The following is a 144,179-nucleotide window of genomic DNA, read 5'->3' as shown; positions in this document are numbered from 1 at the left end:
AAGCTGCTCCACTGCAACATACCCCTTTACATGAACTAGCAACCACAATTAGTAGGCATACAACCGAACGAATAAAAAAAAAAGCAGCGCTTAAGATTGGTTTTCACTTGAACTCCATTGTGCATTGCTCAGTAAGTGTTGTCACTGTGTGCGCCCGCAAGCGGGCAAATTTATCTTAAGTGAAGGTTCGAATTATCGGTGACGTGTAAAAATGCGCGGTTCTACTGAAGGTGATATGAATGAGTCAGCAACAACCCGTCGAAAGATGTAAACCTGAACAACGGAGCATGCAGAATGGGAGTGTGACGGTAATGGTTCTTTTTTCGGGGGGGGGGGGGGACTTCAGATTGAACGAAGCTACGAAGTGGGGCGCATGAAAGGGAATCACACGCTGAAGACTGACTTGCCGCAGTTTATTGTAGCGTAGTTTTGATATGTTAATTTTTTGCGGTGCCTTATTGCAGAAAAAACCATGCTTTAGAACCGAGAAAAATGGTATCAGTGAAAAAAAAAAAGACATTCATACGTTCGGATTATCCATATGAACAACAACAAAATTATTGCATAGGACATTGAAATACAGGAATGGGAAAAATCTAGCGAATTGGTGATAAATAAGAGAGAGAGAGAGAGAGAGACAGACAGAGAGAGAGAGAGAGAGAGAGAGAGAGAGAGAGAGAGAGAGAGAGAGAGAGAGAGAGAGAGAGAGAGAGAGAGAGAGAGAGAGAGACGAAGAGGGGAAGGCAGGGAGGTTAACTAAGCACGGGGCCGGTCGGCTACCGTATACACAAGGGGAGGGGAAAAAGGAAGAAGGAGGAGATAAGGAGAGAAAAGAAGAATAATACTCCTTCACAGTCAGTCGCAGAGGAATCTCCACTGTCACAAGCGATCATGTAATCCAGTGTCCTTCAAGAAACGCAGAAGGGCTTTTGTGGCCTTTTGCATGCAAGAACGCATAGGCCATGGTCCAAGGATCCTTTCTTCTGAGAGCGCTCTATCGTCTAGCAGGTCGAGTTTCGCTTGTAAAGTACGTCGTTGAGTGTCAAAGGATGGGCAGCGGCACAGAAGGGGCTCTATAGTCTCATTGCACCCGCACAAATTGCACGCCGCACTGTTGGCCATTCCCATCATGAATGAATAGGAATTTGTAACTGCGACGACCAACCACATGCGACACAGTAAATTTGTTTCGCGATGGGATAGTCCAGGTGGTGTCCCACGTAACTTGAGGGAAACGTTAAAAATATGCACATGCCACGTAGCTAGAGCGAACCAAGGTAATGTTGTTTGCAGTCGCTTGGAGATAAAATTTTTTCGTTTACGCCTAATTAGATAATTACTCCTAATGAATCAATCAGCTTCATAATTATTAGAAATAGATGAAAAGTGAGAATAAGAAAATTGCAGAGCAATATAAGAAACTCCCGATACAGCTTTCTCTTGCTGAGTACGTGCTACGTAACAGTATTTTTCCTAGCGTGAAAGGAGCCCGCGAACCCACGTAAGTTGCCTCGAGCGGCCAGTCGCGCGGTAAACATGCGTGCACTCGCGGGCTTCTTTCACGCTCGGAAAAACACTTTTGTGTAGCACGTATTGAGGAACAGAAAGCTGTATCGGGAGTTTTTCATGTTGTTCTACAATTTTCTTATTTGTACTATTAATCTAATTATAATATTTTAGAAGTGTATTAATTAATTAAGACTAATTATCAAATTAGGCGGAATTTAAGACTACAATATAAGCATCTGCAAGCGACGGCAAACAGCATTACCTTGGTTCGCTCTAGCTACGTGGAATATGCATATCTTTAATGTTTGGCTCAAGTTACGTGGGGCACCCTGTATAAAGAGAGGTGATAAATGATTTTAGAATTAGCACTCAAAGCAGTTGACGGTAATTAAAAGAAGAGTGGCATATTCTATCACGTTTAACCGCTGTAATGTCTTGGGAACACGCTGTGGCTCGCAGTTAGGTGGTCCAAATTTAAAAACTTACATTAAGTGGTTATACCCTCCAGCTTTGATCGTGTATGGCACGAAAGCTGATCAAAACAATAAACATAAGGTAGCTGAGAGATACGGTTGAAGAGAGCCAACTAGCTGAGTCGCCTCTCATTATATCTTGCATCCACAAGGTTTCACATGGGCTTAAGAAAGAGGCTAATATACACGATATCTTTATGGTCATTTCAGACACGAGAGACAAACAGGGGTGCTATAACGTAAAACTATTCCAATACGTTTCTATTCCAATTTCCTGACTTCAAATTTGCGTAACCACCGACGCAAGCACCGGGCGGTAATCCACAGGGTTGTCTGAACATACCAATCAAATGCTCTCCTCGTTCACAGGAGGTCACTTTTGTTTGCTTGAAAAACGAATAACATTGCCTACACTAAGCGGCTTGTCGTATCTAATTGGCTGACGAGAGGCGAGGAGAACGCTCAAGTGGAGAGGGATTCACTGGGGTAGAGCCAGTGCACTGAAAATCGATAACCGGATGAAGAGGGTGGTGCCGGCGTCTGCGATTGGTCGGCTTTCCCTTACTTCGCTTGTGGTGGCTGGTCGAAAATCGCGGCGGCATGTTACGGAAGCTTAAGAATGACGCTAAAACTGACCCTCAGCAAAGAAGAGTTGGCAGAATGAGGTAGTAAACGTGCCGAAAGTGTTTGAAAACGTTACACGGCCACGCAAGAAGTTTTATTACACGCAAATACACCCACGCTCTCCGGCAGGTGCGAGTAGCCAGCGTCTCAGTGATCGGCGGCAGCCATCTTTTATTCCTTTCGGAACGGGGCAGCCTGCGGCTATTCCGAAAAAAATTCAGTTTTGTTCGGCATATTAATGCATCTTTATCGCGTACACGTCACTTTGACCCGGTGAGTTTGTGCGGTTTTGTGACGTCGTGTGACAGGCAGGTGAAGTGGGTGCAGCCCGAAAACTTTTTACCAATAGCCAAGGGCTAATGGCGAAAAGGGGTCGAATCAGAAATAACTGTTTTTCTTTTTTCTGTGAAGTCATGCATGATCAGTGTGTACTCATCATATCAGATGGGGAGGTATCGCGGTTCTCGTGACGTCGCGTGACAGACAGGTGAAGTGGGGGGTGGTCGAAAAAAGTTTTTGACCAATCGTGGAGGGCTGATAGCAGAATTGGAATAGAAAAGTTTGGAATAGTTTTACGTTATAGCGACGCAGCATTCATGTTTATCATCTCCATTGTCCCGTTCTTAAGCGCCGTTCTTTCGCAAAAGTATGTACCAACCATACCAAGTTAGCACACTGTTGAGATATGTTTAATTAACTGATTCATTTGACGTAGGTTCCAATACATGCGTTGGATGTGCATATTTTATTTTTTTTACGCTCAGTTTTCGCTCACCCTCTCGCACCCACAGGCGCGCACGAGTGCGCGACCGTGGAGACTCAGCCACGCAACTGTGGATTGCAGGTTAAGTTTTGTCTACGCAATTTCGGTGATCGGTCCACTTTAGCACGAATTATACTGTACCTGAGCTGGGTGCAGTTGGTAAGGTAAAGGCAAACCCGGCATTTGAGCAAAACGTTGCCTTTAAAGCGCGCGGAAGCCGAGATGTTATCCGGCCCTGGCCGGCTTGAATGCCGCCACCGTGCTGCCCTCAATCGAGCTGCGACCAAACCAACTTGACCATCAACGCCGCGCTGGCGCGAACTGTTTTCCCCACAGATAGGCGCCATAGGCTGGAGATCAGTGGTTATACCTGGCGGCGGTATGAAGGTGGCGAAAAGTCGATCACGACGCCGGCTGCGACATTTTTGTCTGCCACTATTTCCGTGTGATGTCGCAAGTCGAAACTGCGCGCGCCGTTTCCCAGTAAAGACATGAGCGTTTTACGAGAGCGCAGCTATCACGTTTTGGCGCCCGACACGTGCAATTATTTGTGGCCGGTAACGTTTCTGAGGTTGCGGACCATGCAGGAAATCTGGGCCCGTATCGCAAAAACGTTCTTATACGCTAAAAACAAAAACAAAAACAAAAAAAACCGTTCTTATACGCTACGTTCATGCCAGCCATTAGTGATGTGGGAAATATCATTAGCGAAGGCGATGGACCAATGATAAACAGCAGTTACGAACGAAGAGCTTTGTGAATTCGGCTCCTGGTTTGTTCAAATTCAGGGCGCTTGAGTGCATTACCCTCGCGGCGCACGAGACGGCCACTGCGGTGTAATTTTACCTTTTTTTTACGCATTATAGTTCACGAGCTCAAAAAAAGAGAGAAAAAACTTGAGCGTAATTCATACGTATAGAAAAAAAAATTTCACGTCTTACGACACATTACATGTAAAACGGTAAACATTGTTGAAACATATAAACGTTGAAGAAAATAGGATATATTTTTGCCCATAAAGGTATATATACAAAAATAAATAACTAGCGAGGTAACTATAACCAAGAATGCATCAGTCTGACCAGTTTAGGCAGTATTGCGAGCTTTTGAGTAGTCTGCACAACGTTACTGAGGACAGCGTGTATAACGTTAACATTACCCCAGTAATCCAAATGTCTGGAAGAATGAACGGGATGGACATACGATGGCAGAAAAAGAAAAGACAGAGAAAACAGAATTCGGGTTGCCAACAAGTGGGGTACTGTCGAATACACGGTCAGCACAACAAGAACGGCAACGCTATAACAAGAAACCAGAGATGCGTCACCAAGAAACGAGAAGGGCAAACGAGGTCACCCGATGAAGAGGTCGCAAGGTATTTTTGATGAGTTTATTACCAAAGGGCTCAGCAAGCAATGAGTCATTCACTGTGCGAAGTGGGAGCAATTTATCAACAATGCACGATTCCTAGGGCTGTGATTTAAATGGTATACGGATTAGTACTATATGTTTTTCGCCTGATCCGAATCGGTGTACAGAGACTAATCCAAATGATTCATTCGCAGGTTGCAAATCCAACTCGTTAACACACCAGTTCATTGTGACCCATGCGCAGCACTAGTCTTCCACCAAAAGACAATAAAGAAGCGCGGGCTAAACCTTGTCAAGCTTCGCGGCCACAGGGGGCGCCTCTGGAACAAGGTGGCGAAGTCATTTCGGCAGAGCCCGGCGTACACAGAAAAGAACGCAGCTACATAGCTCGTCTTTGCGTTACATTTTGTGTTACTTATCAGGATAGCCTCTCGAAGGCTCGCTAGCCCACGGTTATGGCGCATTCAGCACTGACGTCCACAGAACGCCCGCTGGGACTAGGGACCTGATTGGTAGCGCCGTCTTTTGTGCGCTCCGAACCCAAGGCGGCCGCTTGGAATGCCGCCCGTGTGTCTTAGTTGTACCCGGGAGCTGATCAAGTTTTCTTCTACATCGCGTGGGGTTGTCTAGCGCTTCAGGCGTTGTTGCCGAGTTTCCTTACACGCTCGGCATTTTCAATGAGGAGACATGATTTAGGCCTTATTTTAGATGCATGAGCTCTTTGAAACAGTTGCATAGTACATCATTCCTAGTACTGCACACGCACTACAGAATTTACCATATTGACGGAAGAATGTCTATGCGGCTTCATTATGCTATGATTTCTAAATAAAGTACAGAGCTCGCAAGAATGCTTGTAGTGAGACTGCAAGAATACCTTAAGTTTAAGGAGCCAGAGCATTTGTATATACACCGGGTGTCTTGAACATGCATAACTTGAAGGTGGATAGTGTTTGATTGGGACCGAATAGAAGCGACCGAATTCACAAACGTTTTCATTCGTAAGTGTTCTTTACCACTGGAGATCCGCCTTCGATAATAGTATGTCCAACATTACAATTGGTTCGGATATGCTCTTTCGAGCAGTCCTATCTCAAGAAAATTTTTGTGAATACAGGCCCACTTTATTTATTTCTTTTTTTTCAGACGTGACTCGTGGAGAGCGCCTGTCTGAATGGCAATGTCCGGTGTACGTTCCTAGCTTATTTGTCCAATGCCATGGGACATGCTGTAAATACAAAAAAAAAAAGACCTACGAGCGTTTGATCAGTCGCCTGCTTCAAAGATACTGCATGATACTTGCGATCAAAAGGGCGTTCCATGTCCACCACCTTGGCAATGAGGGGCACTCGCTTACACTGCTAGGGCTGATCTTATACACAAATACCCAATGATTTGGACGCGAAGATGGTGCCACAGTAGCTTAATTGGTAAAGCATCACACGTGTAATGCAGGGGATGTAGATCTGGCTCCCACCTGTGGCATGTTAACTTTTCGTCCACTTTCATTTCTTTATCCGATCATTTCTACATTTAAATCAAGCCTAACAATCACCTTCTCCTGTGCTTGCTGTGGCTTCATATTCTGTCACTTGGCATGCTTGTGATTAACAAGAAACTATAAGCCCCTTGAATCACCTCATCGTCATCACCCAGAACCTGGAATAGCATGTCAGGCGAACAGCCAGGCCAACATCTCCGGCATATCATTAAAGCTTGTCTGTTTCTCTCTAACTCTCTCTCTCTCTCTCTCTCTCGGACGCTCGGAACTTTTGGGTACATTACTGGGCAAGTTTTGATCACCATAGCACTTGACCTTCTGTCTTATTTCTCGTAAAAGAACGATGTGTTGTGAAGCTCTAACCAACGCGCTTAAGTTTCAAGAACTTCAGTGAAGTTCAGCTTTTTTTATTGTGATTAGCATACTTGGGGAACTTGGCTGACTTTGCGGTATGCACCTAACCTCTTTCACGCCACAATTTAAGCCACTGGATACATGCCACTGTGTATGTGCCCATTCTTGGTCGATCCCTCTGATATGGGTACTTGTCACACTCTAGAGAGAGAGAAAGAAACGCTTATTATACGAGACAGTGTCCCGAGCGATGCCGCGTATCACCCTAAGGTGGGACGGCTCCTTAGTCCAGGAACCCTCTGGCTTCGACTGCCCTTATGGACTCTAAATTTAAAAAAATGGTGCTGGGTGTAACCGGATCCATGTCACATAGATTTCTCAATACCAGCAGCTCGACGCCTTATTTCGGATGCGACGCGCGGACTTCGTGGTGGCGCCGCTAGATGGCACAGCGTATTCAGAAAGAAGTGCGACAGTGTACCGGCCGCAGTAGACCTCTCATAGAAAACGCGTTTTTCAGTGTTCGCACGCACCGGCGCGCATCTCGGAGGCTATACGCGGCCTTTACAGCACGCCGCTAGGTGGCACAGCGTGCCCAGAGAGAAGCGCTCGGCTTCTGCAGTACATGCCAGATAGATGACGCGTTTCAGCGGCGAGAGTACAGTATGCCGCTACATCGCTTTAATGCTCATCGCATTAACTTCAAAATTTATCTTGATATGGGTCTTGCCGAAATTGTTTTGGAATATTACCGTAACGAAACCCACTTAATGTCTATGATTTACCACGTAAAAGTAAGTGCCTTTCTGATTTCTCTGTGTCAGCACGGTCATTGTAAGCACATTTCTTCTTTTGTCTCGCTGATCGGGAGCCTTGATGCGAGCATGTTTTCGATTTGCTGCTTCGTCAGCATCTCTGTGCTCCTGAATTAAAAAGAATTAAAGGAAATACAGAAATGATGAAACGAACGGGTCTCTTGCTGGTTATTGTTTCTAAACATGGATGCACAGCAGCAAGTCTGCTTCTGTCAGTCTGATACGGTCAGCCACGTTGTAACGGACACAGGGAAAACTGAGAAATCTTTCTCTTTTCACGATCTCCTGTGCTCCCGATAGGTTATAGCTGAGCAGTATTGAGACATACGGGAAGTCTTCTCTTGAATGCGCAATTTGTTTGCAACTGGCACTGCAAATACTTCCTAAACTGTGTCAAGTCTGGGCCGCTTACCTTGTAGTTCCTTAATCGCGAACTTGCTTCTTGCAAATCCTTTCCGCAGCCGAACTGCAGCACATATCCACTCGTTAAAGGAAGCCAGTAAGCCCTATTGACGTAACGCAAGGCGGCTCGACGGCTCTCACACGCGGTCATCGTGGGGATAGCCGTGGGTCGTAACAAAAGGGCCATCCGCACGCGCCATCCGCTTGCTGATCCTACGCGAGCAGAGTGCTTGGAAGGCAACGTCACGTCCACGGCGTCAGGAAACGTCGCCGCGCAACTCGGCCGAGCGAACGACTAGCGCGGCGCGCACTGTAGCGTGGGCTAAGTGTCACGTAATTGTGGGCCTTAATCCGATGAAGATCCTTCTTTATTCCGGCTGCTGGCAGCTCTATTGGATTGGCGGCGCCCTTATTTGTAGTCGGCCGGCCGCGTGGCGAGACACTTTCCCTGTTGACGCGCGAGCGCGTGCTCGGACCGACAAATCAGTTTCCGAATTCCCACGGAGGCCCCCCAGGGGTGAAGCGTATGTGCGTCTGTGTGGAGGCGGGGGGTTCGACGAAAAGGCGTCGAGCGCCACTTCATTGCCGGACCAAGGGCGGTCTTGGGGCAGCGCGCGCCTAATGAACGGGCGGCCCTCCTTGAGTCCAGGCCGCGCTGTTTGCTGCCGGCTGCGCCGCCGCTCAATCCGCCGCCGCTGCATCGCATATTGTCGCGGGCCGTCCCGAGTGGCCCGGCGCGCTGGCCGGCTTCCCTAATTCGCGGGCCTCCGGGCTGTGCAGCCCCCAGGCACCGACTCCTCCCCCTCGATGACACCCACGCGCACCCTATAAGAGGCATGGGACGCAACGGGTCCGGACACTTTGGTCTGCCTCAGAGTTCCCGGAAGGGCCCACCAAGTCAGGTGAGTGCGTTCTGGGCCACTCCTGGAGAATTTCGAGCGTTACTATCGCGCCGTAGACACGTGCTTGGGAGACAGTGCACGCCATGCTTCTGCCTTTTTCACGGCCATTTGATAACCATTGCGCACGTTTCACCATTTAATGCGGCATACCTTAGCTAATGGGTTTAGCGCCGTCCAATAATTTGAAAGATAGCAAGGAAAGTGCACATCATGGTTCAGTGCGTCAACTGGCCTACAGCTATATGGCCTCTTGTTCGTGATGAACTGACCGCGTGTGGTTATCGCCTTTCGAAGCTAACGTTCAAGAGAAAGAGGTAACAAATTTATAGTGTCAATTGTGCAGCTGCTAGAAAGAAAGGAATACAGTAAGTTTAATCTTAGCGAATCCAGCATTCACTGTTTAGAATTAGGGATCAAAACGTAATGCCGACGGGGCGCACTAATGGGGTGGGGTGAATATAAATAGTGCCTATATAATGAAAGACCTATGGTTTCGTAGGGAGAAACTGATACACCGTATTTCAGAAACCGTAACGTTGCCGCCATCAATTGGAAAAAAGTGACCAAAGTTTAGAAATGATGTGGCTTCCCAAATAACACGCTTAATTTACCAATTTTTGCCGGTTTATTGATTTAGATTTGCTATAACATGTAAATTTAGGCTCTGGCTCCTTCGTTAAGTCAGAAAAACCTACCACAACAGCGGTAAACTCCATTCCACAGGCTATATTTCGCACAGAAGTCGTGCAAAAGAGCAACTTCTGTCAGATAGACAAACCAAAATGATTCCTGTAGCTTCGCTTTCGGGCTTTATGTGACCAATGTCCTTAATTAAAATCGGAATAATTAAGTACCACTTCACTTTTTTCAGATCTGCTGTATAACTATTGGAAGGTCTCAACGCTTAGATGAACTGCTCCTATTTTTTTATAAAGATGTCTCATGTCGAGAGTCATATGAATGCCGGTGCGTAAAAGCCCTCTGACACAGTGTTACTCACCATCAGTTCACGGACACTCAGAATATGTACATCCGAAAGTTCTAACCTTAGAAGTCAACTGACGCGAATGGATGAAATATGCATGAGAGTGTGTGCACAGTCTGCCTATTACGTTTGATCTCTGCCTCGAATCATTTTTGCATCTAGGCCTGCAGACAATGTTTGCGCGCTTGCCTTTGCACTCCTCGCAGCAAGGTTACGGCGACCGCTTTGAGTGATTATTCGGTGCCGCGCATACAAAGCACCTTTCCGACTAAGCTATAGACCACCTCTTCCTTACATTAACGCTAATGTTAGAAGCCCACGCTTCTGCAGCATGCGTGGGTGACATATAACGGATACGACTGCCGTTCTTTTCGGTCGCTTCCATATAAGAGGAAGTGGCTAGCAAGGAAGCATTTTACCGGATGCCGAGTCTGTCGTCTTCATGATCTGTAAGCGAAACAATTACACAAATACGAAAAAGAAGAGACGATCACAGATGATCTATCGTCTTTCGTCCTGTGACCTTTTTTTTTCGATTTCAACTGAACACCCAAGTGTTCAAATAGTTCTCGCCACTTAGTAACTGGTGGCTAGGTTCTTCCGACTTTTATTAGTGTTTCCTATTCTAGAACTCAAACTTGCAATTTCACAGGCATTCTTCTATTACCCCAATTGAATTCGTACCTGCGTAAACAGTGGCGAACGTCATAATTATTCAGAATATCTGGATGTCCGGAGGCAGTGGGACGTCTGACAGGGAAGGGGTGATCGCTAGACGGCTTCTTAAGGTAGCCGCGTTGGTAGAAGAGGAGCCTGCTCGAAGGAATAGGAGACTCATAACTTAGTTCTTCTTAATGACCCTCGAGTTTTCAATGAGATTTGAGAGGACATCGAGTAAACGCGCGTCCGCACGCGTCCCAGAAGCCTCGGAGATCACCAGAGGCAAAAGCCTGGCCTTGGTTTCATTCAGAAAATTTTTCAAGAGAGTACATACAGATGTCCATCAGGTTAGCGTTTTTGTGGACGATGTGCTTTCTCGTATCAGAAAAGTTTCTGGTGGGATGGATTCCCACCTAATCTAATCAAATGAAGCGTTGAAATGCCTGCATTGTAATTTTTTGAGAAGGCAGTGAAGGCAGAACTTATTGCTGGAGCCGATTCTTGAATTTACAGCGCTCACTGACGCTATGTGTCAGTGAGGAAATATCACAGCAAGGAAATATCAGCAGCCTGGTGTTCCACAGTTGTTGAGCCATTGAAAATTTCCCCTAAGATCGGACAAATCAGCAGGAGGTCCAGAAAGCTTTTGTGGAATTACTTTTGCCACAGAAGTCCAATCTCGTATTTAGTGCCGTTATTGTGCCTGGGTTTAATGAAATGGGTTGCCCATCGTGGTCTACACTTTCCATTCTCCGTTTCCTCTCGTTTTCGCTCCTTCGAAGGGATGGGCACGGCGCCCGCCTAGGGAGATTTTGCTAACCTAACTTTATGTCGTTTATGTTTGGCGACGATGCTATTAAAAAAATAAATATCACAGTAAAAGTAATAACTTATCGTTGGGTAAGTCACCCTTCTATCTACTAGCGTTAATACCGAAATCTTGTCATTGTGAGATGGCAATAATGCCAAATTATCTGTGGCGCACTCTTAGCAATTTGCGATAGCAGTGACACATAGCGCACACGCCCCCGGAGGTCATCCCTGGCGTAAGGCTCATCCCCCGATATGGCTTCAGTCTTCATCATGCCTCGTTGCCTTGCCAGTTCGAGCACATTATCCACTGTTAACTTTCTTCGACAGTGTTAGACAATTGAAGCTTATAATACGTGCTATCGGATTTTTCACCAGTACAGCATTTCCTAACGCGCCACGCAGTGTTCGGTACTCCTAATCGCTGTCGAATTCTTTCATATCTGGAATCAAGAAACTCAATGTTGTCATTCGAAAGGCAGTCAAAGTAGCCTTGACCCTCCCACCCATGGCATCAACGGAGAACCTCCTCAAGCTCGGCGTTCACAATACGTGGGAAGAGCTTGTTGAGGCTCATTAAATCAGCCAACTATAGAGCGGCTCAAGCTCACACCCATCGGACGTGCAGTTTTGCGCTACCTCAACTACAGTGAACGCTACATTGCAGACACAGACCAGAAAGCAAGAATCCCACCTGCAATCCGGTATTGTATCAGCGTTGCAAGTATATACCGCGCAATGTGCATCCAACTTACCATTAGAAGCGTCGGCAAAGCAGAATCCGCGCACTCAGCAAAAAATGCGGGAGAGACCCTGATACGAGGTACACCGATGCTGCCCGGTATATTAAGCGACACGCCTTTGCTCTAAGTGTCACGGATCAAGGCAAGGAACTTGCAGCTGTCACCATCCGAGCAAGAGCCCAGAGACTGCAGAGGAAACTGCAATCGCTCTGGCAATAGCAACTTGCCCTGAAGTAGCAGTAAGCCTAACAGACTCCCAAGCAACACCTCGCAACTATCAAAAAGGACGCATATCAGAAACCACACTCAAAATACTTAGAAATGACATCGCACGCGACCCGCTCCCCGACACCTACACCAACTGCGTTCCAGGCCATCAGGGCATGACAGGAAATGAGGTGGCACACGCCGCTGCCCGCGAGCATACCAGCCGGGCTTTCCTGCCATCCCACACTAGGCCGGCCACCAACGTTGATGACATCACCCCAAAGTACTCGGAGCTTCTGCAACACCACCAACCCAGCAGAAGAACGTACGCTTCACCACACAAGAATCTGAGCAAAGACGAAGAAGTCATCCTGCGCCGCCTACAGGCAAACACCTACGTACACGGAATAATCATGCACAGACAATATCCTACGCAGTACTCGTACACATGCCCCCCATTGCGACGTCCTAGACACCCTGCGACACATGGTCCAGGATTGCCCACTGCGTGACACATCCGCAGACCCTACCTCACAAGCTCCACAAGACGACTCCAAGGAAGGCCCCCCCATAGAAGCACAAGAAGAGCGCCCCAACTCACTGCAGATCCATACGACAACTGAAACATGGGAGGCCAAGCTTTCCTTTGGTGACCTGGACGACCAACGCAGTTTCGTCGCCCGGGCCAAGGAGGCAGCCCAAGCCAGATGGTTCTTTGAATAAGGGATGCTCCCACCTAGGGTGAACCGGGTTCTGACTTGGATTACCGTTTCAGAAAATAAAAGTTTAGTTCTCTCTCTCTCCCCAGTGACGGATACAGAGGAGACAGTACCTTTACTGATGGGCTCAGAGAGAGAGAAAGAGAGAAAGAAGATGGCGAAATTAATCAGAAACGGGTTGTAAAGGAGATTCCTCTTCGATAAAAGACATATTTGCTTTCCCGCAAGTCCAGGCTTTTCCAACGCTTATCAGGCGGCAGATAAAAAAAAAAGGACGGAGGACATTGTAAGACAGCTTTTTAGTGGAAATCGGGCAATCTTCCTATCCGAATACCACCTTTCTGTGTTCCTAGGGCCTGCTGGTTGTACAATATAGTGCTCGATGTTTGCGAACGCTTTTGTTTTGCGTTTTTAGTTTGCACTAGTATGACTTTGCGTTTGCCACTTTTTTTCTCATTGCTTGTATAAGGAAGGTCTAATCTTTGCTATGAACCACTTTAACCGTTCATAGCGCTTTGCGTTCACATTCCTACATATTTTATATGTGGTTAGGCATTCGATTTTTTTTTTGTGCAATCTGAAATGAAATGGAGACGCAAGGAGCAAACGTCTCCATTCGCTCCACCTGATTACCCATTTAGACATGTTGTAGTAGGTACCACGGGAGCACGATGGGGCAGACGTCAACTAACAATGCGTCTGGAATATATTGCTCTTTCGAGAGATGAATAGATCAAGCAAACTTTTTACTTGACCGGGTAGTTTCATATCTACAGTGAGCTTGCCCCATATGTTTACGTAATATAAATTACATAACAGAAAACGCAGTTGTGTAGGCACTTGACCACTAGGTGTGTATGCTGAAATAATTAACTGAATTCAGTATTCGCATTCAGAGATGTCACATGGTGGCTGCAGTGGGAATTCAGTGACCTTTGTGTATGGGATAGTTTTCAGTGGTCTTCGTTCTTGTGCAGTGAGACCAAAAGCACATCCACGTGAACCACCATGCAGTCGTGGAGAGCCTTCCTAGTGCTGGGCACGCTCTTGTTGCTGGCAGTGATGACCAACATGGCGTGCGCCGCCTACCGCAAGCCGCCTTTCAACGGCAGCATCTTTGGAAAGCGGTCCAGAGGTCAGCTGCCCAACTTTCCTTCCCGTTGTTCGCTCTGGCGTGCAGCAGAATGTCAGAGCGGTTACTTCTTACAAGACTGTAGAACTGATACCTGTCTGGAATTCAGGGCTAGTTGTAAGACAGGGGAAAAACAATTGCGTAAGTTGGCTGATGCTGATTAGTGTCTACGACTGACCTCTAGCATGGCTTCTTGCGCTCATGTGGACATCCACATATTTAACTCTACTTTCATATCGCCTTTACTCAGACCTGGATGTACACTAGCGAAGCCTCTTAAGGCACGGTATTAAAGCATCTTTCGTTGTTTGTAGGATTGATAGAGCGAACAGCAGGGTAACCAGAGAAAGACGTGTAGCATGTGTTTTCAGTCAATGATGTGTAGATGCACATGACAAAACCAATGTCCATATTAACAGGTGAGGCATGCAAAAGGCCCCAAGTAACAAAACAAGTTGCGCGAACGCTACACAGAGGCAACATAGAGCTTCATAATGAAGTCCTGGATTACGGTTACCGAAGCTCTCGCATTACTACCGCGTATGCGAGGTCTGCTGCCCTGGTGTCTTCGTAGAGCAAGGTAAATCTGTGTATTTCACCGCGCGCAATTGACATGTAAGATGCCATTTCAAGCAAACAGAGCCAAATTATTTCCATGCACGAACTTTCTACTGCGGCCGCAGTATTGTCGGTACTCACTGCTGTTACGGCACCCCTACACATCTAACAGTCAACTAACAAAAAAAAATCAGTGATAATTGTGCAGTTTATGGTTAGAAAATTGCAGCCTGCAAAGTGTGAAGCTGATATCCAGTGGTCAACTGGGGTGATATTCTGGTGCCCCATCAAGGACATAACAAAGTTTTATCTCTCTCTCTCTCTGGTGCCATCACTTTCAGAGTTACTTTCCTTTTCTTTATCTCTACTTTGTTATCAATTTACCTTCCCCTCCCCTCTCTCCCCTGCGTGGTGTAGCAAACCGGATATTCCCCTCTGGTTAACCTCCCTGCCTTTCCCCTTTCTTCTCTCTCTCTCTCTTCCCTTTCGCGAGACAAGCTTCAACCGCGATCGGCGTCTACAGGCCGGATCGTTCTGGAACAGTTCCAACAGTGGTAAGACAGCGTGTAAAGAACGCCGTCATACCTAGACGCCGACGCGTCCGACGCTAGTCTCGTGAAGTTTCGTGAAAGTGAAAGTGCCCCTGAAAGGCATCACTCGAAAATACCACTCCTGGAGTAACAGAACTGGTTTTTGTTATATTTTGATGCGAAAACGTCAAATGGCTCATTGAGCAAGAAAGCTGACATCTGTAGCAGCGAAAGGGCACCTACATTCCCATTGGCTGTGATTCCGTGCCACGTGCGCGGCTCGACGGAGCAGAGCGGGCGAAAGGGTACAGCTGCTACGCTGGCGCGCCAGGTGTGGCGTGAGGGGAGAGAGAATCGCCGCGACCCCACGTCACCCTTGCTCTCGCAAGCCTGTGTTATCGGCGCGTTCCTTGCCCTCGCAAGCTTTCACCTGCGTTCTAACTTCGCCTCGGTAATTGCTTTAAGGAAATCAATGCATAGAAAGACAGAATAAATTCGAAAGGAGAAACTTTGGCGGTGGTGAGTTTCGAACCTACGACCCCACGCTCAGAAACCGAGTGCCTTACCTGCTGGGCTAAGCCTGCGTTGGCCAAGCGTCTCAACGCGCTCGCTTGCCCGTGAGGAGTTCGTAACTAGAAGGACGCCTCAGCGGCGTTCAATTGGACATTAATGCTTTCGCATTCAGAACTCATAAAAAGTGCTTAAGTGTCCTCGGATTTTTCGGCTAAGATTCGGCAGTAGCCATCCTTAACATGGCAAACGCTATCCATATTTAATATCTAATAAATGAGAAAGAAGAAGACGAATACGCAAACTAAAAAGGGAACGCAGCCTAAAGCGGCAGAGGGTTACACGAAGTGATAAAATTAGGAAACTGGTAGGTACGGGATGAAATCAGCTGACGGAGGACAAAAGGATGACGAAGGAGTGATGAAAGCCTTCGTCTTGAAGCAAGCCTCATTTAATGACATAGAAGAGAGAGAGAGAGAGAAACAACTTTATTTGCCACTGTAGGGTAGGAAGTTAGGGCAGGTAAGCCTAGTGTGGCTCCCAGGTGGGGGCGACGTCTTGGGCGCACGAGACGAGTGCGAGTTGCGTTTTCTTGTCTGCTCTTGTCAGCAGCTGGTTCCAACCCTCTTCGGAGGGAGCTGGCAGTAATGATTGTGGGGGAGGGTTACCCTCGCATCCCCAGAGAATGTGTGCCCGAGTGGCGAACACTCCATTTTCGCACTAAGTACAGACGGGGTCGTAATCCCCTCCAGTGGTTAGATAAAGCCTAGAATGACTGAGGATTGAATCCGTCTGCAGTCTGCGAAGCATGGTGGATTGCGCTCGTTCGAGGTCGGGGTGGGGAGGCGGGTACACGCGTCTCGTCTCCTTGTAGAAGTTGGTGATGTCAGCATAGGATTTGGGGGCCTCCGCGAGCGCATCTGGGTTCGAGGGGCCGGCCTCCCGGTTAGTTAGGCCTCGGGCTAAACGGTCGACCCCTTCGTTCCCAGAGTTCCCCGCGTGAGCAGGTACCCACACTAAGCTGACAGTTCTGTCGAGAGCGCAACCTATAAGATAATGGTGATCACACGATAAACATTCAGTGCTACCGAGACATTATGGTGGCAGGGTATCATCATGGTCCTTAGGAAGCGCGAGGCCTTTGCTCAGCAGCCGTTTTGACGAAACATTCACATGTTGGTGGGCCTGTTGCGTTTTTAAGAAAAATTTCGAGATCCTACAATATACCTTCTGCACTTAAAAAATAATTCAAGCCATGGTTTATAAGACACCACTTTCTAGATCAGACGCATCACATGTATGTTTTCGCACTTGAAAGGAGAGCCAAAGAAATATCATTTCATAAGCAACCACATTAGGCTTATGTCCGTCGAAATATGCTTTCGACTTTTTTAGTTCCAGCCCATACAGCACTTCGCTTATTCTGAAGATTGAAAATGCTTCGCAATGTGGCACTAAAACACGACAGGCCTAAAACATGGCGTCGGGAGTAGGACACTCCTGCATGGCAAACTTGCTTCACCAAGCCGACCTTTAGTTACGGATGGTTTCTTGTGCAGGCAGAGCCCGAGTGTGCACAATTTTATTCTGAGACCTGCTGTAAGGATAATGGTGACAAATTTCCGATTCTTTCAGGGCCCCTCAATTTTTCCTGCCATGTAAACGAGCGTGACCCTTGACTCATTTAGTTATTTAAAGGCTAGTAGTGCGTCACGGAAATATGCGACCAAATTCCTTCTCGTGTGATGGCGTAAAAGAAGCCCGCCACGTGATGGGTGTAACAGCGGATCCCTTCTGTACAACGCCCAGAATAATCGCCGAACGCAGTGCAGGAAACGCGCGAATATCAAAGCGGTTACGTGGCTGTCACGCCGGAAGATATGTTCACCCTTACAGGCTCACCGATACGCTTTTCCGCCACTGTGGCCATTTCTTAAGCAAGAACTAAAATATTATTACAAACAACAATCACCATAGCGCTTATTTTTCATTAGTTAGAATAACCGGATGACCTCGAACATTTACAGTAAGTATCGACAAGTAGCTGTGTTATATAGCCCATTAACAATGTATGTGGTGGTCAAGAGAGTGTTTTTTTTTGTGTGTGTCGTCCACCCAGGGGACCTGAACAACGCGGAGATAAAGTACGCTATGTGTGAGGCAGTCTGGGACACTTGTACGCAATGGTTCCCGCTTCCTCAGGACGGAACCCAGTAGGACGATCTTTGTCTCAACATCCAGGTGAGTACAGAAGTAACGTTTTTGCTATACCTTCGGCATTTTGCTTTCCACAATGTCTTTTGAGCTATTAAATTTAACGAATACGCTAGAAAATCAACAATTTCAGTGCTTTCTGAAAGAATACGCGCACTAAATAATGAAAGAAAGAAATTATGCAGCACATGGGAGGTAACATCATGCGAACTTCGCCGTGCAATGCGGCTTCACGGCAATAAGGTGTACATCGCGGTGAAGAAGGATTAATCTGTACAGAAAGAGCAAAAAGAAGGCTGTTCTCGCATTGTGGTGCTTCGAATGCAAGGCACCCATAATAGGAGTATTTAGCCCCTTTTACTCCTCCCTCTTACGCATCCGACTTCGCCAACTCTTTTTAATAAATTTATTCTACTTCTCTTGGTGTTGTAACTTGTTGACTTGTTTTTTCAGCATTCCGATACAAAGTGGATGGTGAAGCCACACCATGTTTAACTCGAGAGCCGCAGCGAGAGCTGTGAATGCTGCGCACACAGAACGAAATTGTATCTGAAGCTTCGTATTGCGCTTATAGCTTTGTGGAGTTGTTCATATAGAATATCCTAGTTTCGTTACCCATTCTTCTCCCCGCAAGACGTGGGGAGAGCCGCACTTGCGCAATTTTGCATATGCGTTATTGGAGGTGCGGTTTCGTGCTGTAGATGTGGGAGTTGGAATAGTTATGTGGCCGTAAATACTAATTTACGGGAACATATACGGGAAAGACCGATATTAATTTTTGCCTAAGGTTGTGTATGTATTAGACACAAGCTTTCTTTTTCTTGTTGTTTTCGGCGAAGGCAGTCTTATCAGCTTCATAACCCTATACTCCGGTTCAGACAACAGGTGGAGCGCTGTGGAGGTTAGAGAGAGCTTTTGCAATGGCAGCGTCTGTACTTAGAAATAGTTCGATGTTCTTGATAGCAATTGTGCGAAACTGTACTCCATATAGACTCAGTATTGAATTAAAAAAATGTTTAGTCCTTAGAAACAAACTGGAGCATACGGTTATTTAATGCGTTGTTTTAGATAAATTTGCTTTTCATTGCGTTTCTTTTCGGGTTTTTACAGCGAAGCTGTTTATGCGGACCCAGTGACGTCGTTGTAGGACTTCGCTAAAAGAGGCCACGTGACCTAGCGGGAAAGGAAAAGAAGAGCTCAACAGGGGGAAACGGGTCGGAGTGACCCTTTTCCCCCTGTGAGAATGCTTTCTATACTCGAATCTTAGACGGTTTTCACACTGCATTTTCGGCGATCGATCCAGATCGGCATCGAATTTATCGACGATTGATTCCACCCTGCCGCGAAAGAAACATATGGTGTGCTGGTGGTTTGCGGCCAACTAACAGTGCCCAGCGAGTGAAACGCGATACTAGGAGCACGTGACAATCGACGCGGCTGCTGAAATTTCTTGCTGGCGCAAGAAGTGCCGGCAGCCACGTCAATATTCAAAACAATTCCAGCGCCCGCATCTCCAGTGGTGGGCCTTGCGCTAAATATACATAGCTTTGGATTAGTGGCTCCTCACATTCCATCCCAGCTACAACTATGGGAAGACCATGAGTAGTGTGTACTCCTGAGGAAGAAGCTGCCTATCTATCGCGCGCGTCAGCGAGAGTTGGGTCGTGAACGGTCTCGTCTTCGTAGGGCCGACCCCGAGCTGCGCGCCAGAGATATATGCCGAGCTTAAATGGCAGCGCTAGGAGGCCGATCCCGAAGTTCGCGCCCGAGACCCGGAAACACATCGGCAGCGCCAGAAGGTGAAAGAATGGTGAAACAAAAGATTTACAATATAGACTGCTTGCGAAGTTTAACTTACATGGTATAATACTCGCTGTAACTAACTTAGCGTCGCTGTTCGACCATCTTGACGGACTGGAAGGGGCGGTGATTTTTTTTATTGGCGACCCGTCGCGGAAGCTTCACGTGCACAATCGCGCGATCCTTTGGCGTGAAGCGAGGTAAGGACAGAACGCGCGGAGTGATACATTTTCGTCACCGAACTTCTTGCGTAGCTTCCATAGCATTGCCCCTGATGTCTGAAACGGAGTACAGCATAATTGGCGGTTTGTTTGAGGCCTGAGGCACACGGAAAGGAACGAATGGCAACGACCACGAAGCGCGCACATGCATGGGTCGATGCAGGGATAAAAGAAAATGAGGATCCACACTCTAAGAATTTTTACACCCTTCAGGGTGTTGCTCTGACTCGTGGCTAACTCTCCCACCTTCAGGGATATAATTTTTTTTTATTGCGTACGACAGCGAGCTCTAACTACACGTGTGATGAGAAAAAGTGAAGTCAAATGTTATGCAATAATTCCGACTACCTTGGGTGCAGAGAAATATCTGACAAGAGAATTTGACAGTGACAGCTTTGAAGGTATATGTAATGCACTTTCCCTGTTGTCTGTCGCAGCTTTTCCGCTGAAGTACATGCCTTAGCCGGAAAGGGCGACGGCTCAGAAAACCGTCAGCGCCGGTCAAATCTGCTAATTTTTGGTATTCCGGATGAGAATGGGGAGAGCTGGACGCCAGCTGAGTCGCATGTTGTCTCATTTTGTGCTGATAAGCTAGCCATTACGATTAACAGCAGTGATATTGAAAGGGCGCATAGACTAGGACGTTACCAGGTTGGAAAGAACCGTCCGATAATTGTAAAGTTTGCAAGATTTAAGGATAAAAGTTCAATTCTTTCTGCAACATCAAAGCTGAAGGATACACCCTTTGCAGTTCGCGATTACTCGGCACGTGTCAGAATAGCCCGCCAAAAACTTTTTGCACATGCGCAAGAGGCTCGGTCCACTTCCTTTAAAATTCGTTTTGACAGGCTAGCAATGAACAACAAATTGTTCATTTACGACTGTCTGACTGATACCGTTAGAGAACTAAAGTCGTAGCGTTCACCGCTAACTCGCTCGCTGTTATCCTGCCGCACTACATGGCCACATTCACACCAGCCTAAAGTCCCAGTATACGAGAGTATTTCATTCCTTCTGGGAAACGTACGAAGCTATCTTCCTAAAAAAGACCTAATAGAAGCCGTTATTGATGAGAGTTCTGCCGACATTGCAATACTTACAGTCATGGCTTACTACTGATATAGACACGCAAGAACTTTTGTCCAATGACGTGTTCAACGCCTTCAGAATTGAAAGGGTTGGTCGCAGGGGGTATGGTGTTCTCTTACTGATTAAATCTGATCTGTCTTCCTCCGCAATACCAATCAACAACGAACAAGAAATTCTTTTCGTTAAAGTGTCTTTTCGTTTTTCACAAATATTATTATCGCGTGCTACCGTGCGCCCGACTGCGATAGATTTTTTACGAAAGACTTACACAACTTGCTTTTGCATTTATTTGTTACATTTCCCAAAAGTAACTTCATCCTCTGCGGTGATTTGAACCTTCCTGACATTAACTGGGATAAAATGACAGCATCTTCTCAGCTATCTAAAGAATTTCTTGATCTTGTTCTAACATTTAACTTCACACAAATGGTGTCTACGCCGACTCGCGGTGCCAATATTCTTGATTTAGTTTTGGTTTCAAACCCCGATGCTGTTCAATCATTAACGTATATTGATGGCCTAAGTGATCACAAGGTGGTGTTATTTGACCTGACCTTCCAGGTACCAACCAATCAACCTTCAACAAAATATATCCGCAATTACAACAAAGCAGACTTCTCAAAAATAGATCAAGAATTAGATGCTTTTTTTGTGTGTTTTGAGCAGTCCGCTTCCTTGCGAAATGTAGAGAGCAATTGGCTACTTTATAAACAGAAGATATTATCTCTTGTTGAGAAATATGTGCCACTTGTCCGCATTCGGGGCGATGTCGATAAACCATGGTTCACCAACTCCCTTAGGAAGCTCGTAAACAAAAAGAAGCGCCTTTTTCGGGCAGCTAAACACTCGGACTGCGATTCCAAATGGGAAAAGTATTTCGAATGCCTCCGCCAATACAATAATTTGTTAAGGCAATCAAAAAGGAAATTTTTACATATCGAGTTTCTTAGTATCCTTCGTGAAAACCCACAGAAATTTTGGAAACTTCTACCCACAAACCGCAGTGCTTCTCACAATGTAACTTTGTCATATCCTGATGGATCACTTGTCTCTACTGATCATCGATCCGATGTCCTGAATTCTTATTTCTCTTCCGTTTTCACTCAAGAACCGGCCTTAGCTAACAGTACCCTTCCTGACTGCACCTTTTCCTGCATGCGTTCAATTGACGTCACATCAGAGGGCATTTTGGCCCTGATCGCTAATATCAAGGTCTCCAGTGCTCCCGGCCCGGATAACATTCCCGCTAAAGTTGTCAAAAGCGGTGCTTACTAGTAAAATTCGACAAATCACCTTTACGCAGTCCATAACCACCAGTACCATTCCTAACGACTGGAAGTTAAGCAAGGCGTGAAGCAAAGCAAAGCAAGAAGTGGCGACAGAACTGATCCATCGAATTATCGCCCGATATCACTCACCTGTATTGCCTGCAAACTTCTTGAACACATAATCTATTCTCATGTCGCCTTTCATCTTGAAGCTAACACTTTCCTTTTCTGTAACCAGCATGGCGTCCGACCAGGTCACTCATGTGAAACTCAACTTTGTGAATTCACTACTGATCTCCCTTTAAACCTTGATTCTCTCTTCCAAACTGACATAATTTATCTAGATTTTTCAAAAGCCTTTGACCGTGTACCTCACGAACGACTACTGATCAAAGTGAACAGCTTGTGTCTCCATCCTTTAATCACGTCCTGGATCCGGTGCTTCCTAATTGGCCGATCTCAGTTTACAGTGATTGAACAGCGTCCCTCTACAGTCACCGAAGTATTATCTGGAGTACCGCAAGGTTCAGTCCTTGGACCCCTTTTGCTTTTAATTTTCATTAATGGATCTCCCCTTTGGTATTTCGTCATCCATCCGGCTCTTTGTCGATGACTGCGTGCTGTACCGCCGTATAAACTCGTACAACGATCAGTTGCTTTTACAGCGTGACCTCACTACAATTGAAAAGTGGTGCACAGAGTGGCTCATGCAGCTAAACGTCAAAAATTGTAAGTTCATGTGCATATCGCGGAAACACTCTCTCATGTGATACTCTTACTCTTCTCATTTCCTTCCTATTGGGCTGGTTCAATCATACAGGTACCTTGGTATCAGCTTCACTAGCAAGCTTACATGGTCAGAACATATCCAAACTCTCGTTACTGCCACTAATCGATCCCTGGGATTCATAAGACGGTCACTGTCGTCATCACCCCCTGTGATCCGTCAACTAGCATATGAAACATTTATCCGTACTAAACTGGAATTCGCGTCGGCAATATGGAATCCTCATCAAGCGTACCTTGTTGACCTACTGGAAGCCGTCCAAAATCGCGCAGCCCGGTTTATTACATCCCAGTATGACTATCGGCTAAGTGTTGCAAACATCAAATCATCCCTCAACATCCAATTATTAGCACATCGTCGAAAAATCTCACGCTTATGCCTCTTTCAAAAGCTCTATTACGATTTCCCGCATTTACGCGACACACTTCTTTTGCCACCCAACCGTACTTCATGCCGTCTCTCAAACTACGTCAGTGTTCAACGTCTTCACGACTCTATTAAATCCTTCAGCAGCTCTTTCTGACCGGCAGCTATTGCAGAATGGAATAGTTTACCGGACCGCGTAGTAATCGAACGTAACCCTACCAAGTTTCCAAACATACTAACGAACTTTCTGAGTATTGATGCTTAATGGATTTGACTTATTTTTACATCACACATTTTTAGTGCATTGGTTATTACCTTTTGCGTTTGACATTGATTTGATTACACCTTCTTTACCCCTTATGAATGCTATTTTTATTGTTTATTACTTCAGTCATGACTGTTTGTACCTTTCCTTTTCTTATGTATGCTCCCCCTTATGCCCCTTATGCTCCCCCAATGCCGGACAGGCCGCCATTGGAATATGAACCTGGCAACGTTTAACGCTAGAACGTTATCTAGTGAGGCGAGTCTAGCAGTGCTATTGGAGGAATTAGAGGTCAGTAAATGGGATATAATAGGGCTCAGTGAAGTTAGGAGGCCAAAAGAGGCATATACAGTGCTAAAAAGCGGGCACGTCCTGTGCTACCGGGGCTTAGCGGAGAGAAGAGAACTAGGCGTCGGATTCCTGATTAATAAGAATATAGCTGGTAACATACAAGAATTCTATAGCATTAACGAGAGAGTGGCAGGTCTTGTTGTGAAACTTAATAAGAGGTACAAAATGAAGATAGTACAGGTCTACGCCCCTACATCCAGTCATGATGACCAGGAAGCCGAAAGCTATGAAGACGTGGAATCGGCGATGGGTAGAGTGAAAACTAAATACACTATACTAATGGGCGACTTTAATGCCAAGGTAGGCAAGAAGCAGGCTGGAGACAAGGCAGTGGGGGAATATGGCATAGGCACTAGGAATATCAGGGGAGAGTTATTAGTAGAGTTTGCGGAACAGAATAATATGAGGATAATGAATACCTTCCTCCGCAAGCGGGATAGCCGGAAGTGGACGTGGAGGAGCCCGAACGGCGAGACTAGAAATGAAATAGACTTCATACTCTGCGCTAACCCTGGCATCATACAAGATGTGGACGTGCTCGGCAAGGTGCGCTGCAGTGACCACAGGATGGTAAGAACTCGAATTAGCCTAGACCTGAGAAGGGAACGGAAGAAACTGATACATAAGAAGCCGATCAATGAGTTAGCGGTAAGAGGGAAAATAGAGGAATTCCAGATCAAGCTACAGAACAGGTATTCGGCTTTAACTCAGGAAGAGGACCTTAGTGTTGAAGCAATGAATGACAATCTTGTGGGCATCATTAAGGAGTGTGCAATGGAAGTCGGTGGTAACTCCGTTAGGCAGGATACCAGCAAACTATCGCAGGAGACGAAAGATCTGATCAAGAAACGCCAATGTATGAAAGCCTCTAACCCTACAGCTAGAATAGAACTGGCAGAACTTTCGAAGTTAATCAACAAGCGTAAGACAGCAGACATAAGGAAGTATAATATGGATAGAATTGAACATGCTCTCAGGAACGGAGGAAGCCTAAAAACAGTCAAGAAGAAACTAGGAATTGGCAAGAATCAGATGTATGCGTTAAGAGACAAAACCGGCAATATCATTACTAATATGGATGAGATAGTTCAAGTGGCTGAGGAGTTCTATAGAGATCTATACAGTACCAGTGGCACCCACGACGATAATGGAAGAGAAAATAGTCTAGAGGAACTCGAAATCCCACAGGTAACGCCGGAAGAAGTAAAGAAAGCCTTGGGAGATATACAAAGGGGGAAGGCAGCTGGGGAGGATCAGGTAACAGCAGATTTGTTGAAGGATGGTGGGCAGATTGTTCTAGATAAACTGGCCATCCTGTATACGCAATGCCTCATGACGTCGAGCGTACCGCAATCTTGGAAAAACGCTAACATAATCCTAATCCATAAGAAAGGGGATGCCAAAGACTTGAAAAATTATAGACCGATCAGCTTACTGTCCGTTGCCTACAAACTATTTACTAAGGTAATCGCAAATAGAATCAGGAACACCTTAGACTTCTGCCAAGCCAAGGACCAGGCAGGATTCCGTAAAGGCTACTCAACAATAGATCATATTCACACTATCAATCAGGTGATAGAGAAATGTGCGGAATATAACCAACCCTTATATATAGCTTTCATTGATTACGAGAAAGCATTTGATTGTGTCGAAACCTCAGCAGTCATGGAGGCATTACGGAATCAGGGTGTAGACGAGCCGTATGTAAAGATACTGAAAGATATCTATAGCGGCTCCACAGCCACCATAGTCCTCCATAAAGAAAGCAACAAAATCCCAATAAAGAAAGGCGTCAGGCAGGGAGATACGATTTCTCCAATGCTATTCACAGCATGTTTACAGGAGGTATTCAGAGACCTGGATTGGGAAGAAATGGGGATAAAAGTTAATGGAGAATACCTTAGTAACCTGCGATTCGCTGATGATATTGCCTTACTTAGTAACTCAGGGGACCAACTGCAATGCATGCTCACTGACCTGGAGAGGCAAAGCAGAAGAGTGGGTCTAAAAATTAATCTGCAGAAAACTAAAGTAATGTTTAACAGTCTCGGAAGAGAACAGCAATTTACAATAGGCAACCAGGCACTGGAAGTCGTAAGGGAATACATCTACTTAGGGCAGGTAGTGACTGCGGATCCGGATCATGAGACAGAAATAATCAGAAGAATAAGAATGGGGTGGGCTGCGTTTGGCAGGCATTCTCAGATCATGAACAGCAGGTTGCCATTATCCCTCAAGAGAAAAGTGTATAATAGCTGTGTCTTACCAGTACTCACCTACGGGGCAGAAACATGGAGGCTTACGAAAAGGGTTCTACTCAAATTGAGGACGACGCAACGAGCTATGGAAAGAAGAATGATAGGTGTAACGTTAAGGGATAAGAAAAGAGCAGATTGGGTGAGGGAACAAACGCGAGTTAATGACATCTTAGTTGAAATCAAGAAAAAGAAATGGGCATGGGCAGGACATGTAATGAGGAGGGAAGATAACCGATGGTCATTAAGGGTTACGGACTGGATTCCAAGGGAAGGGAAGCGTAGCAGGGGGCGGCAGAAAGTTAGGTGGGCGGATGAGATTAAGAAGTTTGCAGGGACGGCATGGCCACAATTAGTACATGACCGGAGCTGTTGGAGAAATATGGGAGAGGCCTTTGCCCTGCAGTGGGCGTAACCAGGCTGATGATGATGATGATGTAATACCCCAACAGGGGCCTTTAAAGGTCAATAAATGACGACGACGACGACGACGACGACGATGATGATGATGATGATCACCATTTTTACTTGCCACAAAATTTCGGCAAACAAAAAATTTCATTGGGGCTCACCAACGAGTCGACCTTGCTCCTTAAATTTGAGGATGCTACCCCTATAACAAGCAAACACCCTTTATACACCCATAAAGGCGCAATACATTTTAGAGTACACGGAAGCGGGGCGAACTTGGAGAAGAAACTGTTGCAAAACGAGACAAGCCGAGATGCAGAGTGTGCAGGTGCAGTTCATTGAGCAGAGAACAGCCTGACACGCTATTGTTAACCAGGGATATGCGATAGAGAGTGCGCACATGGATAAATAGTGGCAGCATGGTACGTAAAATGAAGTGCGCGGGGCGTTTAGATGAAATGTGTGCGCAGGGGTCGAAATTGAAGCCCAAGAGTCCGCACTGGAAATTTGTTTATTAGGCATTGCATACGCTTCCCAGCACTACCGGTATCAGCATTGAGAGCCTACATTCGAAAATTGATTGGTGCACTAGAGAGGTTCGTAAGAGCTACTGCCAGCCTCTCACAGCATGGGAGCCTGGCCTCACAGTTCATTAGCCCAGAAAGCAGTTCGAGCGCTTTTTCGCTACCTGAGGGCAACAGACTTGAGTGCCCGACTATAGACATCCTACACCTAAGTTCTCTCTTTTTCACTCCCCATTCCCCTCCCCACGTGTAGGGTAGCAAACTGGACTCAGTCTGGTTAACCTCCCTGCCTTTCCGTCTTCCCTTCTCTCTCTCTCTCTCTCTCTCTCTCTCACACACACACACACACAACAGTAAGCAAGTCAATAGTGAACGCGACTGCTCACTTCTCACGCAAGAACCATTTTGCGAATTGGACTCCTGATGTCTTAGTCAGACGGCGAAACAGCCATTTTTGCCACAGAAGGTCCACATGGTTGGGTTTACCACCAAAATTACAAACGCCCTTTGAAAACTGCGTTGGCGGCCGCTAGAGCCGCGCATTAAATAATGTCGATTTGTTGAATAGGACAAATTAGTCGCTTCTATAGGGATCGCAATGTCTGTAAATACTAATGTCAGTTTTATGCTGACGAAGAGAACAAAAAATCTACAGTAGCATAAAAATTAGTTTTGTGCGAAACAACGAGAAAAACCAAACAAAACAAGAGAAAACATTTTTCCCCCTCTATTTCTCGGTGACAAAAGAAAATAGAGATATTTGACATGTTTTGCTCTGACTTCTGTAGTAAATTATTGCGTGCACATCGTCTAAATATAAAAAGAGCAAGGCAAAAATTTCAGCGCTATTACGTTGTAAAAATCACTCACTCCTTCAAAAGAAAATATCGAATGGGTTCACGCCAGATTATTTATAAAAGACGAAATTTCAAATTATAGTAACACCAAAACCAGGGACGAGAACCAGAAAGCGTACTAAACACCCAGGGATTTCTGGTATGAGCCAGTATTCTGGCAATGAAAACCGTTAATAATTGGTTACGTGTTGGTTTCGAACTGACTTACTGGTCGAGGAAGACTGGGGGCATACTGGTTTTGGGAGGCACCTAGTTGTTTTGAAAAGTAGTAAACTAGTAAGGGGTAGAATTTACTTGTTTTGGCATGTAAACAACCAACTAGTAAGCGCGCAGCGCGTACTGGCTTTTGAAACACTATTATTTGCTTCTAATTATATTCACTTACTGAAGCTGGCTACTGGCTTACAGGCTAAAACCAGTAAGCGTTTGCTGTTTAAAGGTTATACAGTAGCGAGTAACCAGAAAGAATACAGAAAACTGCACTTATCTTCGCGATCAGTATAGGTTGCGGTGAAATTAGCGTTTATGACAATGCAACATTTTAGGTATCTTCAGAGCACATGACAAGCGGAGAAATACTCTCGTTTGGCCACCGTATAAGTGCTTTTAATAATATTCCTCGCATTAAAGAAACAAACTTCTATTAACTGATGAAAGCAGATGCTTTATTTGAGGCAGACAACATCTCGGAAAATTAGGAATAAAAAATATCTAACAGTGATCTTACTGTTTCGTATCTTTGCAATAAAAGTAGGTACCGCAAGTCTGAAATTTGTACTTGGAATGCCTAAAACACGAAAATAAGATATACTTGTTTCAAGCTTACGCGAAAATTTTACATTGATATAAGTGTATTGCAAAAGTTGCGAAAGTTCAAAGGATTTAAGGACTTGGTATGATACTTCGACGTTGTTTACTTTCAATGCTATAAGTGATGTTGTTCATAGTATTGTGATATCAATTTTCATTCTTGAAGAAGAAAGCCAACGACTTGATGCTTGAAATCTTTAACATCTTATTTTCCTGGCACTTTTAAACAACTACATAGACCCGAGTAAACTATCAGCTTCCAGTAGTCGACAGAATCAAACAACTCTTTTTAGTTGCAACATATTTGATCAGTGAAGGCCGAACAATGCCATTTATATTTTATGACGTGCATTTTACAAAGAAAGCTAAGAACTGCAATTTGGAGACATCACAATGGTGCATTTTCTTAGACCCGCTTAGTTTGCTCTGGGGCGCTATAACGTAAAGCTATCCCAAACTTTTTTATTACAATTCTGCAACAACCCTTCAACGATTGGTAAAAAAAAAAAATTTGGGCCACCCCACTTCGCCCGTCTGTCACGCGACGTCGCGAAAAGCGTAAGAACGCCTCACCTGATATGCTGTCTGCACACTGATTATGCATGATTAGACCGAACAAAACAAAAATAATTCTTTCTGGTTCGACGCCTTTTTTTTGCCTTTCACCTTTGGTATTGCTCAAACGTTTTCGGGCTGCACCCACTTCGCCTGTCTGCATGTCACGCGACGTCACAAAACCGCGACAACTCACCGCGTCAAAGTGACGTGTACGCATTAAAAACGCATTAGTATGACGAACAAAAGTGAATTTTTTTCTGAATAACCGGAGACTGCCCCGTTCTGAAAGCAATAAAAGATGGCTGACCGCTGATAGCTCTGGTACCGGCTACTCGGAGCTGTTGGGGAGCATGGATTTACCTGCGAGTAATAAAATGGTTTGCGCGGCTGTATAACGCTATCGATCCGTTCGGGCACGTGTACGACATCGCTCTGCCAACTTTTGTTTTGCTGAGGACCCATTCTGGCAGCAATTTAGCCATTCCGTTGCACGCCACCGTGATTTTGCACCAGCCACCGCAAGCTAAGAAAGGGGAAGCGGACCAATCAAATACGCCGGCACAATGCTCCGGTTATCTACTTTCACTCTGCCTTGCCCGGCCCTCTCGAAACCCTCACCCCTTGAGCGTGCTCCTCACCTCTTTTCAGTCAATTCTATAAGAAAAGCTGCACAATGTAGGCAATGCTATTTGCTCTGAAAGCAAAAACAGTGACCTCCTATAAAAGAGGAGCGCGTTTGATTGGGTTTTTCAAGCAACGCTTCAAGCTACCCCCCGATACTTGTGTCAGCGTTTACGTAAATTTGACGGGAGGAGATTGGAATAAAAACACAATGGAATTGTTTTACTTATAGGGCTCCTGGTTTCCGTGTTCAGCTTCAATCTCTTGCCGATATAACTTTTGTTTCATATTACAAAGTATGCGTAATCGATCAGAACGTCTCACGTTCAACCTTTCCTAGATTACCTTGGCAACTTCTCAAACACAGTGACAATATCATTTTTTGTCATACAGCAAAGTAAGCTGTACATATATACTTTAGCGGGATACCTAGAAGGAACTGGTTATAGAGCAGTCATCCTAGGCGGCAAATAGTCAAACAATTTTTTTTGAAATTTACATACTATTAAGTGTCGCATTGCGAAGTTTGTGCATAAAGTGTAGCTTTTTTTATGTAGTACGCATCTGGAATAATGTATAAAACCACTAAAAGAGTCGCATTTCTAACGTTTCCGCTCAAACAGCTATTTTTTTATAGCTGCTGAACCAGGCCTCCCCACCCCTCCTCCACACCAGTTCCCAAAAACTTCCAAGTAAGTTACTGTATATCCCAGAAGAACCTGTCTGCATCACATACCACGAGCAACATCTGCAGCAGGAATTATGCAAAATATGCAAGGAAAATACTCGACCACGTCACTGCACGCCCTTTTGGTCGATCTTTCATTTTTATGATTACCCTTTCGTGTTTACTTCTTCAGGCTCTTGGGATAGTTTTCCTACCCAAGAGCCTCAGTTCGCCGCATTAATGCATTATCTCTCGAAGATTTCCTGGTAGTGATCCACGATACACCCCCCATATCCGTAGAAAGCTTGTCGTGAATGTGATGAACGCTAAACAAACACGAATGTCGGGCCATCGCGATGGCGTGGGAGGAAGTAAAGCAGAAAGATGATGCACTATGGTATTTCCTAAGCATCAGTAGGAGGGTGAAGGAAAATGAGCAAACGTTAGACAGAAAACCTGCGCTACAAGCGTCATATAAGCCTGATTGCACCTCTTTGATCTCAGCCGGTTGGTGCTAATTGCGACGCCATAAATGCATCGAAATAGGCACTCAGCTGGTAGTCTGGTGGATAGCCATGTCTGATAGTGACTGCAAGAAGGCTGACACTCGCGTGTTAGATGTCGTGGTTGCCACGGGAGAGCTAAAAACAAAAACACAAGTATACAAGCAGAACGTTACTATTTTTTTTCTGAACTTCTCGAGTTGAGTGTATAAAAGTAGCCGAAAGCTGCAGAACAAGAAAGGTACTTGAACGGAAACTAAGGACTGCGCAGTAAGCGATGTAACGAAAAATGGCGGTTGTAACATAAAATAACGGCAGTAGGGGTGTGCGAATATCTGATACATCCGAATAACTAATAGAAGAGTGTACCATTAAATTCGGTTTTCGAATGGAATAGTCAATATTCGTAAATACGAATATTTTTGGAACACTGTTCGAATGTTTCAAAATGTCAAATGTGCCCGAATAAACATAAAAATTGGAGGAAAAGTACGTAAAATTTCACCCCGCGGGCGTACTATATATATAGACCTAAAACATGAGAGCTTGCGCAGAGGAGCATGCTACGTCACTTAGATAGCCATACTTCAAAGGCTTAAATGAACGATTCGCACTCTCTGAAGAACCCTTTGCATGCGAAGAAACTACTTATTTGCCACTAATGCTCCATTAGGCTGTTAATAAACGACGCTTCATACGTATTATGCAAAGACAAAAACTTGAAAGATTAACAATACTAGGATGTGATCACGATTTCATATTAATTGAGTTAACGGCTATTCATTATTCGAAATCTATTAGAAAAGTATCGATATTCGATTCGATTTGATTCGCTTCTGGCAATATTCGTTTCGTATTCGATCCGGTCTCCAACATCACTATTCGCCTCCAGACGGGACTATAAAGAACAAATGCGATAGGCGATGCTCTACTTCAGAAAAAAAAGGCCGTTGGTTACTTTATGTAACATTTATGTAACAGGCCCCCAAGTAACCTACACTAGAGTCATAGAATGGGCGCGAAAGGAAAGAAAACTGCGGCGTCTCGAGGTAGCGTTTAGGCCAGGAATCTTCCCGGCACATTGATGAGTACGTCCAATAGTAGGAGTGAAGGAAAAAGGGCTTATTTTACATTATTAAGACTGGCTCTAAATATGGAGGCTCACTCTATGAAAGAGCATATTAAATGTCTGAGTTCACATCAGGACCCGTCAGCACACCCCTCCTGCGCCAAACGTCTCCGCTTTAATCCCGTCAACTTCCCTAGGAGACTAAACTAGGGAATCTGGTTACTATATCTCGGCCAATCACAATCGTCGAAACGATCGCAATATCCCTCTCAGGATGTCGCACTGTTCCGCCTTCTATGTTGCACCTTCGCCCCCGCATTTGGAGCTAGCGCGTACTAATATGGGAATTTGAAATCGACGCTGTTTTCCTCGGTAGCCTTCGCCGTTGGCCCCTTTCATCAATTAGTTCAGCTTTTTAGGGTCAAGTTCAGGTAGAGCGATCTTAGCAGTAGTTGTCATCTCGAAGTGAGCTTTGTTTGCGCGTCACCGCGGCGTCGTCTGGGCGCGCACTGATGAGAGGAATGCCTCACGGAAAACGTCTGAGGAATGCTCATCGCCGTGTTGAGACGTAACAAAACGCATTCGACGGCTAGAGCTAACTGCATGGAATGATGAGATAGATACTTTTTCAGGCATATAGTGGGAATCACTGTGCAGCGGAAATGAAACGGCAGTCATGACTCCAAACTGAATTAAAGAGAATGACCTTCAGAGAATGATTTACCGGGTGCTTTATAGGCTAGAAAGTTTTAAAATATCGCCTTGTGGCAGGTAGCATAACCTTAATTGTTGAACTGCATACTCGAAGAGGCGCACATTACCTGCATAATCGAGATCACAATAAATTAAAAAAATGAATGCTACAGAAATGTTGTGAATTGTCTACTAATAATGCGTAAGCATTCTTTGGCTCGCATGTTACTTCGATTTTACCTACTTGCTTTTCCTAGCTTATGCATGTATACCCATCGCTTTCCCGCTGACAATGAATGCCTACGCATTAGTAGACGATTCTCAGAATTCCTGTAGCATTTCTGTTGCTAATCTTGTCTATCCTGCTTAGACCATTTAATAACATTCCGAGCCCTATTACATTCCATACAATCATGGGATTACAATCTGCTTTCATTGCTGCGTCCTGCACAATTTGTTTTTGGGAATCAGACAACCTACATTTCTTTTCTGGAGGCTCGGCGACTGCTTTTCCTTCGCTTTGAATGTCTCTCGGTTTCTGTGTTGCCACAGCTGCTGGTTCTTGATCTCCGTCAACTTCTTTTTTCTTTTTCTTTGCTGATTCGAGTACGCAGTATTTCCTTTTAGAGTGCAGTTCTTAGGCACCCATTCCTGCGGCGAGCGTCAGCGTCCCTCGTAACCGAGCGAACGCGGAGCGCAGTGAGGAGTGAAAGACAGCGATAGCGAAGAGAGTGAGAGGAGGAAAGCGGAGAAGTGCGCAACAGAACAATGAGGCGGAAAGCGGAGGAGGAGGGTATGGCGAAAACGTGAGAAGAAAAGCGTAGTGGCGCACAAGATGGGCTCTGCGGTAACGATGGCTGCGAGATGACGCCAGAGTAGCGCGCGTCGGCTGTTAATCAATGGCATAACGTGTACCATATATGGAAACGAAGCGCTGCATGAGGGGAGGTCTGTCTGTGGCGGCTGCTGCGAATCGCCCCCACGCGTCACCCACGCGATGGCTCTCGCGGTCTCCCAATTACCGAAGCAGTCACGCCAGACTTCACTCCGTTTGCAGCGTGCCGCACGAGACAGACTGTCTGCGAAAGCCAATATATCGAGAAATGAAAACATGTAAAGAGTTGCGCTCAAATTTCGCATTAGGGGGTATCGTAATCGTCGGTTTATTTATTATTTTACTTCTTTTTAATGTTGCGACGTGAGCGTGTTGACGTCACCAAATTTTTAGGGCTACCAATAATCTGCTATTACAATGTTGTCACCTCTCCCAATAAACTATTTGATCATTTTTGTTTAATATCGACATGTCTGCACAGCGCAAAAGACGATGATAGAAGAATGAACGCAACACAGGCGCTGACTTCAACTAAGCTTCATTTGCGAAACCGCCAGAACTATATACTTTAGACATGATTAAAAAGTGACAAAAACATTTGTATGATGTCACATATCTCTAGAACCCCTATCATATCACAGCCAGATACTTGATTTCGTTTTTAGTGAGGGCAACAAAAGGCATGGTGATGCAAAAGTCATCCAGTCGCTGTTCCTTGCCAGCCTCTATGATTTCCCGAGTAAGCTGTTCTCGGTGTTTGGAGATTATGAGGCTGACAAGATACAGAACCTGGGGTACCTTTGCATCAGCATGCCATCAATTTCCCTGACCAAACACGAAATCAAGCATCTGGTTGTGATGCGATAGGGGTTCATGAGATGTGTGACATCATACAAACGTTTTTAACAATTTTGCTCATGCCTAAAGTATGTAGTTCTTGCAGTTTCGCAAATAAAGCTTAGTTGAAGTCAGCGCCTCTGTTGTGTCCTATCTTCTGTCCTCGTCTTTTGCGCTGTGCAGACATGTCGATATTGAATCACCAACTCGTCCAAGCTTTCACTTTATTCAATCATTATTTTACACTCCGAAATTTCAAAGCAGGCTTCTTGGCACGCACACCAGTATTGCTAGAACGCAAAGTATCAAGGGGCATGACGAGCACGGTTATCTCTATTCGCTTTAATTTTTTTTTTCATTTTACATTCCTTCTTTATCGATAACAAAACTAGAAATCATCTACGTTTAGACTAGTACAATGATTAAATCTCTTAACTTTGGCAATGATGCGTTTACATTGCAGATAAACGGTGTGACATTTTCACATTACGGACAGATTTTGCTGGGGTACTCGCTAAAGAATTCTTATGTATTAAAATTACGAATGAAGTTCTTAAGTAATTACTCTACGTCACCTAATGCAATATTACGAATTGTAGGTGGTGAGCTTGCAAGGCATATCCACCTTTTTTTTCCGAGGATGGCATCGGTTTCGAGATATGCGCCTTAGCACTTCGCGCCATACACTGTTGCTCCACTTAACTGTTTAACAAAACGACGTTTTTTGCATTGAAGCGCGAAAACAACTTGAACGCGCATGTACTTCGTCGCACACTTTGAGAATGACTACCGCGCAACTGGTGTCGTCCTGACAATTCGTTCCAGGTTTACGCGCCTTTCCAACTCACCTGCTACAATTCATCAACCGCATATATGTCGTAACATAATCAGTCAAAATGCATTAGATTATTTTGTAATGAGTCGATTATGCATTTCAATTTATCATTCCGCCTATTTGAGCAATCCACCACATGTACTATAATTACGATGTCTGCAACAGGCATCGTAATTCACTGCGGCGGCGAGGAGTCCATCGAACACGTGCTCTGCCACTGTCCTCAATACAGCGCGCACCGGCTGTCACTAGCGACCACGTTGGCACGCCTTGACGACAGGCCACTTTCAGAACAGTCAGTTTTGGAATGCCGACGTGAACTGTCGTCGCAGCAAAAGTCGGTCAAGGCTTTGTTGACTTTTCTACGTGACAGTGGCCTATTAGAAAGACTATAAGGACCCCATTTCATCCCTTTTCTTATTTTTTTCTCACGCTTTTATTTTTGTCACGCTCTTCTTTCCGTCTTTACTTCCCCTTTCCCTTCCCCTAGTGCAGGGTAGCAAACCGGAGGTTTTAAGTCTGGTTAACCTCCCTGCCTTTCTCTCATTTGCATCTCTCTCTCTCTCTGCAACAGGCAATTAAAAGAAAAAGAAATTATGCCTTCTATGTAACAAAACAAAAAAGAAATAGACCTGGTATACGGCCTACGACGGACACCAGAGATAAACACCTGGGCAAATAAAGATGACTAGGGAAGCGAGTCTATAACAGATATTGCTGGAATCGCTAAGCCTTTGACTGTCGAGAAATTCCTCCGTAGTCAGATTTACTTACAATGAATCTCAAGCCATACTAGCATAGCTGTCACAGAAGATAAACTGGCTGCTGCGGCACATACTTTAGCCGTGCTGACTCCTGTTGTAGTCTCGAAAACGGATTCGAAGCGTTTCCTTTGAGACCTGCGATACAATTGTGACGGCCGACGTGGTTTGATGAACGTGAGATTCGTCTCTATTGTACAGCACTGAATATTTGCCTTGCTTGTCTGTAAACCTAAAACTTGATCGCGCAGTTGACCAGCTCTAACGCAAACGCAGTTTACACACCCTTACTTCCTGCAAGGAAAAGTATATTTGACTGCACGCAATGTCGAAAAATGGAAGCTTCCGCAGAGCAATATCTCGCTGAATGCGCCCAAGACTATAGCAGTGAGAGATCCTTCAAAGAAGCCTCAGTGCTTTACTAGACAGCAAGTTTTTTCTCTAGGCAAAGGAATGCTTGAACACTGGTCGCGCCCTAGGAAACAGTGATTGACTTTCGAAAGCTCTACCGGATTTTCTCGTGGACAGGCGACTTTATCAATTCTGTGTGAACTGTGATATCTGTGTTCCTATGGCTTGTTTATGTGTGTTCTTGTACATTTATTGCCGTTTTCTTTCTTTCTATTTTTTTCTTGATCCATGGATTTGTTTTGATATGGTTTTCTTTCTCCCTAGTGCTTTATATTTTTTTTCAATTTTCGACTAAGCTTTGCGACAGCCAACCCTTTCAGCTGCCAACATGTTCAGTTTTTTATAGCTAATAAAAATGGGACTGTGCGTTTCCTTTTTAAATGCAAAAAAAATCATTTTGGTACCCTGAGGCATTTCGCGTGTGTTTTCAATAAGAAAATCTAATTTGATCCGGTGATACAGGTTCCTTCTGCAGCTTTCATCTCATAAATTCTTTTTCGCGCCTCTTGTTTGATGTATTACAAAGCCAAGCTGCGCTGCTTGAGTGAAACAGGCTTGCTGTATGCCACAATTGTCTTGGCTTTTTACAGAAGGACGCGTTTCTTGACACAGGAGCAGACGAAGCCAATATCTCCATCCAGGACAGAAGAAACCTCCGACAATCTGACATAAAGGATCCGCAGCCACCATTACACAATGTACACAATGTGCATCTGGTCACCTGCGGATGTAGAGTAGAATGGAATAAACACATGATTTCTTCAAACAGCGTCACGGTTATTAGATGTCCTTACTTTGAAGCATGGCTCAACCTCCAACCAGCATTTCTTATGGTAGCCAAATGAGAAACTGGCCCTCCTCCGAATTCTCGTCGTAAAAGAAAAAAAAATAAAAAAATGGTGAAGTGTCATTGAACAAGTCGCTACAAAAATCTAGAGAGTGCCGAATGAATCTCTGGAAATCTGAAAGACGCCAGTAAAAACAAGACCCACTCTTCCTTCGGGACCTACTCTAGGGTCTGTTGGGTTGTTGGATTGATATTGCAGTGGACGCCACCAGTATAAATATTTAATTCTGGTAGCATTTGGAGATGCATTATTCTGCTGAATCCTGTAGGTGTAATGAAGTTTTGGGCGTAAGACTACACTGCCACCTGGTGCTTATTGGAGTTAAGACACAACTCCCTCTTCTAAATTTTGACTTGAAACAGTAACTGAGCTGTCGACTCAGTTGCTGTGTTTGGACCACGTAGTTAGAGTTTATGTTGTTGCAAATAAAAAGAACATGGCAGTTCCGCCCAAATGGGGAAAAAATGGCTGCGACAGCAAGGTTAAGCGTTGCGCTTGAACTTCTCGGACTGTGTTCTAACTATACGCGGGTCCGTCTAACGTGGACGCGGCATACCCAGGGGCGCGAAAATTTCTGGCACCCTTGAAAGCTTCAACACGCCGTGTAGGGCCTGTAATGACATCGCATGGTTGCCATTACGGTACCCGTAAGGAGCTGCGCCAGTAAAATTACATTACTTTCAAGTTTGAGCTCTGACATTGTTTTGCCCTAAATATTTTATCCTAAATATTTTTAGACTGTCTATAGTCTAAAAAGATTTAGGATAAAGGACATGCACTGTGAATTTAATGGTTCATGATATTTGTTTATGGGACGCCGTTCTCGAAATTCTGAGGAATAATTTAGCCAGAAACTTAAGACCTGGTATGAGCTACTTTAGCGACAGAATAGTGCAGCAAAAAGTTCGGCAGCATGTTACACTACTATAACACATGATGGCGAAAGCCTGCTGCACACTTGGTAACGTCCCATTTTGCCTCGTTGCGTTGCTGCTTTCGCAGTTCGGCTTCTTCGGCTCATTTTTGATGCTTAGCTGCGGCTTCGCGCGTTCGTATAGCGAGGTCAGACTCGCGCCAACGACGTTGCTCTTCGACTTCATGTTGCACTCTCTTAGCAGTGGATTGAAACGCACGTTGTTCTATGTGTTGTATGGGGGATTTCAATGAATGTATGCCCTGTTTGCTTCCCTTTGTTGAACGCTAGTAGCCTCAACTTCACGAAGGTATGACCTGTTGCATTTTTCGCTTGCTTAGGAGGGTATGAGGCGTTGCTGATGAGGATAGATTTTGTACCATTGGACCGGACGACGCGTCTTTTCTCAATATTATAATTTATAACTTCTCAAATATTATGATGAGATGAAAAGTGTCAATGAGAAAATTGTAGAGCGACATGAAAAATTCCTGATACGGCTTTCTGCTGAATACATGCTATATAGAAGTGTTTTTCCGAGCGTGAAAGAATCCTGAATATGCACGCAAAATTGCCGCGCGACTGGCCGCTCGAGGCACTTTGCGTGTATTCGCGGGATTCTTTCACGCTCGCAAAAACACTTTTATGTAGCACGTATTGAGCAGCAGAAATCCGTATCGGGATGTTTTCATGCTGCTGTATGATTTCCTCATTGACACTTTTCATCAAATTATAATATTTGAGAACTTGATTAATTAATTAAGACTAATTATGTAATTACACGGAATGAGAATATAGTTTGAGTGTCCCCAAGTGACGGCAAAAAAACATTACCTTTGTTCTGTCCAGTTACGTGGCATTTGCGTATTTTTAAACTCTGGCTAAAGTTAGCTGCGACACTCTGTATAGCATACATACAGGCATTCGCTTGTACAGTCGGAGCCTCACGGCAACGCTGGCGGGGACGACGACGGCGAAAATTCGCTTGGAGTGTCACATAATTGCCATCGCAATAAAAAAGAACCCGGCAAATGAAAATAGTTTGGCACAACTTGAAGAAATTACATATACTCCCCTGAACAAATTTATATGAACCAGGTTTTCGGCGATAATCTTCTTCTCCCTCTGTGAATGTAAATTTAAATTGAGGACTGCAGTCCGAACTTGGCATAGCAAAATTGCCGGTGCACTCGCCAGTTTCAATTTGTGTGCTTAATAACGAAGAAACTATTTTTTTCCGCTGCACTGTGACCCATGTACTTTTGCTCGCGGATGTACATGGGTATGTCACGCGCCTATTTTCCTTGAATCTTGCTTTTCAATAATTTAGGATGGATAGAAGGTAAGAGGCCAACCGATGACGAACCGATGAAGAGGCCAACGATAACAAAACGGCAGATATATATCTTCTAAGTCTCTCTTTCTGGTAAGAGTATTGGTTAATTTGCAGTCGCCGTACGTTATATGACGTGATAAGTTGCACACGCTAGACAAAACCAACGGCTCTCACATGCGTAAGGTCTGGTAACACACAGCTGCTTATTCAAGCAGCAGTCACAACAGCGAGCATGCTTCATGCGATCGATACAACGGTTAAAGGTCGAGGTTATATCTAAAGACGAATTAAACAATATAAGAAAAAACCCGGTGAAGGTGGTCACATAAATGTTATATAAATATAATTGTTAGTTGCGACAATGCTAGCAAATTTCAGGCCTCTCAAAGGAACACTGACTCATTTTCGTAGTTATATAAGCTTTACGCCGCGCTTCTCTCATGCAAAAGAATGAGGCAACAATTACCGAGGTTGGGAAACAGTTTAAGATATTTTAATGGGACCAAGGGTTTTATATGCGTTCCAGAACGGCGAATGTGTTTTAGTAACGTCTACCGCAATACACAGCTGTATTGCGGTGAGATTATTTAGCTTCCGAAAATAAATATAACACCCGCGAACAGAGGCCGCAGGAAAGCACCTAAAATTGTACCAAAGCTGGAAGCTCAGGATTTCCAGGGCACTCGAGGGGCAGCGGGCGGATCAAAGCAGGAACCAAGACTATCCTAGGGTTGGGGACTTGGCGAGCCTCCAATTCACGGACCAGTCCGTGTTCTAACTTTGATGTTTCCGTCGCCCCTTTGGTATCCCAGAGGCGCCGCAAAAGTATACTAATGACACGTAGTTTATGCTCCGCATTTTCGCAAAATCTCACTTCCCTTCACCGCAATACTTTGTGTTTGCTTCATTGCGCTACCCGAGTGTACTGCGGTGGAACTTACTAAAGCAAATCCGCTTCTATGGAGCGCATATAAGAACCAGTTATTTTAATTTGATACTAAAGTAGGTCCCAAGATACCGCCGTGGCGTGACCGACATTTATTGTGACGTAATGACACATCAAAATTTGCTGACGTCGTGCAGCAGTAACGCTAAGTGTGAGGGCGTTGCTCATACAAAGTAGATAAGAGTACTGCGTGCATGTCTTCTGGCTGTGCTCGCACGTGGTAGCCACATTGATCGCAACAACAAAGCGAGCCAATGTACCATGAAGTCATGACGTGTTCACTTCCTTGGTATTGACTGAAACTGGTTCCATGAAGCGAGTGTTACAATAAACTAGATAGAGCTTTCTGACACTTGCCTGTATGCATGCTAGAAATATTATGGTGTGGATAATTATTTAAGGTAATAAATAAATAAATAAACAAACAAACAAACAAACAAACAAACAAACAAACAAACAAACAAATAAATAAATAAATAAATAAATACATATCAAGTAAGAAATATCATATCAGTACTCCTTTAAACGCAGCAGAGAAGTTCACGAGCAGGCCAACTCTTATGCCAGGTGGTCCAGAACTTGATCAATATTTCTGAAATTTAGTTTTCCAGTTTACTTACAAAAAAAGAAAAGTGATTCACTTTGGTCATTAGCGAGGTTGTGCAAATAATAAAGAAACAATAAAGCATCACAATATACTAGATTACAGATGCTCAATTTCAAGGGAACCGATAACGCACTGATAATTTTGCCGCTTGCTAAGTACACGGAATCCTGAAATGAAATACTAAGGTGTCATTGAAATCGTTGTCACATTTGTTTCATGAGCAAAGGGACCTGAATTATTTTTCGGCTTCCCATACCATATAATACTCAGCGCTTCATACCCAAGTATGTTTTGAATTCCGCGCGCGCCCTCCACAAAATGGGAAATGTCCTAGCAGATGCTCCTGATGTACAAACTAGTATGCACAGTGTTGTGCCGAGTGCACTCTAGGGCTGCAGAATCAAGTTTGTCACTGTAGCTCAGATTGCTCGGGCTCGCTTTTGCGAGCTGTCCTAACGGTCCTAGCTTTTAACTAATGAAGCGTTTCACGGATGCATGGATGGATGTCATGAGCGTCCCCTTTGGAACGAGGCGGTGGGTGGCGCCACTAAGCTCTTGCTATTATACTGCCTAATGTCCTACATAGGTTAAAAAAGAAAATAAAGAACAGAGAAAGAACACTATGAACTCTTACAACCAAATTTTTTGATCCGCTATTGCGAACGTTGCTTTTGTACTTCTTCTTTTTGTCGTTTCCCTACTTTTCTTCCACCAATCCTCCATTCGCATCTTACTAATGCCTATTGCGGACATGATTGCTTTTCCACTGCTCTCGCTGAACCCGAGGGTTTCAAGGAGGCCAGTGGTGCCTAAATCGACCGCTGGCCACTCAGAGGATGGAGCCCGCCACCCAACGGCAAATATGTAAACGATACTCAACGGGGTTTCACGCCGTGTCCACCTGAAGGCAGCACAAGACTCCCCACCTGCAGAATGCAGCCACGGCGTCTCATGTCCGCTTGTCGGCTGCTGCACAACAACAGATGCGACATGCTCTTCTAGCGCGGTTCTTTAAATTAGTACGCTTTTGTGCTTATTAAACGAAGCAATGCATGTTTGAGGAACAATTCGTGCCACTATTATAATTCGATGCTTCGATGATTTCTGTATCGTAAAGGAACACCGAAGAGCATGCCTAAACTAGTTTTCGCTGTAAAGTGTTATTTGAGAACTTCAGTTTATTGTTTTCGTGGGTACACGCTTACTGTTACCGAAGAAAACGAAGGTCAAATTTGCAATGTTTGAATTTGGTGGCGGGAAAAATAAAGTGTTCTATCCCGTTAATGTCGGTTTGGTGTTGGGAACTTTCTCGAGACATACCAGGTTGTATCTTCTATTCTTCGAGAATGCAGTGTTGTCCTCCTTTAGCACCTCAACAATTCAGTATATCTGCACAGTTTCTGCCAAGATCAAAGACATCCCGGTGGCATCCTCGTGACAGAACTTCTGCACAGCGTTGCTCGGGAGGAATGGAGTGCATAAAGAGCGAGTTGCATGAGATTATAGATGTGATCTTTGTAGTGAATATGCATAAAAGGTCGCAAGATGTCACACGTTCCAAATACAGGTTGAAATCAAACACAATTTTAACCATTGCCGTTAGTTGCATAGCATTGAATTAACCGCTTGACCACAGCTTCTCTTCATCGCGGATTCAAACATGTGCGTTTATCTGCATAATATTTAAATGCGAAGAGTACTGGGGGAGTTGAATCAGTTTTCTTGTGGCGGGTATCTGGCATGGCATCTCACGCGAAACATGAAAATGCTTGACACGTGCTTCATGCGTCAATTTCCCTGATACCTACGCGCTGACAGCTTAATCTTGAATAAAGGACTCCTACACACGAGCCGCATCTGTCATATATATATATATATATATATATATATATATATATATATATATATATATATATGTGTGTGTGTGTGTGTGTGTGTGTGTGTGTGTGTGTGTGTGTGTGGACCCACAGGACACACACGTCGCAAAAGTCTTAATTGTTCGCTGCAGAAAACTTCCTCAATATCATCATCTTATTTAATGTCCACTGCAGGACGAAGGCTCCAAAAAACCCCTGTACTGCGTCAACGGATTCCAACTATCGCCCGAAAATTCCCTAATCTCATCATCCCACCTTGTCTTCTGCCATCCCCGACTACGCTTCCCTTCTCTTGGTACCCATTATGTAACCCTAATGGTCCAACGGTTATCTAACCTGCGCATTACATGACCTGCCCAGCTCCATTTCTTTCTCTTAATGTCAATTAGAATATCGTATATACCCGTTTGCGCTCTGATGCAAACCACTCTCTTTCTGTTTCTTAACGTTATGCCTAGCATTCTCCGTTCCATCGCTCTTTGCGCTGTTCTCAAGCTTCTTTGTCAGTCTCCAAGTCTCTGCTCCGTATGTCAGCACCGGTAAAATGCACTGATTGTACAGCGTTCCTTTTCAATGATAAAGGTAAGCTTCCAGTCAGGAGCTGACAATGTCTGCCGTATGTAATCCAGCCCATTTTTATTCTTGTATGAATTTCCTTCTCATGATCAGGGTTATCTGTGATTAATCGAGCTAGGTAAACGTACACCTTGACAGACTCTAGACGCTGACTGGCGATCCTGAACTCATGTTCGCTTGCCCGACTATTCATCAGTATCTTTGTCTTGTGCATATTAATCTTGAACCCCACTTTTACACTCTCTCTGTTAAGGTCCTCAATTATTTGTTGTAACTCGTCTGCAGTATTGCTGAATAGAACAATGTTATCGGCAAACTGAAAGTTGCTGAGATATTCGCAATCGATCCTTACTCCTAAGCCTTCCCAGTTGAACAGCTTGAATGCTTCTTCCAAGCAAGCAGTGAATAGAATTGGAGAGATTGTGTCTCCTTGTTTGACCTTGTCTGACTATACATATAGACCCACAGGATACACACGTCGCAAAAGTGTTAATTATTCGCTGCAGAAAACTTATATTATTCATAACAATCATCCTAAACCAAACCAAGCATGCTTCGCATTACGTAAATGTCAACTGTCCATCTGCCCTCAATTTTTAATGGGCAGTATGCACAGGAAAATGCAGCGGACGCAACGATGCCAGCATTGACTTTAGGAAAGGTAGCTGTCAGCCTGAGACGAGGGTCCTGATTTCTTGTTCGCAAGGCATATCAAAAGACTTTGTCGACATCAACCCATGTGGTTTCGCACCAGGTGAGGAACACAGCTACACCTTTATAAATTTTAGTGCGTCCAAACCCAGACTCTATGCAAACTGCGTCAGCAGGCTACATCTATCTATCTATCTATCTATCTATCTATCTATCTATCTATCTATCTATCTATCTATCTATCTATCTATCTATCTATCTATCTATCTATCTATCTATCTATCTATCTATCTATCTATCTATCTATCTATCTATCTATCTATCTATCTATCTATCTATCTATCTATCTGCCAGCCAACAAGCCAGCCAGCCAGCCAGCCAGCAACTTTCGCCAACCCAGGGGTGCAAGTTTTCTACCTGCTTGGGCCTCTAGGCATGCGCTCCTGGTTACTCTCGTCATTCTGTCGTCGTCATGTCATCTACCCCGACCCAGTCACCCAAGTTGTCTGATAGATTGGGCCACAGGAATGGGCTCGGGATCGTGATGTCATCGCTGTCGTTGCATCGCCTTAATTGCAGCTTTGTCACCGGACAATCATCACGCCATCGTCGTCTTGCTGTCGTCGTCACACAGTCTTCATGCATTTGTTGTTATACCGCCATAGTGTAGGCGTCGTATTCGTCCAATCGTCTTCATTCCAGCTTCGTGATGTGACTCTCGTTATGCTATTGTCATGCCTTCTACTCCCACCCAATGGTGCGAATAGCTTGGATCACTAGGCATTTGTTCAGGGTCGTGATACCGTCATCATCATTAAATCTTCGTCATTACAGCTTTCTCATCCGACTCATCAGGCCGTCTTCACCACCCCATCACCGCCACACAGTCGTCGTCACTCTGTCGTTTTATAATTGTCATCAATTCAGCAACATCATCACATCATCATCAAGCCATCGTCGTTATGCCAGGTTCGTCGTTCTATAGGCGTCAATTTTTCTTGGTTATTGTATTTTAATCACACTGCCGTCATTAAATTGTGATTATGGCGCCCTTGTCAAGCCATCTTTGTCAGTCGCTATCATGCCTCCATTGTCAGGCCGTCGTAGTGATCCCGTCGTAGTCGTGTCATGATTGTCCCTCCAGCTACGTTATCCAGCTCTCCTCATGGCGTCGTAGTCAAGCCATCGTCGTCATACAGGTTTGCCCCGCCATTATTGCCCCGCCATTACCATGAAACATTGGTCCTCATTCTATTGTCTTCATGCAGTTGTCTTGCCATCGTCGTCCATGCATCGTTGTCATAAAGTCGTTGTCAAGCATTAGTCATAATGCCATTGTCATCATGCCATCTTTGTCACGATATTGTCGTTACACTGTCGTTTCACCATCGTCATTCATGCCTTCGTCGTCATACCACCTTTGTCAATTCATCCATGCCATTCCTTATTAGTTATTCCATCTTAATGACGTTGTCATCACTCAATCGTGAATATGACGTCGTTGTCCCCCCAACGCTATCATGCGTCCGTTGTCATATCGTCGTCACCACGCCGTCTTGGTGGTGCGATCGTCGTCATTCTCGCTTCGTTATCCGGTTGTCGTCATACGGTCGTCGCCACACCATCATCGTCATTTAACGGTCCTAATGTCATCGTCGTCAAGTTTCATCGTTATACCATCGTCATAATTTAAGTATCGACATATTATTGTTGCCATATGGTAGTCGGCATACGCCTTTCTCGTTCCATCGATATCATTCCTTCTTCCTCATTCCATCATCACTGCGTTAGCATCATAAAGTCGACGTCATGCTTTCATGCACATGGGTGACCTGGCCAAGAGAGTTTTATAGCAAAGTGGGACAATATCGGAGTACGCAGCGTATAGCCGAATCAATGAACTTCAGAATTACCACTACACGTGTTAAATAAACGCGACTGCAGGATTATGGCCTGTCGTTACATTGCTCGAGGGACATTCGCATCATCGTCGACAGTTATTGGGAGAAGAGTTCTGCCGTAACCTTCTTTCTAAGCATTTAGAGAAAGCTTATTACCAGCCACATGGCTCAGTGGCATCCTGCTGCTAAGCAGGAGGTCATGGGTTCGATTCCCGGCTGCGGTGACGACATTTCAATAGAGGTGGAATGCAAAAGCTCTTGTGAACCGTGCTGAGGGTGCAGATTAAAGAACCCCAGGTTGTCTAAATTATTCTATAGCATACACGCTGCTACATCTTTCCGTGAGTCCTTGAGTGCTTTTGGGACATCAAGGAAAGCTTGCTAATTGCAAACAATTTCAATTATATTCAATTAAGCGTCATCTACTGACGCTTAATTCGAACAATTTCGCCGTGCACACGGAGTGTGGAATTAGCCGTCAATATTACCCGAAAAGGCACGGAGAGAGACTTTCGAATAGTCAGGGTATGAAATACAACCTTTTCTTTTTTTGGTTGTACAGGTGCTATGAGAAATGGACAGCAGAAGTGTCAGTTCTGAACTGCATCTTTGGACTATGGACATTCCCTACATGTCGTGGTTAGTTATTGGTCTCCGTTTTGGAGATTAGCTGTGACTTTTTGTAGAAAAATTACGCACGCATACTCGCATAAACTAATCCTAAAATGTCCTTACACCCTTTAATGCGATGAGACGTAAGTATTAGGAACTTCACGTTTATCCACCGTCCGTATGATTAGACAATGAAACGTATTCTTTATTATGCTGGGGATGGGATGAAGCATAAACATAGCAGCAAACTGAGGATGTGTGCCACAAGGCATATTGATTCGCCCCTGTCGAGTGCTCATGTGGCTGAAGTACGATTTAACGGTTTGCTTTCCTTTACATATTCTTATTCCTTGAAGACACGCCACGAATGAGTGCACAGGACGTGACCACGAGCGAATTCTACCGATTAGTGAAAGCTACGTGAGCAGAGAGGAACATTGCTGCTTTCTTTTACGTAATAATCGGGGGAAAAAAAGAAAGAAAAGCGAAATAAACGTTCTACAGTGGCGGCGACAGGATGCGACATGAATTAAGAGCCTGCTAAAAAGCCTGTTCGAAGTCGCCCGGAGATCCAAATATGGAGGCACATGAGAAAAGGAAGTGTGTTTTTTGTTGTGGACTGTTTGGCGCTTGAAATATTCACCAGGATTCCTCGCGCTGCGTATAGGTGCCGGAAATCTGCATAAATATTTCGTTGACGTAACAGGAAGGTCGCACATAAGCTTGCCTGGAGAGCTTAACTGATACGAAACTGAATAACATTTTTGTAGTTTTGTTCTTTAACAGGTGCGCATTGACGGCAAGAGATTAAACCCACAAAGACACGGACTGCATGGCCGTAGAAGTGCCATTTTGACTTAGCTAAAGGTAGCGCAAGAAAGATTCAGCAAAAAAAGCAAAAAATAATTAAAGAAATATACAACTAAAATAACCTAAAGTAATAGACAAATAAACATATAAATCACATAGAGGCACCGGACATCAGCTGTGTCGATTATGTTTTTCCTTTCAGTTTGCAAAGCACAACCTGCACCCATGGAAAATGTTGGTAAAAATTAGCAACAGATGGATTTACTAACTTCGTCAGCAATTACTAACACCTAAATACGCCTCTACTAGCCGTTTATTGTTTTAAATAATGTAGACTTGGTATTTAAGTGGTGCCTTTGCTGAGTAAGACTTTTGTAAATGCTGCCTTTACTAAGCGGAGAACAAAGGCATAGCTACGGTTCCAAGCCCAACTGCGCCCTCAAAAAATTACTTTTATGGGAAGCTGGTTCTCTTAAGCACAGCATTGGCACAATGATGGAATGACTGCTATTCCTCTGTGGAATTCAATAGACGAAAGGAAACTCCTGGATGAATGAGACTCGTCCTTGACGCGGAAAAGCTTAAAGCGCTTATGTGTGGAATTGTAGAGCAGTCAGACTTATTTGAGCAAATCAATCAATTGAATAAATAATTATGTCTGCAAGCATGCTTGAATGTATGCGTGTTTTTATTGCCGTTCGGTATACGACCAGCATCAGACGCAGGCTGCCACGTTTCCCGCGTGCGCCCGCTTTAACGAAAGTGTCGAGACAGAGTAGCCCAGTGCTTATAGAGGTCAGCGAAACTGCGAGACGCCGAGTACACGACATCATTGTTGCAAGTGAACCGTGTCGTGCTAGAAAAACAAATACAGTTCAGGAATCAGCGTTGCGTCGGCACCCTACTTCCACAAACTTCCCACACAGCCTTACGCCGTTCGTCGTACAGACACTTGAACTGCTGCGCTATCAGCTAAGAGAATGACATTGTTTATGAGCCCTTGACGTCACAAGACAAAACAATAGCGCGTGAGGGAAAGGAAGACACCGTACATTGCGTGCCGTTTGAAAAAGGAAGCGTGTTGCGGATTTCGCTTTCACTTGTCAGATGACAAGTGAAAATGTAAAAATACTGAGAGATATCTATAGCGGCTCCACAGCTACCGTAGTCATCCATAAAGAAAGCAACAAAATCCCAATAAAGAAGGGCGTCAGGCAGGGGGATACAATCTCTCCAATGCTATTCCCAGCGTGTTTACAGGAGGTTTACATCATTGTGGATTGGGAAGAACTGGGGATAAGAATTAAAGGAGAATACCTTAGTAACTTGCGATTCGCTGATGATATTGCCTTGCTTAGTAACTCAGGGGACCAATTTCAATGCATGCTCACTGACCTGGAGAGGCAAAGCAGAAGGGTGGGTCTAAAAATTAGTCTGCAGAAAACTAGTGTAGTGTTCAACAGTCTCGGACGAGAACATCAGTTTACGATAGGTAGCGAGGCAATGGAAGTGGTAAGGGAATACATCTACTTAGGGCAGGTAGTGACGGCGGATCCGGATCATGAGACTGAAATATTCAGAATAATAAGAATGGGCTGGGGTGCGTATGGCAGGCATCCTCAGATCATGAAGAGCAGGTTGCCATTATCCCTCAAACAAAAAGTGTACAACAGCTGTGTCTTACCAGTACTCACCTACGGGGCCGAAACCTGGTAGCTTACGGAAAGGGTTCTACTTAAATTGAGGACGACGCAACGAGCTACGGAAAGAAGAATGATAGGTGCAACGTTAAGGGATATGAAGGGAGCAGATTGGGTGAGGGAACAACCGCGAATTAATGACATCTTAGTTGATGTCAAGAAAAAGAAATGGGGATATGGGCAGGGCATGTAAGGAGGAGGGCAGATAACCGATGGTTATTAAGGGTTACAGACTGGATTCCAAGAGAAGGGAAGCGTAGCAGGGGGCGGCAGAAAGTTACGTGGGTGTATGAGATTAAGAAGTTTGCAGGGACAACATGGCCACAATTAGCACATGACCGGGGTAGTTGGAGAAGTATGGAAGAGGCCTTTGCCCTGCAGTGGAGAGAGAGAGAGAGATAAAACTTTGTTATGTCCTTGATGGGGTTCAGGGGTGGCGGGGGTCGGGAGACTAACCCCCAATCCCCCCTTCCTCAGACGGCGGCCAGTCCTTGCTTTCTGGCGGCGTCTTCGGCCATCCGGACGGCCCAGAGCTGCTCCTCTGGGTCCAAGCTGAGCAGCAATGTCTCCCACTGCTCGGCCGTAGTTATGCGTGTGTTAGTGTGGGAGGTGTTGGTGGGTGAGGCTTTGGGGCATTGCTAGATAATATGATCGAGGTCAGCGCGGGCCTCGCACGCTTTGCAGAGTGGAGAGTATGCATCGGGGTACATGCGGTTGTAAAGCACGGGGTTCGGAAAGGTTCGTGTCTGAAGGAGTCGCCAAGTGGTAGATTGAGACTTATTCAGTGTTTTGTGTGCTGGGGGGTAGCGTAACCGCTCCCTGCGGTAGTGCAGGAGAATTTCTCTCAACGTGACCATTCGGTCCCGCGCGTGACCGCGATGCAGAACAGAGGGCTGGTCGGGATCGGAAGACGCAGAAGAAGGATGATGCGCCCGGTGTGCGAGAGCTCGGGCGGCATCGTGGGTGGCTTCGTTTCCAGCCAGAGCCGAGTGACCAGGGTCCCAGATGATCTGCACGCGGCGTTGCCTTGAGGGAGGAGTGCCAGAGAGAATCTTCTGTGCTTGGGGTGCTATCAGTCCTCTTGTGTAGTTTTGAATGGCCGTTTTTGAATCGCTTATGATGCAGTGTGCATTGGTAGCCGCGAAGGGGAAGCCATAGTTGTCTTCCCCTTCGGCGGTCCATTGGGTATCCCCATGCCACCGCAGGGGCGTTTAGGTCCCCTACGATGTGCAGGGGGGCTCCCCTAGCTACTTGATCTGCTTTGGTGAAAAGTCGTAGAAACCTATGTTGTTGTTTGGGGCTGCTGTACACATCGAGGATGAAGAGACTCTGCTGCTTGCGCCTTGCAGACGGGATGATCTCCAGGAAAATGTGGGCTGCTGTATCGATGCCTGTGTGATGCTGTATAACCGGAATGTTTCGCTTAACTAGTGTGGTTACTTGGGGCCTGCGGTTGTCGTCGCAAACTGCGGTGTATGCCGCGTATCCCGACAGCTTAGCCGCTACTCCGGTCTCTTGTAATGCGATAACATCGGGGGAAGTATGTGGTGCGAGAGAGGTAATATATTGCTCTAAGTGTGCTCGTTTTCGCCGGAAGCCCCGGCAGTTCCACTGCCAAATGCAGTAGGTAGCACGTTCTGGATTACTCGCAGCCATCTTTGTCGGGACGCGAGTACGGCTTCTTTTGGGGACCTGCTCTGGGACGGAGTAGGGTGTTTTCCAATTCTGTCAAACGGGTGTTGTGATTTTGAGCCCGAGTCGCGACCATGTCTTGAAACACTTTGCGCGTGTCGTCCATGTTTTCCTGTCGCTGTTGTTCTCTTGCCGCAAAGGCTTGCTCAATTCTGGGCAGTAGTAGCGTTTCTAGTTTCGCAGTAAGGAGGTTGACCATTGCGCGTTCGAGAGCATTTGCAATGGAGGCGTCGAGCAACGTGGCAAGCTTACAGTCTATTGCTTCGTTGAGGTTGCGTTCTATCCGCTGTTGCAGCTCAGTGAGGGCCTCACAGTTGACATTTCCTTCTGAAGTGTATGCTGGTGGTGCCGCTGTTGCGATTAGTTCGAGAGCTTTGCGCTTGTGCGGGGTTGGTTGTTGGGTGGTTTGCTGGCAATTTATTGCAGGGACAGGAAGGTTGTCTGCATTTGATGGTAAGTGTTTGGGTTGTGTGTCTGCAAGTTGTGATTTGAGCTTAGCGTTTTCTGTCTTGAGGTCTTGTATCTCAGCACGTAAGGATCGGAGCTCATGCATGAAGCTGTGCATGGTACCGTCACTAACTGTGTTCACTGGGGTTGCTATAGGTTGTGAGGTGTGACCTGTGTGGGAGACAATGCTGGCCCAGCTTACCTTGGGGGGTGTGTCTTGCACTTTAACTGTCGTCGTTCGAAGGCTTGCGTTTCCTTGCTGCTGCGGTGGTGTTGAATCCGGTCCGCTCCGGGAGTGACTGCGTCCTTGTGACTGACTGCGACCTCGGGAGCGGCTGCGTCCACGAGACCGACTGCGTCCGCGTGAGTTGCTGCGTTCGGGAGCCTGCGGTTGTGGTGTCGGCTTCGGTGTTGGCAGAGCTGAGTCTCCATTTGCTGAAGTCGATGACCCCGTCTCCTGGTCCGCTCCTTGCTGTCCCAGTCGTAGGCGTTGCCATCGTCGTTGGAGTAGGAGGTGTGGTGTCTGGAAGCGGCGATGGCAAGACTTATCACCAGTCGGGTGGCCTTTGCCGCAGAGCGCGCAGCAAGGGTGACATGGGTGATCAGCCGGTGGATTTACTGTGTCGCAGCTCTTGCATTTCTTCTGGGTTGGAGTGGGGCATACATCGGCCCTGTGGGCGACGGTCCCGCAGATGTCGCAGACTTCGATGCGCTTCTTATGTAGATAGCATTTGTATTCTGCTCCGCGGTAGTAGACATGGTACGGTACTTGGTTTCCGTCGAATACGATGAGCACTGAATTAGTACTGCCCATTCGCCGGGCCTGCAGAATCGTAGGGTTCTTCTTGTAAACGAGACTGTTGGTAATGTCTTCTTCTGTGTCATATGCAGGGATGTTATGTATGACTCCTTTGGCTGTGTCCTCCGGCGGTGTGACGTATGCTGTGGCTGCGTAGCGGACTGCTCCGATGGGGAGGCTGCGGATGCGGCAGTATTTTTCGGCGTTAGACATGATTGGCGTGCTAACTACAATGACGTTATTATCCGTGCATGAGCGGTAAATGTCGTCCTCTGCTTCTTTGGTTGTAATGCCCGTGATCTGTAGTATTGAGTCGCGTATCTGGGCGTCTCCTAGTTTGGACACGTTGAAACCGTCTCTTGGGCGTATGACGATCTTGATATCGTTCTTCGGTTCGGTTCTGCAGTGGACGTAGCCAGGTTGATGATGATGATGATGATGATGATGATGATGATGATGATGATGATGATGATGATGTCAGGTGACAACCGCTGTGAAAGGCCACGATTGCAACGTCGACACAGCAACTACCCTCCGATCTGTGTAATGTGCAACTGACACTGACATGACTAAACGAAGGGAGTGTTAAAGCGTATGCTACTACAAAGTTGTAGCTAATACTGAAAAAGGAGAGGGCTGTAGTCCTTACTCCTCACATTTCTTTGTTTTTCTTCAATGTCACGTGTCACAAGCAACCAAGCCCGCCGCGATGAAATGCAAGGACGCGGAAGAGGGTATGCAGTTTCTCTCACGCATCGCATGATTAGCATCAGCGTTCTTGGTCAGCTGCTCAAATGAACCTCGGTAGCGGCATAAATGCGGGGGCCCTTTTACTATCTTGAATCTGTGGGTGTGCGGAAAAGCGAGCTCGTTAATGGAAAGGGACTTGAGCGTGCACTTCCTTCGAAACAGGTCAGGTGCAGTCATGTTGCTTTTGCCACATTGAATACCGTTAAAACGTTGTCTTGACACTGTTGATTAAAGTAAAAAAAAAACGCTACAAAATTCAGTCGCTTTATGGGTTCAAAAAAGGGCTGAGAGAGCTGCGCTTTCAGAAAGTTTAGAACACAGCAAGTATTCGCTTCACACAGCGGCGCAAGGAAACGTGCCAGCTTGCTTGTGTCGCTTTGTGAAAGAAAGCGAGCGGGCTGGAATAACGCGGACAGAATAACAATTTCTACAATATCAGCCTAGGCGTGAACGAAAAGTGAAGAAAACTGGCCTCCTTGAATGTCGTACGGCCTCTAATATAGGTGCATTCCAGAAAAAAAAAGTTGACTTTGTGATTGCCTCTTTGCGCTTAAAATTTTATTTTCTTGACGGATGACGTTTTACGGCATTTGGGAGAGAACTCTGAATGCGGAAAGAAAAATCTGGTTCTGTGTAATGCGACAATTATACCCCAGTTGGGTGGGAGGGGGGGGAGGTTGCTATATTATTTCGCGTTTCCTCAGTACAAAAATTATGACAGGAATTCTGTTGTGCTTTATTAATATTTTGTTGTCATCAGTAGACTTTATTTACCAATGGGTGCCAAAGGGTGGAAAGAGTTGCGCTAGAGAGCGGCAGATATTTACATAAAATGATGAAACAGGAGAGAGAGCGAATAAGAATGAAAGGCACAAGATTAAACAGAACAACTGTCCTTTCGGCTACTCTGCACTGAAGGAAGGGAGAAGGGTATAAAAGATGAGGAGAGAAGAAGAAACAAGGTATGAAATGAATCGGTGCGCAAATAACGAGGAAGGTGAGTGAGTGAAGAAACTTTTATTGCAGGTCCGGCGAGGACGCGAACTCGTCGCGCACCCGGCTAGTCCCACGTCGGGACCGGCAGGTCTAGCCCACCGGCCCGGTCGCGGGCACGCCGGACAGCCAGGATTTGCTTTTCTAGAGCGGGGCTACGCAGAAGCGAGTCCCGCTCCTCCTTGATGAACTTGGGGTATGTCGACCGACACTCCCACAGCATGTGCGCTAGAGTGGAGGTCTGCCCACAGGAGGGGCAGGCGTCGTCGCGATACACGTCCGGGTAAGCCGCGTGGAGAACGGACAGACACGGATACGTACTGGTCTGCAGAAGCCTAAGCGAAACGGCTTGCGCCCTATTCAACTTAGGGTGAGGGGGTGGAAAGACCCTTCTAGACATGTAGAAGAATTTAATCATCTCGTTGTGAGTAGCGGGAGCGTCCCTGTGGCCGTAGGGAGGAGGGGAGTCGGTGCTTCTTGCAGAGGAAGCGCGGTCGGTGAGGTCACGCGCAGCCTCGTGAGCAGACTCATTGAGGTTCGGGGGAGCACCCTCGACCGACCCTACGTGAGCTGGAAACCAGTGGATTGAATGATGCGTGAGAGCATCTCGACTCGAGCTGCTAAGAAGACGAGCAGCTTGCTTGGCGATGCAACCCTTCTGAAAAGCCCTAACTGCCGTTTTGGAATAGCTATATATCTCGGACCCACGACCGTCTAGCAGGGCGAGGGCGATGGTGGCTTGCTCGGCGACACCGGGGTATGAAGTGCGAATGGAGGCGCTGTCGGAAATCTTGCCGCTGGAGTCGACCACAACGATGGCAAAGGTCTTCCCATCGCTGTACTCCGCGGCGTCGACGAAGCTTGCTCTAATGTCTCGTTGCTTGATCCGTTTGAGGATGGCTGCTGCTCTGGCCTTGCGTCTGCCCTCGTTATGGACGGGATGGACGTTTCGGGGCACAGGGGCCACTTCGAACTTGTCTCGAATGCACCTGGGGATCGGGGTACTGACCATCGGGAATCCCGCAGGTTGGTAACCCAGCTCTTCGAGGATGTGTTTACCTGCCGCTGTGGTGCCCAGGCGAGTGAGTTGCGCGCGTTCTTGGGCTTCGGCAATCTCCTCGGCAGTGTTATGCACCCCCAGCTTAAGGAGATCATCGGTATGGGTCCTGATGGGTAGCCCGAGAGCCCTCTTGACCACTTTGCGGATGAGAGCGTTCTGACAGCAACAACTATTTGGTTCTTGTTGCTGTTGGCGTCTATATAATAGGCATGGCTGTACACAGGAAGGCTGACATAAATTGAATGTTGCTGCTACTAACGATGACGATGATGATCGATGCGTATAATTCCTCAATTGGATCGCCTCTGCCAGCCAGAATGAAACCAAAATGATTCAGGAATTTGACCAGGTCATGTGCATGGGTTTGATCATTACAGAGCACTCCAGGTGACACCCCTGATAATGACAGCCAGAAGCATCATCACGCCTCATAAATATTAATGCACTGGAGTGGTAGTTCCGCACCTATTTTCCTCGTTCACTTGAATCGGGAACGTACATGGATGCGATGTCTAGCAGGGAAACTTCGAATGCCTGCACAGCGCGCGCTGCCAATACCACAGCCCATCAGGCTACACACAGTAGCCACCCCTCCCTCCCAAAGCCAGAGGACGTTCAGAAACCTAAGTGCAACCCAGGCATGGCCTCCATTCACATGACACTCAGCGCAACTGAACACAAACAACGGCGGCTCGAGCAAAAGAAAATTAGATGCCGGTGAAACACATTCTGCCTCCCGGACGTTGCGCAAATTGGCGTGCCTTGCAGCAACCGGCCAATTACCGAGGCGCTCCCATGAGGGAAAGACAAACAGACAGCAAATGCACAACAAAAATTACGAGCCGGTACCCATATTCGAAGAGCAGTTCCCTGCATGGCTAGGTAACTTGATAGGAATTAGTGCTTGGTACTAACATACCTAGTAGCGAACATATCACGTTAGCTCCTTCCCCCGTCTCCCCACTTTTTCTTCTTTGTTTCTGTTTCAATATACATATAAACGTTCAGCTGGCGGTGATGGCGATATTTGCCCTGCTTAGGTAGATTTCCTGAAAAGGTGGACATTACTTGCCCAACAAATTGGAATCTTTAGTTACCTGATTAGCGAAAGTCAAGTGATTTACTTTTTTAATTATTCGCCTCGCGAGGTATGTTGAAATTGCGAAATTTAACCAGAGCAGCAATGATGTCCTGTCTGCTTTGCAGGAGTCCTAGGAGTAGCGCAAATTTCGATATACCTATCCGCAAGTATGCGTTACGGAATACATTGGCGTTGTAGTTAATAGTTTTCCAAAAGCTTCACTCTCGCAGTCATTGACTACTAGGGCACGAATGCTTTTTTCAAATTCTTTTTTGCCCATTTTGAGAGTGGGACTGTGGAATCGGAGCTGGTCGCGGAATTTTCGCTGAGCAGCATAAGGACATCATTGCTCGGTTTCAATTTATAATTCCAAGGTCTGCCGTGTAGTTAATAATTAGAAAATGAATTAAAAATTATGGGGTTTTACCTGCCAAAGCCAAGATCTGATCATGAGGCACGGCGTAGTGGGGGACTCCGGAGTAATTTAGTCCACTTGATGTTCTTTAACGGTTGCCAAAATCTTTTCGCATTTCACCCCCCATCAAAATGAGGCCGCCTTGGCCGGAATTCGATACCGCGATCAAATTCTGCAGTCCAACACCTTAGCCACTAACCTACCATGGCGGGTAGAGAAAGATAATTATTGTCTAAAGAACATGAACACTGCGGCAATTCCATAAATCCACCCAAAAGGGCCCAACAGCGCTGCTACAGACAATAAAGAACAAATGTTTGCACTATATAAAAAAAAAGGAGAAAGGTTGTGCACCAAACCGCGATCCTGCTATGAAAAGCATGTGTGAACGAAAGACTGCGAATGAGGCTTTGGAAATAAACTAGCACGCTTTCTGAAGGTATGGAAATGTAAGCATACCATTGGCAAAATATGTGACTTCTATCCACCTTTGCTATCCCGTTACATGTATGGTAACTGCGGAAAGATTTTCCAGATGTGTGGCAAACGAGAACTTGCCTCGCCGATTGCTTTACAAGCACTTATCGAAATGTGCTGTCTTTTAATATTATGACTTCGTATCTTCACATTCTGTTAAAAAAAAAGGTGTAGTTCGGCAGTGTGAAGCTTTGTGCCTCTTATGCGGTCGCAGACAATATAACCGACTCGTAGAACAACAATGTTTCTCGCGGTATTAGAATGGTGCCGGCCACCGCAACACACCGGTCTTCGTGGTCGTTGGTAGTCAGGTCGGCTTGGACTTTCATCAAGCGACAGTATATATTACTAGCCCCACATTTCTCGCTTTGGAGTTTTATTTTTAACGTTTATTTAAAGTCGAACGCGATGTGAAGTTTCTTTAAACACGGGCTAAGTAACAGTTGTCTCTTTTTCTGTGCTGCGCATTTTCTTAACATTATTTAGAAGCGATGTTACAGTCTCCGTTTACAATTCTATCTCCGTGCATCAAAGTTATAAAATAAAGACTCATTACAAGCCCCAATGAAATGAAGTGCTACAGCGCACGTGCGCGTGTTCGACCCATACCAAGCAGTTTCACGCTGCGGAGCTGTGCTAGAAGAAATAATAGTTTTTTTTTTTCTCCGATGCGTGGTCCCACAATTGTTGCTTGCGAGTGTATAAATGTTTAGATACAACACACACGTGCAGAAACAGACCAAGAAAACAATAATAAGAAAGGATGCCCGAGCCAAAGAGACCACATAACCGATTCAAGCGGGGTGTTTAGCGGCAGGAGCCTGGCACCACCTGACGGTCAAGCGTCCGCGCTTTGCGCGCGTCCAGCCCAGGGAACGCCCGCCAGCCGTCGACGTCTCGCCACCACCAGACTCACATTAAAGCCGGTTCGCGGCGTCTCCCTCCCTTCTCTCCACGAGTCCCTCGCCGCTCGAGTTTGGCGTCGCGCGAGACACGCGGTGCCATTGCTGCTACGCCGGTGGAGCCGGCCGAAGGCCCTGTTCCCGTTTGCAGCCGCAAGGACGGAGCTGTTTCGGATACGCCGCTCGCACGCCCGTCACCGGTGAGTCGCGCTCCTGCGGCGGCACGCTGTACGCGACACTCCTGCCGCTGCGGCGACATTGCTCCTGGGTGGTGTGTGTCCAGAATCGGGGATGTATGGAAAGCGCCTGCGCGCGCGTGTCTTTATGTTGCCGGGAAGGCCATGCAGTCGATAGTGCCATTCTGTCCGGCATGAGATCACAGTCTAGATGTCCAGCCTTTGTCAAATGTATACAGGCTACACCGCGCCTTCACCATACAATATATATATATATATATATATATATATATATATATATATATATATATATATATATATATATATATATATATATATATATATATATATGTCGTCCGGCTATGCGGTACAGTTTCTGTGGCGATACTGCAACTACCCTCATCCGGGGTTGGTGAGTACAGTTGTTCTTTTTATTCTCCAGGTCGTTGGAACGAACCTACAGCAAACCGCAGGAAGTCCCTTAAACAACCTGTATGTAGTCAGCCTGTTGGTCATAGGCTAAGCAGCCCCTATTCTTTTGAAATAGACTGTACGTCGCGTGGACAAGGAGTGAGACTGTGCTAGGTGCAAAATAAGTTGCGTTCAAGGAAGCCACAGCTGCAGCAACGTACCGCTGAAGTTAAGTTGCTACTCCACGTGCGGAAGTCGGTGCATGAGGTGTGCTTCAGCGTGTCTTTGACCTCGACTGCGATGCGTTTCACAGGTTCCTTCATGCGTGTCTGGAAGAAGTCCGTACACTGGCGTTTGCGTCTAGGTGGTTATCGTGCTATAAACCAGGTGCGCAAACTAAGCCACGTGCCCTTCCTCCGTTCACATGGTTTACGAGGCACTTGAAGGTGATGTTATATGAGCTACTTTGCAAGCTGTCGTTCTTGGCACTTGCATTTTTGTGAATGTTGAGCGTCGCCGGCCCCGTCAGAGCCTCATGGAACTTTCATGTTATGACGCATGTTCTCTTTTGAGTGTCGGATGTTGCAAATAGGAGATAGCGACGAGCTGACGATGACGACCAAGTTTGAGTCAAGTGGGGTTTCGCCTCGACACGCACGTGTTTACGCAAGTCACGTGTTGGCTGCAACGTATGCAGAAAAGGAGTGTCTAAGTGATTTGTCACTGGTTTATTTCTACTTGCTTTTGAAGGTGATGTTTTATTTATGAAATCCAGCTTTTCTTTGTTCATTTGCTTCTTCCGGCGGTCTGCCTCTTCCTTCTTCATGCTATGAGACAGTTAATCAGAAAGTGATCACCGTCGCGTAGATAATAGAAAACTTTATCGTGGTATACTGTACGGCTGTCTAGAACATGCAGTATGTTATGAAAACAATTTTACTTTCCTTACATTCGAAAGGGGCACACCTGATAAATTTGAGTAGGTTAGTCTTTCCAAATAAAATCATTATTGCGTATTTTTATGTCCACTGCAGCACGAAAGCATCTACCTGCTATCTCCAATTACCCCTGTTTTACACAAGCTGATTTCAGCTTGCGCCTCAAATGTCCAAACTTCATCACCCTCACTAGTTTTCTGCCGTTCTCGACAGCACTTTTCTTCTCTTGGCGCGTATTCTGTAACTATAATAGTCCACCGGTTATCTACCGTACGCATTACATGGCCTGCACAGCTTAATTTTTTGTCTTAGTGTCAATTATAGAACATCGGCTATCCCCATTTCCTCTCTGATCTACACCACTATCTTCCTATTCCTGAACGTTTTACTTAATATTTTGCTTAATATAACTTTTTGCGCTGTCCTTAACTTGTTCACGAACTTCTTTGTTAGCCTCCAAGTTTCGGACCCATATGTTAGCACCGGTAGAATGCAATGATTGTATACTTTTCATTTCAACGATAGTGGTAAGCTCCCAGTGAGGAGTTGGTAATGTCTGCCGTCTTCACTAAAATCCATTTTTTATTCTTCTGTCCGTTTCTTTCTCATGATAAGGTACCAAATAAGATACTGCAGCTCTATTTGAAGTGATAAACCTTGAATACACTTCATATATTTCAAAGTTTGGCGCAAACTGAGAACAGAAACTTTCTCTTAATACGAAACAACAAATCAAAAGGTTAAAGCACGTTCGCAAAATTGGCGATTTGCGTTAGTTGGTATTCCGTGATGTTTTTTTGAGTTTAGTGCAACTCAGTATTAGTGAAAAAAAAAAGAAGGAAAAGCAAGAATAAAAGACACAAGAGGTGCGCTAAAGTTCCAATTGTTTATTGCGTGGCACCTATGAATTGCTTTTATACCATGGCGCAAAATTGCATGGTATATAGCGTGAATTGCTTTTACATGCAGTATAACAGCAATCAATAGATGCCACGAAATAAACAGTTCGAAGCTAGGGGCCCTCTCGTCTCCTGTTCCTTCTAGTTTTCTTTTCTCTCTCTGTCTTTCTTTGCTCGTTTTAGTTAATCCGAACGTTAAGAAAATGTCATAAAAAACACGTGTTGCTGAAGGTTCATAATAGTTCTATCTTATACGGTTTCTCAGAATACTACACACACACACACACAAACACACACGCGCGCACGCACCCGCATGCACGCGCGCGCGCACCTATAGCGCGTCCAATTCCTGCGAAAAGTACCTGTCTCTCTTCCTATACATTTCTGTCAAGGCCAACCGAGGTCAATCGTTGCGAAGCTCCCTCGGCGGTGCTGTGAAGAAGAGGTCGCTTTGTATTCGCTCATGATTCAGAGGGTAATAAACCCTGCAGGAAAAAAGTTTTCAAGGTCAGATGGCTTAGGGTACTAGCTGCGCAGAAAGAAGGCTGAAATACTTGCAGCATGGCGGCTTTCATCGATTCGATCTCAGATGAAAGATTGCGGCTCGTGTCTATTACAATACAGGACGAGCCGTCACAACCAGAAATTTTGGCACTGACTCAACGAATTACGCACGAGTGTTCTGCGAAGCACAAAACGAAGACAAAAGATATGTTAAGGCAGGCGCATATGTTCACCCAGCTAACAAAACCTGTCGCTTGCGTAACTGAAAACTCTTACACCACTTTGCCCCCTAAGGAACGCGTTCTAGGAAAATGGAAGGTTGTTTCACAACAGGCGACAGCCAGTGTCTCATCCTCGCGACGCTTCCTTAAAAGGCAGAGTCCTATTAGCATAAGCAAACTGGTGGCACCGGCACCGAGAAAGTTTCTTGAATTAGCGATGCAATCCTCATGAACAGTAGAAAACAGTGTGGTAATGAATGCGAACTTTTTTCTTGCAATAATTCGCAGTCTCAAGTGGGTCAACAAATGTTCACATGATAAAAAAGAATTGGACGATTTGGTAAAATTTATTGTGGTTCGGCACTCGCAACCGGTTTTACTATCTACGAAAATTTTGCTGTGTTCGCTGCAACAAAAGCCATACGTGAAAAACATGCATTAATCCGCCCCAAAAGGTACCTTCTTGTGTGAAAGGGCTCCGTTAGGTTCACGGTACGTAGGGAACTCTTAAATGACTTTGTGATTTAATGTGAGCGCCAGCCTTGATGAACGCTTGAGTAATGAGCGACAAGAGTAAAAGATTTTGAATACGGAAGCGCACGCTAGGTTGCTGCATCTCTGTATTCAATCGCGCAGTTGCAGATAAATATGAACTTTCTGAGCGGTTTTAGCGCTGCCGCAGATAATGAATAGGTATATATCTGCAACTACGTTAGCTACGAGAACGAGGGCTTGGAAGGAGCTTACGCCTAATAGAGCCAGTGTTTGCCAATAAAAAAATATGACCCCCCCCCCCCCTCCCAGCTCGCCATATATATAACTAAGAATAAAGATCCATAAGTTGAGCAACTTCCCAAATCCAGTAATCCCGTATATGAACACATTGGGATCCAATTTAAAAGCTTGCACGTTTCTATGTGTAATATCTAAAAAACTGGATGTGGGCACTATGGGGCATATGGCCTTTAATAGAGAGCTAGTCGTCTCAGGTGGGTACCTGAAGTGGTGGCCTAGTGACTATGGCGTTGCGCTGCTAAGCAGGAGGTGGCGGGATCAAAACCCTGCTACGGCAGCCGCATTTCGAGAAAAGGAAAGCTGCACTTAACAAATAAAGTGTGAGCGTGAGCGGCCACAACAAAACACTTATTAGTACAGTAAAACTCACACTGTCTGATGCACTATCAGTGTCAGAAATGATCCGAAATGCAGGAGAAGACTCAGTTTGCAGAATTATGAAGCGAATTTCCTATTCTTACCTACATTCTTTCATTCTTCCTGGCGTCAACTTTTTTCACCACAATGTCGGTGTTTTGCCGTGCCTTGCATCGCATCGCTTCAGCGACGATATCCTTGTTTTACATTAAATGCTGCTCTGGCAGTATGATTTAGTCAATATCAGGCCCTAAAGAGTAAAATTTCACGAGTGTAAGTCTTGGCTTTGATAACGGCTTAGGCGCTTTTGTATTTTCTAGCATAAAAATAAATTAACAGAGCTACCACTAGTATCTTGTGGCGAAAGCTTCAATATTTCCAACTCGCAGTTATTCATTTTTCGTAACTACAAGCACTTTGGCTGCTGATTTCATCCTTACTTGTGTCTTCATCGACAGCAATTCTTTTTTGCTCTGTCTTTATCGTTGCACAGCTTCAGAACATCATTTCCCGTTCGAGAATAATATACTCAGCCTCAATTGCTCAATATCTGCCTATATAGCAAGCTATGGGCCATTGACAAAGCCGGACGTTTTTCTGGTTGGCCAAGTGAGAGCCTCGTCGTTTTGTTTCATCGTCAAATTGGTTGCCTATCGAGCAGTACGACCACTTTGTTAGCATCTCGTACGACGCATTCGTTTTAGTTCAGGAGTTAAATTTCTCGCCGGAGTCTCTGAGAGTGCAGAAGGCTTCACGACAATAGATAATCGGCACCTTAGCGACGACGAGCGTCTTTCAACAGCCAACGTGGCTCATTACCTCTTATCGATCTTTCTTTGCACTGAACCATAGTGCGTTTACGTGCGTGCCCATGACGATATGCCTTCGAGTCGGGGGACCAAGTGCAGTGCTGACGGAAAATCGTTCTGAGCACGCGTACGCGGAAGCGCTTGGCAGCAGGCAGTCTAAAACGCCTCCCAAGCAGAACAGCGAGAAAGGAAGAGAGAGTAAGAGACACAGAGCGAGCAAGGAAAATATGGTCTCATGCAACGAGGAAGCAGGCACTTTGTGTTACCGCAACATGCCAAAACAGCGCCTGCGGTGGAAAGACAAGAAAGGAAAAAAAAAGAAGAGAAGAAAGGACAGACACAACACACACGCTTGTGTTGTGTCTACCTTGTAGATCTGTAGGTGCTGCTTTTACCTGCTGCAATCTGAACCCGAACGGAGAAGACGAAATCGTGGTGTTTTTGCAGTACGTTGCGTCATGTAGATACTTTGTCATACGCATGCGGGATAATCTACGCCTTCACTATATATCTCGTTCGGTTGTGTGGTGCAGTTACCGGGGCGCTCCTGATACTCCAGACGCCTAGATGGTGAGTAGGAGAGTTCTTGTTCACCAGGGCATTGGAGCTTATGGCATACTACAGGAACTCCCATAAACAGCCTGTAATCATAAATCACAAACACTCATAAACAGCCGTAGTCTTTACAAAACTGTGATTGATAGCGAAGCAAAGTGGGTGGCAGTTAGGTCATATATATATATATATATATATATATATATATATATATATATATATACAAGGTAAGGTTGGCGAATGTTCACCGCCAAGCCACAAATACTAGAACAATGAGGAGCCAACGCTGAAGCTGAATGCTGCCTGGCAAGGCTCAAAGCCACTCCGTCAATGAAGCAGCTTTGGCCGAAAGATGCTTATCGAGGCTCGTAGATGACCAAAAATAGCTCGTCGCAGCCGTATAAAACTGAAAAAAAAAACTTTGAGAAATGGACGGAACTGACGAAGGAACAAACAGCATCAAGGCGTAACTTGAGCAATAAATAAGCAAACTCTAAGAGACCCCAGGGCGTTGGGAGGCATGCCAGGAGTGTGTCCTGGCCGCACGAGGTCTTTCATGGCTGGAGGGATACACCCGGATATTTAGTCGCTGTGGTTCTCCAGCGAACCACTGCCGATGCGAGCCTAACCGCGAGCTACGCGGGAACGTGCCGCGCACGTGCCGGGAACCTGCTCCGAAGTGCATGGGCGTAATCAAAGTTGGCCGAAGAGCGAGCATTCAGTGGCGGCCCGAGATCACAAGGAAGTAGAAGGCTCTCTGCTCCGGTACCTTCGAAATTATTTACCACTGTTTTCGATGCCTCGAGCAGCATCTTAAACTACGGCGACGTCTTATTGAGTCTGCGGCTCTGAAAACTCGGAGCGAAGGTTGTTTTTTTAGAATTGTGACTATTTTTAGACAATTTTAAGCAGGTTATTATTCATGAGATAAGAAGAGCCAAGCAGATAAACAGTTGAGCTGAACGTTCTATTTCAGTGTATTGAGATTGTGTAGCTGAGAAAGTGTTATACGTGACGGCGAACAAGCGGGTGCTGGATAGGGCATGCATGTTTCTGAGTTTTATAGAACAACGTTCCCTGAAAGCGAGCTCACAGTACTTGTTTCACCATAAAAGGGAGTACCATGACCTAGCTTTGGCCATCACGGGTGGTTCCCATCACGCATGACATCCTGTCAGCTTGTAATGACAGCAGAGGGAATTTCATCCGCAATGTAGTACCCAACAACATGTTTATGCGAAAAGTTTGGGCGTGGCAATTGAGGATGTCACGCCTTCGTCAGGGGCTTTGCGGCAGCTCGAGGCTTGATGGCAGTTAGTTGCGATGTGTGTGCCATCCGGCATCAACAGTTCATAGCACCACAAGACTCAGGACGTGTAGCGTTTCATAGGCTATTGCCTAATCAAGCGTCGCTGCATCGGCGCTCAAGTTGGTTGGTTGGTTAGTTGACTCCAGGGGATATGGCTAACCCACTACTGGGTATAAGCGCTCAATACAGTTCGCATGCCAACGCCTTCCGAACTTTCTTCTTCATCGGCGTCCTGGGTAGCACGACGTTCGTTGCAATATCAATAAATTGAAACTGAAACTGAAACTTGCGGCAATCTTTATCACTCAGTCGAAAGAAAACTGCTTGAGTCCTTTTATAGCCAGCACCGATGCCTTCTGGGGTTCACACTTTCACACAGTGGTTCAGTCAGCGTTCTTCGTCTCCTCGCTACTTGCATCATTGCCTTCCGTACATTGGTTGCGGTTGCGTAGCAGACGGCACCTTAGGGAACGACGAAGCCTCAGGCAAGATGGAATTAGGTGGCTTTCTCTCGCATGGCACGACTTCCCCGCACGAGGCAAGCGGCCACCCAAGGCACGCAGGCGCAAATCAGAGAGGCTCGTCTGGCCACGCGCTTTCTCCTGGAGTCCACCGAAGGAACGAGGTCAGTGCGAACGGACAGAGGCACGACCGGAAGCCGCCGAGCAACCAGGAAGCGGGCCATCGATTCCGTGAGACCAGAACGCGCGCCACTGCCCGGGACGCGAATCTTCCATCGACGACGCTGCCTCACATTGCGTCGAGCTGCGATAGACGCACCCTGCACCTCCTGCTATCAGTATTAGTACGGACGCTTGCTGCTCGCTCATGTTACGCCGTTGTAGAAATTGTACGCCTTCGGTGAGAGCCTGCGCTCTGCGCTCGGCGACATTGCGCGCAAGCTTTATATATATACTCGCGCGGGTTGTCATGCGTGGGAACATAATATTGTTATGGGGATGTTGTTTGATTTATTTATTTATTTATTTATTTCATGGCGTCTAATGAGCTGTTGCAGGTGCGTTATTGCGTATGTCTTGTCCCCAAAAGATCGAAATGATGTAGCCGCATGGACGTTACGTCCATTTACAATCCCCACTTAAGCTTGCCTAGATAGAAAAGGCACGACGCTGTCTCTGAGTTCAGTTGCTGCTCATATTTAAGGCATACTTGCCGACATTCTTTACGATTTTTTAGTGATCGCAGGAAATATTTGGCGGAGTGATAATATGCAACACTGCACCTGAGTACTTCGCGCTCGGTAAGATTGTGTTCGCCACTGGCCATGCACGTGCAGCCCGTAACAAATTGAAAAGTATTCAAACATCATTCTCTGCGGCTTTAAAAAGGCACATGTGAATTTCACTCTTTCTACTACCGAGGTGGGAACAAACTCGGTTGTACTGGGCGTGGATTGGTGTCGCGTTTGCCAAGTGATACTCGTTTATAAACTGTTGGGCCCACAGCATTATATATGATACATTTGGCTGTGATGAAACGATCGCACGCCTCATATATGTGTCTGCCCACTTCATAGTACGGAGAGGCCGGTGCTGTGTAGCACATTGGAGACACTGGACAGCAGGCCGCTGCCAAAACTAAAGATCTTAGGAAAGTGGTCACAACGGACAGATGTAGTGAAGACAGTTGACGCACTAGATCCTTTCCTGCGGTCTACGGGCCTAAGAGAAGACAATGACAGGCGACATATGGCACCTCAGAGGTTTATGCACAAACTTTCCGGTTCCTTACCTTTCTATTTCTCCTTTATTTCGTGTTTAAACCCATTTCCGCTTCCCTGCATGCAAGGCCGCAAATCGGAGTTTTTTCTGGTTAATTTCATCGTGTTTCCTGTTTCTTTTTTGTCTCTCTCTCTCTCTCTCTCTCTGCAATCTCCTCATTATGAACACGCCATGCATACGCTGTCGCGAATTCTGGCGATGCGAAAGAAGTGCCACCTGCGCTACCGAACTTGCTTCTCAGTCCACGTTCGCTAACAGCTGAGGGCAACGTCGCGCGGTTCCTCAACTTCTCTCGTTCTCGATAAAGGAGGGAGAAACAGACGCTTCAGAAAAGGTAAAGCGAGAAACGGTCCGAGTGCGGGAGCGAGCAACCCTCCTCCGCCGTCCCTTCAAATGAAACAGCATAGCCAGCGCGCTGACAGCCAGCGCCGTGGCTCGCGGCGTACTCCCAGCTGCGCCAATGTTTGCTCAAGCGCACAGCGAATGGATTCTATTGTGTTGCTGCTTTTTTCTTTTCGTCGAATTCTTTCTCTTCTTATCTTCCAACCATACACGTGCATCATGCGCGACGGGTGGTGCACGTAGGCTCCCATAAAACAAGAACATCGAGAGCGCGGCGTGCCTGCCTCAGGCTCCTACCGGAAGCTAACGACCCAACCACGGAGGACATGCTGTGCCTATCTCTTTCTCTGGTGTGGCTTTTGGTTCCTCGACACTACAAGGACAGAGGGAGCTCACTGACTCCGCAGGCTTGCATTGGTTTATGGGTTGGCTAGGTAGGGTCGGTTGAAAAGTTGTTTTAGCGAGTGTGACGCAGCAGACGCGAATAAGAGTTAGTTTCCTTGCTCTCTTTCTTTTGTGTGGGGAGAAAGTCAAACGTTTGACCTATAGTTTCGCGCCGTTTGGCACGCGTCGCTCAAAGAGCGAATATCAAGGAACAGGGTCAACCTGTCGTGCAAGCTCTGAGGACAATCGAAAGACAGAGGCACCCCTGCCACGCATCCTAATGGGTATCGGGCACGCGAACTGTAGCTGACTTAAACAGTTTATTCTGGCAAGGGTTAAGACATTTGCTTTTTGTTTTTTGCGTAGCATCACGAACGTCCCGACCGGTAATTGAACGCTCGACGTGCAGTCAATTGTGTCAATATTCTGACAGCAGACAGATGTTTGCAGTCCTTTGACTTACGTTAAATATGTGACCGTCTTTATGTGAGACGTATGTTACAAGGTGTGTGTATTCATGCCTTTTCTTTTTAAGCTTGTGGAGATTGAAGACTGACGCGCAATAAGCGGGTTGGGGGGGGGGAGGAGAATATCTTGAACAATACTTATCTGAATAAATGAATAAGCTCCTCCAAAAAAATAAACATTTGGCATGGCTAGAGGTTGTTCACGGTACTTAGAATAACATGTGTTTTGGCTACGTAATTCATGCTTAAAGCGCCGACATCAGCAGCACCTTAGTTCAATTTGACTGTCGTTTCATGATGCATTCTTGAAACGGCAAGCAACGCTAATAAATTAGCCTCGAAATAATTTCATTTTGAAGTAGAAATATTATTTGACACAGTGACCTAAAAGGTAACCTAAAACGCATGCTGACGAGGTAATAGTGCCAATTTGCTCTGTAAATGGCGTGTACTTCAAAGAGTCGACCGAAGCCCGTAGTACGAATTAATGGACTGCATAGACTATCGTTAAAGCACAAATAAAAATGTTTCACAGTGTTGACTTGTCTCAAGGCATCAATCAAGGAAAACAAAGATATTAAAGACGTAGAGGAGCTCGGATCAGAGAACATGATGTTATTTCCCCCGGTATGTATTCAGACATAAATCGGCTGTCTGAGTTTAAGGTTTAATGACCTGCAGTTCTACCGGTCCGAAGCACCAACCTTCGCTCATTTTCCGCGTAATTCCTCAGAAGCAGTTTTGCGAGTCAGAAACCGCGACTACTGGGTGCAGTGAACGAAACGACGGAGAAGGAAGGTGGCAGGGGCGTGGAGGAAATCCCTGAAGCGTGAATCTGGGAAAGAAAGTGACAAAAACAGCATTGAATAATAAAGAAAGTTCGAGTAAGAGAGTAAAAAAATATTGACATACCCACACCTAGAGTTCATTGAAAGCTATAGAGGAAATAAATAACGGTAGCGGCTGTGTGCGAGAACATTCAGACGTGGATAAAGTGACTTGCACATGATTCAGTGCGTGAATTTTCGCTAATTAAGGCAATTCTACTCATAGCATGCCTGATGTGCTTCCAAAGAGCCTGCGCGCAATGTATTACGTGGGGACAATACAAGATGCGGCTCCGAAGTCCGCCAATAATCGCGAATAGCAGCGAGGCGTCTTGAATCTTTCATCAATTGCGGCGTCGTCACAAAAATCGAAGGATCGTTCCAATAGATTCCATATTGACTCCACGTGCCACGGTGGTCGTTGTTACCTGGAGTCGCTTTGCTTCTCTTGACCTATAGACCGTATCGTATCGGCGATAGGGTGCAGCCACGCATTACATCCGTCCCAGCACGCCGCCTTATCAGGCAAAGTGACCGATACAAGCTGCCTCCTCGACCTCTGTGCCCCACATATCTGATCCCTTTCTCCACTTCCGGTCGCCAGAGCTCTCAGGTCGCCGAACGTCGAGCAGTGGGGCGCCATGTAAGCGTCGGGTTCCAGTAATCTTCGGCCTACACAGAAGACGCATTGGCGGCGCTCCTGTTGCAGGTGATTTAGAATTCGAAGCATTCTACCGCTAGCTGAAAACGCTAATTGTAAGAAATAGCAGACCTAGCGAAGGGGGGTCATAGTAGATGGCAAGCTTTAAGAAATAGCGAAGCCGCAGTAGGGCAGGCTATCGTCCCTGCTTTTTCTTTCTTTCACACACACACACACACACACACACACACACACACACACACACACACACACACACACACACACACACACACACACACACACACACACACACACACACACACACACACACACACACACACACACACACACAAACACACACACACACACACACACACACACACACACACACACACACACACACACACACACACACACACACACACACACACACACACACACACACACAACTTAAGAAATCCTTCAAGGGAAATTTAGTTGATGCTCACACGCAAGGTGGGCTGCATTCCGTAAGAGCATACACCAAACTTCCCTTGAAGTATTTTTTAAGTAATGTGTTGATGCCTGTGTCTGTGTATATGTGTGAGAGAAAGTGTTCTGTATATACATATATATATATATATATTCTACTGAGGGGGGAGGGGGCGTTCCTAGGCAGGCTTTAGCGAAACGAGACCTTTCCGTGCCTGTTACATTTATTGCTGTTTTTCGAAGCCTCCACAATCATTCACGAGCTCTGATGAAGACAGCAGCTTGAGCCTGATGGCGGAGCTCTTCTAGGAAAAGATTGTGTGTTTTGGAGTGTTGTTGAAAAGGACGGAAGCAAAATATGTTGAAATATACTACAGTAGGATCAGAAAGAAGAGAATGAGCAAAGATGTACTATATAACGTAATGGACCGCGCACCGAAGCATATTGCTGGTGTATTGGTTGTGGTATAATGTAGGCGAGGGAGGGGACGAAGTTTTCGCATGGACAAGGTGACCCGGCGTTGCGTAAATAGACGATAGGCACATCATTTTAATGAATGTCTAGATGAAGCGTGCGTTGCGAAACTGTCTAAAGTTCTAGATCTTTGGTCACAAACGAAACATCAGGAATAAGAGCGCTGAGGAGTGTGGCGAAGACTGATAGTTCGAGCACCTGCTGTCAGAAAGAATACTTGGAGGAAGCTTAAGCTTCGCGTTTGCGAGGGGAACGTGACATCATTCGAAGATCCCTGACTGCTTCTCACGCTTCCCGGCAGCTGCGGCTTATGTAACCGTAATGTTTACCGGGAAACGCTGGCGGCGAACGCTTTGCACGAAGGCGAGCTTTCTGTTAGAAACGTGGCCTCATGCCTAATCTGATTCAGGAGGTCGCGCACAGCCGCGCGAGAAGAAAAAAAAACAAACAAACATTATTTTTAGGTTTCTGTTATTGTCTCGCTCTTTTAATATTTATGTCTGAGACGATTTAACATAAAAGACATGCGCTGTCAGTGTTTTGTTTCATGGAATTTGTTTGTGGGTTGTCACTCGCAAAATTTAGGAATAACTTTCTCAAGAATGTAAGGCAAGGTATAAGCAACTGGAGTGGTAGAATGGTGTGGCAATATAACCCGCATATAGCGCATGTCCTATAGCAAGGCGTGGTGTATACATATACCTAAGTATATATGGGAATTTTCGCTCACAGACAATGCCACCCACTCCGATGCCGACACCAAATTTTCTGGGACATGAGGCCCTTAACGGTAACGCGTTAATATATTAGACACTAAACACACTGCCAAAACAAAATATACGTGTGTGCTGACTATGTCTCTGTCGTATACGCTCAAAGAAGATTCAGGTATGCTCAGCTTGACGACGAGTTGAACATTATCATTGTTTATAAATACCTTTATGGGTTATGACTTTATTAGTGGGAAAGAGAATCAATAAAAAGTGCCGTTGCTGAGACCTTAGTTAGAGAGGCAGGAAGCTTGCTATCAGAAGTGATCATACATACTAGAATGGTACGTTGGAACTAACTTATTGCGAAACCATTAATCAAGTGCACATATGACGCTCTACCATCTAGTCAGCCAAGCCGTGGTAGAATTTAATACTGACTGCGGCTAATAGCGTCTACTTTATTGCGGCCTTCTTCTTTCGACGACAATTGGCAAAACTGTGGGCTCTTGGTAATTGCGCAGGAAATCAGTGGCCGCATAATCTGTGCTAGCGTTTGCAGGTCTATTCTGGCCCCTATAGCCGGAACTGCTCTGCGGTCGTAACGCGCATTATGCCCACTTAAGTGCTCGCGACGGGCCTCTCGCATTACGAACGTCTTATTTTAAGCAAACGACCTAGAGCCCATCGTGAAGCAACGCGTGGCCTACTGGATCGATGCACATTTGTTACTTATATCACTGGCGATCCTGCGGAGATCCGAAAACACTTGGCCCTATCGCCAAACGCTTCAGCTCCTTTTAGGTGTGACGTTGGCCTGCACGAGGGTACGTTTCTGGCACCGCACCAGATATCGTTTACTAAGCGAAGCCTGAAGCAGCGAGAATTTACAGGGAAATGTTGGTTTACGACATATTACATGATGAGATAAAGGAGTACAACAATTTTGAATGTTGGTCTTCTTCTGAACCTCGTTTTTATTATTTTCATTAAATCGGAGCCTAGTCCCCGACACCATCGCAAATGTTATACTGCCAAATTAGTCCTCATTGAGGCTCACTGCTCAGATTAGCACGAAGTCGACCCCTACTAATCTGCTAGGCCGGATCATTGAGGCTAGCAAAGAAACTTGAAGACAGCACGTCGAGCTGACGGAACGGGAATATGTTAGGTGTAACTCTAACTGTTGACGTAACCAGCGCTTGTCCCCACGTTTCTTGTTTTAAGAAACTGTCCCTGTAAATAAAGAAAAGGGGAAGCCTAGATACACTTCACGTAATTAAAGAAATTGTTAAATCGAGAATTCAATATGAAGCATATGTTGAAGTTTGGTTGCCCGTACGGGTACCCTGATCCCAAAACAAAATACACAGCAGCAGCGATTGTTTATATAATCGTTGCTGCGCATTTAGTTTTGTGGTCAGGGCACCGTACTGGCGCCGAAACGTCAATATATGATGACTTAGAAGCGTTCGGAGTTTGGGGCCAATATATGTTTTATTTTAAACTGGCGACCACATGCTTTATTCTGCTATGACCTTCCCTCGCCGTACAATTTTCGTCAGACCCTTGAGTATTAATCTCAAGAAGCATGCAACGTTTATTCCGACCACTAGAAAGCCAGTAGAATGGCCATGACACTGATAGCCTTCAAATTAGTTCCACCACCTTAGTTCACTCGCAAACCATTTTCAATGTGGTAATGACGTCGTTTTAACCTTTGTGGCTGCTGCGTTTGCGTTAATACTGACAAATGTCGCCATCAAATGCTCAAAGCTCTTTTCTCAGTGCCTGAGAGAACGTGTTAGGCGATTGCGCAGGGAGTGCTTGTTGACCTAGGTCCAAGTAAAGCAGTGAAAGAGGCTGTGACCGCCTCGTGTTATTTTCGCAGCGTTCTGTTCGCACGTGATGAGGGTATTGCGCGAAGCAAAATGATGCTGTGAGGAATGCGCTGAGCCAGCTTAGGCGAACCGCGGACGCGCGGTCGGTATACCATCAGCTGCAAAGGCTGCACCCATAGCTGCAAAGGTATGTTTCATTACAGCAGCACATTGCCACCCGGGATACGTCGAGCGGTGCAAGTTTTGCCATGTTGTATATGGGTCTTACTTTGGTGCGTACAAAGCGGGAGTTAATAATGCATAACACAGTGTCATTAGAACTTATTCTAGGGGCATCCAAATACCACATAACTGATACAAAGCCGAGTCCTAAATGTATATGTGTAAATATTACGGCAGTCGTAGCACTTTTAAGGTCCAATGCATGCAAGAAAGCCTTGATATTCAAATTTCCTGCCGTGAGTGAAGAGGCAGTGAAAAACATGCTGAAGTTTGCCGGAAAACCGCGAGAAAAAGAACAAGGCCTATCTTTCACAACACATTGTCTGACGACACGTAAGTAGCTATATGCAATAGGTGGGAAGAGAAAGAGATTTATGCTTCACTCGTGTGGCAATAATGAAAAACCACGCGAGCAGGGGCTTTTATCTTGACAATTTGAGGGATCCAAATAGTGCAGGCACATTTGGAAGTGAAACGCACTCAGACTGTGAGTGATTTTTCTTGAAAGATGTTTCCAACTATAGTATAAATATATTCGGGACCTTGCAAATGACAGCGGTGACACTGACAACAAATTATTTTTTTATTTTATAGCTTACATCCACGTGGAACAAGGTTTCTCACGCTTGAGAGGATTCAACCTTGTCCTTTGGGTTTTCACGCTTCCTTCTTTGCCTTTCTCTGGTTTCTGATGTAGGAATAGGGTCTGCAGATAAACTTGAAACCGTTTATGCGACAATTTATTATAACTACTCTCTGCCTAATCTGACGTGAGCAGTAAATCACGTTGAAAAAATAATAGTGGCTTGAAAAGAAAAATCTTATATCTCCTACAATTAACTCCGTACGGAAGGCAAGCAGGTCTTTGAGTGCTCAATTGAGCGACGAATGGCATGTGGGACATTGGGTGTTCAGCTTAGGTTGTTTAAGGAGGTTTGCGTGTTCTAACAGAAAAGCGCGCTGGTAAAGCGATACCAGCTCTAGACGAGCTCGGAGTTGGTTTATTTGCTAGTTCATGTGCGTGCCCTACTATTACCCGTATCAGGCGGCTTATTTCGCACAAGAGTATGTTTTGGTAACTCTTAGGTCTCGCGAGGCTCTCATTAGCATGACTTGGGAAGAATCAAGCTACACATTACCTGAAGACAGTGTACAGATTTAGTATTACGTACAGGGCGGGAGGAAGGAAAGTTGGTAGTGGCTTTTGGGGAATGCAATGTCGAGAAATCTATACGTCAGTTACCTCGGTCAGGTATAAGCATTGCATAGTCTTTGCACGTGTAGGCCACTGCGCGAAGCTCGAGGGAGCCACAGACTCTCGGCTACGGTCGTGTTTAATCTCCTGCTTGGCAGCAAAGAGAAGCACGCACTGTTAAGGGGATAATATTTGCATATGTTCACGTGGCGACTTCTACAGACATGGTACAGAAAGTAGGAGTCCATCGTGTGACACGCTTGGCATTGAGGCTGTAGTATTTGAAATCTCCCACAAGCGTCAAATTCTTTGTTTTCCAACTTAGTAAATCGTCCTTGGCGTTTTTTGAGCGCGAATTTCACCCGCCAGTCAGGTGGAAGACAGAAACCCTCTCAAAGGAAATGGCCTAAGGGGATGGCGAAAGTACACGATCCTTTGTTTCATGCTGAAGTGCTGACGCAACACCCACGGCTCATCAACGCGCATTCACCGTTCTTTTCATTTGCGCCGCAATTTCTCCGGTCGCGAAAGTAGGGCGCACACTCGTGGTCGACGAGAGACCTGCCGGCTGTTTCGGACGCGCCCGCGCGCACATTTTGTAGGCCGCGCCGTTCGCCGGACCACGCGGTCGCCACCCGGCAACGGCGGCGGCCGAGCGCATCGCCAGCGAGCGCCCACTGGTTGCGGCATTTCTCGCCGCGGCCCCGCTTGCGAGTAGCTTTCACGCACGAGTAAGCTGGCAAGCTCTCGCGCGAGATTGAGTACATCGATAACTCAAAGTCGGCTGCGCCTAGAAAGAAAAGGCTGCAGAAGTAATGTTGCTGACGTGGTATCATGTACAGCTACGTTGCCCGAAGCCCGTTTAAGAGCGAATTTCATTCCCAACTACGAAAGATACCAATGGCGGCGTTTACACGAATATGTCAAGTGGCGCATCGCATTTCTAGCCCATCACGTTTATGTAAACGGTGGTAATGCATAAAGCGAATCGCATTCATGAACAACCGGGGTAGTGTGAGGTGGCGTAAGTCTTCACACGCGGTGCATGTAAACGCTGGCGTATCCCGTTGAGGGAGAGAGGTAGATCGAGACAGCTCCCAGCGTATGCTCTCCTCCCCTCACTGTTGAAATGCACTCTCCGTAAACAGGTTGGTGCTTCTTTCTTACGAAGGGGGATGCGCAACTTGTAAGCGTAGCATTATCGTGGGGCTCTAAGAAAGACCATACGATGCAGTCGCATTCTCGTTGACGCGGACAGTTGCCTTTATGCAACTACACTGCGAAAGTCGCATCAAAACCAGAAACATACAAACAAATGAAAGAAAGAACAAACAAACAAATAAGCAAGGATGCAAGCGAGCAATCAAGCAAAAAAAAAACAAGGAAGGAAACAAGTTCTGTCAATTTTTTCATTACTCGCAATTAGCGCATCGTTTTTTTGTTGTTGTTATGCATCAGTATATATGTTTTTATTATTATTTTCTCGCTCATTATTATGTGGCATTTAGTATTGCCAATTCTAGGACTGTGGCGTATAAACAAAGTCCGGCTATTGTGTTTGGTACTGACAACCACGACAACAGCAGTGACAGCAACCGCAATCATGTTCAGCTCGTGTGAGACTAATGTATATTTAAGTACTATTTATGACGAGCAATTTTATTTAAGTTTATATCCTGTACCACAGTGCACATTCCCGCTAACAAGAGCTCATGTTTTAGACATGAATATTGGTTTAATGTGAACTCAAGATTACAAATGCTGTGTTTGACCCGTATAGTGAACAGTCGGAGTTTCGTACAGAAGAGTTGTCTGTATTGTTCCTTATATTTTCATACTTTTATCACTTAAAAAGTAATTCACTATTTTTTTGAAGATTACACACCGTATTTAGCTTTCTTCCTGTTCGTTGGTACTGTTTTCAATCTATAACTGGTGCCAGCCATTTAAATCGTGCGGTAAGTGAGGACATTCGTTCGCGTCGATATTTTGCATTATTTGCGCGTCTTCTATGTGCATCTCCAGGAGAAGCTTTCTTGTGATTTGTTTCGGTATAAATTGAAAAAAAAAACTTATCTTATTATGTATATTCCTTATATTGTACATACTGTAGCCAGGACAAAAGGTTCGTAACCTATATTCCACAAATAATTCACAGAGAAGTTACAGGCAAGAGTGACGTCAAGATGTCTTGTCGACACTTTTCGTTGGCTTCTCAACCGCTATCTTGTCTATTTTGGAACAGTAAAGAATGAACAAAATGAGGAAGAAAGGAGGGATGTCAGCCACTGTAAATACCGGCTGGCTACCTTATGCTACTTAAGTGTTGCAAAACTAAGGTAGAAAGATTTGCGAAAGTCGAAACGAGCAAGCCCGATTCGCGCCAACGCCAACAAGCCAGAGATATTGCGGTGTCAAATATGCGCGCACACAATGTTCTTGCAGTGGAGCAATGCGCGTTCATTGTCTTGTAGGTTGATGTGTCGGCTAAATAATAAGTTGCTCTTTCTGATGCGAATACTTAGGGCCGATTTACGCTCGAGCCGCCCGTCGCCGCAAGCCGCACCGCACGCTTGCGGTCGCGCGAAAAATTGTACGTATCCAGCACTTGTGCACAAATTACCATTCACCCTGTGTGCACAGTGTATACCTTACACATTGTAAACCGAAATTTGTGCACAAGTGTTTGATACGTGCAATCGTTCGCGCGACCGCACGCGTGCGGTGCGGCTTGCGGCGATGGGCGGCTCGACCGTAAATCATCCCTTAGCGTATTAGGAGAAATAACACATTTGCGGCCCTCATGCAATTAGTGAAAAAGGCTTCGCTGTCGCTGTATACGACCCAGTCCTTGAGCGTCTCTAACGCGCCAGCTTGTATGGACAATGAAAGCAGGCCGGAAGTGTTTCTTTCGCAATATGGAAACTATCATGCGAGCCCTGAGGAAAGAAATGTGTACCTGCAGGTGTCATTTAATGGCTGATAGCACTTCTTAGCGCCTTGCGTCATGAGATTTTAATGGTATGGCTTCATTGACGCAACAGTAACATCGACGGCTAGTAATTAGAAGTCCTCGTGGTGTATATTCAGCTTCTTTTGTTATGGTGCCATGAAGCTGTGTATTCAAGAAATGAGCTAGGGACGTGTTTTCTTGTTCCCATGAAAGTATGCAAACGCTAGCGCATATACACAGCAAAGCGCAGCAGTTAATAAATGCTACGCGTCAGCTTTTCTTATAAAGCTCCATACGGCTAGACTTTTTATGATGTTTTCCCAAGTTTTACTCAAGTTACTTCGCAATTTAGGCGTAAAAAAAGCCATAACTAAGAAGTTATGAAGTATAAAAAACCATAACTAAGAAGTTATGAAGTATGAAATACCATAGCTATGAAGAAGTTAAAACTAAGAACTACTAAACATACAGAAATCTAGATAATAAATGTTTTTAAAGGGGTCTTTGCTGAAAGTGTAAGGATTACTGCACGATGAAGCAATGGATTTATGGATGCAAAGGCTTTGCCAAACAAGACGTGACAGGGCGTGTGTTTCAGTTCACAAAGTATAGTTCTAAGCGGGAACCACCGTTTCTTTAGTTGGCCGGTGACACACACTATTGCGCACAAAATGTTTTTAAGTTGTTTTTTCTTGTACAAAAGTAAGTACCTAACATTGAATTTGCCGCATTCTTTAAGCAAAGCCAGTTTTTCTCACTACGCTGCTTTTTAAACCGAGTTGCCAGGGCCAATGCATCGCAGCCGGCGTCTTTTTCGATGCTTTGTGAAGGGAAACGGGGGCAAAAAAGCCTTTCGACGTTGACAAGAGAAATTCCAGTTGCCTGAGCGACGCAACATGGCGTCGTCGCTGGTCCCATGCTTTCGATGGAGTCGCTCCCACCGCTGTCACGACACGCCTCTCGCTGCTTCGTGACGCAAGAGACGCCGCGCACATCAGGGCCAGGGGACGCGCTGTCGCAACGGTGTCACTGTCTCGGCGCACTTGAAAGAGGTTGAACGTTCTCTGGGAAATCTCAAAACAAGCATAGGTCTGTGCCTGAGTTAACGCATCCACTGTCGAATGGCGCCAATAAAACGCTATTTCTGTTCATTTTCTGTGAGTTATCGAAAGATTGCTGAATTAAGGGTTGGCTAAACTGAATGCTTGGGTGAGGCACTTCTGATTCCGCTTCACGCTGTAACATGTCCCTTACCCGCCTACCTCATTCATTTTTTAAAAATTTTTCCAACAACGCCTGATGAAGTAATTTCAACAGTTAGAACCCTTAAAGCCACTAGCACTGGCCTCGATAATATTAGCGCTTACCATATTGAAATGATCGCACAACATATCGCTAACGTTTTCTCAGCGATCATTAACTTGATTTTTAAAACCGGTGTTTTCCCACGTGAACTCAAGCGTGGTCGAGTCATTCCTGCTTTCATAAAAGGTGATCGCACTCTTACACAGAATTATAGACCTATTTGCGTTCTTCCATTTTTTAATAAACTTATTGAAAAAACTTATTTAAAAGCTTCTAGCAAAATATTTAGATTAATACAGTATTCTTTCCCCCTATCAGTTCTGCCTACGTTCTGGATTTTCAACTAATCTAGTACTTATATCTTTGACTGATTATATTAAAAAAGCGATTGATGAAGGTAAATTCGCAGCCTCGATAGTCGTTGATTTATCCAAGATCTACGACAAAATTAATCACGCAATTCTCTGCGCTAAACTTGAAGCCATTGGAATAACAAGATAGAAAACATGTTGTTAACATGTCTGAGTACTACTCCAAAGAAGCTGCTACTAACATAGGTGTACTGCAGAGCTCCACATTATATCCCTATACCTTTCCTGATTTATATTAATGATCTGCCTAGTTGCCTCTCCTCATCGAAGTGCATCATATACGCTGACGACACTACTATATTTAATTATAACAATTGTGTAACAACTCTAACAAGTAAGCTAAACGAAGATCTTGTGAAAATTTTGACATGATGTGAACGTTTTGTCGTTTTTGCCTCGCATCAGCGATCGCCTGTGCTCCTTCAATACATTTCCATCAACGATCACCTAATCACTGCACTTGATCATTGCACCTATTTAGGTGTCGAATATGAGCGCCACCTTAAATTTCACCTTCACATAGCTAGTGTAAAGAAGAAAGTGACATATGGTATGCGCGTTCTAATTAAAGCACGACCATATTTCTCATTTTATACTCTTATGTCGCTTTATTATGCTTCTGTTCAGTCTCATATTAACGATAACATTGAATCATTGGGAAACACTTATAACAGTCACCTAACTTCGCTGCAAGTCATTCAAAATTGAGCTATTCACCTAACAATATTTTCATCTCGTAGGATTAGCGGAAATCAGTTATTACATGCACATAATATTTTGAATGTGACCACTCATCTTGCTAAATATAACCTGGCCATTTTTATTTCTAAGGCATTAAACAATAATATTCTAGTAACCATCATTCCAAAGAGATATCTTAATACTATAAACAAGACTAGATTTACATGGAATATGAACTTCATTTTACCCTGCGTTCCCACTAACTACGGTATAAGCAGTCACTACACTTTTCAGCTTTATCTCTCTGGAACGCATTGCCATTTACTTTAAGATTGCTCAAAGCTCCCAGATTTCACATAGAACTTAAGCAATTTCTTTTAGCTTCTTCCGACTTTCCTTTTTGAGAGTAGTATGTGCTGTATTTTTAACTTTAACTTTGTTTCTATATTTGGCTCCCGCATTTTTTTACTGTTTCTTTTTTAAAAAGCACTCTCTGTAGTTTTCCCTATTATTGACTAATCCGAAGCCTTGTTATTGTTTAATGCATTAAACTGCCACTTTTCAGTTCATTTGTGCCTTGTTTACTAAACATTTTAATTGTCGTAAATTTTACATGTTGCCATTGTTGTTTGTATTATCAATTCTTGTCATCATGCACAGGAGGTCCCATTCCAGCTTATAACTACGGCACTTCCTTCTGTATATACTTATCATGTAATTATCCCCATTTTTGTCATGAATAAACTGATTCTGAAAAAAAAAACACGGAAACTTGCGGCTCTTGTGTCATTATGTTGCGACACTGAGAGAGCACTGCACTCATGATCCATGACGCTTGAGTCTTAAGGCCGCTGCGCACATTATGTGCTGATACGCTGTCGCAATAATTTGACTTGCGTCTGCTGCACTACCTTCGTTAGCCACGACTACCTTTGCCGTTGACAGGTCAATCTTGACACTTAGAAAATTTCTGCATCAAGTGACCAACACCTTTCAGCAATATGATAACGATAATTGCAGACTTTCGGCCGATGAGAAATCCTGCAGTGGAGAGCTTCAGATCAGTTTCGACAGTCTGTCTAGTTTTTTTTTTTTTTGAACGTGCACTAAGTGTAAGTACGCGGGTGTTGTTCGCAGTCCGTTCCTATGAATGCGGTCACGGCCGTTAACATTTGAACCCGCGACTCTGGTACTGTTGCCGCGCCGAGTTTTTCAAAATATGACTGACAAGGCAAGCGAAAAGCCAGTTTCAATCATTCATGTGAGTCACCATTCCTCTACCGACAGCGTAATACTTGGTACTGTGCTTCCCTGTTGCTGACCAACAGGAACGTCTCGTGGTGCCCTCGAAACCAATTCCAAGGTTACCGCATTAGGCTTCACCGAGTTGTATGGGAGTTGCGCTAAGCAGTTTAGCGGCGCGAGGTACAAGCGATACAGTTATACACTTCGTTCCCCCAGGAATGCCATTTTTTCCGGTGAATGAGTCGACGGCAAGCTAGAATAGACACAATTTTCTGGCTTCGCCAGCGCGATTTCAGTCATTTATACATGTCATTCCAGAGTGCGTGAACTCATTAACAACTAAGCTCGCATAAGAAAAAAATGACAGTCAATTAAGTATCCTTACGTGATTTGAATGCGAAAGCATTCTGACTTTTCTAATTGATTGGTGACGTCTGTCATACGTGACTTCACACACTTTCACTTGTCGTTCACAAATATACTTTAATTGCCCCTTAATCCACTTTGCTGTAATTCGTATCAACATTAATTCACATCAATACACTTTAACCCATCTTCATCCACTTTGTTCCACGTTAATCCACTTTAATTCACCCTAATTCACTTTACTCCAGCTTGAGTCACCTTACCCTACCTTGTTATAACTTCAATTCTGTGTTACTACTGACGTTATACAAGTCGTTTATGATGTCACTGATAATGATGATCATTGCTACAACGTCGGCTTTCCTGCCTCATTGCACATATAATGCTTTCGCATTAATTAAGGAGTTTAGGACTTTGCTCAGTAGCGTCGTTGCACGTGCGAACTACGAGCAGAGCCCCTCTCTGTACTGATGCGGCTTAGGGACAGGGATACGTAGTTTCATATTTGCGGCACTGTAGCAGCTTCGGTACGACAAAAGTGGTGCCGTTGCCCTATAATAGGTTGGATTCCGTAAGCATCAGGTAACGCAAATCAATGACACCTCCAGCCCTTGTCAGCAGTCATTGCCGCCGCAATACGACCTCGCCGTGTTCGCGATGTGCGAGCGTCACGGCAAGGGTTGCAGCAACTCGAATTTGAATGGCGCGTCGTCTCGGAGGGAGCCACGCGGTGGAAGAGCGCGCTGCAGAGTGCGTCCCGGGGCTGCTTCGGCGTTCCGTCACGCATGCGCAATTCTACCCGTGCAGTCCGCCTGGCTCGCTGGCTGTCGCCGCGCATGTTGCAAGCCGAGGGCGCTGCTGCTCATCCGGTTTGCATAATGGCTGGGCGAGATGCCGCTTGCTGCACCCGGCCCGGACACCGACAATCCCTTCCCCCCTTTTCACTGTTCATTTGCAGACACAGGTCAAAGCATGCATAGAATACATTTTTGTCGCGCAATAGCTAAGTATTATCTAAATCAGCCTTGGAAAGTCTGCCAGAAGGAAATGGAGGTTGGTGAAGCGAAGAACTTCAAAAAATGTGCGCCTCCATCTATGCACGGGCGTTGAACCTTCGGCCTGAGGATTCTCAAGCGTGAGCGGCATCGCCCGTGGTGCAATGCGTGCCTGATCTGCCATGTCGCAACGATAGAGTGGACCTAATGAGGTCTCCAGTGACGCATGAAATATTGTGTCACGTCGGAAAGAAATTGGCCTTGAGTAGATGCACGGATGGTATCATGAAGGTGATGGCGCCTTCATGTGAAGTCACATACATGTGAAGTCATGTGAAGTCACTTCATGTAACGTCACATACCAAGACGTCGTGACTACTTGGGCCATACCGATAGGTTTGGATGTGGTGAAAAGGCGGTTGTCAAAATACTACTCAGATTAATGGCATAACGCTTTCCGCGTACAACGACGCTGGGCTTCGGCGTGTGAAATCTGCTTGTAGACAGATTATAAACGAAACAGTAATGTTTTCGTATGTTGTAAAACATGTTGTAAATAATGAATGAATGAATGAATGAATGAATGAATGAATGAATGAATGAATGAATGAAGGAATGAATGAACGAATGAATGAATGAATGAATGGCTATGTTTACTGGCTTCCAAGCAGGATACCTGAAAAATGTTTTCCCGAGTAGAAAAGCTACCGGTCAAAATAATGTGACCATTCCAGGCGACGTTCATGTAACGGTGATATTTGCCTCATGAATAATCCAAAAGCGCCTATTACGTGGTTAATACTTAATTTCGTTGTGCGCCAATTAAATATTGCAGATCATCTAATATTTAAACACTAAAGGCGTTTGAATATGTTTTCTTTCAATAGAAAGAAAGAATGTATGTTAAGTGACGTTTGCGTTAATTAATCATGTGGCATAAATTTTGAAGACGTTATGATGTTTGAGTTCAAGAGATATTACCTTATATATTTCTGAAATTACGGCCCAGTACCTGCGGTACTCGACCAGTCAGGTGAAGCAACGTTCTGTTTTCATGTTACCTATAAACGTCACTAAACGCTTTTTTGCTCATTTACCTACTTCCTCGACGCTCTCGTGATAGGGTTGCACATTTCCATAGGTGGTGTTCACATTTATTATTACAATTTTGTTTATGAAGAGGTTGTTACAGTGAGATAGCAGATATGGATTTAACCTATTCAAACATGGACAGAAAAATATTGAACAAGTACGGACAAATGAACTAACCAGGAAGGAATACTACACCTTAAGATTTACACATGTGTACGCTATCGTGTTGAGCTATGGGTTATTTCTCGCAGTCGCCTTCTCATCCTTCACACAAAACCCACCATTCGTTAAATTTTTTGTCTTTGTGCTGTAACATGATCTTGGATTGTAGCGCGAAGGGACACGGACGCAGACAAGAAGCAGTGCCCGTGTCCCTTCATGCTACAATCCAAGATCATGTTACCGTACCAACTAGCCCAACTTTCTATCCTTTTGTGCTGTACACTTCCTGTTCACATAATAATAATAATAATAATAATAATAATAATAATAATAATAATAATAATAATAATAATAATAATAATAATAATAATAATAATAATAATAATAATAATAATAATCCTGGTTACGCCCACTGCAGGGCAAAGGCCTCTCCCATACTTCTCCAACTACCCCGGTAATGTACTAATTGTGGCCATGTTCTCCCTGCAAACTTCTTAATCTCATCCGCCCACCTAACTTTCTGCCGCCCTCTGCTACGCTTCCCTTCCCTTGGAATCCATTCCGTAACTCTTAATGACCATCGGTTATCTTCCCTCCTCATTACATGTCCTGCCCATGCCCATTTCTTTTTCTTGATTTCAACTATGTCATTAACTCGCGTTTGTTCCCTCACCCAATCTGCTCTTTTCTTATCCCTTAACGTTACACCTATCATTCTTCTTTCCATAGCTCGTTGCGTCGTCCTCAATTTAAGTAGAACCCTTTTCGTAAGCCTCCAGGTTTCTGCCCCGTACATGAGTACTGGTAAGACACAGCTGTTATAAACTTTTCTCTTGAGGGATAATGGCAACCAGCTGTTCACGATCTGAGAATACCTGCCAAACGCACACCAGCCGATTCTTATTCTTCTGATTATTTCAGTCTCATGATCGCGATCCGCAGTCACTACCTGTCCTAAGTAGATGTATTCCCTTACCACTTCCAGTGCCTCACTACCTATCGTAAACTGCTGTTTTCTTCCGAGACTGTTAAACATTACTTTAGTTTTCTGCAGATTAACTTTTAGACCCACCCTTCGGCTTTGCCTCTCCAGGTCAGTGAGCATGCATTGCAGTTGGTACCCTGAGTTACTAAGCAAGGCAATATCATCAGCGAATCGCAAGTTACTATGGTATTCTCCATTAACTCTTATCCCCAATTCTTCCCAATCCAGGTCTCTGAATACCTCCTGTAAACACGCGGTGAATAGCATTGGAGAGATCGTATCTCCCTGCCTGACGCCTTTCTTTATTGATATTTTGTTGCTTTCATTATGGAGGACTACGGGGGCTGTGGAGCTGCTATAGATATCTTTCAGTATTTTTACATACGGCTCGTCTACACCCTGATTCCGCAATGCCTCCATGACTGCTGAGGTCTCGACTGAATCAAACGACCTGCTCAAAGAGCGCAAAAAATTGTTTTTCTGTTCTATGGTCACCGTGGGCCGGCTGGAGCGTCGAGTCACGCTTTAGTGTGAACTTCTTCTTTTCTTTTTTCCCGGTAGCTCAGCTATTCATGGCAGTTGAAGAAGGTGGCCTAAAGGCAACTAGGAGCGTAAGACCTACTGTATGGCTTTAGTGCCGGCAGACACAAAGACGCGAGAGATTCTCGGTTACAGACGTGAACGCCAAGTCCTCATTTTCACACAACAAAAGGAAATGTAACAGGTAACTGGGGCTAGAATCTTTAGCCTGGTGGTATTTAGGTTGCCCTCGTAGTTTCTGTTGGGTCAAGACGCATTTCGCAGACTCGTCGTTTAACTTCGTTACGTGTATTCCGGCCAGGTCGAAAGGTTCTTTAGCGATGGAAGATTTCTTAGAGCAACACCGCGGAAAGTTCGAAGTAATTCTTTGGTAGCTTCCCTCTTCGTAATTGTACTAGTGCCGATATTTTCGCAGCCACGATTGTGTTACAAAGAAAGAACACGGTCTCTTACGAGAAATTGACTCAATGCACCCCCGTTCCGTTGACGATGTAGTGAACGGGGATGAGAAAGAACGTGAAAGCGTCAAAGTGGTAGTTGTCGTTCTACAGTGTAGTGCGACTCCATCTAGGACTTCGATGCGCCAACTATTCCTTGAACTTGTTATGGTTCACTTGCCCGCGTTATTGACCTGCCTCGGCAGCGAACGCAGCTTTCCGCTTGCGCTCCCGGCGCGCGCCGCCAAGCGTGTATGCGGCTCGCCTTGAGACGGCACTGAAGGCCTCACTGGGCGTGTGCCTGTATGCCATAGGATAGGCGCGGGAGAACGGCCTTCGCTGGTGCGGACATTGGCCAGAGAGTGGCACTGATTGACCGACCTGTAGCTTTTGTCGAAAGTACCGCAACCTTCCCGCGCGCATGACCCTGGCTCTTGGTGAGGCTAGGAAATTCAGGGCGCACCGCGAGGAGGTTTGAGCGTCGAATGCAAGTTTATATGATATTCGCTTCCGAGACCCTTTCGGCTTTCGGTATGGGACAGCAGTGCCCCACCTACGTGCAGAGGTGACTTAGTGCAGCTGCCCAGAGTGAGGTCAAGCGTTCGATTCTCGGCCGCCGCGCCATTCTAATAGGAATCTGCGGCCTAGTTAACCTGTTTGCAATAGGTTTTAGCCAACAGTTACCACCAGAGCTCTTGTTTTCTGCAAATAATATGTATGTATGTATGTATGTATGTATGTATGTATGTATGTATGTATGTATGTATGTATGTATGTATGTATGTATGTATGTATGTATGTATGTATGTATGTATGTATGTATGTATGTATGTACGTACGTACGTACGTACGTACGTACGTACGTACGTACGTACGTACGTATGTATGTATGTATGTATGTATGTATGTATGTATGTATGTATGTATGTATGTATGTATGTATGTATGTATGTATGTATGTATGTATGTATGTACGTACGTATTCATGCATACATGCAAAAACACTCGTTTAACGAGATGTCGGTACATGGTAAAGGACCCCAGGTTATCAACATTAACTGGAAGTCTGCACTTAGACGCCTTTCTGGTCTCTATGTTGTTTTGGTGCATTAAACTCTATCACCCATCAGTGCCACCCCACGGCATAAAGCAAATTTTGCTGTTTATATGTTGACTTTTGACATAATATGTACTACCATTATCACATGCATGGGTAAACTTTCAGAACATAATTACTTAAGCGCTTGGACTTCTGCAAGTTGTACGACTCCAATGTACGTACCTTTGCGGTCACGGTACAAGTGTGCAAGTATCAGTGCATCCTTTAACACTGCAACTCAAACGGCGATGGAAAGGAAAGTTTTCATTTAAGCCACGCCACAGAAGCCTGAGCGCTCGAATTGCAGAATTGGTATTTAAGTACACAACTACCATAGAATTCATAAGATGGCGGTTTAAATATTGTTGCTGGATAAGATAAAAAAATAAATGACGGCAGTACTGCAGGAAGTGTGGTAGTGTTTCAAGTAAAATGAGTGCAAGCAAACAGTTATTTGTCGAACCATACTAAGGGCTTATAGATATCGTAGAGAGGCCCTGGACAAACGACATCATCCAAATGGTTTCAGATACTGCTTGTTCTTGGTTGGTGTACGGTGTACGTTTCCGCTTAAATGACCATAAATCAAGGCATAACTGAACAGGGGTAATCAGGAATGCCGCTAATGTTTGAGCATTAACGTTTGGTGCAAAGCATCCTTTGTAGCTATTATGGGCCGTACTTTCATCGAAAGCCTTATATTTGAGTTGCGGTGTCACGTACACGAGCTGGTTCTTTTCGCCCTCGGAGACACTGCAGAAATAGCAATGCCATCAGAACCGGTTTAACGCTGTCACTGTTGTTTGGCCAGCGTAATACCGGTGGAGATTTCCTGGATAGTTTCTATAGCCCGAACGATTTCATTGCGTGATAAGTCTCGGGAAATAACATCGATATTTCGTGGTGCACACTTGAATGGCTACAACCCCGTGAGATTATTATTTGAACGCATAAAAGTGACAAAAATAGCTGCATTCAAGTTTATTACGGCGTACAAATATATTGCTTCAAAAATCAGGCAACAAAGAAAAATTAACACGAAACGCGAGGTCTCGGCCTCTGCAAAGACAGTGCCAGAGAATTGGACCATTGCTGTCCTGCTCAGTTAGAGCGTCGATAAAGGCTCCAAGCAATGTCTTGGAAGCTCTTTGCATCTAATATTCGAAGTAAGCTACTTCAGCATGAAGCAGAAATAGTTGACATGTGTATCGTTTTGAAAGAAGATGTGATTACGATATAGAAAAAAAAAGGAAAACATGACTCCGATATTCCGGACGTGTGCGGTCAGGCGTAACGGCCAAACCAACCGCATTATAGCTCAGATGTGTATAAGGATGGGATGCTGCCTGAGGGCATCTGTACGACAAAGTTTTACTCGATTACATCTTATCTCGGATGAGCATATGCTAACCTTCCACAAACTCTCCTACGTAAAGAGAATGCGCACACATCACTGCACTGCTCTCTAAACTGGATCACATCAAGAGAGCTTGCTGCGCTGCAGCTGGAACCTGATCTGAAAAATCTAGAAAAAGTTATGCAGATCCAACACCCATGCCAACATGTATGTGGGTGCGAAGCTTTACTGAAGCGGACAAATACATGTCATACACCTAAAGGCGACGTGTACAAGTGCGCTTATTTTCATCCTGTGGAACGTGTAATCTCCGCAATGTTTCTGTTTATGATCCGCGCAGGTCATAACTTTAATGTCATGCGATTTTTAGGTTGATGGTCTACACGGTTCGCGAGCTACGCCGAATTGATAATACTGGTTCCAGCTGGTGCACAGTGTGAGACGTCGACGCAGTCGTGTGACGACGACAAAACCGATGTGTGACGAAGGAAGAACGATGATGATGGGGAGTACGGGGAGCACAGAGAGGTTCGACGCACACGTATATGCACGTAATGCTTCCGCACCCCCTGTGTCCCGCTGGCACGTGCCCATATTAAAGGTCTTGCCAAGAATGGCCAGACCTTGTGGCGCATGCACAAATACATATTGGTCCAAGAACGAAGTAGCTAAAAGTAAATAATTTTAAGAAAATCAAACGAGCCATTGAATATTGTGCGCTTGCTATATTGGGAGGTATTTGTCGCTTAGAAGCATCTACGAGCCGACATTATATTTACAATTTTGTTTCGTGATTTACTCCATAGCTACACAGAACAGAGGTGCCTTCATCGACTCTATTTCGTCGGTGAACATTGAGGGCTTTAGTACACTGAAGCCCGACTCGCGTGCCTATCAGGTGAGAAAGCGACGGCCCACGCCAAACGCGGACGAAATAGCAGAATAAAGCTTCACCTTATAAGGTTAACTATGGCGCTAGAGAAACTTCAGCGTCAGACTTGATCGAACTAAATACAGCATAGACAGAGAGAAAAGCCAACGAACTCATGCGTAGAAATTTGTTTGATTGTAAGGCCCGTGCTCCCGCGTTATAAGAAACTGGAAGCGATGTTAAAACCAGTTAACACAAAACTGATGCGGTAGGAAGCTAGGCGTTCGGCGCACGCAAGCCTGCAATCGATACAAACTTCCGTTCTACGAAGGCCCAGAGAGTTGGCACACCGTTTCGGCAACTGGAAGCATGCGCCTTGGGCGGAAGGAAATGGAAGGAGGTGTGGAGGTCTTTATCCGGGAAGGGCGCACACGGCGTCCTTTAGCATTCCTGCTTTAATAAATTCCGATGACAGCTTCTGCACGTGCCTCTTGCTACACTTGCGACGCCAGCAAAGGTAAACACTGGATCGCGATACCCGACCACGCCCATCAATAGTACAGCGGGACGCGAGGTTCTTTTCTTCCGCATTATTCTAAATCACGACGGCGGCATGATAGCCCGGTATGTTTATTCCGGTTGTATTAACAGAGCTGCCGAGTTTCCACCACCACCGCGATCATGCCACTGTGTTGCGCTTTGATTGTTTTTTGCGATCGCCTGGTTTCTATCCAGCTGGCTCATCAGACACATCTTTGCGGAGGGTTCAAAAGAGTGAAAAGATTGAAGCCGAACCAAAATATAGCAAACCGGATAAAGCGAATTATGCATCAAATTGAAAACGAGAAACATACTGACCGGTACCTATGTAATATAACTCGCTCCTAACGATGTATATCTAACTCAAGGCTTGTGCGAGTATCTTCAACACGAATATGTTAGTAGGCAGTAATTGATTCCCGTTTCAAGATTCGAGAATGGAATATTGAGCATGTTGAATTGTAGTTATGGTGGAATTATGTGGTGAAACTAAAGATTTGATAACTTCACGTAAAAAGGTGCTCAAATATAAAGCGGCAAGTAGCCAAGCAATGTCCACTTTCGTAACAACTCGGCCAGAAGCACTCCTTCAGCCTTGCAATCTTCGCTGCGATTCAAAAGTGGAGGGCAGATGGTGTTTCATGACAGCGTATATACTGTGGCCAGAGACAACGGATCAGAAAGTCTGGTTCTCTTCCGGTGTTTGTCTTGTCGGGGAATACGCTGTTCATGCTGAACAACAACAACAACAACAACAACAACAACAACAACAACAACAACAACAACAACAACAACAACAACAACAACAACAACAACAACAACAACAACAACAACAACAACAACAACAACAACAACAACAACAACAACAACAACAACAACAACAACAACAACCTTATAATATTCTTGCAACCAAGCGGGTGGAAGTTGCATACATTCTTTGATGATTGTCTGTCCCATGCCGCATGTCTAGGGGGCATTCAGCTGATTATCTTCAGCAATTTAACGTTACATTTTATGGCATTTTCTTGTATTCTCCTGTTCTCCGGAACTGAATGGCAGAGGGTCGCGCTACGACTATCGCTGCAGGAATGCAGCGATAGTCGCTGCATTCCGCAGCGATAGGCACAATAGATGATAAGAAATGAATGAAATCAGACGAGAAGGATCCTTGCATTGTACCGCACTTGAGTTACACACACCCGAAGGAAACCTATTTAGTTGCTTCTTGCACCACAGGTAGTTCATTGATCAAGGATTAAAAAAGAAGCTATACACAAATAATTTCTAAAGAAATAAAGCCAGGGATAGAGAACTCTATGCACCTTTGTTTACGCACCGGAAACGGGCACAAGAACTTAATTTTGCAATATAGAGTAGGTGACAGCTTGTTTCTCGATCTTATGTATATTTGTTAGCGTAGGAGCATCGTTCCACTTTATGAGTTATATTTTGGGAGAGTTATTTTTCATGTTGCCTAACAATTTTTTGCGAGAGATTATCTTGCTCTTGGGAATCTTCTGAGCTTCCTCAGCGATGGATCCTGAAGCGAAAGCCCTGACCGCCGATCTCGAATCAGTGAAGGTTTGTGATCTGCTGTTGTCTAGGAGTGCTATAGCAACTGCGACCTGCTCCGCTCTGGTCGGTGTTGAGCACTTCATGGAAGCTGCATTCACTATCTGTCCGTAGTGATCAACCTAACCCCCCACGATGCGGCGGTTAGGCTCGGCCTACCAGTCCCCACGTGCGAGCGGCCCGCAGCTCTGCCCTAGGGCAAAGATTTTCAGGACTTTGTAATTAAAGTTCTTTGTCTGTCTGTCTGCGTTCACATGTTTCACTGCAATAGTATGCAATGCAACACAATACAAGTTTATTCAATTGGATACATACATACTCATATTATACTAATCTTCTCTAAGCACAATGAGCTTGTCTGGCAGATAAGGGGAACTACGACGAAGTGCCTCTTTGGTAGAAGGCGTCTTTCTCTGTTTCTTGCATTTGGTCAAATATTCCACGTTTTCGGGGACGCTGCTCCCAGCTGCCTCGTGGAGACGGACGCGGAGCGTTCCACAGGCCCGCCCAACCTGAGATTTGCTATGGCAAGCACCCCGGGAAATCAGCGCACCTGGTCCAGCACCAGCGAGGTTATCATCCAGGCTCACCGCCTTCTAGCTATGGACGCAGAGTTAACTGCCGTGCCACCAGGCCAGAAGTCAACCACGGTGAGCTCCTCGAGAAGACCAGGTGCCTGGTCCAGTACCAGTCAGGACACCGAACTGCACTCAGTCACAGGCGACGACTCGTCACATGACAGCTTTGAGTCTGTTATGAACGGGAAGGCCAAAAGAAGGCTCCTCAAGGTGTCTTCACCAGCGATGACATAAATTATGAATGCAAAAAGTGAACGCTGGCTGCACACCATCCTCTTCATACCAGAGGACTCTTCCATCAACCTTTGAACTCTTAACAGGCAAGCCCTCTCCGTGTTTCTCGAGGGGATCGCGCCGAATGGAATAAGTCCGATTAAACACACGAAAGAATATCTTTGCTGTGGACGCGGCAAATGAAAGCGCGTTAGACAGGCCTCAAAAAATAACAGATTTGGGAGGAATCAAAGTTCGAGCGATTCTGCCACTGGACGGAGCCAGCATGGTGGGCGTCATCTACGACATTGATTTGGTGATAACGAACTCGGACTTGTCAATTCTCATCAAACCAGCGACCGAAGGAGTTACCTCCACGCATGTACTTCGCATTGGTAACACCCGCTGTGCAAAGTTGATATTCACGGGCGATTCCATCCCTTCACATGCCAAAGTTGGACACTTCCGGCATGCAGTTCGGCCATTCGTCCCTAAGCCACTTCAGTGCCATAATTGCATAAAGATTGGCCATGTCAAGGTCGTCTGTACAAAGAGTATGGTTTGTCCTCGCTGCGCTGAGCCGCACACTGCGGACGCTTGCCGCTCAACAAATCTAAAGTACGGTAACTGTGATGGCTCCCATGATGCCTCATCCAAGGACTTCCCGCAAATTAAGAGAGAAATTGCCATTCTCAAACAAATGGTTAGAGACAGCTCATCCTACAGTATGTTTCCCTGACTGTTAAGAAGAAAAAGCTAGCCTTCACACTAGTGGGTACTTACTTATCCCCCTCAACCCGGTTTGATAGCAAGAGACAAGAAGACATATCGACTGCAACCCCTGCTTTATGAATTATCATAGGAGATTTCAACGCCCACCAGCCTATTAGGGGAAGCTCCAAAATTAACGCAACGGGCCTTCGACCGGCTTCATTTGCATGCGATCATGGATTGTCCCTGCTTTAATGATGGGAGCCCTACCGTTCTACGAAGCTCTTCGTACAGCAGCTGGTTAGACTTGGCGTCGATTTGGCCAGCTGTCGTTCGCCAAATACAATCCGGCGAATTGATTGATCTACATTCGAAACCAGCATGGAAGAAGCTTGTCGCAAAGGTCTCCCTTCTGGCCTTCAACAAGTGATCAAGGAAGCAACGCAGAATGCGATGTGCACGCTGACATGTGCTCCAATGTTTTCATAATATGACGTGGAGTTGGAGTGACTCCGTGCGATTCATCGGCGTGCGGAGCGTAGATACCAACGCACAAAGTCCATCCATGATCTAATAATTGCTAGACGCTTGCAAAACAAGATCGAGTGCCGAATGAACAAACTGGAATCTCAACGGCGGGCAAAATTTTGTGGATCCCTAGACCACCGAAAACCTCTGTCTCACATATGGAAAACCGTGCAAGGCCTACGTGTACTTCCCCAAGAACGCGTGCATTCAAAGCCCTGGCGCTTTTCCAATGCCGAGAAGAAATCGAGGTAGCGGAAGATTTCTGCATGAAGTCTGCAGGTCAATCAACGTACACAGGCTCCCTTGGTACGGACATAAAAAAAACGCATTCACGGGATTCACGCGATTCATGCATGGACCTGCCTTTCACCACTGAGGAACTCGATGCAGCTCTTGCTTTGTGTAATCGGTTGTCGTCGCCTGGACCAGATGGCATATCGTACCACATATTGTACCATCTGGGTGAGCGAGCAAGAAATGTGTTGCTGCATATATTGAATGAATCTTGGCCAGAGGAAAACGTTCCTCAAGAATGAATGAATCACTGAATAAATGAATGATGATGATGATGATGATGATGATGATGATGATGATAAGAACCTTTATTTATCCCTCATTAAAGGGACGGGGGAGACGGCATAGAGGGTGGGGGGAGGAACTACTTGGAATAGGCCTCCTCCGTCCTCTCAGCCCACTCCAGGATGGCTTCCTGTAGGTCGGACCCTACTCCTCAAACCTGGCAAGTCACCACTAGAGCTCACGTCGTACCGGCCAATCACGCTGGCTACTTGTGTAGGGAAGGTGGTGGAACGCATGATACTTGCCAGATTGGAGAGGTGCGTGGAACGCTACAAAGTTTATGCAAATGCTATGGCCAGTTTTCGACCTCTCCGCTGCTCTACTGGTAATGTCATCGATCTTATTACTTACGTCCAGCGTCAAGAGAGATGTAAACAGTTATCTGTCACCATGTTTATGGACGCAAAAGGAGCTTATGACAACGTTGCTCATGGCGCTATAGTTGACGCTCTTGAATCGGTTGGTCTTGGGGACCGAGTGTACCGGTGTACCCCCAACTACTTACACATGAAGTCCTTTTATGTGCAGACGGATGACGGCCCGACCTCTCAACACTACAAACACCGTGGTGTTCCCCAAAGTGGTGTCTTGAGCCCCACAGTATTCAATCTTGTTCTTGTAGATCTCGTGGAATGCAGACCAAGTGCTTTACAGATATCAATGTACGCCGATGACATATGCGTGTGGACATCAAGTGTAACACGTCCTCAGATTGCACGAGGCTTCAAAAAGCCGCGACTTCAATTTCGGCGCATCTTAGCTAGCAAGGTCTCCATATTTCACCTGAAAAATGTGCGCTTGTCGCGCTTACGCGGAAGCCAATGATGTCCTACGCCATATTTATCAATGGGAAAAATCTATGCTACACCAGGACGCACAGATTCTTAGGGATGATCATTGATTGAGATCTCAACTGGAGTCCCAAAGTGGCATAGCCGGAGAAACGCCTAACGGCCATTTCATATCTTTTCAAACTTCTTGGAGGGAAAACATGGGATACGTCAATACACGCAATGTTACAACTCTACAGGAAGCTGTTTCTCGGGTGTCTGAGGTACAGCATACCTGTACTGAGAGAAGTAACATAGACACAATCGAGAGTACACAGGCGCAGACACTTAGGGTTTTTCTTGGATTGCCGCTCTGCATATCAACAGCGTAGATAATTGCGATAGCTCAAGGTTACCCTGTCACAACTCATATGACATTGGAAGTGCTCAGAGCAAACATCAGGCACGTTGCTCACGCCCCTTTCCACCACCTAGCCGTGCTACCGAAAGACCGGCCAAATGCCTCTTTATGTCAGGAGATATCGCCGTACTGTGATTGCCTCCCTATAGATTATACGCCTGCTGAGAGGCTACTTGCACCTTCCTGGGGTTTGGCTCGCCCACAAGTTCGACTCTCAGTACCGGGAATTAGAACGAAAGCTGGACTGTCTTCGCCAGCTCTCAAGCAGGTATCTCTTCTCATGCTGCACGAGACATACAAGGACCATCTCCAGATTTACACTGATGGCTCCATAACTGTGGACGGATCTACAGGAGCTGTGATCTTTCTCGAAAAAGCCGGGACCATTCTGTTTAAAACATCTCACCGGATAACGTCAACTGCTACAGAGCTTGCACTTCACATGATCCATGAAGCTCTACCGCAAAGATGGAGCACATTAACCGGCTCGAAGGCAGCCCTGGATTGTTTGCTATTCGCTCTACGTCGTGGACGACAAGACCAACTTCTGCTAGAAATAAGGCATTTATATCACCAGCTAGCAGAGAAAGGACATGACACTACTTTTCAGTGGCTGCCAGGCCACTGCGGCCTCAACGGCAGCGAAAACGCCGATGAGGCTGCTAGGAGGGCTCAAGATGATGCCGTGAAGGAGCCCATCCTCCTTTCACGAATGTATTTGCTTGCCGCATCGGAATGACTGACAGCGCCGCCTGGGATAGTCGCGGCAGCGAGAAAACAATTAAACATATCCTCTGTTATGGTCCTCGCTACAGCTCCCAAAGACAGTCGCTCGTGACCGCGTTGTCACGTTTAGATGACCGGCCGCTTTCTGAGCAGACAATCTTGGACTGCCGGCTGATGCGACCTTCACACCAGAAGGCGGTGAAGGCGCTACTGAGGTTTCTCCGGTCAAGCGACCTGCTTGAACAACTGGGACAGTGCTGCGTTCGTTAGTGTGTGTGTGTGTTTCTTTTTTCCCCTCTCCCACTCGTTTCATGTGTGGGCACTTTTTTCTTCTTTCTTTAAGATCTTTCTGCCTGCCCTTACCCAGTGCAGGGTAGCGAACTGGGCATCTATCTTCTGGCTAACCTCCCTGCCTTTCCCATCTCTTCTCTCTCTCTCTCTGTCTTGACAGATAAGGCAGCCAGTAGAGTTAGCACAAACAGTTGTAGATTATACACAGAAAATAAAATAATAATAAAATACTTCGTGCACTATATCTAGCGAAAAAATACATAAATACATACAGAGAATACAGAAAGAGTTATATGTTGTGAGCAAAACACCCCAAATTTGTCATTTCAGGGAATAGTTCAGGTAATCTATACTGGGGGGGACAACCCAGGACCGTGCCCGGATCCGGCAGGGATGGTTCGGTTCGAATCTCGAATCGGCGGCAGCGCTCGACCACTGTACCCAACTGTTATATCGCAGGCGCAGACACGCTCGTGGAGGAGGTCCGCTGCAATCTGCGGGGCACCCTTCGCGTTCTGTCTTGCGCGACCGTGTAATCGGCGCGCCATCTCCCCTCCACTCCACATGCATTTGACGCGCAACAGTTTCTAATATTTTCTAACGTCACCTTTTTACCATTACTGCAGCAGAGGTCATCATCAAGCTCGTTAAATGCAGCTGGTGCACAGAAGCTTCGCGTATTCTTACAGTAGCGCGAAAGAGCATGCGGTTTGGCATAGCATATTGTCTCTCGTAGTGTGACGTCCTTGTTTACTGGGACCTTGTACTTACTATTCTAGCAATAGCATGTAATTGCTATGAAGTACAAAAGCTTGGGCATGGCGAACATTCCGAGCACGCTTAGTTTATCTTCTATGGGGATTGAAACTAACTGTCCTGATTAATTGTGTTAACTATTCTTTCTATTACATAATTTAAAGCACGGTCGTTATAATCCGCACAATTATCGTGCGTGTAGTGCAATTCCATATGTTTAAGAAGATGTTCTACCAACGATTTATAAATTAAACACCGAAGACAAAGCGGGAATTGTCCTCATCATGGCCGCCATTGCGCTTGTGATTTCATAACGAGTTTTTAGAAGTTATTTCGGAACTCTCTACAAGCGAAATGTAAGAGTAATAGGAGAAGCTCGGGAAAAAGCAGATAAAACGGAATTGCGTGCAAAGTCAAGCCAACTTTTTTCATGCGCATGGAAAGTAGACTTAACCGTTGTAGCTATCATTACGCGAACTATTGATATTGTATTAAAACAGTCGGACAGTAACTAGAGAAAGGACAAAACTAGCAAAAGCAAGTGTAATTACACAAACAACAGATGTGTGCCAACAGCGTTATGCGTATTAAGCAGTTAACCACTGAAATTTCTTGAATAAACTAGTTCGTAGTGTTGATGTGTGGCCCTGTGGCCCTTCTACTCAACAAAAATGCTGTCAAGGACGCGCGCGTTCTCCCGGCGCCAAATGAATTTTCTGCGCACGCAACCGCAGAGGCAAGAAAGCGCGCACTCGCGGCACGCGGACGCCGCTCGCTGTTACCACCTTTCCGGCGTGTCTGTGTAAATAAAGACGGCGAAAGTAATCAGGCAACCTTAGGTAGGAGGCAAACCAACCGAGTCGTCGATAATAACACATCGAATCGGAATACCTTTCATTTGCCAAAGGTTTGGGAAAGTGGGGAGGGGTGTTGGGCGGTCGATCGCCTGCATGCGCCGCCGATAGCATATAGGCAACGCTGCCAATGTAGGACAGGGCCGGCACTCGCGGATTCCGAGCTAAACAAACTTCTGTGTTCGATAGCGATTGCCGAAAATTAGAAAGGCAGGCGTGACATATTTTCCCCTTTTTTCATTTTGTTTACACCGGTTTACTTACGGGAACTACGCTGTGCGCTGGCAGAGTTTTGCATATATATAACTGTCGTAACATCAACTGTCAATCATAATCATCACCATGTGGTCATAGAAGCTATAAAACAAACGTTTAAAGTGATTAAAGAAGCAATCACTTTTAAAAAATTTATGCAGATCCAACGTACACGTTGGAATCTCTGTGAAACGAAGCTTTCGTGAAGCGGTAACAAACAACTCTGCATCGACGTCTCACAGTGCGCATTCGCATGAACTGCTGTTTGAATTTCAGCTTAGGTTGTAAACAGTCCCGCGAATGAACATAAATATGGCTTCACATTAAAGTTCTGACCGGTACTGGGAAATATTAAAGTAAAGTAAGAGTAAGTATTAGAGTAAAGATAAATATTGCATGAAATTACACGTTGTGTAGGTGTGAATAAAGAGAACTGTACGCATCTCATTCCGTTTTATGGCATTTAAGTAACCCCTTGCCGAAAGCTTCGCTTGACAGAACCTTCAGCATGTGCATTGGACTCGCTTAATTTCTTTTAAATGTGAAGCATTTCTTGGCAAAAATGTGCCACTTTGACAGTACTTTGACAGCCGCCTACGTCTTGGTGCTCTCATGATCGTTTTGTTAACTTGGTATGTACCAAAATTGGCAAAGCACGACAAGAGTGCATGACGAACATAAATGATAGATAAGGACATGAATGTCACGACTCATGACATGCGTATTATGTAGTTCATGAAACTGCCGCCTACGTCTTCGTATGTACCAAAATTAGCATAGTGTGACAAGAGTGTATGACGAACATAAATGATAGGTCATGACATGCTTGTCATGTAGGTTATGAAACAGCCACCTACGTCTTGGTGCTCTCATGATCGTTTCGTTAACTTTGTAGGCTCCCCCACACTGCTTCACATAACATCGATACCTGCAGGATGGGGGATCTGCCGGCTTTTTTCGTGTTTCAATTAAACACGACTACGAAATCCTAGATTTACGAGAGCTAAGAGTGGCAGAGTTGACAAGGCAACGGTTGTATGCAAGCTACGGTGCACAAGATTATATGAGGCCACCACTTAGTGGGAAATAAATAAATGAAGCAATCTGAGAAGCCAGAGGCAGGATGTAGAAAAGCGAAGTTACTGCAAAGCAGACACTTCAGGCGTACGCGAGAATGTTTTCTTTTATTTGCAAGCGAATCTTACTGCTCGTAATAATGATTAGCTATCGCTCACAATAATTGCTGCGTACTTTTGGGAAAACTGCAATGTCTTTTTTGACGTAATATGCGATCAATAACAGATTTGTGGGCCAATATATATATCGCACAATCTTATAAGATTGTGCGAGGAGGGAGAGGTGGGGACGTTATGGCAGGGACCTTTATTTCTGTTTACTGTCATTATAAGGATTTTGTGTTTTCAGCTCTCAGGTTAAGCGAATAAGGTTTATTAACTCAGGGGTAAGAAACGAAGGAGAAGTTAAGCACGAACAAAGTACAATGATCCGATTGGAAACAGACGGCATATAAATATTGGCATTGTCAAAGACTGCAGCTAACAGAAAGGACATTTGCATCGAGGAAACTATTGGTACTCAAATAACATAAATGCGCCCCTAGTTATACACATTAAATGGCATTCACAATAAATAATGTCTCGGAAAGTCGTGAACTCATTTTCCGTTCTAAGATTCACACGCAAGGCAAGTGGAGAAGACAACTCTGTTCCTCCGCTGAATGAGCTGGTCTCAGACGGCGAACCGATATGCCGCGATGGTTTAAGTTCTGTACGACGTCACACTTTCACCGTCGCGCCGGAGGCACTATCGGCAATGCAATGGCTGGTCTCATCGTTCACTGAACCTTGACACTGCGACGGTGTACGAGCGTCACGCGCCAGCGTCAGACACGTGGGCGGCTTTCGCGGCTGAATGGCCCCGAAATCTAGGCTGAGTGTGGAGAGCGGGACGGGCGAACTGAATTGCAACGAGTCTGCCTGCAGCCAGTCAAAGGATAAGCGTGCAACGAGGTTGTCTCGCACAGACAAGGCGAGTTTGACAAACGAGAGCGCCGCATGGCATCAACACTGCGGAAGGAATGTGCTCCCATGCATCGCGCCTGTGACTGACTTTGTCCAGCGCTGTCAGTGCAGAATAATAACTTATCCTCGCGTCTATTGCATTTGTTGATGTCCTCCGTGTTGCCAGTGCTAGTTTGTGTGCTTTGTGTACTTTGTGTCACTTTGTGTGCTATACAAAAAAGTGCGTTCCGCACTTTTTTGTTGCGAGTGCTCAGCTATAGAGAAATCTAGCTTCGGACGATCAAAATATTATTCCATAAATAAATCCCCCCGTACTGCTTGACTAGCCTCGCGGTGATGACAGCCAACCCTCGTGGCAATATTGTAAAGTAAGACGCCATCTAATGCGGTTACCGCTATAGATGACAAAATCTTTAAAAAAATGTTTAGGAGCATAAGGATAGCATATTTTATTTTTCAGAAAAAAAACTGCCACATGACAGTTTAGCTTATATCATGGTTTTTCATTGCTCAGCGCCAAGGAGGCGCTCGATGCTAACTAGCAATGATTGACCTGGCAAATGAGTGTGCGATTTAAGGTAACCATCGGTTTGCCAAAAGACGCCTGCTTAATGCAAGACTCCCTGGCTCTAAGTCGCTTACAAAAAGGCGTCCAAGACGTGCTTTCGCCGGATTCGTTAATGAATTGGTGGTTTACTTTTATTTGCTTCTATTTCGAGCTGACTTTGACTTGGAGTAATTCAAGCTGAAGGAGGGTGGGTGATTGGACAATTATTTGATCAGTTGTTAAGAAGTGAAGATAGGAGGGCGGTATTGCTAAGTAATGAGAACAGGCGAAGCACTGACAGAAGGCGAGTGTAAACTGAATGTGGAGGTGAAAGCGACAAGCACAGTTTACAACAGTTATGTGATAGCGTAAAGAAATGTCCTACACAAAGAATGAACGGGTAAGAAGCATAAGGTGATGTTAAGCCTTTCGGACAGTTAGGGGGGATGCAGAAGTATACATGACACAGGCGACAAAAATAGATTATTTTCATTAAGCTTTTTCACAGCAGCCTGCTCAGCAGATAACATGCTGGCCGCCTAAGAAGGGTAGTCGGCAAGCATGTCAGGTGCCATTATAAATCAATGGTCGAATTGAAATTGACCACTTCTGAAAATGTTTCTTCGATACAGGCATACAGGAATCACTGCTCGAAACTTCCATTTAGCACTTGGAAAGTACTAGAAGGAATTATATGAGCAGCTATCCTTCTGGCAGCGACCAAGAAAGCACGCACCTCGAGAAGAGGAAGAGTGGCCGGCTCTTTTCAAGGCTGCCACGCGACGTGCGCATTATTCCACCGGAGGCTATATTTAGTATCCGCCAAATTTCTCAGCCTCATCAACAGCATCGAAGGAGTAGTGAGTGAGCCCTGTTTACGCTCAAGAACCGGCCTTCATCGCCGTCTGCCCACGGTTTTGTCGAGGCGCACTCTCCTTCAGGAACCGAGCGCTTTCCGCCTTGAGAGGCCACGCCGGACCGGCACGACGCTTCTTTGCTTCGTGCGTGAGCAGAGAAAGTGAGCGGAGGGCTGATGGCTGCAGCTGCTGTGGAGACGGAACGCGAGCAGAAAGGGAAACGGGACCTCTTCTCCCAAGACAGCTTTCGTTGCCAAACGGATCTATGCTCGGTTCGATACGAGGTTGATAGCAAACCCTCGACAACGGTTTGACGATTGCGACAGAATGGTATGGCTTCGGCTTGTGGCAGAGCGTGCAAATTCAGTTTACCCCCGCCATACCACTCTCCATCACTTCGCAGCATTCTGTTTTTTTTCTTCAAGACCACGCTGTTTGGTGATACCCTAGATGAGATACAGCGTTGAAATAGCACCAGACGGTCGACGTCCCACTCTATCGAACATTGTTTCTTGCGCATTGCAGGTGGAATTCAGGAGGCCGGTCTAGTTGGCATCCGCTTAGACAAATAATGCACGTTCACTTGCAGAAGACTAGTCTCGCTGGATTGCTGACATCACCCAGGGGAGTCCAAACACAGTCGCAGTCGTTGCAGGACTGAGCCTTTGGCATCTGCTACTATGACCCACAGTTCAAGTTTCACCTGATCATCCGCTCGCATCTGAAGGTTCGTGTAGTGGATTGAAATTATTTTGAAGATAACTTGTTGCTCTGCTTGTTTTACATGTTGCTGTATACTTGGAGAACTTGTTCTTATACTGCATTAGCTTTGCTATCGCGAACTGACTTCTGCAAATCCTAATGAGTAAAAGGAAATGAGTCCGGCAGTGGATCTTTGCAGACTTTGAGAAATGATGTGTGATAGGATGCAATGTTCTACGCCTACTTCAAATATGTTTGTGTTCAAAATATTTTGGTGAAACAGCTAGAATGCTCTTTCGCGTTCACTTCGGGAATCGCTTTACGCTGCATAGAACAGAAGAAGGACATAACTCACGCAGTACTTACAGTCTAGAAAAAAAAACGTGACAATATTTAGCCATAACATTTTATGTGCCCAGCTCCAAGAAACCGCAATGAATTTGTTTCCACAATCTCTTCAAAGTACTAGGTCCCAGAAATATATGTTGACATGGTACAATGAGATATACAATGATAATAACTACCCAGGAGAATTGAGTATTCAATGCGCAAAGTGGCCCTTTGCAGGCATGTATAGCGTTTTTCAAGCTCGTACCGTTAGCCCATACTTTGGCAGCTGCTGTCGGAGGCTGTGTAGTACCTGATTTCACTTTTATTCGCCGTCCGACGGAAATATATGCCAGTTGGAGTAACCGTTTTGGTGAATCACACACGTGTTTTTTTAGTGTATGGCATGAGGAGGACTCTCGCTGTGGTGGCACATTGGTTTAATTTAGCCTCATAAAAAGCACAACTACGAAGATCTAGTCATTTGTGTTTTTTCTCACGGCTCTGTAAGTTAACAAAATGTTCCTGTTAAAGGCCAGCTGTAGAGTCTTCTCAATATGAGCTGATTGCAGTTTGATCGACTTTTCACTTTACCTTCACTTGCGGCCTCAGTTTCATTCGCATGCAAGTCGCAACGTTGTTAAAGCTATTGCAAAACCTTAAAAAATAATTGGCGTCTGCTTAGGCAGCTCTGTGATCACGACATCACGTTTTGTGTCGAGCATTTCCTGTAGAATATTTGATCCAATCACAAGCGCTTGCTTTCCCCAACAATGACGTTACGATGGCGACTTAGGCTCAACCGTGACCACAAGCCGCATGGTTGACTTATGCGAAAGTTCCGCATTCGACGTTTGAAATTCCAAATCGACATAACGAGTTTTAATTCAAGTAACAAAAGTTGATCTTGAGTTATCATCGGTACATGAAGCCCTGCCTCGAGATTTTGCATACATACCAGCATATTCCTTTGAATTATGATTTGAATTTCCACATTTGTCATGGTAAGGTACGTTGAGAATGTTATTCGAAAAGAATCCTCAGGGCAATACACTCACAGCATCTATTTAGTTGTTTTGTAGAATCAGGAGGAATCAGGTACTAGTTTTTAATCGATACTCTTTCATTTGAACTACGATTCTTATATCGTTTTGATTATTAAATAAGAACATGAAGAATTTGAAGACAGTTTGACAACTGCTTCCGAACAGACAGAACGACCACCTGCTTCTAAAGATGGAGAGAAAATAGGACGGCGAAAAAGAAAAAGGAGAAACATAATACAACCGAGTTACATTCTAAAGGCACAGAGCGTGAATCAAAGTGTCAACAAGAAAGAGTAACTGGGCATAACGGTAGCTAATAGCAACTGTGAATGTTACTGTACTGTGAAAAATACGCGTAATCCGGAAAATGCAGGTTTGGCTTCCATAGGCACGGAGTTGTCTTTTCGTCTACTTTCATTTTCCTTCAATTAGTGATATGAGGTGCAGAGGTTCGTGTATGCGGTTCGTGTATGCAGTTCGCGTATGAGGTTCGTGTATGCCACGTTCAGTCGAAAGGGATGGTGCAACGTCTCTAAGCCTCAAGGAAGTGGTCGCGGAATTTTGGATCTCACTTCTGTGTGAATATAACGCAGAAGGTTATCTTGGGGAAGCGGAAGATTTCAGAGGCAATCTTTTTCTTTATATCCATATGTTTTTGCCTTGTTCAAAGCGTCGGCGTTGGTAAAAATATTCTTATGTAACGTCGGTATTGGAGTTCATTTAGGACAGTTTCATCAGCTTTTTTTCGTTTTCTATATGAAACGGGGGATCTTTTGAAGTTTTCCGATTAGAGCAGTTTATGACAGGATACCGGCAGGCCACGTATCCACATGAACGTGATGCCATGCTCAGCAATCTCAGCCTTGTGGTGAAGATAAGCAATCCCAAATGCTGCGGGCTGGTTATTACATTGCTTGTGTCTGTTCCACATACTTGGTAGGACTGCTTTAGAATCCGTGAACATCACCCATGTTTTTGACCGCTGCTATCGAAGTACATATACAAGGGCCTCCTTAATGCCATTTAGCTCTGCGGGCGTAGTGGATGTCGCTCGACCAAGAGGAAACGAGAATCGTTGCCCTGTAGAGGACACAGAAAGTCCACACGAGGGGCGACGTTGAGTTGTGGCTACGTCCGGAGGACGGCTTTACACGTGGCTTGCAGACTATCTTCGAGGAGGCCAACTTTTCATGTGTACTCGGGATGACCCCACATCTCTTTGAGCCATGCGTGATGTCTCTTTCTTTCCACTCGAGTTGTTGAATCGGCGCCAACAAGCCATTCAGTCAAAAAATTCATTCCCTAATCTGAAAATAGACTTCCCGCACCGAATTAAATGCTCTCGTGGACATTGTCTACTTACACCGATTTAACAGCTGCGTCTGCATAATCATTTGTGGAACACTGAAATGTTCACATTGGACAGCTTAGCAGGTATGTGCAGAACAAAAGGTGTAAATGCATTCACCTACAGTATTTTCCTGACTTGACACACAGGAAGTGAAATGATGAAGTATGTCTGCAGGTGGATGTAAGCTGAAACATGTTTACTCCGAAGCAGCCGCTGGTAATTTACTGACATAGAGCTCAAGAGCCCGCAAGACGTGCAGGTGATAAAACACACTAAGAAATACTGGACAAGACAAGGAGTCAAGATTGCATTGCAAGCATTCCCTTAGTGGCAGTCGAGATATGCCGTCATGAACAGATTGCTTGGTATTCTTTTGCGTTACATTTCCTTCGCGAAAGAATGAAAGAATCAGCGGTACGTGATAGAGCACTTCTGTATGTCGTAAACACATTACCTAATCGATTTGACGCAGGACACTCAGACGAAGCCACTGCGATAAGGACTTCCCAAATCTTTCGCACGTGGCTGACGACAGCCCTTTGAGGGTCACAACACTTCATAGGAGAACAGCGAATGAAACCATCGAGATTGCAGGCTTTTGTTTCGAACGCAACCTCATTAAAATTTGTTTTGTGGGTTCTCAGTAGAATAATTTATGCATTTTCATTTCTTTAATTTCATTTATCTCACTTTAAAAACCTGAAGGCATTACATAAGGAGAGGCTTGACTACATGCTTTCATTGCTCATCTGAACATATAAATATACAAGTAAAAAGAAAACCTAATAAAAGTACCAAGAAAGTTATCGGGTACGAACAACAATGGTAAGAAAACACTAGTATTCCCTAAGGCTGCTGAGTGTGGAAAGAATAAATTTGTAATTTGTCATGTTCGACCAGGGATGCGCGTTAAGGGTAGGATATGATTTCGGGGAGTAGGAGCTCGCAAAGGCGGTTTTAGCAAAGCATACCTTGAAAGCGGGTGGTAGTAGCAGAACTGAAGGAGGCGTACTCGGAGATATGAGACAAAGTGATGCAATTGATGGAAGGTCGAGCGCGCCTTTTAGCTGTGTAGCTCTAGATTGCCCCATGCAACGAATCGGGTGGCTTGGCCCTGAGTCACTTCTAGGTGGAAGGCGAGGTACACTTAAGGTGAGTGTCAGACAGTTGACGTCTATTCGAGTTGGGTCGGATGTACGTTAGGTGCGCAAGTTTCTTCATCTTTGGAGAGGCTTTGCGAAGGTTACGTTGCAAGTACTCGAGCATGCGCGAACCTTCAGGGCAGTTAGTTTCAATGTGCGCTACTTGTGATCGTGAAGGGTTCAGGTGAACACCTAGATACTTGTATGAAGGTGTGTGTTCAACGAGGACTGATTTAAGGTGGTAGGTATGGCGTGTTACGATGCGTAAGCGGTACAATGTCGTGATTTTACATTTGTTAGGGTTTAATGGCATGAACCCCGTACCCCGCCAAGTTGCGATTTATGTGTTTAGATAGAAGCTCTCAAAGTAAATTTTCCTCTTATTAGGAGTGAGTGGGTGGCAGAATGAATCGAAAAATTGGTGCAGCGCAATGGAGCACAGATTTGCATAGGCGTGCTGTGCTCAGTGGGAAAATATACGTAGGAGTAAATAAGTGTGGCTGTATCAAAGCGCAACTGTGGCGAGCGATGCGCACACCGCGTGTCAGAAACTGGACGCCGACATAAATCTTTGAGCCTGATTGCGGACCAAGCGGAAAGGTTATTCAGGTATGCGCTTCACAAATGGTATTCTAACAAACAAAAAAATAGAAAAGAATTACGTGAAGGGTCTGATGCCTTGCTCTTGTGGCTACCACCGGGTTTATTATTTATACGCAGGGCAGAAAAGCAATTCACGATTTCATTGTGCTCTTTTTTGTAGCCGTCCGCTAGTGGCCTTTCTGCCGTGGCTGAATGTGCAAAAGGTGCGTATAAAACAGTTGCCGCTACGAACTTTCCGGTGTAGTCTGCGAACAAGAAAGGTGCTTATGTCGTAGAAAAACGTGCCAGAGGAAGGGAGCTAGACAAAGAAGTCTCATTTCACGCCATCAGTCAGCTTGCGCAACGTCCTTGCCAGTGGAACCGCTTACGAAGGCTTGCATAATGCCTACCTGTCTTCGGAATCAAAACCGATTCGGATACAAGAGAGTTCTTTTTCCTGTCCTCGTACACGACGTTCGCCTGCTTGTATTTCTCCCGTTCGATTCTGAACTGTAGTGCTGACGCACGTAGGTGCCCCGCGCCACTGTTTCATTACTGTTGCAACGTATCGGCGTAAACAACGGGGCAATCCGCGATTTCCGCCACCCTTGTCGAGAGCCTCTGTGCTCCTCCAGCATGCGCAGGTGCAGAGGCAGCTTTCGTTGATTGCGACAGGCATGGGCAAGGTCAGTGGCGCCGCCCCGCTTCTGTGCGGCGGGTTTTTCCTCGCGCCGGCATGCGTCGATCACAAAGAACACTAGCGTTTTGAGTTAAGCACGTGCACGCACGCACGCACGCACGCACGCACGCACGCACGCACGCACGCACGCACGCACGCACGCACGCACGCACGCACGCACGCACAAAATGTCGACTTGAGCAGGTCGTGTAAGGCGTAGAGCGGGTAACCGATTTTTCTATTAAAATATTAGAATTTCTTCGAAAAGAACGGACGAAGACGAACGATTAGGTTGTGTTATGAAATTATAAAATTTGCGAGTAAGGAATGAAGACAACTGTAGATGTAAATTTTTAATTTATGTTCACATTGGTTGTCTATACTTGCGTCGTTCGTGTGGTGTTATAGCCTTTTTCTTCCTCCACGAACGGTGGTGTTGCTGTGTCAGCATTTTTCCATTATGTGAGATATTTTGAACAATGTTTCACATTTTCATTATCTATCGTGTGTGCTGTTTCTGCTACCTATCATTGTCAGGCAGCCGGCACCATCTTTCGCCGAATTTCCGGTATTTTACTTTCATTAAAGAAGTAGATACGGATGACGCAATTCACGGGGGATTGGATATCGCTCGGAGGCGCTTTCATTGTGCAGTGGACATTAATATGATTGGGATGATAATGATGGCAGCATATGGGCGAAAGTTATTTGCTGTATACTTCTGAAGATTAGAAGGGCATCACGTGTTTATCAACAAACGGCAACGTCCGGATGGCTGAGTAAATAATGACAGCGCAGAATAAGGGTGATAGCTCTACTGCAACTGATCTGTTACGCAGCTTTTACTAAGAAAAGGGAATATTATGAGGAGTGTCGGACAAGAAATATAGAAGCAGCAAATTGACATGTGTAATGTGGGACATCCGTGTTGAAACTACACTCACTCGAATCTCACGATATTCGCGTCAATCCCTTACCACGAACTACAGCACTTGGATATACGACAAGGGGCAGGCCGGCACTGTTGTGAACAGGTGACAGCAGCGACTTTCACAATGGCGTGAAACGCGTGCCTTTACCGCTTTGGTCCTTAGTTCTGTAGGCTACAACAATGCAACGAGCTCAAAATCTCTCCGAGTAGCGTGCGTGATCCGATGCGCACGCACGCGGAGGAGACGCCTTGTTTCCTTCCCATTTGCGGCTATTGTGGGCAAGTTTCCTTGATGGGGGTCCGACGTGGTTCTCCAAAGCAGTGCGCGCGAGTTTTCCTCGTGCGAAGTAGCTCTCACGAGAGAATATGCCTGACCGTGCGCGAAAACTTGCGTTGCTTTGATTAACGGCCATGTTTCGCCAGCGGGCGGCAACTAACTGCAGCACCGTCCAGTCCAGCAATTGGACGAACTGGTTTACGTCGCCGTCCGTGTTCAAAGGCCCGCAGCACGTGCTCGCTGCGCTCTCGGCTTCCGCGAGGTCTGCGCGCTCGCTTCCGTGCCGCCGGCGCCGCGCTCCGCACGCGTCGCACATCTCGGGCGCACGCTGGTGCCTCCACAGGTGCCTCGTCTCGCTCGGCCACAACCAAGGCGCGCCGCCAGGTATCGCGACGCCGCCCTCAAGTAAGTGGAGCTTGACGAGCGAACGTCTAGGGGCAGTGTTGAAGCGCGTAGCCATGGCACACGGACGCTTGCGGATGCTGAGGGATAATAATGTTAATCCCAGCCAGCGCCATGTCTTCGCTACGGGAAAATTGCCTTTCTTGTTCAGTCGCACTGTGCCATTCACAGGCTTACACGTAGGTTTTCGAGATTCTGAGCGAAAAACCCTCTTTTTTTATTAAGTAGTACTCTCTAGGCGCATTGCAGAAACGTGCAGGTTTCGGGAGTGAACCGATAACTGCACCTCCATACGAAGGCCTATGTTTGCCAAGCAAACGTCACCATCGCTGCGAAGCCGTGACTGGAGCGCGAAGGCTACAAGAAAGTGACGAGACGCGTTCTTGTTTTGGCCTAAAAAAGATCTCTAGCGTGTGCCTTCCTTTTTTTCCTTGCACTGCTGTTTTGTTTTTGTGAGTAAGGCTTCCATGATGAATTATGAAATAGCCACTGATAAATGAAGCTGTTTTACTTTAGCTCCGACATGCAAGACCGGTGTCGCTTGAACTTCATGTCCGCGCCGCATTGTTGCAGCACATAGCACATCATTCTATGCTAATAATGTAATCTGGTAATCAGTAATCTGATGGTTGCAACATTTCACTTTAAAGAGCAGATTCATTAAAGTCAAATGCGGAGGAAAGTCAGTAATAGAAACGGGAAACTATTGACAATCTTGCACACGGCTGCTTTCGTACTCATGATAAGAGCACGAAATAAATCTCTACAGCGGTCACCAGTGGTCATTTGTATTCTTGGGGAAGTGAATGGTTCAGTGTCTTCATAAGTGCGTCAGTATTCGCCGTAATCTTGTCTCCTTCCGTGCGCAAAGTACTTTCGTTTCTCTTGCCACGCACTGCTATTCATATGCCGGTCGTTTCCGTTAAACATTCTTGCACGATTTCGCGCGCTTACTTAACCGACCTCTCATCCTGCCGGGATATCGTTCGTTCATGTTTGTTTAATGGATTCGATCACGTAGCTTGTGACCATGTCGTTGAGGCAAATCAAACTTGGCTCGCGTGTAACACAAAACGACCAATTCGTGTCCGATGTAGCAGACAGCCGGGAGTCGCGCTGTTAAAAATTCTGCGGCGTTTGCTGAAAAAAGAGGAAAATAAGGCTCTGCAATTGCCCCACCGTCACATTCACCGGCATATCACTTCTAGTTCTGACGGCCTTGCAAAATTCCGGAAGCGCAGAAACGAGAACGGTGGATCTATTTCCGCATGCGTGACCGCATTCAAAGTATCGGTTGCGCGTGCAACACGGCGGCGTCGCCAGCTTGGGGTCGAGGCCGAGTTCGTTTTCCGGCCCCGAAGAGGAAGCCCAGTGTTCCTATGGCCTGTAATGTTTGTTCTCGTCTCTCCTTTTTGCACAGATGCCTGCCATTGTTTGGTCTCCTAAATATCCGTCACCCCCTAGCACGCTCGTGTGACAGGGGAATGCCTGCGATTTGGCCTTTCAATGAGTTAAAGGAGATTCTATAGGTATATGTAAAGCTATGAGCCGGAGTTCAAAATTAACTGGTTTATTGTAGAAAAGGAAATGGGAAGGCGGTGTGTTGTAGCCGACTATGAAAATTATCAGTGAGGGGCAGAGATTTCTAATTTGTGCATACAAAACACACAGTCATCACTCCTCATACCAAGTAATGTGTAAAATGCTTCCAGTTCTGCGCTTAAGTTTTCATTTAATACGCTGTTTATAGAACGCCTCAATGACATCAATCTAACAAAATATGTTAACTGAGTAAATCTACGAAATCATTCACTGACTTAGACCTATAGTAGGAGTGTTCGGATGAAATTTCCGAACGGAAGCGATTCGAATCGAATAAAGGTATTGGAGAAAAGCGACTTTCGAACATCGAATACTTTGTGTTTTCTAAACAGAGTGAAGTATTAAGTCAGTGTGGAGCTCGTTCAGGGATAAAATAAAATGATGGTGGTGACGTTGCTAAAGCGGGGGTTACCCTGGCATTATAAGCCCTGCAAATGAGGTTTATACACTTTATTTGGCATATGCATGTAACACTTCTCGCAATTAGACATCTGGACATTTGAAGAACTTGTCAATTAGTAATAACAACTTTCAGTTATTTTGCGCACCAAAACAATCATTTTGCAAATTGCATGTCTCTCTGTTGTTTCAGATGCATATGATTCAATGTTTTCTGTCCACTTTATGCATTGTTTCTTGCCTCACTTCACATTAACTGTATACTACTCACTCATGCTTCCGGCCCCGTTATGGCGAGCAGTACCTCTCAAATCGTAAATAAATAAATTGCAATATTGAAGCAAGGAAACAGCACTTCACCAGACGCACCTACAGTGTTGGGTTCGTTGAAAAAGAATATTGTAATTTTACACCCCCGCACATTATTTAAAAAAAATGCAAGCATTGTGAGACTGACCGTATAGTAAATCCGAACAATAAATTACCATACAAGCATCTTAAAAGCGAAGCATCTTAATTTAATATTTGGGAATTATTAATTTGAAGTTATTTGCCCTGTACCTTCGGTTCTCGAACTGGTGTCTCTGTGCAGCAACCGCAGCTCTCCTACAGCGGAATCATTGCGAACGGTGCTTTCTTCCTGTGTTCGCTGTGTTGCTGTCACCTCCCTTCAAAAGAGTAGGCAGGCGTTGTGCCCCTTCCGGTGGCAGTTGCCAGCCTGCTCCTCGCTTTCCCTTTCCCGTTAACTGTGTATATGTGTATATGTGTTCAAAACAAATAATAATAATAATAATAATAATAATAATATTAATAATAATAATAATAATAATAATAATAATAATAATAATAATAATAATAATAATAATAATAATAATAATAATAATAATAATAATAATAATCCCTACAGGCACCACTATTCGAAAGAAATGATTATTCGGCAATTTAAAATAGCTAATTTTCGAACAGAATAGATTCGTATTCCAGATATCAAACATTTCCACGTCCCTGATATAGAGAAACTGGTTTGGTCGTAATCTCCGAAAGGAAGTTTTCATCTTTTCGGGTATGCGTCTTTGTTTTATTTTATTATGGCACATAAAATTTCGGAAAAAGCGAGTCACTTATAGTCATTTTTGCACTGCCTATTGTGAAACCGTTGCTGCTTCCTAAAGGTTTTTTTTTTCTTAGGCAATACTCTCTGGGGGAAAACTCTCCCGGACTTTGTTGACTCTGGCTGCATCTGCTGCTTCTGCTGCTGCTGTCTTCCCGAACAGCTTACACAGAAAACATCACTAATATAACGAATCTGCTTATGTGTAGCCACATCTGCTCTACTCCTGCAAATGTACTGGCGGGTGTTTGTGTTCTTTACGTAATTACGCCATTAAACAACGAAAGCACCCAAAGATTCTCAGTGCAACAGGTACACGCCTTCAAGCGCACAAGTTCTTTATTAAAGCGAAGCCTTCTACGCCCTATTTTTCGAGATTTGCCGCGTCTAACGAGTCATCTTCTTGCCGAGCAACGTGGGACGATGCCGAAGGTAGCATAACAGTAAACTGGGATGATTTTGGCGATAGCGAAATTAAATGTGGGCCGTTGCCTGAGACAATGTAATCCGTGGTCGCGTGGACCACGTGGGTCGCGTGCTCATGGCTTCGCGTCTTGCTAATTTGCCCCGCAGGCACGTAGTCGGTATGCTGCAGAACACGTTGTGTAAGATGAAAAGCTTTGTAGCATTTAAATTTCGCTTCACGAAAGCATCGCTTCGCATAGAGCGTTTTCATTCTATTTAACTTCTATAACCTAGCTCTGTCAACTACAATTCAGCGACAAAGCGCGTTCCAGGGATTTACTTGGTGACACGTGCAAACTTTGTGGCGCAGGTTCTGCAGGGAGTCACATGTGCAGTGGTCTGGACAAGCATCTCCGGAAACCTCTCCAGTCGACGCAGTTGCGTCCGGAAATGCTCACTTCTGGTTTGAAACTGGTCGAGGTAAGCATGCAAAAAAAAAGTTATCGCAGAAAGATTCCTGACAGCATTGCCAATTGTACTTACTTCGTAAGAAGTAAATTAGTGGAATTTATTGCATCCTGATAAACAGTGAGCAAAATTGAAAGAAAAGTATTTTTGCTCCTTCAAAACAAATGGAACACTAAAATTCAGATCGCGGTTCCGGTTGCGTGTAGTCGGCCTGTGGCTTAATTGTCAAAACAGAAGAAAAATTGCACGTAAACGATTTATTAAGTGATCTCCTTCTGTTAGGCCGTCTATTGTCATAGCTTTTCGCTTGTTCCAGTCAAATTACGCCGTACAACAAGCATCCAGGTGCTATCCAGAGGCATACAGTCTAGCCACCATATTGCCCGTAAAGCATACGAGAATACACATGTTGTTTAGGGAGTTGATAGCTAATATATAGTAAATGTCAGGCTAGTTAGTCCACCAACAGAAGAACATCGAATATTACAATTTCCTTCCGAAGTATTTCGCTAAGGCATGCTTTACGAAAATTGAAAGACAGGGAAAAATGAAAGCAACATAAGCCATGCTGCCAGTTGTTACTTTGGCTGTTCTGCACACACACACACACACACACACACACACACACACACACACACACACACGCACACGCACACGCACGCACGCACGCACACACACACACACACACACACACACACACACACACACACACACACACACACACACACGCACACACACGCACATACACACGCACATACACACACACACGCACGCACGCACACAAGTATGTGAAGAAAACATGCCCAGGAAACCAACAGCCCTCAGGCAATCAATGCACAGGCAAGACAGCAAAGCATACGTATGGGGCGCGGCAGCATCGACACTAAGAAACATCGACTAGAACCAGTGATACGTTTTGATAATGTTGGAAATGTCCACATACTATGCCACCGGCCTGCAAAGACGCGCCTAATTTAGGTTCCTTACTGTAATAATAAATATCTGAGTAAGATAAAGACGACTGCGCTGCGGCGGCGTCATCGCTACTGCCGACAGGTGTGTTGAGCCATAGCCTTTCGTTGAGCTGTCAGGGGGCCTGTTGGCCGGGCCAAGGCTAGCTTAAGTCCGTTAAGGCGCCAGGCTTGGGATAAGTGAAAACGCGCAATGTGGAATAAAAGCAAAACCAACCGTCCAGGCCACATATGACCTCCTCTCGTTGGCTTTTGTCATCGTCTCTTTGTGCCTTTACAGCTTTGGAGGTCGCTATCTAGGCGACCAAGGGCGCTTTGTATAGAGAAGAGGGGCGCAGGAGCGACTCTGGTGTGCCGCTGGTGCAGGAAACGTATGATGATGATTATGATAATGATAATGAGGACGAGGCCCTCAGAAACATGGTACATGCCGAATGTTGGGGTAAGGCCGAGAATCAGCAGGCGTTAGCAAAGCGAACTTGAGGGGTGTTTCATCTAAACAACATAGAGCGAAAAAAGAAGAAAGCGTCATATTTAGGTAGGTAGAGGGCCAGAAGTGGAGGTATGCAGCCAGATTCAAGAATTAAAAATTTCATGGCACTCTAAACGTTCCCGTAACTTTGCCCAAGAGCGGGAGCATCAAATCGAAGCAAAAAAAGAAAGCAAGAATAACGTCTAAAGCAACACAGCAATAGTTGCGGATTTGTCGCAGAATGAGCACAGAAGCCAAAGACCATATTAAAAAGAAAAGCCTTTGTGCTAGAATTGTTCGTAAAAAACATGCCTAGTCAACCCTGATTATCGACATATTAACAAACACGGACGGTCAATGGCAAACTTTACTTACGAACGAAATACTTGGAGCACTTATGTAGTAGCTCGCTCCTTTGGTAGTGGTGGTCATCCCTAGCTATGGCACGGGACATTGACTTGCTGTTTCTAATTTCGTGCGGCGGAGCATTTGGGACCTTCATCTGCGCCCGACTACGGTGGCACTTAAGTTACAAATAGCGAGAACTGGTCGAGTTAGAATATACGTTCACAATCTGTCAGCGCAACAACTAGATAAAGACGAAATAGAAGAGACATGATGCGATTGCTTCTTTACAGTCTGCTGCCACAAACGCTATGGATTGGTTTCGAAACAACCTAATTACTATAAATGTATCTAAGACGCAATTAATCTGCTTCCATAATCCTTTAACGAAGGTAGCCCTAGAGTATCCTCTTGTTTTGCATTCTTCAAATTGTTCAGCTTGTTCTTGTAGACCATTACAGTACTCATCTGTTGTAAAATATCGTGGTTTATATCTTGACAGCGACCTTTCTTGGAACAGCCACCTTGCTTACGTTTGTAAAAAAACTTCGCGCCATATCCTGTCTACTGTACAATATAAGATACTACATGGCCTTATCAGTAAGGAAAACAATAACACATACTTTAGGCTACAATCTACTCCGGTATGGAATAAAAATTTACGGGCACTGTGCTGTCCACTGGCACAACAGATTAAATGCGATAATGCACTCCCTCTTAAAAAAAACATATCTTATGATCTGAGCCTGAATGCTGACACAGACCGTTTCAAAGTACTTTCGATGCCGAATTTCAACGATCTTTTAATGCAAACAGTTGTTTTAAAATACTTCTGGTCCAGTCAATTCCTAGTTCCGTACACATCTTCCCGATGCTTAATGCTCAGGGACCTCTTTTGGAGGCCACGTTGTTCCACAAGGTACGGCACCAGAGCTCGGGTCCCACTATGTGCCCACCTACTTCAATAAATTACCGCACAGCACCTTCTGTGCAAAAATGAAATATAAGTTAAAAAGACTGCTAAGGCGTATCTGTTCGTAAAGGCGTACTTGTTCCGTTTTTTTTTACCGTTATTGCATGTGTTCGTGCATGTGATTGCGCAATTCCTTTGCCCCATGACGGTCAGTCTGGTATATGGTTATGCATTATCTCATGGTAATTTTGTTCACACGCATTGCTGTACTTCTATGTTTCATTATGCTCAACGAAAATTCTTTTCATAGACACTGTATAAATTCTAATTAACCGTTTTTGGTGTTCTATACTTGAGTTCGCTGCTCATAACTGGTCTATTAATGTACCGTGTATGGTTTTGCTGCCTACAAGGCGCTGCCGCTCAAGCCTTCAAAGGCTTTGGCAGGCCTGTATGAATGTACTGATTTGATTATTGGCAATAAAGGAATTATTATTTAAAAAAATCACAGGCGCTGCCTATCAACTGAAGCTTGAGAGAGAGAGAGACAAAAAGAGAGAGAGAGAGAGAGAGATGCAAATGAGAGAAAGGCAGGGAGGTTAACCAGAGTTAAAACCTCCTGTTTGCTACCTTGCACTAGGGGAAGGGAAAGTGGAAGTAAAGACGGAAAGAAGGGCGGGACAAAAATAAAAGCGTGAGAAAAAAATATGAAAAAGGATGGGATGGGGTCATTATAGTCTTTCTAATAGGCCACTCTCACGTAAAAAGGTCAACAAAGCCTTGACCGACTTTCGCTGCGACGACAGTTCATGTCGGCATTCCAAAACTGACTGTTCTGAAAGTGGCCTGTCGTCAAGGCGTGCCAACGCGGTCGCTAGTGAGAGCCGGTGCGCGCTGTATTGAGGACAGTGGCAAAGCACGTGTTCGATAGTCTCCTCGCCGCCGCAGTGACTGAGGCTGAAGCTTAAATGCAAACGCAGGGCCAGTGTGAACCCTCTTATACATTCCCCACTTTCGGACTCCGTAGCTTGCTTTTAGTTTTCGTTTTTCTCGCCTTGGTTTATTCCGCATTCCTTATATTGGTCATGCGTTTGCATTAAAACTTCATTTGGTAGACAGCGCCTGTCGTTGCCTTCGTTGTATAATTGTTGCACTGACATATCATGAACTAAAAATTCTGCTTCATATAGTGTTATAGACATCAACGTCGAGTAGGATGTTGGTCAAACTCCTAAAAGAAACGGGATCAGAACGACATTTGAGACATTATGCCTCTGCAGGTGTCAAGGTAGCGCCAATAGATGCCCGCGATGCTGCGAGAAAGGTCTTTGTGGATAGCCTTTCCACTGCTGCTGGCAGTGGCAGCTGCCGAGGAACCGCGGGATCGGCCACTGGGCGGCGTTGAAAGACTGGCACGAGGCCTTCAGAAGAGAGTGCACTGCACGGGTCTCTCGGCCTTCGAGTGCGTACAGGTGAGGAGTTTGATCACAATACAGCTGCACGTCTAAATATCGCTCATGTTTGCATTCACCAGCATTTCACAGTAGTGCCTTTGTCATTGCCGTGTGTACGGGTGGACTTCTCAGCGTAGTTTCTGAATGCATACGTAGGCCATACACGTATGTATGCGTATGTTTAAGTGTACTATGGGGTAAGTCCTTTCTTCCCCTGATTATCCGCCGTAGTTTGCTTAGTGGCTATCGTGATGGGCTGCTAAGCACAAGGTCGTGGGATCGATTCCCAGCCGCGGCGGCCACATTTTAATGGGGTTAAAATGCGAAAACATCCGCGTGCTTAGATTCATGTGTATGTTAAAGAATCCCAGGTGGTCCAAATTTCTGAAGTTCTCCGCTACGACGTGCTTCATAATCAGGTCATGGTTTTGGCACGTAAAACCGCATAATTTATTCTTTTTCTTTCCCCAATTGTCTGTGTTAGCTACCGGAGAAATATAGAGCTGCTTCAGGCGGTCATATGAACGGAGTGCCTGTAGATCATATCTGTTGATACGCACACAAGGCTCAGCCATGGGGGACACATCGGTGCGGTCAATGCTGCAGCTTTATAAAGACTTGTTAATTACTTTCGGAAAGTACAGCATCCCTGTGCTTGGCAATACCTGCAAAACAAACCTGCGTGTACTCCAGGAACTACAAGCTCAATCCCCAACGACGTGTCTCGGTCTTCCGAAGTGTGCGTCTACAGCAGCAACGATTGTCATAGTACGAGATCAACTAATATCTACGTATTTAGCCACCGACGCGCCACGGATCCCATGAGTAGCTCGACGCAGAGATCAGGGAAGGCCACCATCATATGGGGGACAAAGGATACGATATATCAGTGCTTGCCTAGTCATTGTGGCATACATGGCAATCATCGAGTGGACGCAGCTGCCCGATCTGACTATGACGGCGTCAACTGCGTTGCCGTTCCTCTTTCGAGAGTTGCCGCAGCAAAAAAAAAAAAAAAAAAAAAAAAAAAACTTTCCGCACTTGCGCGTGACCTAACATTAGTTCAATGGAATTCATTAGAATTCACAAGTCACCTCCATACCTTGAACCCTAACTTACAGCTCCGTATTCCGCTCGACCTTCCACGACGTAACTGCACCCTTCTAGTCCGTCTATGGCTTGGAGTAGCATTTTCAAATGCGTACTCTTTTCTTATCGGAATGGCCAACAGCCCACTTTGTGACTTCTGCGGGTGCAACGAAACAATCGCACACCTTCTTTTTGAGTGCCTTCATTTCAACCCGGAAGGAGCAGCCCTCTCAGCCACTTTAGACCAATTGGACAAGCGCCCAATAACTGAAAACAACATCCTTGGAAATTGGCGTACGTGAACATCAGTGCAATCCGCTATGAAGGCGCTGCTGCGTTACTTAAAGGACACGGGACTTTGTGACAAATTGTGACCGCACACTGTGTAACGTAGGGTGGGACAGCGGCACTGTGTAACATTAGGAATGTATGCCTTAGCAGACTGGACTATAGTGCCCGCAGAAACAGTTTTTTATCGTGTGTATATGTGTGTGTGTGGGGGGGGGGAGGGCTTTCTTTCCATTATTTTTTTCTCTCACCTATCGCATCCCTTTGCCCCTTCTCGGTATAGGGTAGCCAACCGGAGGTAATCTCTGGTTAACCTCCCTGTCTTTCCTTTGCACTTCTCAGTATCCACAGCCATGAATCGAAACGCAACTTCTTGGCCGAGGCCGCAAGGCTCGCCCTTGAAGCCGAAATAATGTGTACTGCTAATGTGCACTATCAGGCCTGAAGGAATGCCAAACTGAAACAATGTAGAATACTGCTGATGTATAAAAAGCGAAACTGCAAAATGTGATAAAGAAGTAATAGGCGGCTAAAAGCACTTAAACTGAAGAATTAAGCGTTTGTGACCAAATCCCACCGATGTTACACAAGTTGGCAAACGAGGTAGATGAAAAGCGCCTTCTATAGTTTGGATCTACACATTCCACTCCGACGTGAGAGTATGTACGTTCACAGCATGGTGTTACGAGCGGCTGACTCGTGAGCGCTGACGTGATTACTGACGCACGAGAGTTATGGCATTTTAAGGAAAAGAATCGCTGTGACAATAAGTCTGCCATTGCTTGATTAGAACGAATTGCTATTTCGCAAAAAAGCAATTTTGTCGATGCGAGACAAATCTTGAAAATTGCCTCAACCTTGTTGAGAAAGAAATACGCGAATATAGATCGTGTCGTAATGACAAACTTATAATCTTACGTAAGTGTCGCTCGTGAGTGGCTGTCACAAGCGGTGATCATCCCCATTCACGCCAATAGCAATCACAAGAGGTGGTCGCTAGAACGCCGGCCAATGAGAAAACGCTTCTACGCAGGAGATCTGTGCATGCGGGCCCTTGTTTCTTTCCCTTCGGTGCTGTGCAGTATAGGTGGTTAGTCTGATAACACTAAAATTGACTTATTTGCCGCAGTGCCTGTCTCCCAGCAGTATGGCTCATCTACCTAACGGGAACGACACAAATGAAGCCGCCGGCGACCGGCAGCGCGAGCGAATGAGCGTTCTCCTGCTGGAGCGACTGTCGGACATGCGCCAGCCGTGCAACGTCGGACGGTGTGGCTCGTACGAGCAATGCCGAGCGGCCCTGCAACTGGCTCCACCTGGCCGACTTTCCCGCCTAGAGGACATACTGCGACGCGTCAAGGCCGTCTACGTGCCCACCAGCAGACACAAGGTACGCGACTTCACTTCTCGGCGCTGCCGAGCGGCGCATGCCGTTTTTGTAGCGATGATAGAGGCAAGGGCGCGTTTGTTGTTTCCGGAAACACTTGGCCACTGGCGAAGGCATTCCAGGGAGCGCAACGAAATAGCGAGGCCTGTTCGTTATTCCGAAGGTAACTGTTGCGAAACTGTCATTTTGATCCTCACAGGAGTACATATTTACATCAGAAAATTAGTGGCGCTAGACGAAACGTTTGGTGTTTCCAAGGCAGCTGATTGATAAGGCCGTGGGGTAGCTTTGCCATGCAATCTTTTCAACCCAGTCAGAGTACTTGCAACAATAGAGAAACAGTCACCGTCCTAAAGTATAGGAAAAATGCAACGACACGAACAGCTAAAAATTGCTCTAAAATTCGTCAGCTACAATTGCTTTTTTTTGAAGGGTTCTTTTTAAAAGGAGGCATGTTTTGTGAAAACATTCTTTTTTAATTCCCCGCAGTGCTTCACCGCAGAGGACGTACTCAACGGCTTAGCGCCCTACGAGAAGAACGAGGAGACGTACGTCGAAAAAGTAGCTACTTCAGTCATCACGCATCTTTCACAGGGTAAACATACCTTTTCTTGGAAAACTGTGACTTGCACATGTGCAAAAATATCTTGTTGGCATTGCAGCCTCGTGTAAAGCATATCGCTTTTTTAGTAGATTCAACAAAAGAAACCATAGGTTCCGTGTTGTGCGTTTCAACTCCTTTTAAATCGTATACGCCGATGTGCCTGCAAGCATGATCATCCGTCAGCTGCATTTTACTTGTGAATTCTTGCAAATGTTTGGCATCAGAAGGTCGGGAACGAGTTTAGATAGCTTCGCTGTTTTATAATAGTGAAAAACGATTTAACAGCAGAAAAAAAAAAGGCGGCGGCGGAATAAAAATAGTCCTTCATACGCCATGTCGATTGCTGCTCGATGACCTCGCAGGTCATGGACACGTGCACTTTGCCGCAGCAGCATTTGTAAACACTCCGGCACACCTTCTCTGTCCTCGTCCACAGGTGCCTCTCAATAAAGGAAAGGCACTTTCTCGTGCACACAAATATAAGTAGCAGCCATTGCCATACTTTAGATTTCGTATGCAGAAGTTTTTAATTGAAAATAGTCAAAGCTAGTTTGCAAAGACATGGTTAGCTGTACGGGAACTCCATAAAAATAAATAACTTCCTTTTCGGCTGGGCGCAGCCATATAATTTGAGGGCGGACATTCACAATGTTGCCGATAGCTGCAGCCTAAAAAATGTGACAGAAATGATATTAGCTACTAAAGAGCCATACAAAATTATGCAGAATTTTTTTGTGTAACGCATGGAAAGGAATAAGCAAACTAAAAAATTTTTAGGCGCGAGAAAGGAGACTGAACCATGCAGGGGTATCACCAGTTGAACTTACTTTACAGAAAATGCAATAAAATGATTTATTAGTAAAAACGATGACGAAACTATACACCTAAATTAACTGATGTACATGTTATTTCTAGGTCACTGTATCGAGGTTGGCGACGCCGTGACAGATTTTCTTGAAGATCTGTTCAGGCGGTATGGCGACAACACGTCTGAAGTAATGACTCAACAAGGTGAGGTTCTCTTTGACAGAGTGCGTTCTTGTAAGCTTTGGTGGAGCATGTTCCGTGTTTTTGTTTCGGAGATAAAACTTGAATGAGTAATGTAGCCACTTTTTATTGAACTTTCCAATGTGTAGAACTGTGCTCCCGTTATTTTAGGCTCTTTTGACAGAAAGAATAAAACAAGAATCGCATAGCAATGCTAATGTTTAGTACGCGGCTTTCTTATTTCCTTTTTTTTTTGATCGACGCCTTCTTTACTCTCGACAATAAAGCTGATTTTTTCTTAACAAACGGTGTTTTTTAATACAGATTGTTAAAAATAACTTAGTTAGAGCTTGACGCGAATCAAAACTAGGAAAGGGTATTGTTTCCTTACTGATCACGCCAAAACTATACATGCAGGTCTAGAGAGGCTGCTGAAAAAATTACGCCTAGCATCAGAAGATATTGCTTATGGTCACAAGCACAAACATGCGCATAGCGAAGATCATGATCACAGTGACCACGACCATGACTACGAAAATGACCATGAAAACCATGATCACGACTACGATCACGAGGATGGACACGACCACAATCATGAACACGACCATGGTCATGACCAGGGTCACAATCTTGACCACGACCATGACCGCAACCGCCACCATAATCATGATAACGACCATGAGCACGAACATGAGCATGAACATGATCATGATCACGCTGACGGTCACGAGCACGATGAACACCGTCACCATGGACGCGCCGATCATCACAAACATCAGGAGAAGCACCCCAGAAATACTACCACAGTGGAACAAACGTCAACGCCACCAGCGTCAATCACTCCCACGGATAGTCATACCCTTAGTACCACTGAGTACAGTGAGGCCAGCCACGAACAGCCCGAAACTAAACTTCACCACCACCTTCAAGATGGCCATAATGACCACGAACATGACGATGGAGCGAGCACTCGTAGTCGGCGTGCCACAGTGCTGTCATCTCGAAGCCAACACGCAGTGCATCCTGGTTCAAACGTCGTGGGGCGGCGACGACGCGGTGTTCCCCCGGTTCCGGACCATGACATGCACAATCACAACAGCTCTGCTTCCAAAGTAAGCGCGCCTGTACTTCAACCACTGAGCACAACTCATGCGCAGCTGGCCAGAAATGTTTAGGATATGCTGAACAATGTTTGGCTAATCAGCTTGGCAATTTATCCGAACTTTTATCAAATAATTGATCGGTTAAACTTTTTATGACTGTACCACGACTGCTTCATATGCATTTGATTGGTGGCTGTGCGCGTAAATAAGCGCGGTGTTGTAGCAATCTACCCACGAACGAGAACAATAAGTAGGAAGGTCCAGAATTCACGTGAAACACGGTAACCAGCTAAGAGCGGTATAAAGTAACTGGGCACCTATTCACGAAATTTCTTTTTCTTAAGAGTTAAGCATGATTAAACGGCATTCGGACGCTAAGCAATCAGGATAGCGAATGCCGTGATGGCGAGGAAACTGCCGCAGTGATTGCCAATCGCAGACTGCACTTTAGAAAGAGAAGCTTTGCAAGTAAAGTCATGAATATTTCTGGGAAATTTGCGCCCGTATTCAAACAATGTTCCTTCACTTCTTCCTACACTTGGCACTCTACCTCGACCTAAGCAATTGAATGATAGCACCGCTTTTTGAGTGGTGTAGTTATTGCGCTTCAATAACTGTACACAACATTTCCTGAGCAAAAATTTTGGTGCCGAATGCTCTGCGCATTTACTCAAATGCGATGGAGAGAACACGTTGTTTTAAGCAACTCTTCCTTATAGGAATCACTAAGGTTCGCCATGAACGCAGAGTGTATTATTGCTCAGTCAAGTTATGGCGCTGCCTAACATTTGGAGTGCTCGAGAAAGCTTGAGGTCGAGAGTTTGGAAATTCAGGCACTGCATGTATCCAGTGTTATGCGCCCCCTCTCTCTCCTCTCAAAAGATCGCTTACATATTGTTAAACTGCAGCTAGATCATATACATAAAAGCTCAATGTTTGTGGTCACTGGTCAATGTTTGTGGTTTGTGGCCGGTCACTATTACATTTATTACTTGTTTTCTTTGTAACTAAATAGTTTTTCTGGACACTGGGGAAAGAATGACTGAAAGCTTAGAAGGCTTTCGAATACAATGAAAAAAACTTGAGGAGGAGTGAGAGTTTCTTTTAGTTTTTAGTGGCTAGGTTGCAAAGGCGTAAAAGATTTATTTATCAAATGAAAATGCCAATATTTTGAATTTATATGTCGCTGTAGTATTGTATTAAGCATTGTGGCGACTGGGAAACACTCGTAATTATAATATGGCTGCTGCACTAGGGGCACGAGATGAAAGTTGCTCTTTTCTCTCGCAGTGTTGGACCCCACGAGAACTGATTCGACAATTTGGGTTCTCTGAAAATGGCACCATTAGCCGACACGAGTTTTTCCACCTGTGTCCCGCGCTAATCCAGCAGGCTGTCAGTGATGTCTGCCTCCAAACTACGCTCGATGAGCACAAACCTACTACAGCTGAATGTAAGTGACCTTGCAATCTTTTTAATGACCCGTTTGCGTAGATCCATCAAGTTTAATTTCTTCCACAGAGCAAATGTGACTACCATAAACCAAGCCAGTATTCTGACCTGTTTGTCAGCACATCGCCTTTTAATGCAGCAGTTGTGTTGGGCAGCATATTCGAATATTCATGAGGGAACAAAACCACAAGAAATGAGGAAATTCAAAGCACGTGGTTGTGAATTTTCTCCAGTACTTTCTAAGATTGATAACTGGTACTACAAGACGCGGAGTAAAATATGTTTTATGTTACAAAGCGATTTTCTGCGTGGGTTGCATTAGTGCGTAGAAGACTTAATGGGCACCATAGTGTTGTCAGGCACAGAGCTCTGCCACTAGATTGCTTCATTTAGGAGCGAACAAAGAACAGCTGAACCCTTAGACGAATCATAAAAGGATAAAGCTACAAGAGGTCGCCGATGTCAACATCCGTGCTCTGAGGAGCCACGATTTATACTCTAGCACTTCTGGGAAGAGCCGATGATGTGGGTGCCTAGGTCCACTGGACTATCACAGTGTTAGATTTAGTAGCGACACTTACAGAGGTATAACTAACATTCGCAAGCAACATCTTTGGAAAGAAAGACACTTGGGGGATCCACGCTACATCATATCTAACCTGGACAACTCATACTAATAAAATAGCCGGCAAAAGTAACAAAACATTGGGCTACATTAGCCGAACGCTTAAGCCCGCTTCGCCGGACACGAAGCTAGCAACGTACAAAATGTTAATAAGTCTGATATTTGAAAACGCATGTGATGAAAACGCATGGGATCCAAGCATTAAGACACTTATCACGAAAATGTAACAGGTTCAACGGCGTGCGATGCGTTTTATTTACTCTGTTACCGTGGAATCCCTCGTATCTTCACTTTATAAGAAACCAAACCTACTGTCTTTGTACTCACAAGGAAGAAAAAAAGTTTTTTTTCTCTTTCACTTTATATAGGCAAGAATGTGTGTACATAGCAGTATATAGGGGCAAGCATAGAAGCCGTTACATAAACGAGACATGAAGAAGAACAGTTCTCGTAAGGCTGATGTCGCTATTCCTTTTTTAAAAGACCAGAATAGGACTGGAACACGCTTCCAGCAAATGTTGTGATTATAGAAAATCACGAGCATTTTCATTTTGCTTTTGATTGTTACTAGCAACTAAAATTTTCGACTAGTGCATTATCATGTTGCACTCTATTTCATTTGCATGAAGTGCCAGTATATTGTTATTCATGAATTGTGTTTTACCAGTGCTTACGGCGTTATAGCTCATTTCGGTAACACCAAAAGTGTGTTGTCACATTTTGTGTTGTCTAATAACACTCCTATGTAGTCCTAATAAGAGCGATAATTAAAACAAATAAATAAATAAATAAATAAATAAATAAATAAATGAATGAGTCCAAGTTTCAAATCCGGACTCGGAAAGGGCGGACGAAATGTGTTTGCGTTTAAGCAGATTTTCCCGTGATCAACGACATGTGCGTCACATTTTGAAACGAGTGCCCCAAAAAGGCTATCATTGCTTTTATTTGTAAACTATTCCAAGATGGTACTTTATCGTTGTCGAGAGTAAGCTTGCAGACGTAAAATGCTTAGAAGGAATGGAGGGGGCGTCGCTTAAGTTATTGACGGTTTAAGTTTGCCAAGCATTACTCCAGGAATTGGTCTCGCGGTGCTTCCGTAAGCCTTAATACGCTTCCTCCTAACTTTATTGATCGTAAGCTCTTTGGAATGCCTAATTGTCCACTGTGAAGCATCGTAAACAAGATCTGCTATGATCTCCACATTACTGTTATTAAAAAGAGGCGCGTAAAGAGCCGCTCAGCACTGGTCACCAAGGTATTTAAATTTTTGTCCTTAGTAAATACGCGCAATAATAAGAATATCCGATGACGATATGGAATGGCGTCCCAAAATAATTGACACGTTTTCACAGTGTTGCATTCTCTCCAAAAGGTCTACTCCTTCTTGCGTATTAGGTCGATGGCGCTGCCGGCCAGACCGCTGTGCACTTTACAATGCAAGCGTGCTTTCGGCGCAGTGTACGGCTACGGGACGCTGTCGGTGTTCATTATCAGCCTGTGCTCACTGATGGGGGTGCTTCTTCTGCCATGCCTGGCTCGCCACGCCTACTATTACATCATGATGGGTTTCATTGGCCTCTCTTTCGGCACCATGACTGGAGACGCGTTCCTACATCTAATACCACAGGTTGGTGCGTGTCTTCTGTTCGGCGGGCAACGATAGCCAATGAATAGTAACGCAAGGCCATATTGGCATATGAAAAAAAAAAAGAAAACGAAAGGTTCACAGATGTAGGCCAATCTCAGGAACTGATACATGAAAGACAAGAGAGCTGTATAACTGAGTTCTCACACACTTCGCCGGAAATACAACTGGTATTTTTACTGGCTGGTCTTAGCGATGACTCAACACCGACGACGTGGTCACACTACCACTGTGGGGCTCCCACGCAGCTGTGTTGCTCGACCATGCCATCAGCGGTCACCGCCACAACCATGCAACTGCAACCTGCTAGCTGACCTCCGCCATGGATCCAGTAAAACGTGACGAGCGAAACAAGAACAGACTACTGGCTGGAAAAGTCGCCCGAAAAAGTCTGTTAGAGTCTAGTGTACGCATTATAACTTTATAATCATTGATAAGTACTTATGAAAGCGAAAATCTGGTCCTCGGGCACAGGTTTTGCTGCTGATTGTTCTTTGACTGGCATATACCGAGCACGCCGCCGCACACCGTCGCCGCACGAGAACGGTTGCGGAAATCTCCTTGGCAGATTCGCTGTGAAACGTCCAGTACTAGGGTTCCTGAATAGCAGCGCCACCACTGAGAAGCGACTCTATCGAGGCACCCTGACCAGCGGAAGGAACGCAAACTGGGATGCTAACACAGAAACTGCGACCGCGCACCACTCGCTAGCCAATTCCGTAACATGCTGTTCGCGAGACTTTGGGTAACTTTATGATAAGAAGCTTTTAACCCGGTATTTGAAGGTCTGTAGCTGAACGGGTCATAAGCATTTTTCCTTTTGTCACGAGGAAAAGAGTTGTGGACATATTGTTTATTCCTTGAGATATTTCCGATGAAATAGCGGTCATATCTCCAGCTTTATTCATGTCGGTCTTCTTTGTGGAGCCGGCTTCAACTACCTATTCCTCTTTGACATTTACGCAAATTTAAAGAAGACATGCTGGCACAATAACTCAGAAGTTCAGTGCATGAACGGAAAAAGCCATGAACGACGAGCGTTGCTGCGATATTGGCAAGAGCGCCTGGCAGCCTGGAGACAGAACGAGTCGTATAGATGAAGCATGGCGGCACTTCTTGATGACGCATGAAAAGCTGTGTCCATTTTGAACTCTCTATATAGTTTCATTTATAACTTGGTCCGGTGAATAACATGGCCCGGTGGATATACATACAGCCATGGCACAGACAACTGGTCACTGGCGACACAAAAAGTTTTCGCTTTTAGCTATACCCTTAGCCTATACCAGCAGCTATAATACTGATAAAACTTAAACATGTAGATTGAAGGCCGTCTCTTTTTTCAAGTTTATTTCAATTGAAGGATCAGAGCTAGTGTTGTATGACCCCAATGAAAAGTGATAGAAACGTTTATGAGTGAAATTTAAATGCACTTTCCCGGCTTAATACTAAACTATGTAACCAGATAGGAAAATTATTTACGACAGACTTCAAAGAATCCTTAGCTTACAGCCGAAATTGGTTACCAACGTTTAAACTTTTGAACACGATGTGTACTATATTTGACGGCGAAGACTAACATCACTTTTCATGGTTTGTTCAGGTACTTGGTCTGCACAGCCACGACGCGGACCATGGAGTGGGAGGTCACTCACACGCACATAGCCACGACCAAGACAGCCTGGTTCCAGAGTACCTGTGGAAGCAGCTAGGTCTCGTCGGGGCCTTATACGGCCTGTTCATCTTTGAGGCCTTGAGCACCATATTTTGTGGCGAACAGGTATGTCTAGCTCACTGGTACAACACGACTGACATCATGCTCACGCTAAAAAGTGCCTGCTTGTAGGCAAGTCCAGTGCATGCAATGAAATTTCAGCCAAATTGGCATGGAATGTTAAAAGCCAATCTGTGGCCCGTGGGCACGGCAAGAACTTATGGTAACAGCTTATAAACTATGTTTAATTGCTTCGATTCGTGATCTCCTGTTGTCTGAAATATCATCATATCAGCATGATCATTATCATCAACGTCAATAATTATTTTCCTTGGGCGCCTGTAGTGGTATAAATGAGGGAACAACAACATTAAAGATGAAATAATAGAGAAACATACAATTTTCCTACAAAGTCGAATAATTTAGGGTATAAGGACACAACGCTAGCGAGAAATACGCAGGAACAAGCAAACTATCGTAGGCCACAATTAACGTAATAAACAAATAGCTATCTGAAGACAGGTCCCGCATAGGCGTAATAAAGATGTTTTTTCTTTCTCTATATCTCGAGCAGCACGTTGGCGTGCGCTTAGTAAAGGGCTTACGGTCGAAAATAGCCAGATTTTATGCTGCAAATGGTTACTTTAACTCATAAGCACGTGGTTATACGTGATAAACGCTTGCAACATGCTGCGCGATTTTTTCGAATGATGCAGTAAAAGGGCTATCGGATTGGTTGATTTCGCTCATGGGCAAGAGGATTTCGCTAGAGATGCCCGTAGCAGTGCTTCTCACATCTGCCTAATGTGCATCTAAAAGGCAATGCGGACAAATAGTCCATGACGAACGTCATGTCATATTTAGCTGCATTTAGGTCCATATGAATGTCACATTTGTATCCCTGGTCTCTGGCACCCGGTAACCATTACCTTTTGAATGTTTGGCTATTTTGTCTAGAAAAAAAACCTCAGTGTATTTGATTGCAGTTGTCTACATGTCTTGTGCAGAGTGATGGTCATGGGCATAGTCACCTCCCCAAGAACATTCCTGAGGATCTTCACATGACAAAAGTGTCATCGAAGACGGAGTCCAGCGTAGAACTGGTAATCATACGTTCTGAATATTGTTTGTGTTAAACGAAGAGTACAGTGGCGTGACGCGCTATGACAGGGTGGTATTGCAAGTGTCAAGCAAGAAAAAAAAGAGCGAGGGAAAGTTTGTTGGCCCTTAAAATTGCTTCGGTGGAGAATTGAGTCATGCCACTTGCAGCTCCTTGTCAATGAGGCAAATCACAAAGTAAATTTAACAGCCTTATTAAGAACGTCTTCATGTCCTTACTACGTTTGACTGAACAATTTCCAACCTCCAGAAGAAGGCGAACACGACCCAGTCGTCCTTGCAACCAACTTGATCAAGCAGACATGGTCTAGGCTGTTTTCAGCACCTACAAGCGTTATCAATTGTTTGGTGATGGTTTGTAAAGCTGAATAATTTGTGTAAAATATTTTTCTGCAAGTCACGCCCTATTGCAAAAACCAGTGTATTCCAGTGCCTTCCAGTGTGAAACCAGCGTGTTTTTTGACGGTGGATCGCACTAGGTACGCTGGCGGTCGCTAGGAGTCACTGGGACACCAGTGAGAACGCTGGATAAGAGCTGGGTCACACTGGACGAGACACTTGTTTCACTTCCATGACGCGGGGGCGCACTAGTTTGTGCTGTACTCGCGCTAGTTCTCGCTGCAGTTCACTAGCTCGCACTGGAAACTGCGCTGCTTGCATGTGTGCCGCACTGGTTCCAGTACGCAAGGAGTATAGGCGCTACTGAATATTCAATGCTTTATACAATTTCATCGCTAGATACTAGTCTCATGTCCTAAATAATGCTACATTTTGGGGTCATAAAAGTCTATTTCTTGTCGCACTTGGAATAAAGGTGCGTCAGCTGCCCTGTTTACGCATGCATTTTTGACACTGAAGATCACTTTCGTTTTCTGCATTATCCCTTTTGACTGGGCGGATAGCTACATTCTTGAACGAAACCACGCAAACGCAGAAGCCGCCTTGTTCTTTAGTAGTTTGTATGTAACCGATGACAGCGAGTTGTCGCCGTTGTTGCAGTGTTGTGGAGTCAGCAAGTAATCCAGAAGTCGTTCAGACGTGTTTGAACGGAGCCCGAGTTCGAAGCCTACCGCTGATTGATATTATCGCACCGATAACAAAGCTGACGTGATTCGTGCGCTTACACTTTCGCTAGAGTACTGAAAAGGCATACATAAAGGCTCTGAAGCTCAAATACACACATATCAGCATTCGCCAGGTCCCGCGCTGAGATCGGTCCCTTCCTCCGAAGCGTGTGCCTAGCGTGTCCGCCTTGTCCGTCTACACGCTATCGGCCCGTCTGGGCTCAGAAATCAACAAGTCGAACAAGAATAAATTATTCTATATTTCAGCGTTCGCATCTATGTTCCTAAATAAACAATTTTTTCATGTCTACAGTCCTAGCACCAGAAGCGATGAGCGCCGATGTGACGCGTTATGAACATAGGTCTATGTGCTGTCGCCCAAGGCTGCCAGCTCTAGCCTATGCTTCTCTGGCGTATTTTGTGTGACTAGACAGACGTTCCCCTTGAAACGGATAATTGAACTAAGAAAACGTTGCATATCCCTTGCGCGCAGAACAAGAAACGAATATCAAAATTGGCAGTAACAGCCCATACAGCGTCCCGGGTCGATGCTTCATTTAGGACTTTTTTTCCAAGTTCAAATACATATCGCAAACGAAAATCGGTGTTGTGACACTTCCAAGCATACTATTGGATACGAAAAATTTTTATTTCTGATACAGGCGTAGGATTCGCTTCCAGGGCGATAGCGCAACTACGCGAAACATATCTCGGTGAAACTAAAACAGCGCTTGGACATGGAAAATTATCCGCACTTTACTATGTGCTAGTGTTGATTCAACTATGATGCAACTAGATCTCGCTAAAGCCTTCGACCGTGTTTCCGACGATGTTTCCTTCGCCATATTAGAGCATTCTAACGTAGGAAGCTTATTAACAGATGGTGTCAGGATGGCGCATGCTAACTGCTTAATTCGGGTCATTTTAAGCGGGGAACTGACTAACAACTTCCAAGTGTGGTCTTCTGTGAGGCAGTGATGTCCGCTGTCGCCCCTACTCTTCGTGGCCTACCTTGCTTGATCCTTTGTGCAAGGCCATCCATAATAATGAATGGATAACTGGCTTCAAGTTACAGTCAACACATGTGAAAATTTTGGCGTATGCCGATGACATAGGCATATTCTGTTCTAATAGATATGGTATTTGTGAGGCTTACTTGTATTCGTGAGGTATTTGTGAGATAGTATTTGTGAAGTATTAGTTGAAACCTGCAAATACATCGGGGTGCAAATAAACCGGTAGACGAGTTATGTGTTCTGACATGGTGAATGGGATGAAACGCCAGGCTACTTCTCTCGACTTCGGTGGTCTACCACTGCAACAACGTATCTAGGCGTACCTCTCGACTCGTATCGCTACCCGGAGCCGTACTGGAATGAAAAAGCGGCGAGAGCAAAGGAAAAGGCTAAAGTGTGGAAAGGGCGACAGCTGTCAATGTTCTCGCGCGCCACACAGACTGTAAATTATTTTTTACCTCGAAGATATGGTATGTCGTGAATGCGCTTTGTGCTTCGCGAATTGACATACGAAAAATTCACCGTGTCTTCGCCGTTTTCACATAGGAATCGACTTCGGAAAAAACCAGCCCCAAAAACTTGTTCTCTCCCGTAAAGAAAGGAGGCCTTGGGTTGGCACATTTATTTGTGCAACAAGTTGTGTCGCGCTTTATGTACCTTCGCGATCAGAATGACTTGTTACTTCGCACAGTAATGCAAGTACTTTCATGCCGTCACCTTCCAGAATTTGTTGTATGCTCGTATGAAGAAAGCATGGTTAAAGGTTGTCTACGAGAAATGGTGCCTGTGTACAGAATGTTGCATGTGCTTTTTTCAATGCAGTACCTCGACAATGTAGTTAGGAAAAACTGTATAAAGCCCTAATAGACACTATGCTCCCTGTACCGATTTACTATATCTCATACCGTGGAGGCCCAGGAGATGTCCTCAAAAGAGTAAAAAAAATGACAGTACAACCTTCAGTAAAAACCTTTTCTTTAAACTACGCAATAACACTTTATCAGTTAAAGCATGGATGCATAACAATGGTATTTTTGTCGCGTGTTCCATTAACTAATTATGCAGGAAACCTGAAACGGTAGAGCATGGGTGTTTCTAGATTGCTGGGATCCCATCATTTTCTGGGATGTTCTACAAAGGACGTTAAAGAAAGAGCTACGTTTAGATCCACATGGAATAACATTCTTACCTGTAGAAACAGACGCTTTTCCGTATGACGCCATAACGCTTCTGGGCCTCCATAGTTCCTCCTAGAACACAGTTCAACAATACCGATGCCAATTTTCTACCTACACGTGATCACTTCATTGAAAGTGTAATATGGTTCAGGGATGTCCATCGGGGACTCCCTGAACAGCCAACATAGATTAACATGCTAGATAAAGTGGTGGTATTGAAAAAAAATTTGATATCTCGTGCCAGAAAAATTCTTGCTGTCACGTTCTATCTTTTGTGTATTGCTTGTGTATAATGTCAAATCCGGCAATATAGAAGAATAAAGGTGTGGCCTAGTCTTAAAGTACCAGGCTTGGGATCTGTAGGTTAGACGATGGAGTCCTGGTGGAAACATCTTTATTTTTTGTTGCTCTAAAATGATCTCTGTTGCATTTTGTATAAGAAAACGCGGTGGCCAGGCACAGCGTATTTCACGCTCTAGAGCTGCTTTTCGCACCAGGACCCAGCGCCTCCCAGTATGCTGTGTCTGCCCAGCACTCAAGCATCCTGCGCGTGACACTGGGCCCATAATCCGGCATGGCACTGGACACCGGATACTGGGTTTTGCAATAGGGCGTTCTGTCTATTCTTAATTTGAAACGTATTATTGTATTTATTGCAATAAATACTCAGTATGGTATCAGTGCTTTATTCCTATATCAGAACAGTAATACTTTATACTTAGAGTTGCAGTTGAATTTTAAGAACAACACACTTTCGGATTTGATCTAGTCGTACCATTTGTCTTCGTCGTACGAAAATGTGCGATGCCCTCATTGTACTGCTGGGTTTGTGCTATGATAATGAGAAGAATCCGGTTGCCTCTCTTGAAGGAACCATCTTTTGCAGTCACAGTTTACATCATCAGCAAGCATCTGCAGAAGAATTCCGGAGTACTAGTATAAGTTCGAGCAATATCAGACAAGCAGCCCAAGTTTGCCGGTGCCCGCGCTTAAACTGGGCATTGAACTCCCTATGTTTGCTGGTTGAAGTGACTTAGAAAAAAATGTTTAGTTAATCTTCATGTCACCTCGTCTAGCTTGCTGTTGTATGTAAACGTTGGCCGTAAGGATTCCCTTTAACCAACACTCCGTATGGTATGGTGAGCCCGTAGCACGCCTCAAGTGCGTCCACTACACGCGTCGTTCAGCAGCACAGGACATAAGAAACACTGGAAAGAAAAACTGAAGTCTGAAGTCGCCGTTTTATGCCATGGGAAAGGCAGCGTTTAGTGCCCAACCTTCTCAAGCTGTGATGCACATCGGTGCCTCTCAACCGCCGCCACCATAATTCGGCGAAATTGCTTCTGCCCATAGCGTTCATGTGGATGGCTGCCGAATATTCATTGTCTCGCCAGTGTAGCCGTGTAAGCCCGTCTAAAGTTACGGAGGGTCATTTTGCTGAGGGCATGGAGGTATGACACGCTCTCGTTCCTGGGAGTGGTACAGTTCCTGAATGGTGGCGATATAGCAGCGTGCTCAGCGTAGCACTGCATGCGCCGATGGAGCAAATTCATCACCCGTGAGCGGTTACAGTGATACTCTGCAGGTTGCGAAGCTCGGGTTAGCGTTGGTTTTGCAGGCTCTGAGAAGCAGAAAGAAGAGGCAGGTGATAAGTATCCAGGCATCTGGTGCGGTGTAGCCTCTGTGTCCGTGTCAAACATTAATTCTTTTCATGATAGAAAACCAGTAAGCAGCCGAACACGTCTCGTTTCTACACTAACGTCTTCTTGCCTATTTTCTCCGTTTTACAGGCGCACTGCTCGAGCACACCATCGTTAGCACTTGAAGAGAATCCACAAGTTCCGGTGCTCAAGTCTCGAGCACTTTGTTGTGGTGAGCACTAGCACAGGATACCTCTTCTTGTGGTGTCTAAGGGGACTCTTAGCATGATATCGTTACCATTGTGTCGTATGTGCCTAATAACTACCCTTGCGCTTTCGCACTCATGCATTATGCAAATCTGAATCGAATGTGAGTGCTTTTAACGCAACTCATTGTTTTCATCCCTATATAATGATTCGGTCTGGTTCCATCCTTGTAAGCCATGCTGTAATGCTACTGTACTTGTTTGTGTAGCTATGTCTACGGCACCCTTCAATAACACGCTCATTAACCCCTCACTAAAGAAAAAAATAGAGGAAAGTGTACACTGTACAATATGAATGGGGGTCAGCATACATGTTTTGAGCATTGGGTCTTACCGGCACTGAAAGCGGAAGTTATATCTGTGGTAGCCTCGCTGCGTTGATCAATCGTGCAGCCATAATAAAGCCTCCTTTATTTATTATAGACGCCCATAGTCATAACGTGAAAAGTTATTTGTATGAAGCTTCTGCTATTTCGGTGATGACAAGAGGTAAGACGCGCAGGTATGTCGACGCTGGCAACCATGGTGATCATCGGCGGTGCCATCCACAACGTTGCTGATGGCTTGGCTATTGGCGCTGCTTTTTCTTCGGGCCTAAAGAGTGGTCTCTCCACATCCCTCGCCGTATTCTGCCATGAACTGCCACACGAGTTTGGTGAGAAAACACCTTGTTACTTAGTAAAAACTTTGTTCCTGAACACTTTGGAACTCTTCTGAATGTTCTTCTGTACAGTCTCACCAGGATACCTTCAAATGTGAGTTGCATCAGACAGTTATTCTGTGCAGCTTCCCTGTATTTCTGAGTCTACGCTAACGGAAACCTCGTGACCGCATTTTCGGACGTTATTTCGGCATTACTTGCTTCTTACAAGGCTACATGTCTTTGTTTGATGACCATTTTAGCACCCGCTGCGGTAGTCCCATGGTTATGGCGTTGCTCTGTTGAGTTTGAGGTTGCGGGTTCGATTGCGTCGACGGCCGCATTTCGAACGGAGCGAAATGCAAAAACGTAGGTTTGCGAGCCTGTTAATGAAACGAAGGTCGTCAAAATTATTCCGGAGTCATCCATTACAGCATACGCACCTTATAAGTTGTGGTTTTGGCACGTTACCCCACGGAATTTATTTGGCCCTTTCTGTTCATTATTTTTAACTACATATGTCCTGCGGCAAATCCCCCGAAGGAAAAAAAAACCAAACGAAACAAAACATTACATTTATTTTACAGGTCCCGGATGAAAGCGAAAGAGCGAATAACCGGGACATCAACTATGTCTTTAAAAAAACTAGTACATAATGAAAGGTATCATCCTCTTCATATGTACGTGTATGTACTTACGCTACCTCCACTGTACTTTTCGCAGGCGACTTCGTGGTGCTCATCTCGACCGGGCTGGGCTATCGCCGCGCACTGCTACTCAACTTCCTGTCCGCGATGGCGGCGTTCGCTGGTCTCTACGCAGGATTCTTGTTGGGTGAAGAGGTAGCTGCACGAGACTGGATCCTCACCGTCACCGCGGGCATCTTCCTCTACGTAGCACTCGTAGACATGGTGAGCGCATATATTGTGCTCGATGTGCGATGTCTTATGCATAAGACAAGTGGCGCGTTTTGATTTCTTGATGCAATGCAGTGTCAGCAGAAATAAGTTTCGGTTGACAGGCCTGACAACGCTTTTTGGAAGCGATTCTAAGAACACTTTGCTTGCAGTACGGGAACTAAAATTGAAGAGACAATATTTGCGTTCGCTATAGCTTGACATCTTTAAGATATACATACACTGCCATTTAACGTTATTTATCGTATCATCGTTTCACTAACAATAGTTGTTGTTGGCATCTAAAATACGAATTGATGGCTTTGGCGCTAGTTACCTTCCCTTGCTCTTTCTTCGATAACTACCCGCCGCGGTTGCTTAGTGGCTATGGTGTGGGGCTACTAAGCGTGAGGTCGCGGGATCGAATCCCGGTCGCGGCGGCCGCATTTCAATGGGGGCGAAATACGAAAACACCCATCTACTTAGACTTAGGTGCATGTTAAAGAACCCCAGGTGGTCCAAATTTCCAGAGTCTCCCACTGTGGTGTGCCTCATAAAATCATAATCATATTGTGGTTTTGGCACGTAAAATCCCATAAGCTAATGTTCGACAACTGATCTATTTTAAGCATTTATAGTACCAGCACCTTGTTGTGTGTAGTTAAAGGATAGTATCGCTTCACTATTCTCTAACCTTACCAAGAATATTATCTCTCTTGTGCTGTTGCATTACTAAATCGCAAAGCAGTCAATGTGTCAGCGTCTGTTTGATACCAACTCATGTTCATAAAATGTGGGATTGCTGCTTTCTCGAATGTTTAGCTTCTGTTCGCTAAAACAAATTGTATACCAACGTAGGCTTGTTTTACTCGTCCTAGCTAAGACATACATTACACGTGATGTTTATGACCTTATATATTATTATTAACTAAATACATTCAAAGTACTTTATGTCTAGGAAAATACGTCACGTAATGTCTTTCCCGTAGCGTTTACCATCGCTGACTTTGATAGACTGATAAGTTAATTGTTACAGCGCAAACATGAAAACCTACCACGTTATGTCGACGTAGTTAAGCTAGGAGTGAACACTGTCAGTGGTTCTTGGTGGATACGCAAACTCCCTGACTTATCAGAAAATATATCAATTAGAGATCCCCGTTAGCGCTTCAATTACCCGTAATGTGAAAGGGTCTTCGGATCAAGCTTTTGCCACTTCGGTAATGACATTAGGTATGGCTTGCAGGTATGTCGACACTTTGTCTGTCTCGTCAAAATATGATACTATTTTTGGTGTTGGACACGATTGTCTAGAAAACGTGCTCATATTTATGAGTGGAAAAATGTGCTAAGAGGAACCTCGTAAAGTATAACTTCAAACGAGCCAAAATTAAATGTGAAATGTCGTCAGTTCGCCTAACTGAAAGGAAGGCGTGCATGCACGTACACATGAAGGAACCAAAACGACAGCGTAAACGCATTCATTACTTTCTGTGTCGGCGTTTGCATGCCGGCCTTTCAGTAGCATGAGTCCATACAAATTTGCTAAAATATCAGCCATGTTAAGTTATCTGACTGAACAGCATTTTGTTGGGCGTGATTCTTGTAGCATAATAAAAATGCTTATTTGGACTATCTGGTCTCCATAGTAAACTCGTATCTCAACGTTTACACATTTTCTTCTTTTCCAGCTGCCCGAGCTGAAGCAGTACAAAGGGAAGAGTCCTTTCAAGATGTTCATAGTCAAGAACATTGGAGTGCTGGCCGGCGTCGGAATTATGTGTGTGATTGCCATATACGAAGACCAGCTCAACATTTAACCATGCGAAGTGCTCTCCTCCGTTGGCTAAGAGTACTTCGCGGACGCGCCCTCTTCAAGAAGCCTGTGTTTGTGGCACGAAAAATGTGAACTTTTCAGTGTTGTGACTCTTTGCAGTGGACGTTTTGGCGAAGTGTGTCATAGCTGCTCACGGTACCATGTTTTGCAGACTATCCTAGCACGGGCTTCATTCTACGAGTCGCTTACCGAACTTCTGCAGTGTTGTTGCAAGCATAATCATCCATTTTAGCAACCATTTTTCACCTTCTTGCTCAACATCTCAGGCAGCATGACTCATTTTCACTGACATCTATTAACGTACAATTCTTTACATGGCTTTTGTCTAAATAGACAACTCACAGCAGTGCAATACCGTTATGCAGTCGTGTTTATCTGCATACTTAACTGAATCAACCTCTTGATTATTTGTTGAGTTTATGTCTGCAAAAAAATCCTATAACAGAAATTAATGCACACTATAGCTGGAAATGATCTGATGCTGCAGGTTGTGTCTGAGAGGGGGATATGTTTTAATTGCTAACACAGAGGATAGGTGCCAAATAGAAACACAAGAAACGACAACTGAAAAGTTCAAAAATTAAGTTCGTATTACAAAAAAAAACGTCACTCTTATTGCAAAGTGAGGGAGACTTATTCCGCGACGTTTGTTCCTGCATGCCACAAGGATTCGACAAGCAGATAATAGTGTTGACAGCAGGGCAACTCGGAGGTTTACGAGTAAGTATTACAAAGACAAGTCTGTGTGATAATATAAACTAGTGTTGGTTGCATTATTACATTACAAGGATGGTACACTGTCTTTATCCTTCGTGTATGACGTAGCAGGAGCAAAAGCTAACGAAGCTTTCGTTTTCATTATACCGGGTATATTAGTGTGATGGGTGCTATTGTAACGCAGCAGCATCATTTTACTTTCTGCATGGCGAGGCCATTTAGGATGCCTAATAGGTATACTAAAAAAATAGAGCAGTGTTGAAAGGGGCTCAAATGTTGTAGCTGGTATCATTGCTTTGCCCATTTCGCGTTAAAGTTCGGCGAAAGTATTGCTATAGCGGCGCGGCTTTATGTGAATAGTGCTAAGCACATATAGCGCTTGGCTGCTTTTCCTAGTGCGCTGTAGTAGTGCTCGGAACGAAGAACTTGTTATAAGGCGCCCGCTGTGTTAACTTAAGCGGTGTTTCTTCTTATAAAAGACCGTTATAGTGCTGAGCACTGTCAGCGCGCGGGTACTTTCGCGAGCGCATGTAATGGTGCTCAAAAAGACGAACTTGTTATAAGCCCCTGCAAGAGTAACTTAGACGAGGTTTGTCATTACAAGGCCGTTAAAACGCTCAGCTCATTCAGTGGTTGACTACGTTCCCGAATACGCTGCAGCTGTGCTCAGGAAGACAAACTTGTTGTACGACACTTGCAAGGGTAACCCAAACGATATTTGTTCTTACGAATTTTTTCTACGCATCGTTAGTGCTTTGGGGAATCGTTAAAAGCAAGAGCACTGGAGCTCACGCCGTTTCAGTATAATGTGCATGCCCTATTTTTGTATGCTTTCTTAACATCCTTGGTACTTCTCGCGAAATAATTTAGTTTTTCTAGGGAAATCACTATAATCTTCTTTTTGGAAAGATCACGTACCACCAAAACTGAAAGGCGGGCTAGTTTGTATGACCACATTGTTGAAAGTTTTGCGCGCCCTGGACGAACATAACAAAAGAAGGACACAAAGACAAGCGCAGTGTGGGCTTTGTGTCCTTGTCTTCCTTCAGTGTGCACAAAACGTTCCACAACGTACCAGACGCCCGAAATATGATCATCTGTTCATAAATGCGTAGCAAGGAGCGAAGCGAAATCTACTAGTCAGCTCTTGATTGAAAGAGCACCCTGCAGCTAGCTATACTACCTATACGTGCATTGAGCACGTTCGTATTTGACGGCGGCCCAATATATCCCCTTACTAAAGCAACACGTAGTCCTGAGTTTCGCGGTCACATTCTTTCACAGAAATTTTATGTTAACATTGGTTTATTAAAGCAAGTTAGAATTTTAATTTTTCGTTACTTCTTTAATTCGTTTTTTTCGACTGCTTAAGCTGCTCTAAATGTTTCTTGGGCAAGGCTGCTTTTATTGCTTGAAAACGTATTGCTTGCCAAATGAATAATGAGGGGACATTTACCATTCAATGTGCTTCACATTTTACGGCAACAGATTTACAGCTCATGTCAGAAGTCGCACTATAATTGTATTCATGAATTTCCCTTCACATTATGAAGAATTACTAAATATCACCAAATCAATTTCAATCTTCTCTTGAAGCAATCGATGACGCGCTTAAACTCCTTGGTAATTCACGTTTATTGCGTAATACGCTACCATATATGCGGTAGCTTTCTATACACTACGCATGACTGCTTTTGGCGATTGCCAATATGACGTCGGGGCAAATATGCTGCAAGTAGCTTGCTCACTGGTTTCAGCTATTAAATATAAATTTATTGCAGCTTCAAATGCTTATAACGATGCACAATTAACAGAAAAGTTTTTCACGAGCAAAAAATTTGGAGATGCGGTGTTTGTTAGGTATTCTAGTACGTTTTTATAATCCGCAATGCAACGAGAAATGTTCTACGCCAGCGAAATACGTTTTGAGTAAGTCAATGTATTCACTGTGTAAATATCATGAATGTTTGTATTTAGGCTTCTTACTCATCAGTTTGCGAATGAATCCAGTATTGTACTTAAGCACATTGAGAATGTTCTATTTTTGTTCTATACTTGCAAAATACGGTTATGAGAAATGTGATAGTTCTGTTCATATTAGCATTAATTTTGTCGTTTGCATGGGACCACAAAGATCACAAATGTCAATAAATTTTTGTTTGATAGAAAGTGACTTGTTGAACGTCTATGTTTGTCGTGCAAGGAATTATTTCTCGCACTGTGTTGCACCGAGGCCTTCGTCGCCGTTCAGTGCAATTACTCTGCTTTGTTAAGCTTTCTAAACGCTGAAACAAAGCACCAACTAATTATTTATTGATGGGAAATCATGAAATCGCCCATTGAGTGAAAGAGCCAGCATTTGTCATCTGGACAAACGAAAAACGACGCCTAAATTTCCATTGGCTGCGACACCGCGTCATGAGCGCCCCTCGACGGAGCAGAGTGGGAGAAAGGGAACAGCTGCTGCCACGATAGCGGGCAGGCGTTGCGTGAGGGGAGAGGCCATCACCGGGACGCCCCGTCACCCACGCTTTCGCTCTCGGAAGCCTGTGCTATCCGCGCGTTGCTGCTATTGATCAATGAGACATACGGGGACTGAATACACATCTATACTGATGGTTCGGTCTCACCTTCTGACTCTTCAGGTACCGCTGTCATTCCGGCTACGAAAATCACAATCAAATTCAAACAGTCCCACATGACAACATCAACAGCGGCAGAGCTTGCTGCCCTGCGTACTGCTGTCAAATATCTCTTGCAAGAGATACCTCAGAAAGGGGTCATTTTTTGCAACTCTAAGGCAGCACTTCAGAGTCTGCATTTCGCCCTATAGGACTCATGAGGAGTTGACATAAGAAATAAGAGATCACCATCAGGCTATCGCTAAAGGGCATGAAATTATATTCTTGTGGCTACCTGGACATACCGGCATTGCTAGTAATGACCTCGCCGACGAAGCCACCCGGTCTGCCCATCTGGATGCGAGACCAGTTCCAATCCCCTTATCAAGAACCGACGCTGCAAAAAAGCTTCATATTGTAGCTAAAGCTAGGACATACAAATACTGGTCTTCTCCCAACCTCCCGAAGTGTCATTTTCATAGGCTGGATCCATCCTTAAAGCTACAAGTGCCATCGAAAATTTCTCACTCTGAGGCGACAATATTAGGCTGCCTCTGGCTCGGGGTGGCATTTACGAAGGCCTACTTGTTCCGCATTGGAAGGGGGGATACGTCCATGTGCGACTCTTGTGGAAACACAGAAACGATTTAACACATCCTATGTATCTGTCCCCAATACGACGTCGAGCGCGAAGTTTTCTGGACAGCACTGAACCAGCTGGACTCTAGACCATTTCCCGTAATGGAGATCCTTAGACCCCGACCATACGCGTCGATGGCACAGAAAGCCGCGAAAGCGCTCTTGAAATATCTCAAGTCGACAGGTCTTGGGAACCGTGTGTGGACTCGGTGCGAACCTTCAACTCTGCGCGAAACTGTGCTCTCTTTCTCTTCAACCCCACACCCCCTTCCCCCAGTGCAGCGTAGCAAACCGGACATGCGTCTGGTTAACCTCTCTGCCTTTGCTGTGTTCAATTTCTCTCTCTCTCTCTCTCTCTCTCCTTGGCCACATATGCTCTCGCCTGCATTCTAACTGTGCCTCGTTAAGGCCAAATCAAAACCCGACAAGCCTTGACAAAGCCTCTCAACGCGTTCGCTGCCCCGCGAGGAGTTCATAACTCAAGGGACCGCTAGCGGCCTTCAATCGGACATTAGTGCTTTCATATTTACAACCAATAAGAAGTGCTTAGGTGGCCACTAATATTTTTGGTTTTCAAATTGGTGGTTCAGGCTCAAAGTTCTCTTCCGTACTTTTCACGAGGACCATGCTCCACAGTTAGATAACCATTAACTCCTTTAGGCTGGAGCACCCAGGGAGAGGTGATGTCTAAATGTTGACAACCATGGCGTGTTTTCGGCTCCTGCAATTTTTTCCGCTCTTGCATCCCCCAAAACATAGCCTTCGAGATCTATCTTGCTACCTTGAGGAAGCGGTCGCTGGGGGATAAATCTGTACACAAGTCTTGAAGCGAGTCAGGAAGTTTAAAAACAGGAAGGGTAGCATAGAACAATGTTATTGAGTGACTGAATGCCTGCGGTCGCAGAGCGCGAATAAACTTGCGGTAGCAGGTCTAGAGACCTTTCAGGAATTTGCGAAATGAGTATGAAGCGAGTTTTGGCACCCTCACAAAGCCGGTACATCTTGTCCATTTGGTTATTTGTTGACAGCCCAAAAATGCAGTGAGTGTAGCTTAAAAATTGATTTCTGAACTTTTCGGCACTATACCTAAGTACACAGCGAGAGACATTCCAAGGAAAGACGTTTAGCGCTAGACTTCCGGCTGACTTCGGTTGAGGAAAGTAATAAGTGCGTAAAATTCATTGAAATCCAAATCTCTTAGTGCTGTTCTTGTCTGAGCCAATTCGAGCATGTATTTAGTTAGGAGGGCATGCCTTCATTTGTATAAAAGCCTTGTGATCCTCGTTCCGTTGATATGACACAAAAGGCGGACATTTGTTTTATTTGGGAAGCGTCTATGGAAAACAGCACACTCCAGCGATTCCTTCGTCTCTGAACTTATTTACTGGGACAGCGAATTTCTCCTACAATGAAGGCCATCATCTTAATTTTCATTGCCTGCTTTTTGCTGAACTAATTGTGTTCAGCGACTACTGGGAAACGGGAAAGAAGCCAACGGTTACAGTAGACTTCGTTGGGGTTGGCAGGGGTGCTGTCGTAGACTAAGTTATTAATTTTAGACAGTATTGTAAAAAATATATTGATTTTCTATAATCTTCCAGTGACAATGTTGTCACGACCAAAATGACGCATCGCCATCTATGAGATTCGCGTAAAATCAATATTTTTCCGGCCCATTTGCAGAGACACTATAACGGGCACTCGGCGACTGTGATACCTGTCAGCTACATGTAACAAACTATGTCGCGTTAGCGCTATGACGTCGTTGTTTGTAGTCACGCTGGCGAAGCTTTCTTGCTTATTTTACAACAACCTACTGGTTTTTGGGGATCTTATATCTTGAGTATGCGGCCCGTATGAGGCTGACAATAAGTGCCAGAGATGCTACCTTAACGAGCACGACAATTAAGAATTCTAAGGCAACATATACAGCTCCATCTTGTCGAAAATAATTTCTAAGCGATGCACACATTTTCATCCTCGTGTCGTACTGCATTTATACTGCTTGTATACTACATGTATATAGTACTGCCTTTTCTGGCCTCCGAAATAGCCGCACATGCGCCACCATTCTCACAGTCTGTGCGGAACACAAACCTTGCAGTATTTGCCTAACGCTATTGTCGAAGAATATTTTAGTGATTAGCGCGGCGAACTCTAAAATGAGTCCCACTGCAGTGACGTGCGCTAGAACCCCTGTGGTGATGGACGGATTTTTATTCGCCCTATGGGGATGATGGGGCTGGGAATGACGAGGCGGCTTGACGATGACAAAGACGCGCAGATAACGACAACAGTCGTCGCAACAGAACGAACGGACTCACGCGTAAGGTAACCCCAGTTTCGAGCACTTGGCTGCAGTTGAAATTAAAAAAAAAATGAATATAAAAGGTATATTTTGCAATTCAACTGATACAAAATTTTAGTCAAGTGGTGTGTATTCAATGCTATACAACTAACGACGACTGTGCTTACTTTCATCTTATGCATTGTGCCACCTCATGCAATCTTATATTTATCCAACACAAAAGTGGCCATTTCATTCTCATGCAATATCTATGTGTACGCACTACTCACACAATCCATGCCAGAAAACAAAAATTTGGAGGACGCTTAAACTTCACCTTTAAGAGTGGAACTCGATAGCATTCAACGATCCCAGACTGCTTCTCACGCTTCCCGGCAACTGCAGCTTATGTAACGGTAATGTTTAATGGGAAACGCTGGCGGCGAACGCTATGCCCGAAGGCGAGCTTTCTGGTAGAAAGGCGGCCTCTTGTGTGGGGCGATCTCCTGTATTTGTGTCGCACGTTTAATTTCTCAGTCTGAGAATATTTAACATAAAAGGAATGTGCTGTCGGTGTTTTGTTTTATGACATTTGTTTGCGGGCTCTCATTCTCAAGATTCTGAGGAATAACTTTGTAATGTAAGACAAAGTATAAGCAACTTTAGTCATAGAACAGGAAGTTTAGTGCCGTATGGAATAAATAAGACAACTTTCACTAACGGGGTTCCAACGCAGGCTACTACTCCGACACCGGATTTTGTGTGACATGTGGCCCTTAGCGCTATCACATTAAAACACCGAATCGTGCAGATGCACAGCGTGAG

General features: G+C 45.1%; 2 protein-coding genes across 9 annotated transcripts; both read left to right on the top strand.

Annotated features, from left to right (window-relative positions):
* Positions 1-8,640: 8,640 nt before the first annotated feature.
* Positions 8,641-37,345, top strand: SIFa (neuropeptide SIFamide). Of its 2 annotated transcripts, none has more exons than XM_075691274.1 (4): positions 8,641-8,714; positions 13,816-13,973; positions 17,688-17,809; positions 37,189-37,345. In XM_075691274.1, the coding sequence occupies exons 2-3, from the start codon at positions 13,847-13,849 to the stop codon at positions 17,783-17,785; spliced, it is 225 nt and encodes a 74-aa protein (XP_075547389.1). In that variant the 5' UTR covers positions 8,641-8,714; positions 13,816-13,846; the 3' UTR covers positions 17,786-17,809; positions 37,189-37,345. The 2 variants fall into 2 exon arrangements, with proteins under 2 accessions (XP_075547389.1, XP_075547388.1); XM_075691273.1 differs by having other exon boundaries at positions 37,167-37,345.
* A 20,685-nt stretch (positions 37,346-58,030) lies between these two features.
* On the top strand, positions 58,031-139,978 carry LOC142582392 (zinc transporter ZIP12-like). 7 transcript variants are annotated; one of them, XM_075692056.1, is made up of 16 exons: positions 58,066-58,169; positions 101,548-101,685; positions 112,285-112,394; positions 116,364-116,555; positions 119,044-119,304; positions 119,791-119,896; positions 120,821-120,916; positions 121,310-122,004; positions 123,286-123,448; positions 125,533-125,702; positions 127,324-127,500; positions 128,442-128,537; positions 133,602-133,683; positions 134,220-134,372; positions 135,081-135,268; positions 136,945-139,978. In XM_075692056.1, the coding sequence occupies exons 4-16, from the start codon at positions 116,385-116,387 to the stop codon at positions 137,071-137,073; spliced, it is 2,487 nt and encodes an 828-aa protein (XP_075548171.1). In that variant the 5' UTR covers positions 58,066-58,169; positions 101,548-101,685; positions 112,285-112,394; positions 116,364-116,384; the 3' UTR covers positions 137,074-139,978. The 7 variants fall into 7 exon arrangements, with proteins under 7 accessions (XP_075548170.1, XP_075548171.1, XP_075548176.1 ...); XM_075692057.1 differs by lacking the exon at positions 58,066-58,169 and adding an exon at positions 101,110-101,288; XM_075692058.1 differs by lacking the exon at positions 58,066-58,169 and adding an exon at positions 106,290-106,332 and having other exon boundaries at positions 101,110-101,685.
* Positions 139,979-144,179: the final 4,201 nt, after the last annotated feature.

The sequence above is a fragment of the Dermacentor variabilis genome, chromosome 5 (assembly GCF_050947875.1).
Source record: "Dermacentor variabilis isolate Ectoservices chromosome 5, ASM5094787v1, whole genome shotgun sequence".
Lineage (NCBI taxonomy): Eukaryota > Metazoa > Arthropoda > Arachnida > Ixodida > Ixodidae > Dermacentor > Dermacentor variabilis.
The sequence above is the reverse complement of the archived record's forward strand: the minus strand, read 5'-3'. Positions and strand labels throughout refer to the sequence as shown.

Coding starts and splice junctions, on each gene's coding strand:
- SIFa (XM_075691274.1), top strand. CDS start 13,847: ATGCAGTCGTGGAGAGCCTTCCTAGTGCTGGGCACGCTCTTGTTGCTG. Junction 13,974..17,687: donor CTTTGGAAAGCGGTCCAGAG/GTCAGCTGCCCA, acceptor TCGTCCACCCAG/GGGACCTGAACAACGCGGAG.
- LOC142582392 (XM_075692055.1), top strand. CDS start 116,385: ATGCCCGCGATGCTGCGAGAAAGGTCTTTGTGGATAGCCTTTCCACTG. Junction 119,897..120,820: donor CATCACGCATCTTTCACAGG/GTAAACATACCT, acceptor TGTTATTTCTAG/GTCACTGTATCGAGGTTGGC. Junction 133,684..134,219: donor GTCTCGAGCACTTTGTTGTG/GTGAGCACTAGC, acceptor TAAGACGCGCAG/GTATGTCGACGCTGGCAACC.